Raw genomic sequence first — 120,416 nt, forward strand, 5'->3', positions numbered from 1 at the left:
CTAAAAGTCTCAACTAAACTGTACTGTTTATGTATCACATTTATTACAGGGCAGCTGTTTGTATTATATTGACTCATACAGGGCTTTCTAATTGTCTGGTCACAGGTATTCCTGACTTCACTATGTTTAACAAAGAGAGGGGAGTGTCATCTACCACTTGTCCGTGGTGGGTGTATATATTTAGGAATGGCTGATGATTAGAAGAAAGTGATGGGGAACTATTGAAGCAATTAGGGAGACGCACTGGAACGTGCTCTACATAGTTTAAATGATTTCACTCTGGGTGATTATTAGTAGGCCAATGAGGTTGTAGATTCCTTGTGAAACGAATTTCACCTCATCATTCCCATTAAAAGATTATGCAGGGAAATCACAAACTATAATGTTAATATGTGGTACTATGAGGCTATCATATTTATGATAAGTTTTATATCATAATTTATTATGTTCTAATATCTAAAGGTTGGTAATGAAACAAAAGACCCCAATAATGATATAATTGAGAATAACATTCTTTAATTGTATATGGGCACATGAAAGCCAGAAAAGTTGACAATAATTGACATTTTATTCACCCAAAGAATATCCATACATCTTTAATGTAAAATTAAAAGTTGCCATCAATCTGTCAGTTTAAACAACCCAGAGGCTTGTTTTACTTTCAACATGCACATACAGCATACCACCTGTTGCTGACACCACATTTATGCACAAATAATCATGTTTTACAGTCCAGACTCCAGATATAGCTAGTCCAGTGTTTTTACAATACTATAGTATAAATACATCTAAAATCTTTGTTCAGAAACTTCTCTTATTCTGACATACAGGGCAGGAAGTAGGCTCTTGCACCTGGAAAATTAATTTCAGTCCAAGGAACATGGCATACATTATAATATACATTATGATTGGAAGGCATTTATGATCCTGAGAAAAGTAGTTTCTACTCCAGAAAAAAATGTAAACATTTGAATTTATTTTCAGAAAAAATGTCAGCAGTCAGCTACAGATCACCCCAGACCTGAGACAATTGTTCTTGGAGTATTCACATTTTTAAAAATGAGACATCTGAGAGGTTAAATGTCTGTCGGCTAAACAACAGACTGTGTGAATCTGCTTTTGATGTAGAATACCACACCAGAAACTCAGATAAAGGTAAGTGCACAGGTTTTTCTTCCAGTCCAGTTCGTTTTTTCCAACACAGCCGGGATTCCCCTCATCAGTTCAATCATTCAGTAACAAGGCAGAGAGCCCTGAAGGAAAATAAAACACGTTCAAGGTTAAATCCACCAATCGGTTAGTTTCATTAAAGTTACACAGCCTCCATTAGAAGACTGAAAGTTCTCCCTTACCTCATAGGGAATCATTCTTCAACATTTTTAACTTCGGTGTTGTTCTTGCGTGAGCACGTCTTCTTACTGTCTAACACATCAGTCTTCACCTGACCCAGAGTTCGCAGTAGGCACATGGTGTCAAACCCCTCACCAGCCTCTTGCAACAATTCAAGCACCTGTAAATAAGCAAAAGCAAAAGCAAACACGAATGACAAATCTTAACTTCCATACCTGACATTTAGTATTTGTACTGCGACCCACCTGCAGACACTTGAATGATTTGAGTTCGCTCAGGTTCTCCTGCAGGAACAACAGATAGATGCTGAGGTCATTGTAGAAGGGTGTGGCCACACCCAGAGCACCGAAGCCTGGCAGCATCTCATAAGGCCGGAGGAAGCTGGAGCCCTGGTGAGCTGGTCCAAGTGCAGCGTACACCACCAGAGGAGCAAGAAGCACATACACTACCAGGTTGATGTAGCTGAGCAGCCTGAAGACACCCGCTGCCACAAGCTTACACTGGACAGCCGACGGCAGCCTGGTGTCGTTCTGCAGCACGCCTGTCCGCAGGTCACAGGGGAACTCGTCAGTAAGAGAGGCCAGCTGGATGTAGTAGCCGAGGTAGAGGCAGGCCAGCAGGAGGATCAGCAGAGTCAGGCCCCGACATGCGAGGTACTTGACCACGAGGCTGCGAGAGAAGCGCTTTGTCTTCAGATACTGCTCCACTAAAGGGTATTTGAAGCAACCCTCCGTCAGGTCCAAAGCACTGTTGTAGAAAAAGGCACATGAACACTTGAATGAGGTGAAGTATGAGTATTTATCTGAAAACAAGCAAGACATACAGTTTTCTACAGTAATACATTTAGAAACATGCAGTGTTTTCATTCTCCGAAGCCTATTCAATGCTGTTTGGCTGTTTTACAATCCAAATTAAAGCCAGTTTGTGTAGATTTTAGTGTTATAAAGTGATGTATAAGTAAGTGTTGTTTCAAGCCCACTCATGGGGAAGGCAGGTGCTGTAATATCTCTGTGACACAGCCACTTGGGGGCACCAAAGAAAGAAAATTTCCAGTTTATGTGTAGTTACTGTACCGTTACTGTTGCAGTAATCATTTTTTGTATATGAACAATAGATTAAATGACTATGTGTAAGGTCTTCACACGGTGACCATTCTCCTCTGACATCAGACTCAGGGTGGGAAGCTCAAGTGTTGTACTGCTGCGTTCCAGGTTGTAAGTTGTATAAACAGAAGGAATCTGACAGTTTATCATTTCACAAACCTTTACTGGTTTGCTTCACAAGTGACAATTATCAGTGTCACTTCTAGGTGCAGCAGCCAGCTGTTTTCAGCTAAAAAGCCCTAAAAACTCACAGAACACTATACCTGTCCAGCAGCAATAGCAAACAGAAAAGGTTAGCAACAAGCAGGTGAACAAAGCAGTGCGTTTAGCAGCTGAAGGGCAAAATATTTCTCTTAGGAGTTGGTGGAGGCCGAAAACTAAGAGTTTTTAAAAAAATGAAAACTCCCTCTCCTGAGAGGGAAAGACTGTTTGCTAACAAGTAGCTGTAAGAACTTCATGAGGTGATAATATATCAATGCTGTGTTTTTGTACTGCCCCCGAGTGGACAAAAAATGAATTCATGCAAGTTTTACCTATATGCTGCCATTTTTTCCAGCCGTTACTGGTCAAATGATGGCCCGTACTACTTTTTTAAAAACATGTGCAGCCTTATTTTATTCCCTCTCTGCCCTGTAAATAAAAAGTTTCAACATGCCAACAACACACTCATGTAACATGAAAAAGGCTTTGAAAAAAATTGTATGTCATTGTCACATAGTCACATCTCCTGCTAAAAACAGTGTCAGAGTAAATTAGTGAGTACTGTAGAATTAGTAGCAGCTGATAACAAGGTGTTTACCTCTGGGGGTCCTCTAGTCCATCCTTGCAGTCTAAGGATGCTAGATTCTTGGCCAGTTTGATGGCACGATTATAAAAGCGGTCCAGCTCCTCCATGATGAAGTTGAGGTCAGAGGAGAGGTGAGGAGCTGCAGTGAAACGCCAGAACAGGGCTGGGATATACAAGAGGATGGCCAGTAAGAGCAGGATGTATGGGAAGAACTGAGGGAAGAAAGAGACAATAGAGAGACAAAGATCCAACGATGATAAAACAACACATAATGCATGTTGGGGGGACGTCTGTACCTTGTGCAGCCACAGTGGTGAACTCTCAGATTGTTGCTGTACTGTTGCCCAACAAAATGAGTCCATATAGACCGCCTGCTTTAAGGTGAAGTTAGTGGGAGGAAAGCAGCTGATCTGGGTACCTGGATGACAAAAGTGAAGACATTGTCAGAGCTGAAAGGCATTTTGATGATTCAGTAAAGACAAACAAACACTGCAACAAGTTTCAGCCTTCGATTCTCTGCACTTATGGCCTAATTTGTGGGTGGGCTGGTTTCAGCATACTTTGTGTCAATAATTATGCCGCCCCCTATTATGGTGGGTGTACAATGGGAAGTTCAATCAGGCATGTACAATTTGCAAATGACCCACATAGTCAACAGATTGGAAGCACAGCCAATTAATATTACAGACTAATCCTTTAAACAAACTGAGCACATCCTCACTACAGAATTTTCTTTGTTTTCCATCAATGACACACAGTACAGTCCACCAGCAACAAGCTACTCTAATTATAGCATCAGTTATACAAAGTAAGTCAACTTTTGTTTGTGGTTGAAGCATGAAGCAACGGGCTTTCACCTAATGGTAGGATAGTTCATCTTTTTGCATCTGCTACTCAAGTGCTGTAAATAATTACAAATTAGAGGTACTTGTACTTTACTGTGTGTTAAAAGTGTTTCCATTTTATGGTATTTAACTCCACTACATTTCAGAGGCAATTATTGTTCTTTTTACTCCACTACATTTATTTAACGACATTGTTTATTATTTACTTATTATCTGCAGATTCTGATTCTTATTAATTCAAAATATAAAAAAACTAAAAAAACTGATGTGTTATGGACTCCACCATGCAGTATAAACGGTTATTAAAATGAGCCTAACCCTTACCAGCTGCAACAACATGCTTATATAAGTGATTAGAACAATAATCCAGTCATACACGGGGTTGGGAGTGTTACTTTAAAAGTGTATTCCAATACAATTACTAATTACCTTTGAGGAATGTACTCAGTAAAGTAATTCAAGTATCATAATATTAAAGCAATGTAACTTGATTACTTTCTGTTACTTCTGGATTACCTCAACTCCAAACATATAAAAATAAAGACTAGAATAGAGAATAAGATGACTTTTATTTCATCTTTATAACGTGTGTGTTCTGTAAGTGTATTTGGTTTCACTCTAGAGTGATGTGTGAGACTCATGAAGTGTTGACAAGTGCATAGTTACAGACGAGTATATCATTCTTTATTTTAAAGTTGTAATTCTGTTAGTAATACCATTTTTTTACTGAATGTATCTGTAATCTGATTATATCTTTTTATAACTTTACCAGAATACAGTTACATTTTTTGTATCCTATTAACGCAATCCAGTTACATGTATTCCATTACACCCAAGCCTGGTACCTTAACTTGTTTTGGTAGTTGAAGTATATTTTGATGCTAATTCTTAAGTACTTTTACTTACAAACTTTCAGTGCAAGACTTTCACTTGTAGCTTTTTTTACACTGTGGTATTTTAAGTATAAGGTTTGCATACCTCTACTGTGTAAGATACCATATAATACATTAAACTAGCTATCATTTAAAGAATGTAGCTTTTCCACGTACATGACCAGCTGCATAATCTACAGACATGCCCTTTCAATGTGCATTGAGTTATTTTAGTGTTGCCATTTTAAGGAGCAGCAGCTACTCAACACACACCATAGTTTGCTTGACTTGCCAAGCTTTATATGACATGGAGACCCACTTAGTTCCTATTAAAACATTTTCTAATACCATATTTTGATTAGTAAAATCATTTTAATTCACTTGTCACTAATTAATCACAATTTCAACTCCATACTGCCCTATGTATGAAACTAGGCAGCGTCCTCTTCCACAAGATATTTTGGCCTGTCAGAGTACATAAAGCACATGTGCAAATAATAACATTGGTGATTACTAGGCCATTGTTAATGTTATAAGGAACACCTGTGATTTTCCTACTGTGACAGGTCAATATATCTGCTATGAAAAAGGCTTATCTACATTTGTCTCATTATGTCCATACAGCTCCTCCTCCTTTGGGACTGTTATAGATTTAATAAGGAAAATCAATGTGGGACTTGGGCCAAAATGTGCATTCACTTTACGGTTGTAATGTGATAACAAAAGCTGTCTGTTGTAATGGAAGCTCTCTGCAGGCTTGCAGTGTAATGATCCATTATGTCTGAGTACGAGGGGCCTGTGGTAGGACTGGAAGCACATGATAACAAAAGACCTAAGAATATTATATAGATGTGTTAGACTGCTGATGGAGCTCTAGATGTGTTGTTTTTATTTCATTACACTACATGTAGAAGTGTCTGTCAGTGTGTGAAGCTGTACATTCCCATGTACCTAAAGTTCTCATCATCATCATCATCAGCAGCAGCAGCAGCAGCAGCAGCAGGAGTATATGCCTTGCCTTATTGTCTGGGCGTGAGATAAGCAGAAGGGTGGAGACAAGCCACACCTTCTCCACATGCACAATTCACACCTCTCTATTTCTGACCACTGAACGTATCACATGCATACATATCACATTACTTCACCCGCCACTGCATATAACTGTGGTTAATTGAAACAAATGTGCCTCAGTGCTTAATAGTATAAAGGGACAGGGACAAAGAAGCTCCCCCAGGATCTCCATCGACATCTGTTATTACTCCACATGATGAAAAGGGATTATAACAACAGAAGATGAGAAATCCAACAACTCACCCACTGACACCTCTTGAGCAAAAGCGAGCGAGATGAGAAACAAAGGCAGCCCCACCGCCAGCACCGTGACTATCTTATCCACCGCCAGCTCCAGACGCACCCCTTTGTACTTGGCCTCCGTGGGGTCCTTCAGCAAAAAGTCGGAGAAAACATACTCGGTGGCTACGTGGGCTATCGCCATGACGGACAGGAACAAAAAGCCGGTGTTGTCAAATTGATGGAAGAGCCGGTCTCCTTTTTTAATTGGTAGAAGGCGAGCTGCGTCTGAGGTTTAAATTAATTTCAAAAGATAGCCCGAAACTCACAGTGTACTAACGTGAATAATGTATAAAACACCGAGGTGTTATTGTTTACCCATCTCCATTCACCACAGGACTGAGGGCTGAACCTGCTGTCCCGCTACAGCACACCAGACATCTCAGGCACCAGCGGGGCAGCGGCCGCCTGCCAGCCGCCAGAGGGCGCCACTGTGCCCTGAAGTGCACCTGCCAGGAGATCTACGGATCCTATGCCAGGACACAGTTTCTCTAGGTGTAGTCAGTTTAACTTACAGACTTTGATTTTGAGTGACTTTTATCAGTTTAAAATAGTGATTTAATCAGCAGTGTGCCTAATAGCTTCCTTCAAGATATTATTATATAACTGGATTATTATTTAGGCTATGATGCAGCATTTTTATTAATGTAACAATTAGTGGGGATGCAGCTCATACTACTGTTGGGTGGTTTAATCTATAACACATCTCAGATGATCAAACTTTTTAAGAAAAGCAAAGTTTACAGTTCAGAGAAGGTGAGGCCAGTTGTTCAATCCCAAGACTCTTTTTGGGAAAGCTAAAAGAGAAATGTTATTAAGGGACTTTTACTACAGCACTGAGGTACTGACTGTCAACAATGACTGTTAACCATTTGCAATTAATAGGGCTATTCATTAAATTACGGAAATGTCCAATAATAATGTCTACAGAAAAAACATTATCATAACTAGTTTATTGATAAAATGCGTGATCTTCTATCACTTTCACATTTTGTGGCCCAAAATAAAGTAATAGTGTATCAAATACTATATGTAAGCAATAATGTTAATTTCAAAAACTGTGTTATAAATAAAGTTGATTAAAAAAACGAAAGAAAAAAATCCCCGCAACAATAACATTCGCGACAGCTGTGAGTGCTTTCTGGCAAAGCTAGGTTACAAAAAGGTGCGGGTTTCTAGGGAGACTGATAGGGGGGAGCAGTCCTTTGAGGAAGATGTGAAAGACGAGACCTTCTCAGGTACCTAAATAACCAACTCTTTTGCTAAGTTCGCGCCAATACCAAAAAATATTGATTTTACCATAAGGACAAGGAACAGGGCTAGCTTTGTGTCAGTTAAACGAGCTAACTAATGGTGCCTGTTGTTAGCTTAAATCTAAGGCTACCGTTAAATTAGCTAATTTCGGGTTAGCAGTCTAGCTAACTTTAATCAACCAGCGAATGCCGCTATAAACAACGACGAATACACTCAGAGAACCGGCGTTAAGGTGAGCTAGCTTGTAGCTAACTTAACGTCGGTGGCTTTACTCGATTCGCTTTGGTAAAACCTAATCGAGTAAAACCTAACCCTAAGCCGGTGACGTTAGTTAGCTTCAGTTAAGCAGCCCAAACTTTTTACCAAGCGTGTAAATGACGTGATGTACACAGACATGCCCCCTTTGTTGATTTAAACTTCCGCTCCGAAGCTGTACTGACGCACTTGTTTGACCTGTGCTCTCATTGATTAGAAAGTAAGGAAGAGGTCACTAACACAAATGTACAATGTGAAGGCAAATACGTATGTACCTGGGTCATTGTAATGAGATGAGAGCGCAGCTAACTAGTGTAAAATGTTATCTTTCGTTTCTTCTGAATAGGAAAGCATGAGAGTGGAAAGAAATGAAAGTATGGTGAAAGACCTCTCCGGGTTGTATGATGGAAGGACTGGGAAATGAGAGATCCATATGCAGCTCTAGACCATACCCATGGCTCAGTCACCCCAAAACAGAGGCCTCAACCCTGCTATGGAAACTCAAAGACTGCTTCTCCACCAATGAGACGCCCCCCCTTCATCACACAGATAAAGAAGTAGGTATTCTTTTTATGGCAATGGCAGGAAACCGATTTAGGGGATAGTTAAGGAAGCTGAATCAAATTTCATTGTGAACTCTGGCTAAGTTAAATGGGCTGAGGCTGGATATGGCAGATGATATTAATCAAACGGCAGCAGATTGGGCGATGTGGTGGTAAACTTAAATTCAGCTTTTAGGTGTTGGCAGAGATGCGACAGTATCTATTTTCTATTTGGATGTAGCAATAACAAGCCATGTGAATGAAATGTTGATGACTGTCAGTACAGTCATCTCCTGCTTTGAACGTGTTGTTAAAATCACTGCACTCCCATTCAGGTTATTTAGATGTTATCTATGATGTATGCATAAAGATTTAGCAAGTTTCCATAATAAATAACTGTTGACCCTTAGAACATTGTTACTTAATGTAAACTAATCTGCTGTTATTTTGTTTTGTTTTTTAAATGTATATTTCAGAGCATTTACATGGACAACAGAAAGGCTGTGCTGGAATTGAAAGATGTCCCACCTCCACCTCCGCACCACACGCCCTCTTCCCAATCATCCCAGCCCTTCTCTTTGCCCCCTGTCCCTTTGCCCCCACCCTGCTTGCCTCCTCCTCAGCTTACACAAGACTCCCACCAACAACAACCACCACAACAGCAGCAACAAGAGGGGGCTAGCCCCAAAGTAAGCATTTGCACTCAATGTGAATATTGCAGGACAGATGGCTATGGGTTATTAGGTGGCGGAGGCGTTGTTGGTAGCAGTAGCAGTATTGCTGGTGTTGTCTCACTCTATATGGCCCCAAGCTCTCTTGGAGCCCCCATCATCAGCAGTAGCAGTAGTATTAGCTCTGCAGCTTCATCTCTTCACCAGTATAGACAAAACCTGAGCTGTGGAACAGGAGGTGAAGTTGTTGATCCGTTGCTCAGTCTTGCTTACAAACCTCAGCTGCTCTCTTCAGTTGCTACCTCTCAGCCTATGTCATCACACCCCTACCTCTCCTGCTGCTCAGGGCTTCTGCACACCTACCCATCTGTACCTCTTCCATGCAGCCAACCCAGCCTGTGTACCTCCTCAGCCCCTCTGGCTTCCTCTCTCCCCTGTGTTTCCTCTCTATCTGCTCCAATGCACGGCTCTTGCCTGGCCTCTTCTGGCTTCTACACTTGTGGTGTGGACTGCTGCCCATCAGCCAGAAGATCCCAGAGAAGCACACTCGGTGATCACCCAGCCACAACCACCATCACCACTACCACCACCTCAGCACACTTCTGCTCTAACCCTATGCACCTAAATGTAGAACGCACGGTGTGTGTGAAGGGGGCGCACTACTGCCAGGAGTGCTTGTTGAAGGTTGGTGGAGACTTTTGTTTGTATTTATGTGCCATGAAGATCACTGTGGGTAACTTATTCTGTATGTGTGGGTGACATCGGTCGTAAACTTGTTGCTGGTTATGTATTTATTATAAAATGCATTTGGTGGTATTGCTGCTGTTTTAATTTGTTTCCCTGACAAATGTTTTGATTTGCAGCCCGTGAATGGTCTGCCATCCGAGTCAGACAAGGTGTGGCCCAATGTTCCTGTTCCGCAGACTGCTCCTATCCCTATTCCCATTTGTAATGGCTGTGGCACCTCCTCTGATGGCATGATGCTCATGCCATCAACAAGCCTTGGCAAGACTGGCCAGAAGTATGGTTAGTGGACTCTACAATGCAATTTTGAATTTCTGTATGAATATTAATGTTCGATATTGGTATTATAACATTTTTATTGGAATTTTATGTCGTATTTGTCTTGATTTGGACTGTTTGAATTGGCAAGCTCTTTTGGATTTCAATGAAGTTGATATGAAATGTTACTTCATCCAAGTTGACTTTGACAACAATTAAGTAACTTTATCAATTTGAAGCTGTTGAGATGCTTTGCAACCCTTAAGTGTGTTTGATTGTTTGCCAACTGTCTGTTAGGTTCTCCAGAGAATAGTGGTCCTGAGAACATCCCTCCGGTGGGTGTCTTCTGGGACATTGAGAACTGCAGCGTGCCCAGTGGACGCTCAGCTGGAGCTGTGGTCCAGCGTATTCGTAGCCGCTTCTTTCAGGGCCACCGCGAGGCAGAATTCATTTGCGTCTGTGATATCAGCAAGGAGAGTAAAGCTGTCATCCAAGAGCTCAACAACTGCCAGGTATCAACATTAAAGTGTTTTTTTAACTGTTATGCTATTAAAAATAATGAGTGTCTTTCTAACCCTGAATGAATGTTTTCCAATACTGAGCTTCAGTTCTATGAAGTTGGTCTGGTGCAGCGGGATCAAAAGTGCATTTGAATTAATTTACAATTTAATATTAGGTGTTTTTGTGCTATTCCATGTATTTTGTGCCAAATTATATACTGCGCAGTAGAGCCTTGAGGAATTTATTCCAACTTGAAACTGCTTGAAATTGTAACTGCTTTACTTTCATAATATATTGTTTTATATTGGCTCGGGCAGGTTATGTAAGGTGCCAAGTCTACTTACAGACGGGTGAAACATGTCACAACTCTTTTGTGTCTTCCTTTATTTGCCACCCTCCTGTCCAGTGTGATCACAAAACATGACTTTGGTTGTTTACAGCACAGTAACATCTTAGTCATCTTAATCTAATATACCACAGATGTAAGTTGCTGGAAGAGCGTGAAAATACACATTGAAAATGCTTGAATTTGACTATGCTAAAGAAGTAGGGACCCTGGAAAGAAGAGACCAAAAGAAAAGTCAGCAAAATGGGAACAAGTCTGAGGTTATGTATACATATTTGTTTTTTTATCAGGTTACTGTTGCACACATCAACGCCACAGCCAAAAATGCTGCAGATGACAAGCTTCGCCAGAGCCTACGGCGCTTTGCTGAGACCCACACTGCACCTGCAACTGTCATACTAGTATCCTGTGAGTTCAGCTCAGATTCACTTTGATCTGTTACAGCCTTGACACCATAAAGGATTTTGTGATAACAGGTGTTTTCCTTTTAATATTAACAGCGGATGTCAACTTTGCAAGTGAGCTGAGTGACCTGCGTCATCGCCATGGTTTCCAGGTAATCCTGGTCCATGGCAACCATACATCTTCAGCCCTGCTACAGCACGCCCACTGCCACGTGGCCTTTCAGGAGATCACAGCTGATCTGCCACCTCGCATGCTTGTCAAAGCACAGGTAGGCCCCAAAAAGCTTCATTAGGACTTAAATATTACTTTCTATTCTGTATTAAATAAGGTAAGTAGGTGCTGGCAAAAGTAACCAAGGCGATTTCATTTTAGTGTGGACTAAGATGGCAGAGTGAGGCCGTTGGAATTTGAATCTGATCATCTTAATTATTTATGCACTTTTCTCATGAGAATATTAGGGGTTATTAGACTTTTTTCCTAGTCTTCACCACTCTCAGCCATTTTCCAAATTGTTTTTCAACTAAAAGGAAGACTACTGCTTTCATTTTTTAAGTGTAAATCATACAAACCAGACAGGCACGCTGTCTCTTCCTCCCCTCCCTCAGCCCAGTTTCAACCTCCTCTATGTGCACAACCTCCCTGTCAACTGTGACAAGAACCTGCGGAACACTGTGAAGCTCAGGCTCCGCCGCCTGTCAGACAACTGCGGCGGCAAGGTGCTGGGCATGTCCCAGGGCACAGCGGTCCTCCGTTTCGGCAGCCCTGAGGCAGCTTCACGGGCCCGCAAGCGAATGGAAAATGAGGATGTGTGTGGCCGCAGAATCAGCCTCTCCTTCTCCCCACGGCCCAGAGAGGATGCAAGTCCTGAGCCTGAACTTCAGGCTCGGCCTTATCACTTGTCTCAGACTCTGCCCCAGACCTATCAAAACCAGGATTCAATGTTCGCCCCTCCTCCCGCCATATCCTCCTTCTCTTTTCTGCCCCTGGAGAAGCCCAGGTCACCCAGAAGGCCACGGCGAGCAACGCGCCCATGCCACACCACAGGCCCAGTGCCTGAAAGGCCCTACAGCCCCAGGAGGGGGTGCAGTGGGCCTCCCGGTGGTGCTCCAGCCAAGCCCCATCAGGTCAGCAGACTCGTCAGTGCCTGCTTCCCCTTAACCCCCATTGCCCTCTATCCTTGTGTGGGCTGCTTTGTAAATCAGTAGCTTCTTTCCCCACAATGTCCTTCTAATTGCTGCTTTGACTAACGGCTTTGTACCTGCTTGCTAACCTTCATGTGCCTGTGCTGGCATGTAGCATGTATAAAGTGTGTGTATGTATGGCCCATTGTCGTGCATGTTGATTGGTCATTCATCATTTTAGTGCATGAATTAGCTCATTGCTTCTGGCTTTTTTTCTGGCTTTTTTTTTTTGGTGCAGTATATTCGTGCTGATATACTGCCTGTTTGTTTTGTCCAAACTGACCTGTGGCTGCTGGAATGACCAACCCTGCTTGTCTTTTGCTTCTTGACTGTAACCAAAAAGACCATTGTGGAAGGCTGGGGCAATATGACCCATAAATACATTTCTGTGATAATGGACTTAAGCGAGGGATATGCATTTTAACCTTTCTCTATAGTTGGGCAGTAAAGAGAAGTTGACGTTTATCAGTACAGCACTCTCAAATACAAAACTTGTCAATTAAAATATGATGGCAAGTAACGATCACAAATCTGTTGTCACGCTGTCTGCAGCTGTGACATTGGCAGTCTGGTTTGCCTTTTCTGCTCAAGTTCAACAAATTCTATAAATCAGTTTACTGCCTTCTACAGAACGATGATGCACAAAATTAATTTTTATATTTAGCTGGTGTTGACTGTTACATTCTGCTTTGTAGTCAGTTTATTTATTTTGCATGCACACCCCAAGTTTAAACCTCAGATCATCATTTTATGCCATTGCATGATTTGTTGCGTTGAGCTCGACACATACAAAGGCTTGTACACAAACACATTAGCAGTATCTATCCAATCAACATCTGTTGCTTGTGTTTGTGATCCAGGAGCTGGGTGGTTTGGAGGGCAAGCTCAGAATGGGCCTCCAACACCTGGAAAAAGGACGTGCTGCTTCGTCTTCCCCCCACAGTAATGGTGAGACAGGAGTCCTCGAGCAGTTGTCCAAGCCTGGCCTCACCGGAGAATCCATGTACAGGAGGAGGTACATACAGAAAGGGGACATTAGACTAAGCATGTCATTTGATTTAAAGTCCTAATTTGTTCCCTTTTATTTTTTTTTTCTTCTTCTTCTTAGGTTTAACCTAAAATATCTGCTAGTGTGGGTTGTATATATCATGTTGTCTGTTATTTCCAGCCAATCTAGCACCAGCTAATTTTACTTTGATAGAAATAAATCTTTCTCACAGAAAGGATAATCAAGAAGCATGACCATACTGGTCAGCAGTGCAGAAACGGTGCAGCAAAGAATAACAAAATAGAGTGATGCATGTTGCCATTACATGTGTCCATTTTTTTATTTATTTTTTTATTTCATGTTGTCATGTAGAAGAGATGACTCCAGTCCTCGCAGCGTGACTGAATCCCCTGTAGAACAAAGGGACAGGAGCTCAGGGGAGTTCCAGATTAGCACACCCTCTGCTTTCAGCAAGTTGAACCTGCACAGGAGCTTCAGTCCCCTCGTCCTGTCCCAGGGCTCCTGGTCATCCAGGTAGCATTTTGTGTTCCAATCAGTCATTGGCTTAGAGCATTAATTGTTCTGGATGTGATGAAACGTAATGCTAGTTGTTATGTCTTTGCCTTGTCCAACAAAAGGAGTGTGTCCCCCTGCCTGTCAAGCCGGTCCTCGCCCCTCCTTGCTGCCCCTCGTAGCCCGTGTCCCGAAGGTCCTCCTGAGCCCTTCTCAGATGGGGCAGAGGTCCAGGTGGCCAACCTGGACTACAGAATGTCACGCAAGGACCTGCAGCAGACACTGCATGACACCTTCTCCCGATACGGTCGGGTAAGACTTACTCCACAGATGTCATTGTACTGACTAAATCAAATACGCCTGTGTGTTCGCTTTCAGTAAGATTAAACAAGTTTCAGCCCTAAAAACATCTCCTTTTTTGTGTGACTTGTTTTGTGTAGGTGAAAGCTGTGGAGCTTAGCCCCCACACTGACTATCAGCTGAAGGCCACAATCCAAATGTTATACCTGCGACAGGCCATAAGTGCCGTCAGTGGCCTGCACCGTTATAAGATCGGAGGCAAGCGCATTCAGGTGTCTCTGATCACCGGTGGCAGCAACAAATCCCTTGCCATGCTCAGGTACAGGCAAGCATGTTTGAGTTGAGGATTAATGGAATTCTCAGATTTGAGATACAACTACATTTATTTATTCAACAGCTCTGGTTTGGATTGTGGTGGTGAATTTCTATATTTTTTCATTATACAGCACAGAGATCATCAGCATTCTTCAGGATTCACCTGCCAATTGCCTTCCCCTCTTCAAATTCACTGAGATCTATGAGAAAAAGTAAGTGGGCTTCTCAGATCATGGCTTTCAAATATAATCTGGGCAACTTCATTCATATTTACTTTGTACTTGCTTTTGAAAGTGGTTTGTGCTGCCAAACTATATGCACTTTTTTGACCCCTTTCTAGATATTCCCGTAAGCTTGTGGTGGGGGATTTGTACAAGCTACCAGAGGTGGTGTCAGTGCGGGAGCAGGGAGGCTCAAGGCTGGTGTGTCTTCTGCCAAGCAGCCTAATCCGTCAGAGCCCACTGGGATCTTCCCAATCCCAGGAGGGCTCCTCCTCTGCTAGTGGCAGCCCTGTGGTGTTTGAGGAGCTGGAGTACCATGAACCTGTCTGCAGACAACACTATGCACAGCAGGACTTCAGGTTATTAAAATTTGTGTAATTTATATATAATGTTTCTAATTAAATGCTTATTTCATGAATATACTGTTTGATTCATCAACCTTAATTCTTATAAGCACTGTTCTCTGAACTGAACCGTTCCAGCCGACTGTCACCCCTGTCTTCATCTCTGATTGGGCCTCCTGTTTTTTTTCTTTCAGTGAGGCTGACTTTGACCCTGACTCCTATAAAATACCTTTTGTTGCGATGTCTCTGAGCACCTTAGCCTCTGAGGTCCACAGTCTGCTGCAGTCACATGAGGGAACTCTTCCATTACTCAGGTGACAACCAGCTCTTTATTTTCATTTTCAATCTTTTTTTAATTTAACAGAGCATGTTTTCATTCATTATAAAGTCTTCAATGTAGTCTATTTTCTTTTCAGCTTTGCAGACTGCTATGCAGCAAAATTCAGCCCTCTGCAGCTGGGCAATGAGACACTAGAGGGCGGTGTTCCTCTGGAGCACCTCATTACCTGTGTTCCCAGTATCACAATAGTCACAGCTCAGAACGGCTTCAAAGTCATCAAGTGGATCCACAACAAACCACCAGCACCAAACTCTGGTAGCAGCATTTTTTACTTTCATTCTGTTCCTATAGTACCCAATGCTTTCTTAACCTGTCAGATTTACCCATTTCAGACAGTAAAACATTTTCTTTTTTCATGCAGAGCCGTGGATTCAGCGCTGCAAGAGTCCGGTTGGCAACCCACAGCTCATCCAGTTCAGCCGAGAGATTATTGACCTGTTAAAGAGTCAGCCTTCTTGCATCATGCCCATGAGCAAGTTTATACCTTCATACCATCATCACTTTGCCAAGCAGTGCCGTGTCTCTGACTACGGCTATTCCAAGCTGCTGGAGCTTCTGGAGGCTGTGCCACATGTCTTGCAGGTATTGAGGATGATTAATGTTCCACTTTTTTTTTTTTAACTTATTTACCAATCAATGTTCTATTTGTTTGTATTCTACATTTTGTGTTTTTAAAATTTTAATGTTCTTCTCCTCCAGATTTTGGGTATGGGTACCAAGCGTTTGCTAACCCTGACCCATCGTGCTCAAGTGAAGCGCTTCACCCAAGACCTGCTCAAACTGCTTAAATTTCAAGCAAGCAAACAAGTGTCGATCAAGGACTTCATGCAGGCATACCACTGGTCAGTCAACGCTGCTTGGAGCTGTAGATGATGTCGGCACATTGCCTTTGTTTTCCTAATTCCCCTCTCAGTCTGATCAAACTGGTTGTTAAATATAAGAACAGATCATTAGTGTTGTCAGTGTTTGAGATGTATTCCTATACTTTGTCTATCAGGTGCTTCTCCAGAGACTGGAGGGTAATAGACTATGGCATATGTGAACTGATGGACCTGCTGATGGAGATCCCAGACACTACCATCACCATTACACCACAGGACATGGACACCGTCATCTCTGTTCCCAAGAGAGGTCCATTAAAGCAATAATTTAAAAAGACTAAAAGAAAAAACTTGGTCAGATTTTATTAAACTCCTTTTTATTTACCTACAGACCGTACAATGGAGGAAATGGAGCGCACTAAGCAGTTTGGGAAGGAGGTGGTGGACCTTCTCCGTCACCAGCCTCACTGCCGAATGCCATTCAGTAAATTCATCCCCACCTACCACCATCACTTCGGTCGTCAGTGCAAGCTCAGCTACTATGGCTTCACCAAGCTCATGGAGCTCTTCGAGGCGATCCCCGACATCCTAATGGTGAGTCTTTGTACACGCCATACTACTCCATCAGGGTTCACACAAAGTCTTGAAAGTTTGGAAAATGCTGATGTTTAATGGTTTGTTTTCAAGGTAAGAATTGTGCTTTAATTTGTAATATATTCTTGAAATAAATTGTTTCATTACACAATCACTATTGTAGACTTAGAAATCTTATGATGTTTGAAATGAAATAATCCAGTTGACACATTTGTTGTCCCCTGATGTTGAAATTGGCAAGCAACAAATAATCATGATAAAAACATACAAAGTTAATATGAACAGCTGGTAAAATAAACAAACTGACAAAACGCATTGATTGCTTTTGCTATAAAGGAAATCTACATTTTTTTTTTTCTGAGCTTAGGTACCTTGAAAGTGCTTGAATTTTACTCTGCTAAAACACTTAACCATGAGGAGTCATCGTTCAAAACAGAGTATTTACTGACCTTCAGGACAAAAGGGAAATAAGATTTTTTTTATTATTATTTTGAGGCAGAGGGTATTTTTGGTGTCTATTAATGGTCCATTGATTTTAATGACCAGGATATCATCTGAAGACCTTGACCATTAAGTATCTGCATCTTTGAACTGACTTGCTAATTCAAACTGACCTGGTGGTAACTGATCAGCATTAGGTGGCTCCTGTGGTATTTGCTCCTCCTTACTTTCATTCACGCAGAATACTTTCTGGGTCAGATAAGCAACTGGGTTATTTATCCACAAGCATAAATGTCTCTTCCCCCGTGTTTGCCTGAACACTCATTTAAAAATCTGTGCCCGACCTTTGTCAGGTGTTGGAATGTGGTGAGGAAAAAGTGCTGACTCTGACAGAGGTGGAGCGTATCAAGGCTCTGGCGGCTCAGCTGGTCAAGCTGCTTCGGGCTCAGAAAAACTCCAGCATTCCTGTCAGCCAGCTGCTCACCGAGTACAGCAAGACATTTGGTTATGGTCTGCGCCTGCAGGACTACGATGCCAGCTCCTTGCCGTCACTGCTCTCCAAACTCTGCCATGTTGTTAAGGTAAAGATCCTCCACCTCCCAAGGATACATTCCTCAGTTGTTCCGTTCATTGCATCTAAATGGCATTTGTGGATCTGAACCACAGTAGATGACTGCAAATAGATCACGATCTATCCCGGAGAGAGAGACTTATGGTCTCTGGACAAGGTCTTATGAAGTGTGATATTAAATGTTAATGCTATATTTGGTCTTGTTAATTGTTTAAACAACAATGATTTAATTTAGAGAAAAAGTCTGTTTCTTAGATTTCACAAAATGCCCAAAAAGTATCTGCATCACTTACTATAGCACCGTGGTCATGCAGGCTTCATGCGGCGTTGCTATGATTTTTTATTTGTCACAAGATTCGTTGTTTCTTTATGAATTATATATCCTGCTTTTGGATGTGCATCTCATCAGGCATCCAGTAAAACTACATATTCCTGATGTTACACATTAAACACGCAAGTCTAATTAACTCATTAATAAGCCTGTCCATCATGCATTAAAGATGTTGTGGAATTTCGGCTCGCTTGACCATTCAGGAGAGACGAAGAAGACTCGGACACTGATGACTTAAGCTGATATAGTTTATAAAACATGAACATGAAGGAGCAAAATAACAGCACATCTGTCTGCACAGAGTGATGCCATGATAATCCTGACAAGTCTTCCCAAATGTTCAAATTATATCTACAGCTCAGGAAGCATCCCTCCCATACATGGTTATCTAGACATATCTACAGTAGCTTAGAATCGCTAGGTTGCAGAGACCATGAGATATAGACTCATACAGCAGAAATCACTATGCCCTTATTCAGGCCTTAACATTTATACAGGATATGTATGACCTATCGTATGGAGACCGAATGTCCTGGGAGAATCATATTTTTCTCCCACAATAGAGAATACCCACTTAGGAAAGAAATTCACAGGAATAAAAGACAAAAACAGTCAACTATTCTCAGAGTGGTACGCAAGCTCCCTTTAGTGGTACGCAGAGGAATCCCAGACATTTCGAAAATGAAATGTCAATCTAAAAATATATTATCCTACCAAACATTGCAAAATGTCCTGGGGAATTAATTAATCTTCTATGAAGTGATTGCAAAGCTACGGAAGCCCTAAAGGGCCATGCATTCATACATTTTATTTCCTCTGTTTTCCCGTGATAATGGGTTAATTTCATTCGTTTTCTCGAGAGCTCGAGTTATTATCTCGAAATAACTGCGGTTTTCCCGAGATAACGGGATACTTTTTTCGAGATAACGAAACTTTGTTTTCCCGAGATAACGATATAATTAATTTGAGATCTCGAGATAATGACTGTGATATGATAGGCCTGAGATTATGGAGACGCCCGGGACCTCGTAGCTGGTCAGCTATGTAGTTAACGACGACATCAGGCTCACTTAGATTGCGATACAGCTGAGGCCTTGCTAACAGTCTTTTTAGATTACGCACACTAATGTGTATATTATCTGTAATAGCAAGGCATAATGCTATTTCAGCCTGTGTCAGGCCTTGATTGAAAAGATAGGTGACACGGTGATCGATATGCTCCTGCTCCTCTGACATTGCTACACTGAATGATGTTTCCTGCAATGATTTAATATACTACAATATCGTTTTGTTTTCTCAAGATCTCGAATTAATTATATCGTTATCTCGGGAAAACTAAGTTTTGTTATCTCGAGATCTCCAAAAAAATTATCCCATTATCTCGGGAAAACAAATGAAATTAACTCTGGAGGAAATAAAATGTATGAATGCATGGCCCTTTAGGGCCTCCGTACAAAGCACACCGACACAAGAATCATTTAATAGCTCACTTGATGTAAGACCAGTGTTTTCCACATTAGTACAGTACTAATAAACAAGCTGCCACATTCTTTCCATTTCAAGGTGGTGGACGGCTCTGAGGGTCGAGAAGTGCAGCTGATCAACAGGAAGTCTTTGCGCCTGCTGACCTCCCAAATACTGAGCCTGCTCATGTCCCAAGTGGAGGAGCAAGTCACCAAAGGTCTCAGAGTGGAGGCACTGAGTGAGCATTACCTGACTATCTATGGAGCCCCGCTCAACCCATGTGAATATGGGTTCCTCTCCCTCAGCGAGTTGCTCAAGAGCCTGCCCTACCTTGTGGAGGTGAGTGAAAGTTGGAGTTTGTTTTTTGTTTTCTTAAACGCCTTTTGCTCTAGTGTAGCTGTACTCCCACACAGAGGCAAACTGGCTGACTGTGTTTAATCTTCCATCTTCCACAGTTGTACCATGAAGAAGGCGAAGACGACAAAGCTGGCAGCACCACCAGTGGTCGTGGTGAGGAGTGGGTGAGGCTGACCAAGCTTTACCAGTTTGCCCGTAATGTGCGCGGCCTGCTCCACACCTACCATTACAACCAGATCTTCCTGACAGACTTCCACGGGGCTTATAACAAATTTACAGGCTGCAGCCTTGAACCACGTTGCTACGGATACATGAGCACTGACGAGCTGCTCAGCGCCATACCACAGGTGGGAATTAAATACATTTTTACTGCACTACATCTAGAACTTGCCTACTACTGCCTGGTACTTTTATCTAATACCTGATTTTTTTCAGAGCTCGCCATCAATCTTGTTATTTATCTTGTAATCTTGTCTCTACATATTTTCATTGTTTTGTGACGTGTTATCATCAGGTGGTCTGGATCAAAGGGCACGGTCGCAAGAAGATTATCGTTTTGAAGAACGATATGAAAGGTAAAGGTGAGCTAATCATCACTTGAAATCATTGGCACACACACTGTCATATGATCACTTCACCCAGAGGCCTAATCTGTGGGTGCTCCCTGGGAATACTTGAAGTGATTTCATTACATGGTGATTTCTACTCAGTGAATGGAAGCTACAGTACATAACATGGATCGATGTGTGTGACTGTGTTTTTGTTCAGCAAAGGGAAGCTTTTCAGCCCCCAACAGCCCCCTGCCAGGAGAATACACAGAGAGCCCGAGAGACAGCCCAATTAGCATCGCAACTTCTGGAGCTGAGAGTCCAGGTAACACTGGTCACAGTATTTCTATAGATGGTCAAGATTTTTATTTATTTACTGATTTGATATATTGGTTAGTGATGAAAAAATAAAGTAAATAAATAGTTAAAAATAAGTAAATATTGAGAACTGTTAATCACATAAATAAATAACGGGATAAAAATAATAATTGTGTTCACAACTGAGGCACATTTTAAAGATGGCTCTGCTCTCATTCCGTCTTTCTCGGGTAAAATACTGATGAAACCAAATCGTGTTCTTTTACCTGCCAGGTGGCGATGCAGCAGCAGAGTCAGAGCTGCTGTGTCTGACATCACCAGTAGACCTGCTGTGTGGTCCTGTGCCATCTTGCCTACCCTCACCTCAGCTCCACCCTGACCCCGTCCTCCTCCAGGAGACGGACCTGATTCACTTTGAGGAGAAAATTCCACCAACAGGTCAGTTTTAATGTTATCAAGTTTTAACATAACATTTTCTTGTGCGAGGACCCCCAACCTTTCTGCCAAATAAAGTATGTAAACTTCAATAAACCAAGGGAAAATACTGATTTAAGACACAAGATACTAAGCCCTTAGTACTTAGTAGCAAAGAAATACACAGGCTGAGGCAAAGCAAGGAAGAACAGAAATACATTTTAATGAGTACATCACACTTTATTTGCACCTCTCCTGTCTTTGATGAGGTGTCAGCTCAATCTATACTTGTGTGTGTGATTTCAGCGAGCGATGAAACTGAGGTGGCAGCTGTTGCTGACACTACATCAGAGTCACCTGAGCAGCCTGGCAGCGTAGAAGACTCCGCAGTCACCAAACCTCCACCGCCCCCTAACGTGAAGCCCCTCTTGTCCATGGACAGTCCCAGCAGAAGAGCTACACGCAGTAAATTTAAGCTAGCTGCCAACTTCTCATTCACAACAGGCCTCTGATCCTCTTCACACATGCACACAAAGCAATACTGGCTCACACATAGTGTAACTCTAAATACAAGAGTTGACCGGCTACACTGAACGCACACTTAACAGACGAGACCCCAGAAGAGCATTGGTATTGTCCCCTCAAGCAGACTGTTGCATTCTTCTGCTTTCTTCTTGATCACTCAGTGGCCATCTTTGTTCTCTTTGCTTGCTTGTTTCACAATCAGTGTGTTGTTCCAGTGACGTTCACCAAGCTGTGATTTTCTTCTTGCAGATTTTCTGCAATTCTTTAATTTGCCAAATTCATCTACTGTAACCTGTGTTTGATTTCATCCAGAGGGAAGTTAAATGATGTTTCCATAAATGTGCATCTTCAGTTTAGTGTCAAGAACACTCGCTGGCTTAATTCTTAAAAAAAAAATGAGTTAGTTGTCACTGTATAAAGAGCATTTGGTAATAATGGAAGAAAAGCTAGGGATGAGTACGTTTATTCTATGTAAAATCCAGTAAATTTAGTGACCCACATTCTCAGTTTATTAGTTTGGCAAATAACAGAAGGTTTAGACAAGTTTTGTTCATATACCATATAGAGAAACCTTCATGTATACTGTCTTGCTGTATCCCAAAAGACAGAGCATTTAATTTAGGACATTCATTTTTGAACTCATTTCAAATTTGTAAAGATCTTGCTTTGTAGGCAACTGTAGACATGACAACCAAACTGGCTGCTAAGCACCTGCCTGTTAAATTCTTTCAGTCTTCTTTCTGAAGAGGTAGCTTCTCCTTTGAGGTCTATTCTCGACTTTGTCTCTATTGTAAAGAATCCCAAGGACAGCATTTTCAGTTGCTTTTATATAACGCAGAGTATTTGGTAGTCTGTGGAGGAGCTTAGCCTAAATGTGTGGTGTGTTTGCTGGCAATTCAATGATGAAGGACTGAAGAGATAAACATTTGTTAACTGTTCAGATAGTTGCTTTTGTTAAAAGAAGCTGACAGTCTTTGAACAGTCCACACATGGATGCTAACATTTTTATTGATATTGCGCCAAGCACTGCTCTCAGGAATTTTTATTCTTGTAGTACACTGGCTTAAATTATAGCAAAGACTTTGACTCGTCTCTCCAGGGGCCACTAATGAAGACCTGAAAGGCGAAAGGTGGTGCTTTCATACTCCGGCCAGGTGTGTGCTCGGGCAGCAGGACCGGAGGTTTACTTTGATTGTTCGGCTTTAGCCAGCAGCCGGTGTGTTTGTGTTCTTTTAGCTGTATTTTGTCTGTGTGTGTGGTTTACACTGGAGTAGGTGGTGTGAAATGTGCATGGTGTGCATAAGTGAGTTTATGCATGGTGTAAGCCCAGGAGGAGCAGACAGGAACAGATGATTGGAAGACGTTCTTTAAGATCAGCCTTTTATTTCCACCATGTTTAAAGGATCTTAGAGTTGGCCGCCACCTTCGCAGTTGGCTTGTACACGCTCAAGGTTTTTGAAGTTAACCTTGTCGCTGGTAGCTGCTGCGTCAGCGGTGTCGTCCACACTACCTGAGATGAAGAGTTGGAGGGGAGCAGTGAGCACTCCTGAGTTTTTGATTTTAATGACAAGGTGAATGGTTTTTAGGGATAAGAGATGGGACGGGAGGTGGTTGGCTGTTTGTGGAGCACCACGGGGGGCTCCGGGAAGCCTCCTGATCAGACTGTGAGGTACACACAGAGGACCCTGTGCGGCTCTCTGGAATCTGCCGGGCTTTTACAATGGCTTGTATTTGCCACGGTGCCAATGGAATCGCCATCGCACCTCCCCATCCCTCACATCTCAATGTAGAGGAGTTTTTACTTACTGATGTGTGTTGGTTTCTCCATTTTCCTCTGTCTCAAGTGTTTAGAAGACTGCTGGCTGCTGAACTGCCATCAAATGAAGTTTAGCACAATCCAGGCACCGCTGAAGTCAAAGGATTGTTGTTGTTTGTGTTCAGAGAAAAGGTTGGAAGAATGGGTAAGAGCCCATTTTATCAGTTTCTGTCCAGTTTCAGTGTTTACCTCTTTAGGCAGTGTTATTATTGCAGTTTTCTTTGTAAGACTTGATTTTGACTTGGTGTGAAAGGCCTTTAAAAAGCTGAGATTCCACTTGCCAACTCACCAAAAAGTCAATGAAAATGTTTTTAAAAAGGGTTCAGGTCCCTCCTGCATTGTTTTACTGACTGTCAGGAAACCTCTTGGATGAAGGAATGAGCAGCTTAGAACGGTTATTGATTTAGAATTGGTAAAGAAAGGGGATTAAAAATGCTCTCAAGACATCTAGATTTAACTTTGGCAGTAAGAATGTATTACGTTTTGTGAATTTGAGCAAACCCTAGCTCTCCCTCAGTACTGCAGTGGCAACTAACTCAGGTGAATACATTTAACTTCCCTGCTTAGCTTCCTCTCTGTTTGGTTACATCAGTGAGAAGTTACTGTACCTATCAAAATATGCACTTTTGCATAGTTTTGGTTCATGAAATACATGTATGAAATTAGTGGCCAGAAAAAGAGGCGTTGAAACACGTTCTTGTATTTACCCGTTTCTGTTTATCTGACCTTGTTCAGTTTTTACATTGCATGACGGGTTTTCCTTAATTCAGCAGTGCCCTTAAAACCCCTGCCTTGTGACTCTATTTGTGTTTACCTGGTCATCAATTGTCTCACTGACACCCCCCTCCCTCTCTCCTCTGTCACCCTGCTTTACTGTCTCACTGCACCAGAAGTCGCTGTAACAGTCTAATGTTGTTGAAGGGACCAAAAGGATTTCCGTAAATAAATTTCACAAGCATCATTCCTGCCTCGTCTCAATGTTTTTGTGGTTGTTTATGAAAAAAATCGAGGTACTCACAAAATCCTGAAAGATGCTCTTTATTTAAACATATATGTACAGGTAGCTTCAGCTTATGTTTCTGCATATTTGTTCAATATTCAACATCAGGACCTTCATAAGTTCACTACTACTACAGAACGCTAAGTTATCAGAGGGAAGGTTAAGTGACAAAGGGCAACACTTTGCTTGACATGAGTCACTAATGTCCTAAATACACTCAAACATACACCATCTATTGTAGGCATTTACAAGAGTTGCATTCATTTCCTGGTGTTTATCATAAAAACGCAAGACTAAATTCAGAGGATGCAGGTTGTTTGTCAGCAATATCCATTATATCTATGAATGATGTCACACTACCACAGTCAGTAATTTCCAGTAGCTGTTGGCTGAGATGATGTCAGTGATGTGACGCAGCAGACCATTTAAAAAGAAAGAGAGAAGGGAGAAACCCACCACCATGTTAAATGAAATGATGTGTTAGTGTTGGCATATACAGGCGTTAACCACAACAATGAAAGGTCAGGTCAGTGAATCACAAGTGAAAAGGCTGCTACAAAGGTGGATCATAGGAGGTTGAATGCCAGTTAGCAATAGCCTCTCAAAAGTGAAACGCAAATGTTTTGACACATTTCAGTGTTAAATGATCTTTAAGTTATAATTGTATCTGAGTATATTCCCAGAAATTTTCCATAACCCTAAATAAGGAAGATTCTGCAGGTCTCGCCCACAAAACGTAGCGCAGATATTAATGTAAAGTCAGTGGAGTCTATATTGTATACGTCAATCATATTCCGTTCACTTGGACATGATCAATTATTTGGACACATTGATTTAAAATGCAACATATCTGTATTAAAATGTCTTAAAACAACTCGACCTTTGTTCAACACTTTCTTGAGTTATGTACTCAAGTTATCCTTAATGTTTCCAACAAAGTTCAAACCACATTTTCACTCAAGGTAACGGTCCATTTCATATAACCTATTTTAAAATTTGCAGACGACACAGTCATTGTGAGTTTGTTGCACAACAATGAATCCAGCCATGGTCCAGTCTTGCAGGATTTTATTAGTTGGTGTGATCTTTCTTTTTTGGTGCTTAACACATCCAGGACAAAGGACATGACTATTGATTTTAGGACACAGACTCCAAATTGTGATCCCACAGTCATTAAGGGCCAATCTGTGGAATGTGTGGAAAGCTACAAATATCTGGGGACTGTCATTGACTCTAAACTGTCTTTTAACAAGAACTGTGAAGCAGTGTGTAAGAGGGGACATCAGCGTTTGTTTTATCTTCGGAAATTGTCCAGTTTTAACATTGACAAAACTATGCTCAGGCTATTTTATGGAGCTTTTATTGAGTCTGTGTTATCTTTTGCCCTGGTGTCCTGGTTTGGTAATCTGTCACTACAGGACAAAAATTCCCTGAACCAGATTATCAAATGGGCTGGTAGGATAATTGGTGAGCCTCAACTCACCATGGCAGCCCTCTATGATACACATCTGCAGCGTAAAGCCAGCGCTATTCATCATGACTGCTCACATCCCTTGCATGGCGAGTTCCAGCTCCTTCGCTCTGGCTGTCGTTTTGTGGCCCCTAAGGGCAGGACAAAACGGTACAGAAGTAGCTTCATACCCACAGCAATTTTAATGCTGAATAGTAAAGCCACAAGGTGAACTTGTTCATATTGAACTTACTTGGCCCCAGGGACATGTAGAAGCAATTTTCTTTTCTTTTCTATGTAGAAGCACTTTTCTACTTATTCCTATGACCATGTATTTTGATTATGTTGTGTTTTGTCTGTCATGATGTCTGGGTGTGGCTGTTTTTTATATTGGGATTGCCGAGTGCCTGTCTGCACAACAAATTTACCAGCTGGTATTAATAAAGAAACCTTGAACCTTGGCAGACGAGACTAAACATAGCGTGATAAAACTTTAATACGCTACCTTTTCTGTTAAGATTTCTGGCTGAGTCACGTACATAGATTTTCAACAGCGGTGGTGGTTGCTTATCAATAAAGGCAGCAACTCCCATGATCCCACACTACAGTCTTTTGTTCTGACTGAGAGACCCCTTAGTGATAAAAATGACATACTTTGTGTTCAAGGGACTTCTTTTAAAGCAGACAAACGCGTCTTACTGGCATTTAGTCTAATATGACCCAACTTTGTAGCAACATTGCAGTTAAGTTTTTGTCAGGTAAGCACTGATGTCCGATCTCGTTAAGTATTTCTGTGTAAGCTTTTAGTGACACCGATAGAGAATTTAACTGCCAGACTGGCCAAAGGATGGAGTCAAAAATGTTGTTCAGCTTCGGTAGCTGCCAGCCGTCTCCAGCATTTGTATACCAGTCACTTAATCGACAGCCATATCTTTTGTCTGAGTTGTGGGTCTCCTAAAAGTGAAAGAGGTTCACTGGTTGGTGTTAAAGGGCTGAAATGGAACGATAAATACCCGTTGTCAAACATGACGGGATGTAACGGATGTTTTTTCCTGTCAGACAGAGAACCCCAGCGTGTATACTTCACTTTATAGACATTGTGCTTGTAGTTCTGTAAATGCTCTCACTGTTTATCAACCCCATGATCACAGACCATATTATCATCTTAAAGGAATGTTGCGTGATAGAATGACCCAATCTGATTCTCATTTAGGACTTTTTTTTATTTACAGTTCCCTTTCCTTCATATGCACTGCAGACACTGTCTTCACTCTCAGAAGCTTCTTGCTGTGAGGTTCCCCTCGCGTACTGATTAGGGATCAGTTCCCAAACTCTGGGCTGAAAACTTGTGGCTCAAACTCAAGTACAAACCTGATCCCTGAACAGTTTCGAGGGGAATTCGCAGCTAACTGAGGTTCTGAATCACAGGAAGGGATGCATGACATGTCATGTGACGTGAGTGTGTTGTTTCTGACACGGGGACGGGGTCATAAAGAGGTCTGTGTCAGTTACATGACGGCACACTGGGTGGCTCCGCAGCAATCCTTAATGATGGCCACTCCTGACTTGGTGATGGATGGTTTGTTGGGAGGCGGCTCCAGGATTTGTCTCTTGGGCTTTGGAGGATCTTGTTATGAAGCAAGAGGGGAAAAAAAAGAAGATGATCACGATGTGGAAGTGAAAGTGGGCAACACTCCTGCACTTCTCTGACTGTGTGTGTGTGTGTGTGTGTGTGTCTGTGTCTGTGTGTCTGTGTGTGTGTGTGTGTGTGTGTGTGGTCACTCACTTTGTGTGACTTTGAGTTTCTTCTCCAGAGGGATCAGCTTCAGTCTGAGGAACTCTGCCATCTCCTTGTCCTCCTCTCGCTCCCTGAGTTTAGGATACAGTCGTGCAGTCAGCCATTTGAACACACCTGATTTATAGACTTGGCACTCTAGCATGACCACAGTTTGTGTCTCTGAATGGGCCTTTTTCAAAGAAGACAGTGTGACGTGTCGTAGTCGGAAAAGCACATGTGTAAATAATAAAATCAGTCATGGGCTGAATTCTGTTTAGCTGATTTTGTTTCATGGTCTTGGTACTGTGCACGTGGCTCACCTTCATGACTTCCTGACTTACGACGCCACTGTCAAATGTTATTAGTTACACATTTTCCTTCTATGACACATCAAAATGTCTGCTATGAAAAACAGCCTGTTACATTTGGATCACAGAAAACATCCGTTTCTTTATAAGATAAAACCACAATAATTATCTGGATCTTTCTGCTGCACAATAAAAATGCGTTCTAACCCATTTGCCAAGTTGTGTTTGTAATCCAGAAAAATGATGGTAGCCAGATGTAAGATATCTCCTTGATATATTTTTACAAGACAAGATGTAAATGCATTACACTGCATTATATTGTATCTAGTTCACAGATCCTCACAGATCCTCACAGATTGAGGAAGGATTCATATAATTCCTGGCCTTTTTGTTTCTTTTTTGGGAAATGGGTTAAAAATATATATATTTTTTAACAATAATTTGCATCCATAAGCCACTGTATAGCTGTGTGTCTGGCACTTCGGTCCAGACTGAACTTTCTTTATAACTATTGATGGGTTGCCAATGTTCCCATAAAATCTAACTGACATTGGTGATGCCATGATTTTTCCTCAGAGTTTTTGAGTAAAATGTCGTGACAGCTGTTGAATGGATGCTCATCAAATTGGGATGAATTGTAATAAATTTAGTGAAAACTTTACTTCTTAACTCGCACCATCATCAGGTCAAAATTTCACAAATACTCTCGCTTCTGAAATACTTTCCCATCTACTTCAGCTGTTTTTTTTATGTTATATGCTAAACTAAGATAGGGAAATAAACAGACATTATACCTGCTAAACATCAGTATGTGAGCATTGTGTGAAATGGCAGACAATGCATGGTTGTCATGCATCACTGTCTGCGATTTTCATTGATCTAATCGCACGCTGGTGATTTCACATGATTTTATATCACAGAGTTATCTCTGTCACATTCTGTGGGTTATCTGTGGGCACAGAGCGGGAGGGAGTAGAAAATGACAATGCAGAGCCGCGGCCATCAGTCAAGCCTCCCACAGGCACACACACAGAGCAGGCAGTGCTGCGATGATGAAGTGACCCTGATCACGCTCTCAGTCATGCTCACATTCACTCCACACATTTACTCTAATGAGTCTCCTTCCTACTGTTCCTTCTGTCTATCAAATGAAGAAATAAACAGTTCCACCCAACACTGTCTGGATAAACAAACAGACAGTCAGCTCCCACAGACGTCCCCCCGGATATGAACTGTGCCTGTATGTGGGAGCGCTCTACCTTAATCTCTCCACCTCAGCGTCATCGACCAGGAAATCCCTCTTCTGCACCAGCTTATGGATCTTCAGGATCAGCTCCTCTTCCCGCTGCTTGTGCTTCTTGGTTTTTTCTTTCTCTGGGGGAAAGGAAGCAGGAAAATGAAAGAAAGACACGGATAAACACAGACATAAATGGGTGGCTGGAGTGACGAGCAGTCTGATCTGAAACCTTCGTATTTTACTCGAAAGCTCCGTACATTCGGTCACCTGCAACTGACCCGAACAAGCTGACCTTACAGCAAAGTCAGCCGGCTCTTAAACACTGAGTCACATCCCAAACAGACCCATGACTCTCCCCTCATGTATAATTTATGACAAATAAGGCGCTGACTTAATTATGTAAATGCTAGAGAGCTCTGTTTCATGTTTCATTTGACGGGGGGATTTGCATTCACAGTCGCACGCCCACGAATTTAACATCCTCTTTGCTCTGTCTCACGTTCCTAACCTTCACACCCCAGAGCACAGAAAGAGACACACACAAACAAACAAAGTGCACACACACATATGCTCAGACAGCTGCAAAGGTAGGTTGTCTCCCACTGCTGGTATCTAGGCTAGGTGGGAAAAACGACTGCAAACATCAGCTTTTTTTCCTCATCCGGAAATAAAGTGGAGCGCTGCAGCTACAGTGTACATCCCCCCGAGGGTTGAACGATCTGAGGGCCGCACGGCTACAAACCCAATGTCAAAGGAGCAGAACAAGCGGCAGGATCTGTTTGTCACGTGACTCATTGTGCTGGAGTGAAGTAATGGGCAGCCAGAGCCCCCAACAACTGCACACATGAGGCCCCAGTGGCTCATGGGAATGTCAGTGAGGGGCAGTTTTTTTGTGTGACACTGAAGGTTGTGTGACCAGTAATCCCACATGCAGAGGAGCGGACAACAAATAGGGAGGCTATTTGATTTACTGGAATGCCACCAAAGCTGAATCATTAAGGACAATGAGGACATTTCATGGGCAGATTCCATTTTAAACTCAATATATATTTAAATTTGACTATAATTAACAATAAATGTAATTAAATAGATAAATATTTTTAAAAAAATGAAAAATCTAAATGATAATTTCCCTTTTTTTCCTTTTTTTTTTTTACCTGACGATGAGGAAGTGTGATATGGCTGCAAGCTCAGAGCGTAAAGCTACGTTATTTACATTTTCTCACACAAGTCTGGCATGCACCTCATAGTGGCTTATGGCAGCTACTGCCATGTTAGCTAACTTAAAGGTGCCATGTTGAGTTTTCTTGCATAGGGTTAGGGTAATAAAAGTTATTTTTACATTCAGTGTTCCTCACCAAATCACATTATGTATGCTTAAGCTCTAACAAAATTTGAATTTGTTGGTAACTACAAACGCAAAGGGGGCAGCAACTCAACAGAGTAACCGACAGCTGCTGCTCCTTGTTAGCGGCCCTTGGCTGTGGCTAGCTACTGTTAGCTAAATAGCTCTTGGCTCAGTTAGCCGTGGAGCCAGTGGCCCTAGAGTTTATCTGGACCGCATCACAGGAAGAGTCACCACGAGTGAACATGGCTGGCTACAGTACGATACAGTACGCAGGTGATTTACCCAGCGGGTGAAAAACAGCTAGTGAAGCTGGCTGGAATATCTGCACTTCTTACTCTGCTAATTCAAGATTTAATTTTGAGCAAACCAGAGGTGACTGTGGAAAGACAAACCAAGACCGTTTTAGTGAATTTATGATGAGTTAAAGAGGCCGAGGATGTTAAGCTCGTCTTAGTTCGGTATAGAGAGAAACTTGAATTCAGAAGATGTATGGTGGTATTTTTCTGTTGAGTAAGAAAAGTAGAAGTAAGAGTATTTTATTTCTTGACTTATTTATGTAGTTCATTTATTACACTAAACGCTGGCATACATCCCCCATCTTAAACTAAAAGAGGCTGTCGGACTAATATCTATTGGTGTTACAAAGTGATATTTACGAGACAGAACAGGCTGGAGCTAGTTGGCTAGCATGCCATAGATGTCATTGAGATGACATCAACATTGTTGTCACTTCACACTCTATTGATAATGTTGTTAATTTTTTTTTTAATTTTTAAACTATAATTGCTATGTAAAATGGCACAAATGTCATTAGTGGAATAATGTAAGCCATTGGCTCGACATGACTTGTGTGCACATTCATGTGCAAGCCAAACAAAGCAGGGACCCACTCATCAAAAAACTGCTCTTCAGCACTACTACGGCTCCACAGGCTTTAAAATAGATTTTGCTTTGCAACTAATATTACTGAGTCACTTCTCTGACTCTTTTCTACTTATGCTACTCAACTACATTTTTACATTTAATATTAACTGCCACTTGTTGACACATTTCCTGCTGGTCAGGAAAAGTTGCGTAGGATTGCTTTAATTTGGGATTGTCTTGTCAGCTTTCTTTTTTCTGGTACCTGGGGCAGGAGGGTTGTGGGGTTGTACTGGGGGGTCATGACCTCAGTATTTTTTTTTAAAATCCTGACGACAGTCCTGAATCAAATCAACTACACCACGATTGAGGGGATCAGGAATGACCACAGAGGAAGATCAGTGCCTTCCTGACAGCATTCATACATAAAGATTCACAACAGTTGTATTTACCCCAGGACTGCTGTAGTGTCCTGTTATTTTACCCTCATTCTGTACTCTGTAGGGTTGAGAAGTGGTGTAAAAACCTGTGATTGACAGATCGCTGGTTGGTTCCCTGGTGAACAGCTGACTGACATCCGTGTGACTTGTTGCTATGTGTGTCCTTGGTTTGAACATGACACCAGGCTCTCCCGCTCACACACGCTTACACTTGATGTAAATACTCACTGAGTGCTGTTGCCAGGCTCACTGTATGCAGAGCTCGATGTATGCCTTTCTACGTGTGACACAGCTGACGTCAGTGAATCATTTCAGCACATTCTCACTGTGTTTCAGAGGCAGACACTGGACTGCGGAGTTAAACTAATATTTGATTCTGCACTCTGCCCTTCAAACGCACCACAGAAACATCCCTCGAGTAAAAAAATGAGTGTTTACTGAAATTCATTTGGACCTCTTGCCTGGAAAGCTTCCTCTCAGCTCATCTTGCCTACACAGTGATGATGCATGCGTGTTTGTGTGTGTATGATTATCTCTCCCTCATAACTCCACCACGTCCAAGAGACTTACGATCAATCCTGCGTAGTTTAGCGTAACGACACATCCTATAAATCACTGTGATGCCTGCTCAGGTTATGGGACTCTGGTGAGCTGCAAACAGAGGCACTTTCCGCCAGGAGTCCGAACAGGGAGCGTGGACAGTTTTGCAGACAGAGGGACAATTCTGAGTAGTTTATTTCCTTTAATGCTTACAGCTGATTTTCTTGAAGTTGACAGAAGATAGAAAGTATATGTGTGTGTTTGTGTGTGTGTATGTACGTGTGTTTAAACTGTACCTGGTACTGCGACAATCTGTCTCAGCTCCTGCTTTAAACTCATGATGTCTTTGCAGAGCTGAATGTCATCCATCCTAGAAAAAACACGAGAGGGAAAACAGTAAATCACTGGCTTCCATCAGATTAAAGAACAGCAGATATCATTAGCTGCATCCACTTCCACTTGAAACGATGTTTGGCAAAGTTATATTGACGAGTGAAACAAAGGAAGAAATGAACTAAAAATGAGCTGTCAGGCTTGTCATTCAAAGCGTTTCACATAAATCTATGGCTCTATGTTGCTGTTGTTATGATGATCCCAGCAACATGTGCACATCAGTTTGTGTTTGTGTTGCATTCTCCTTAATGAGGAAAGAGGCTTTTCAGTTTTCACCTGTGCTATTTGTCTGCAGTTGAGGATGTTGTAACATATAAGATGATTTCATTCATCAATTGGTGTCTATTCTTTAATGGGCGAGGGTATGACGCCTTCACAATTCTCAGAAAATGCATTTTGTAACAGATTTTTTCCCAGAGTGAAACACAATTCTACATATGTGTAATTTATTACAAATCTTACGTGCAGTTATGCACATAAAGTAATTATTTTCTATGTAACTTTTTTCTATTTGAAGCTAATAGACAAATTGCTCAGAGACTTTGAGAGGCAGATAAATACAAGTAGGACTGAAATGCTGTTTTTGACCTCAGACTGAAAGGGTTAATCGGTTAATCTAATCAAATACATTAAATCTGTTGTATAAAACATCAGAAAACCATTAAATCCCCATATCAGTTTCCAAGAAGTCTTTAAATCGTCTCATTTTGTATAAAAACAAATATATCAAATTACAGTTAATATAAATCAGAGAAATGTTTTAATTAATTTTCATTACCAATTAATCTACAGATTCACAATGAATTGTTATTATAATAAAACCATTTAGTCCATGAAATGTCAAAAAACTAAAAAATGTTCATTACAATGTCCAACATCTTAAAATTGCTTCTTTTGTCCAACCAACAGTTCTCAGCTGTCCCAAATACCATTTCTGGGGCTTCGAAGCTTCAAAGAGAATAACTGTGAATATTCAAAGCAAGATGGCTGAGCTGTCACTTACATGTGATATGCACTTTGTTTCCTTTGGCATATCGGGCACTGGACTTTTGGTGGTCATCATTTTTGATGTGACACAATTAAAAAACAACAACAAACAAACACAGAGGCCGTGGAATACTGATTTGGGCGTCTATTACCATGGCAACGGTTGAAGCCTCGAAGCGTTGGGGTCAGCCCCACTAAAGACTCTTCGTTTGCTATCATAAAGAAAAAACAGCAAATCCTTATTTTTTAAAGCTGGAACTAGCAAATGTTTGACATTTTTGTTTAAAAGAAATGAAACGATTAATCAATTATTAAAACTGTTGGCGACTCGTTGATTTCGTTCAACTAATCACTTAATTGTTGCAGCTCTCAAGAAAAGCATCAGTTCTTCCCATTTGCACATCTGAAAGTTAATGTTTGGCTGCTTAATTAATCACTGAACAATTAATCAACTATTACAATTTTGTGAATACATTTTCTGTGGATTGAATAATTGATAGATCAAGAAATCATTTTAGCACCAATCCCTCTGCTGTCCTGCGAATCTCCACTCTTGTCATTCAGACATCACAGCTGCAGGCCCAGATGTGTCACTCATCATGAGAGTGTGCAGATGGAAAACGTACAACATAAATCAATCCATGCTGCTCTCTGAGACCTCAGGGCTTCAGCATTTTCCCTCCTTCTTCCCTAAATCCCCGCCTCTCTCTCTCTCTGCGGAGCTGTGACAGCCACCACAGAATTATTTCTCCCTGTGATAGATCAGCCGATGACTCATCCATAGCTTCCACCTCCTCCTCCTCCTCCTCCTCCTCCTCCTCCTCCTCCCTGTGCTCCGTTTTACACCTCCCTTCTCTTTCTTTCTCCCCCTTGACCCCTCCCTTCAGCTTCTTTCTCCCCCTTCTGTTTTCTCTCCCTCCTCCTGCCTCGTTTTTCACTCTCTCTGTGCTATCTGTGGATTCCAGCAGCTTCTGCACTCTGACACTCCATCTGCTAGTTAGAGTGTGTGTGTATGTATGTGCGGGGTGTGTGTGTGTTTATGAGCCGTCTTGAGTCAAACAGAGCCTGACAACAGACACGTAAGCAATAAGCAGTGTGGCGGCCTAATGAAGCCTTTCACGTGGGCGTGTGAACGAACATTATCAACTGAGTGAGCTCTCTAAGACGTGTTTCGGCCTCATCCGACGCCTCAGCCATCACGCTGCAGATGTTCAGGGTGTAATGACCCGCAAATGTTACTGTTCAGTTTGATATGTTATAGTGGAGAGACAATTGGAAACACCGGAAAATAAACAGCAGCTTGTATTTCCACTTTCAATTCAGTGTTATGAAGCTGAAATATTGGATGCTTTATAATAATGTAATGCAGTTTTTCTTGGCTCATTTACTGCAGTTTTTGAGAAGCATATTCTGCGTAGCAAAAAACTAAAGCACTACGTAATCCTATAACATCAAAAACAAGATCTGGTGAATCTTTTCGGCTGAACAACAAACCTGCACTGTTTAGCAACTTTTCAGCTAAAATTGTTTGATTCTTCACGTATACTAGGACTGTGCAATAACATTAGAGTAAAATGTCATGTTCATGTCACAATTATCCTGGACAAAATAGTTGCAAATCAAAATTTATCGTCAAAATATGCTGAAAAGTCTTAAATGGAACTAAAACGTACTCAAATACTAGACTTTACATTTTGTTAAGAATTAATATTGTGCTAACGGAGATGGGAGTGTGAACTGTGAGTGTTGATTATGTTTTTTACACATCAGATTTAACTTTTTTCTGTGGGGGATATTATGAACAAGCTCTGCCGTCAGCCATGGTTAGGGTTAGAATGATCTGGACTATACAGGACTGTACGTTAACAACTAAAAAGCCTTTTTTTGCCTTTTTTCATTTGAGGACATTCACAATTATCCTGATAATGGAAATCCATCCCAATTCTATCCCAGTATGTGTGATTGTATATTATGATATCAATATATTGCGATATAGTAACATTTCTAGAGAGTAAATGGAGAAACTGGACAGAAATTATGTCAAAATTGGGGGAAAAAAAAAAAGAAACAATTAATGCAAAAATCATACTGATCAGTGATATGCATTAAAGTTCTAATACAATGAAAGATATCACACATGTCACAAGAAGGCCGGCCTCTTAAAATCCAATTTTCGATGAGCACAAGGAAAATTTACACTTTCAGCAGATGAATGTGAAAACAGCCTTCAAGTGTCAAACTCTGCACAGTTATGCTCAAACAACAACAAAAAAAACTCAGTAATATACAGTAAACATACAGTATTTGACATGAGAAAATCTCTGGCTGGTTGAGAGATTTATAATCTCACAGTTGTATCGTCCAGCCCTACATGATCTGTGAGTCTGTATTACAGCTGCAACAATTAGCTGAATTAATTGATCAGCATAAAATAAATGAGTAGGCTGCAAAAATAATTGAATGAACCACATCATACAGTCCTATTGATAATTATTATTCAGGTGAAAATGTCAGAATTTGCTGCTGTTAGTAAACTGATCTCTTTGATTCATATTTGCTCGCAAACTGTATGTTAAGCAGCTGGCGTTAATGAACAATAAATACAATGAGAGGATGATTATTATTGTAAGAGGATGGTGATGCTGAAAATCATGTTTAGTCTGCGCAATATGAGACACCAGATGTTACTTTACAAAATGTACTGCTACAGTATTAGACTCAACATCCACGTTGTCATGCTGCACAGAGTGTTCCCGTGATAAAGGCAGAGAGGAAATAAATACAGTAAGTCGTTCCAAACACTGATCCATAATCCTTGAAGCTAATGTTGACGAGTTCATCATGGTGACTCACTCAGCTGCTATTGGCATGTCCAGCCCTCTGCATAATCAATGGACAAATGGGCTCCCTCCTCCTCCCTCAGTATCAGACCGCCTTAAAAGAGCCAACTTATGTCACAAGGAGAAAACACTTGAGTGTCTTCAGAGTGCGTCACCAGTGTCCACCGTGTCACGGCAACGCAGCAAACCTCGTGTTCAACTCAAGAACAGCGGAAGGAATTGCTATGAAACTATATTGATTGAATCTTTCTAACGCTCTGTTACATTTCGGTGTTAGAAAAACACAAAAAACTGACAAATCAGCAACTCACATGAAGCGCAGCTCGGACTCCCGGCGCACCAGGACCTCTCGCAGGCGCTGGATACGAGTCATTTCCACCTCGATCTCCTCTGGAGCCATGGTGCTCTCTGCCATAGACACATCTGAGTGACCTGGGAGGAAGGAACAAATGGAGTAAAAAATTAATAAGGGGTGAAAAAAAAAGATAGGACGGGAACAGGAGACTTTAAAAGCAGGGCAGAATGAGATAAACAAACAGCTAACATAGTAGTGGTGTTGTTTTTCTCTACAAGGACAGCTCTGCTTCAGATAGACAAAAGCTGTCTGCGCCTAGATCTACAGAATGTTAATCATAAATGATTTTATGTGACAAATGCATCTGTGCATGCGTCTTTATCATTGAAAACTTTCTGGCTGCGTCAGCCTCTTGGCAAACACATTTCTCACCTCGTCTCCCGGTGACGTGTCCACTCACATCATCCAAGAACATGATATTTGGGCAGAAAGCAGCATGTTAAATTGTCACAGCAGGCGCAAATGACTCCTTTTTACTGAAAGAATCATTTACTGATGATGTGAAAACATGTGTGACACAAAGAAAAGCAGTTTTATACTGCCACTTTGAGTTCCTTTTCCACAGTAGAAGCTGGTTGAGAAAATACTCTCCTTCTGACATGGATCAATGAGATGATTGGGTCATTCCTCCCTGACCGGGGGTTAGGCTGACCTCACATTCTCCGTGTCTACCACTAAACACTTACTACACTGACCAAACATGTACTGGACAGATCAATGCACTGGCCGCTGCAAATGAAGGCTCTTGCAACATACTGACCAGCTTTACCAGCATATTACAACATACAAGCAACAGTATGGATTTTGATTTATCAACACAAATATCTGAAGTGTGGAATTATGGAAGTCGGTTATTGGTGTTAGCGTGTTGTCTTTCACTAAATATTCCCATGTATCTCCATTGCAAATCATAGATCAATCAATAGAAAACCTGTGTTACAAACTAGGGGCGTGGAATTTGTAAGATGTGGATGTTCACCAGGCAAGTTGCATTATGGGAAGTGAAGATTTCAGCGTTTTTGGGACATCACCCAAACTCCGGGCTAAAAATCAGTATCCGTGGATATCAAGTTGGCAGCCTGGCACCATTTCTGTCTGCTTTCACTTCTCTATTATAGACTAAATGAATGAATAAACTCACGTTTTGTCCTGTGTTGTTGTTTGTGACTCTGAGGAAAACTTCACCGACGATAATACCACTTAGGTGGAAAAATTTAACTCCTTTAAAAGATGAAAGTAAATAATCTTAAAAACATTGTTCAAGACGACAGTGACAAGACATACATGTCATTTATGACAGTAAATGAAAATTCTTGGTTTTGGAAGAAGCAATTTGAAGACCTGTCTTTGGGCTCTGGGAAATTGTAATGAGCAATGTTTTGACAATTAATAAACAAAACAATTGATCAATCCTAAAAACAATCAGCCGATGAATCTACTGTAATCCTTCCTCTTGTCCATGCTGACTGTGAACCGATCCTTTTTGTAATGACTACACTATGACAACATCCCCAGTCCACGAGCTGAAAGGTCTGAATAAACAAACTATTTGCATCTTTAATCCTGAGCTGTCAAATGTGACGCACGACACTCATCCCCAGTGTGTGTTGCTACATTAGAGGAGTGGATCAGCTTTTCGTCCTCCTGCAGCAACACAAACTGCAGTCTGCGTTCGTGGTACTTTTCATGGATGCTTGCTGAGGACAGAGCTGACTCACCACAGCAGACAGAAGTCTGCACAGGCGGGTCCTGGTTTGTTTGTGCCTCGCTGATATTGAATCATCACCCAAACGTGTCTGCTGACAAAAGACGGCAGAGGCAAAGTTTATTATGCCATGGCACTGCTGCACAATACGAACACAGCCAGGGGCTAAAGTTTGGTAAGTTTTTATCCTGTTTTTGTCCTGCTTGTCTTTGCCCGCTCCTCTCTCTTTCTCACCGCCACGTGCTACCCATCAATAAGACCAAGCTGCATTAAGTCTGGATTTGTGGCACCACGCCAGCTCAATAATGTCTTAACAGCTCCCTCTCATCTGAACAAGCTTCACACACATACTCAGCATTAAAAACATTACAAGGACCAAGGCACGTTGACACTCCCTAATTAAAAGCAGCTTGTTCACCAGGGACAGGTGAGGTTAACTCTCAGGCACTCCTCCTCACAACACCTGCAGATGTAAACCAGCGTCCTCACACACATAATTAATCTGCTCGAATTAAACCAGTTTCATTAGAACAAACTGGCTCATCAGTGTACTTCAGGATTATGGTTTGATGAGGAATTAACAGCCTGGAGAGCCTGGAGAGCATGGATCGTGCCTGGTGCAGCAGCCACATGGGGCTCGCAAACAGGGAAATGTCAGCATCTGTATCTGACAGACCAATGCAAACACCCCTGACACATCCTGCAGTCACACTGTATACACGCTGCTGCTGCTGGGGCTGGGGCTGGGGCTGCTGCATGTGGACCACCCACCCTCGCCCACCCCCACCCTTCAAAAAGAAAAAAATACAGATGTGAGCACAAAAGAGAAAATGCAAGATAAACACAGGCAGTATTTGTCTTGGCTTTAGAAATAAGAGGAGTTAACTTGAGGGGGAGTTCGCTCTGGTTTACCTGTCTTGTTTTTTGTCAGGATGTGTGTGTGTTTGTGGTAGACAGACACTCACACACACACACACACACACACACACACACACACACACACACACACACAAACAGAGACACACAGAGAGAGACAGACAGAGAGAGAGAGAGAGAGAGAGAGAGAGAGCAATGACTGAATCTGTGTCTAAAAATATCCACTGCATTTTTTTCCCCATCTTCCCTGACTTAATCTGGAAGTTTCTTCACACCCTGCTCTCCTGATGAGTTATCCTCAGTGGAACCGACTAGGACACATCTTAAAGGACGTTATCACTTGGTTGCTTCCGTCAACACATGCGTCATCCATCGCCCTTTATCACTTGGGCTTTGATAATGGGACAAAATAACGGAAACATCCAATACAATGGCCCTGCAGCTGATAATGTTTATAATGGCTCGGCTTTGTTGTCATTTCTGAGACTGTACTTTGTGGTATTGTTTAGAACTGAAACAATTAGATTGCTATGCCAATTAAAAGAAAATGAAATGCCAATTACTGGTGTTGTGCAGTAAAATGCACATAACACTGTAAATTGGTCAACTTTGGGTTTTGGACATTAGGCTGACACATGCAGGTTTTTAGTATTTTGTTTAATAACATTTTATAGACCAAATGATAATTCCAGTGACAGAAAATGATTTAATTAATTCAGATCTGCAGCTTATGATGTTCATTTTTAGCTGAAACTGAAAGGGGTGTTAGTTCAGCTGTACAGTCATTTTTGAGGCAGTAGTTTGTGCTGTGTTGATATTTTTCTGCTCACCCCCTGTACAATTTAAACAGACTTCAAACTAGCTACTATCTTTGACTAATTTTGCCACAAACTCAAACATCCCTCTTAGTGTTAAATCAAGAGTATACAGCCTATTCACCAGGGTATTGACTCATAACATATATTGGTCCTGCTTCAGGTTTCTGCATCAGCTCAGACTGAATCCAATGACCACAAGTTTCCAGATGCGCTGGGTTTGCTGTTTTTGTGCTCGCCTATATTCCTTGGCCCAATTTCATTCACAAACCTCGCAATACCCACAGTGTTCATTTAGTGGAATTAATGGGCCTTTCAGCACCGAGGGGCGGTAGTGATACCGTCCCGAACCTTTGTGAGTCACATTTTAACCATTTCTGCTCACAGAGTGAGACAAACGCTGGAAACACTGGGACGAAACCTCGCTCTTTCTGAGCACCGGGCGGTAAAACAGCATCATATGTGGATGCAGGACGCTCACCTTTGTCCGTCGTCCATGCAGTTTCCGACACGGCGCCGTAGCTCCTGAGCGCGCGCTCGGTGTCCGAAATAGATTTCTTCAGTTCCATGTCGGTGGAGTGCCCGCGCGCATAAAACCAGGATGCAGTGCGAGTCTTTGGGCTGAATCTGCGCGGCTCTCCCGTCTGCGTGCGTCCTTCCCGATAACTCTGTTTCACCCAGTGACAAGGCTCCAGCGACCCGAGACGTTGAGCATCTTTATTCAAGCTTTCAAGTCCCTCGACGTGCGGATGGAGGTGAGGATGTGGGGAGCATGCGCAGTGCGGGCAGGGATGTGAGGACTTGGGAGACACCCACTGGCACCGAGATGACGTTAAAAATAAAACAATAGGCACACATAGGCATGAGTTCTTATGTCAGCCTGCCCAAGAATATGTTTCTAGTAGGCCTATATTTAAATATGCCAAAGCTCTTCCTGGATATATGTCATGTATTTATTATTAATAAAGGAATATGGAAGCTAGCAGGGGGTAATAACTCTTAAACATGTTGTCTCTCAAGTGTACCTCTGGTTGTTATCTGGCGGGCAGAAATAAGAGCCAAAGGTTTAGGGTGCAATATGTAAGAATTATCGTTTAAAACATTCCAAAAAATAACAAATTATCTACATAATGTGAAGAAACAAAAGTGTTGACGTTATGTGTTGAAGAGATATCCACTGAAGTTGGCATGCTAACCAGCTAGCCCCAGCCAGGCCCCCAGATGATGCCGCTCAGCGTTGCTTCCAATCTGGCCACTCACGGTATTACAACTAAAAATTCCCCTGTGGCGCAAAAAGCATTTTCCCCAAAGACCGCCAAGAGACATCTGGGAAACTGTTCACAGGACAGGAATCTTGTTCTTCTGTATAAATCTATGGCCCTCGCCCAGAAAACCTCTTTCTCCCAGGTGTCCCAAACTCCAGTGGTATAAACACCAAAACTCCCCTGATAGTTCGGCTAACTGCACTGCTAATTGAGCTAACATGCTAACAGTAGCTGCAGATCATGGATGTAAAAAAAAGAATAGTAAGCAGCAGTTAGCACTTATTCTGTTGATATGCTGTCCCTATTTGTCACTAGTAGCCTATGACTTAAAGGTGACCAATTCTGACATATTGCACCTTTAAGTGGCAGGTGTTTCCTCATGAGGGGGTCTGGTTGCATATGGCAAATTTGGAGTCAGATTGAGCAGACTGTTACACATTTAGAAACAGCTTTATTAAAAGGAGCCTGAAGCTTAATTTTTGAAGTCTTAAGAAGCAGGGAAATATAGTCTGATTAACTTAAACTGAGAGCAAAAACACAGGCTGCAGATAAAAAGCAAAGCAGCACCCGGCAGGCCTTTCAAAGTACATGTTGTGCTCAATATATTCCCACAAGAGATGGAGTCGGAGCTTCAGTTGCATCTAAACGATGAGTAATACAGAAGTATGAGTAATATTTCTGTCTGAACACAAGCCAAAACACACCCTGGATGCACCTTTGATATAAAAATATCAGAGGTGCATGTAATATTTCAGATAGACTGTAAGCATAAGAATAAAACTAGGTCATTTCTAACAAACAATTCTGTGTTCAAGTACTCGAGTTCTGTTATGTGTTGCTATGATCAGTAAACACTCACACAATAAATCAACTGGATGGGTATAATTTATTCAACAATATATATTATTTATCTCTACCACAGTTAGTGTGCAACTACAGTGCAAGCTGTGATCAAATCAATGTTTCAGTACATTACAGTCATCATAATTGATCAGTAGTAATATCAAAACTAGTCCAAAAATCATTGAGAAATTTCTGACTGTGTTAAAGTACCAAGCCAACCTTTAGTAATATTCCCCCAGTCTTCAGCTGCTGATATGAACAAAGGGAATATTCATCGATTTAAGCTTTCAGTTCCAGTGTAATACATCAGTATATTAATAGTAATTAGGAACAATCACTCTAGCACTACACTAATAATAACTTATTTTACTTATAGATGCAATTTAACGTCTGATAAAAGGGATGAACAGCTGCTCTTCTGTACCCTAATTCAAACACTGTAGTGTTATTAATATATTATTCACAGTATTAATTCAGCAACGTGACAGATCAAAATTATAATCACACAGCGTCTCGAATGCAAACTACATTTGAGACTCAACCATAAGAGAAAAATTAAAAAAGACACATCTCTCTGTGACACCAGGAATTTCAGAAATACATGGCAACACAAGTGAATTAAAATATATTTTTGTTAATTATCTGCCTGAGATGGAAGAGATAAGTTTAGCATAAAACTTTGTGAATTCTATATATAGGAATTAAAGTCAGCCCTTGCACTGAGCTGAACTCTATCTATAAAAGGGAGGCATCTGACGTTACATTTCAAGAATCACTGCAGACAAGGAAACCTATAAACATTGTGACTAAGAGGTCAGATAAATACTGGTTAGAATAGCAAACAGTATTAAGAGTTAGGAGATGGTGCAAAGAGAGACAATAGAGAGCGCTCCACGGTATCACATTAACATAAAGTACAACAACAGGCAGGCAGCATTTCCACATTCAAGTAAATGGATGTTTGAGACAACCTTCATCAATCATTATTAGACAAACTCAAAGTAAACTTCAGTAGTCATTCATTACAGCGTTAGAAGTGTTAAGGTTGGAAGGTCAAAATGTGGAACTCAAAAATGTATTGTCAGATATGTTTTAGTGTTTGGGTCTTAAATGATGCACTGTTTGTGAAACTATTGTATATTGTATTTCCTGTTGTCTTAGCTCATTATGATCCTGTATAAAGAATGTACCGATACATTAATAACAGATATACTTTAGAATATAACAATCTGTACCTGTACCTGTGCGCATTCATATTTGGCACTTCTTGTACTCTACCAGAGTGTAAACTGGAACAAAAGCAGGCAGTCCTTAGAGATCAGGCACTCTGTCACGCTCACAGATAACAGTCTCAGCACATGTGCTAAATAGGAGAGAGTGATATGATGTTTAGAAGTTAAAAGTCTAAGCTAATTTATTAGCTGCCACTCCACATTGTGGAAATTATTCTTTCGCTCTCTTGTTCCAGTTTTTCATTTAGATGTTAAGCAGTGGACTCTGCCCATCGTCACAGCTCCCGTCATAGATAGAGAAGTCCTCATTAATCATCCCAGTATCATTACACATGGTAATGTTTTCACCTGTGTCCGTTTGTCAGTTGGTTTGTGAGCAGGATCACACAAAAACTACTGAACGGATTTCGATGAAACTTGGATGGAGGAAGTGTCTCGGCTCAGAATAGACCCCATTACTTTCTGAATAAAGGGATGGATCCAGGAAATTTTTTCTCACTTTCTTTAACATTGCAAAAAAGCTCATTTTTGACATTTTAGCTAATCTCATTAATTATTCTCAGGGTATAATGCATGGAATCTTGATGAAGAAAATCAGTCATATTTGGGTATGAGTTATGTATGTCGTAAATTATGTTTGTTTTGATATTGGATTAGGCTTGATTGAGTTAAAGGGGACTGTTGACTTGGCAGAGGTATGCACTCTACTGAGTACCATTCTAGTTCTAAATGTGAGCAGACAAGACTGCATTTATAAAAACAAAAAAATGATGAGAAATGCAGCATGGTGATAGTTCACTGTGCGATGGAAAAGTTTGAATTGCATTTCCCCATGGAGGTGATGTGCTGTATGAATATTGCAAAATATGCTGTATATACATTCCATTTGCTCGATGTTTCCTAAAGCACCATAGAGCGTCATGAGGACACACATTTTTAGTTTGACCACAGTGAGACTTTGAACTCAAACCCTGGCAGTGATGGTGCAACATCTGCTGCAGACAGGACTGCACTGGACCAGCTGTCTCCTGTTTCGTGCACAGCTTTTTCTCTTTACGTTTTGTCCCCCTCCATTATGACTGACTCTTCACATTTCATTTCTGAATAGGTTTTGATGCAACTGTTGCCTCCTGGGGAGCATCTTTCTTCTCCTTAGACTCTGCTTCATCCTCTTTAGGAGGGAACAACCATGCAAGAGCAGCACCAGCCGTGCCGTCGCCACTCTGACGTGAGAAGCAAAGGAAGGTGGCCCAGACGAAGGCACAGCAGCCGGTGAAGGTGGTCCGGACGTACAGAGGCACCAAGGCAAAGTTCAGAAACTGAGGGAGACAGATTAAAACGATAGTGGGTTTATATTAATGTACTGGGATGTTACATTAAATATCCAAAAATAATTCAGATTTATTATTTGAAAAGTAGTTTCTAAAAACAAACTCCACAAAATTCCAAGTTTGTGTCCAAAATTAAGATTTTAATAGTGAAGAGAATCTATACTCAAAGGTCCACTTACTAACAGACACATCAGGTTTTTCGTGAGGCTGTGATATGTGATTGAAAGCTCAGAATCATTAGTAAGTGGACCTATGATCTTAGATTACTTTTACCATACATTGTTCCCAAAGGTTAGAAATTAACATGTATGCATTAGAGATATGAGTACTTACCTGCATAAATGGCCAGAACATTAACCCTGTCTAATAAGAGACACAAACAGAAAGCACACAATCATTTGTATATGTTCAAGAGAAAACCTCTACTTTCACAATTCACATTATATTTCAACTTTGGTGACTGAAAGGCATATAACTTTGTAGGAGTCAGAGTTAGATAAGTTCATCAGGAGAGCCACCAGTACAATTCTCCCAAAATCAAATAATACATGATAAAATAACTGTTTGCATACACAGAACTATGGGTATACAATACATAAACACATACATTTTGGTTCAGGCAAAATTTATCTGTCACACAATATCACAGCTGACACTATATTCTTTAAGTGGCCAGCACTTGCTACTTGATGCTAACAGATTCAAGGTGCTAACAGGAGGAAAATGTTGTGACAGGCTGTCTCTGCTCCTACTCACCTTATATGTGTTGAGGAATTTTTCTCTCCAGTCTTCCGTGATGTCCTCTTTGCCCTCCAAGAAGCTGACACCTGGGTGACAAAAAGACAAGTGACAGTTCATTCTCTTACTCTCAGCTGGGAAATGATTTGGCTGGTGGTAGGAACAGATGTGAAGGTAGACTTTGAAGAAACCATAAACACAGTAGAAATGTGTGACTTCTAGGACTAGGGAAAATAATCACCATGGCAATATGGCATGTCATAATTTCTCAACCTGTGTTATTAATACACTGGTGCAAATATTAAGTATTATCAGTCTAATGACAGTATGTAGCCTACATTGTTTTGATTAAGCATTAATGAGATGTATATGTATGTACATGTATGTATAAGTATGGGATGTGCCTATTTTTGAGTCTCCTTCAGCTGCTTCTTTAGTAAAAGATGAACTGCATGTAGTTTATTGATGAAGGTTCTCAGTCATCCAGGTCATGGTAATTCTAAGTGCTGTATCGTAGGCAACTGGACTGGCTCTGATTGGGTCAAAATCAGAGCAAGGGAAGTGGAAGCCTTCACAGAACATATAATACTGTCTGTGGCCAATGACAATAACATCAAGTTCACACAGGATGATGTCAGAGGAGACAGTCTGGCCTTCTTGGACTGTGCAGTACACACTGAAGAAGACAGAAGCTTCAACATTGAGGTGTACAGAAAACCTACACACAGATCAGTACTTGCTGTTCGACTCTCATCACCCACTGGAACACAAGCTGGGGGTTATCAGAACCTTAAACCATCGGGCTGAGACCGTGCACACTAAGTCAGAGGGGAAGGAGAAGGAACAGAAGCACATCAGGGAACACTTGAAACCTGTTGCTACCCAAACTGGACCTTTGTCAAAACCTCTAAAAGATCCAGAGCAGACAGAGAGGAGGAGACGGGAAAACGTAACAACATCGTCATTCCCTATGTCGCAGGAACATCTGAGAAACTCAGGAGGATCTTTAATAAACATCATATCCTGGTCCACTTTAAACCTACCAACACACTGAGACAGAAACATGTCCATCCTAAGGACAAAACACCCAGGCATAAACAGAGTAATGTATTTTATGCTGTTTAATGCAGCCAGGACTGCACAGATTTGTACATTGGGGGAAACAAAACAACCTCTCCATAAACGAATGGCACAACACAGGAGGGCCAACTCCTCAGGTCAAGATTCTGCTGTCCACTTATATCTGAAGGAGAAAAATAATTCCTTCGAGGACAACAATGTTCACATCTTGGCCAGAGAAGACAGATGGTTTGAAAGAGGAGCAAAGGAATCCATCTATGTCAAACTGGAACGACCGTCTGTGAACAGAGGAGGTGGCCTACAACATCACTTATAACCCACCTACAATGCTGTACTGAGTTCTCTCCCCAGACAGCTTAACAACCAGTCACACCTGGGCTCACCTAGCCTTAGAAACCCACATAAAGGTTAGTTGGGTCAACGACCCACAAGTGGCCCTAACGACTCTGTAAGGACAGTCCCACACATAGTACAAAAGCCTGCAACTGCCCTCCAGTTAGTTAGAACTGAAGAAGCCTCTTGGATGAGAGATGAGACGTCTTCAAGAAACTGAAACACGTCCAGTTGCCTACGATACCGCATTTAGAATTGCATGTAGTTTAGCTCCTAGCCATAAGTCGAGCAATGCAGTTCAGCTCCCAGCAAACACTATATTATGTATCATGTATACCTTTCCCACTTTTCCAACTATTCATATGCCTTCCTACACTTTTTCATGCATTTTTCAACTTCTACTCATTTATAACATCCCCAAAAAACTCATACATTTTTATATATAAAAAATAATTAGACTCTTCTCCACTTTTACAAATATACATACTCCTTCAGCTGCTTCTTTATATAAAATGCAGTGCAATACAGTTTAGCTCCCAGCCATTATTCAAGCATTGCCATGTCCAGTGTATGTATATAGTGCCAATTCACAACAAGTTATCTTAGGATACTTTTTAATTGGAGTAGGTCTAGACCATATGCTTTACCGATGCAGTGTAGCTCCTGGTTTACACTATATTTTCCATTTTTAAGCCCATTTCCATTTTTCCAGCTGTCCATATTCCTTTCTACACTTTTTCAACTATTAACTATTCATTCATACTTTCAGTTTCCCTTTCTATTACACTGTCAGATCTTTCAAACATTATCAGAGCTATCTTAATTCCCATTTCTAATCAGACCCTTTACCACTTTTCCAACTCTTCATACTCCCTCACTTGCTTCTACATACGAATTCAAGCCAGCAATGCAATTTAGCGTCAGCTATTCAACATCCAGCATTCACGTTGTAATTTCTTAGGAGACTGCCTTCTCTAGTTATCTATATAACTACTACTACTATGTGACATAATAGTTTTATTAAGGGAGCATTCAACTGTGTTTGCAAGTTCTTCATTACTGTGTAATACTATATATTTTACTTGTGCCCTTCATTTGACCTCTGCTAGTCAAGGTTTGTTTCACAGGACAATGAACAACTGCTGATCATTACACTACACGAGGAGGGTAAAGAGAGGACTTGGGTCAGGTTACAAATTGACAGATACGCGAGCTGCTCTGAAGTTAACCATTAACTGCCCGGCCGGCTCTCAGTTTGCCCGGGGAGCTGTGAAGTGTCGCCCCTTTCGTCCTACTAGCCTCCCCGCTGACCTGTGTAGAAGACGCTGGTAGCCAGCGGTGCCGCTGTGGTCTGGTCCAGCAGCAGCTTCCTCATCACCATCCTTGCGGAATTCCCGGGAAACGTCCGCTCGAGGAACCGCATCCAGAAGAAATTGAAGTTACCATGGAAACTGAACGCGATCACGGCGACGTTCCGTGTGTGGCTCCAGTCGATCTGGTCCCTCCGTGAAAACCACTGGTGGACGAAGTCCCCTCCGGCGAACAGGCAGCCGTACAGTGTGACGTTGGTGACCCAGGGAAACCGACGGACATGTCTCAAAAACGAATTTCGCATATTTGACAGTTAATGTCGCCCAGTTCAATAAAATACTGTACTAGCAAAATGTAATACTTAGCTTAATGTGTGAGTTAGCTGACGTTAGCTAACGTTTAAATGTGACAAATTACATCATCTCTGTTCAGAAATCTGCGCGGTATCACAAACACTGCACATATCCGTCCAGTATTCGATGGAAAACGCTCATAAAGCTTATCGGCGACAAAGTGTAACGTTATATGTTTATCATTTAATGAACGTCATAAAGTAATACAGTATTAGATAGGATACTTGCTTCTCGTGCACCATCTACCACCCGGCACGGGACCGCGAGTCTGCCACCGGCCGGGTCTGCACATCCTACGTAAATACACTACGCCCCTTTTTACGTAGCAGAGAAATACAGTAGCTCCAGCTGAAGGGCGGAGCAAGTGTCTGAAAACCTTGAGCAACCTGCTGGTTCATGACACAATATCTGTACAGCACAATGTGTCAGTATCACCTGAGATGATCTCTTCTCTGCTTTTCCTTTTATCACATCACATATCTATGCCCTGTCCTCCTTTCTTTATATAAAAAGGCTTTGTTTTGAGAAAGGGTCCATTTTTAATAGAAACAAGATATGTGCTAAATGGGACAGTTGAAAAATGAATTTTTCAGTGGTCCCTGGTGGACAAACAATCTAATGCTGTGTCTACTGTTTCTAGATCACCTCAAACATATCTTGACTGTAACCCACTGTTATTCCTTGTTATTTGTCAGACACCGGCTACACAAATACTGACCAAATCGGCCCATTGTTTTTAGTTAGGTGTTGATGGGATGTTGATATCTAGTAACACCACTAATGACAATGTTATCAAATGGCACTGAACCAAGCTCTTGCCAAACCCGTCTTCTTCCATTGAAGCGCAGAACTCAACCATTTAAATTCCCCCCTTTCAGCTTCCTTCACTCTGAGTGCTCAACAGACATTTCAAACTAGATTGAACCATTTACATTTATTTATCAACAGGTACAGTATGTTACAGTCACAAGTTGCAAACATGCTTTAAACACCTTGCAACATTCTGAATAACACAACTGATGAAAAGGCCTTGTACAGTACATGTTGGTGAACTGTTTAAAAAAAACAAAAAAACTAGTAAAATCATATTTGGTTGCATTTGACAAGAATCCAGATCATCTCTTGCACAAGATTACTATACACATTTACACATGCAGCTTGCTAAAACATACACATTCATAGCCAAGTATACAGCAGTATGTAGAGAACGTGATGAAATGTCATATTCCACTCTCATCAGGAAGGTGCATTTGTAGAGAAAAATACACTTTTCTGAACTCTTCAACAACGAAGAGCTTAACAACTCATATTCTCTTCACTGTTCAAGTGCCAAAAGTTTTTTAATTAACAGTGGGTCAGGCTGTACATTTAAGGACCATACACATAGTTTTATCCCATTAACTACAGATTGTGCATATACTATATTTCCAAAGCATACGCAAGTTTGTAGATTCCAAACCTGCCAGAAATGTACTTGTTTTCAGAACTTGCTTGACATAGGAAAGGTTTTATGTCCTGGTAACTGACAACATTAACTGACTGACAAAATTACAAAGGCAATTAAATGGAGTTTGAATTTTGAAATTGATTGGAGTATTATTAAATAATTAACAATAAATGCATGAAAGGTAGCAAATTGATAGAAAAAAAACTGTAAAAACAACAATGTTAATTATTTCCTTCATGGATCAAAACAGTAAAGCCATGTGGGACATTAACTGTGACTGACAGCAACAAAGCAGTTGTTTTAAGGTACAGACTTTACACCACCTCATAAGAGTGGAAAAATTATCTGTTACAGGCATGAACAGACTCTTTTTTACTTCCTCTACTCCCTCTACTGGACCAGCCAGATGAGTCAGGAGAGCCATTCAGCATACACATAGTCCAGTCGTGGGGTTACCTCCAATGTTAAGACACGATGAACAGAAAACAGACAGTGGGTGGATGGGTCACAGTGTTTCCATTGAGCTGAGAGGCAAAAACAGTCAGGCTCCAAGTTAAGGTTGAGAAGAGATAGAAGTAGCGCTATATGACTTGTCAACCCTCACCCAGTCCCCTGACTCAGCCCTGTGGTAGAGCTGTGGCTGACCTCCGGGGAACAGGCTATCGGAGTTAGGGTGGTGTAAAAGAAACTGGATGGTGGACTTCATGTGCTGGACAAAATGAGGTGGTTCAGCCATCGGAGAGGTGGACAGGTACTGGGAATGAGAGAGATACGCCAGAGTCAAAGTCTGCATTATGTCACTTTCTGGGCTGCTACTTTATACTTACTTTGGGAGTGTTTGAGACATATGAAAAGAAAGTGAAAAATGAAAAGAAGTGGCATTAGATTCACAACCAAAACTTTCTTTCTGAACCACTTTTAAAGAATGAGTTAAAGGTGGGGGTATTAAATAAGTCATTCATGAGTTGTTACTCTAGTGGCGGGTGAACACAAAGAACCAGTCTTCTCATCACTACAAGTATAACAAAGCATGAAGTAGGTCACCTTTATAGGACTATCAATTACAACATTTTCTTACCTTTAAAATTGTGTCATCATCTTGTGACAACCAGAAGGCAATATCCAGATTAGGAGACCACTTGCAAGGGCCGATTTTAACCAGTCCTCGACTTGAGTCATATATATCAGCCATCTGCAAGACAACAACGCATTCATTTTATCAGCATTCTTTGCATTTGCAGTACTTTTGTCAATGTATTTAAACGTGTAGTTAGAAGTTTTTTAATTAAATAGAGTTAGGATTTCTGTTTTCGTTTTGTGCCACACTTGAATTCACACATGGAAAACAATACTTTACAGTATATCTTGCAGTACCTGTCCCCCAGTGAAGGTCCTTGCAGATCGCAGCTCCTCTGCTGGTCCTTTATGTGTAAATGATGAAGGGAACACGTCCCCTGTTTTAACATTTACACCTGCGCAGAAACACACATAGACACAATATATTTGAGGTCACATGCCATGAAAGCGTTGCATCCTTCTCACTCTGTAGCATATATATAACTTACCTATTCCATATACTACAGGCCTATGATTTCCCTCAACGACAGTGTCATTAATTTCTACAAAAACAGAGAACAAATGGTTCATTGGAAGAAGGCGTGACTGGTAGAGTTTTTCTAAACAATAGTAAACAAGTCAAAACAAGTAACAAAGTTACCTGTGATGCAACATGTTTCCAGGTGAATATCTTCTTTCTGTTTATGGAACGCTGCTGTAAAGTGAAAAGAGTCTTCCTAAGTTACAATGCTCATATACAGCCAGAATAATATTACAATGAGACACGAGGTAATTTCAAATACGATACCCAGAATGTTAAGGCTGAGTTTATGGGATGTTTTTGACTCATCGTTAAATCCCCCGACAAGATGGAGCTCAAGTCTGCATAACAGAAATCAAAAGAAAGGAAATAAAGAACATCTGAATTGAATGTGCACTTAATTTAACTGTGTTTGTTAGTGTTTCATACCTGCCCTCCTTACTGACGCTACTTAGTGACATGACAGCTTTCACAAGGAGCGGGACTTCAGACCAGGTGCTGGAACCATCACAGTGAGCAAGGCAAACAGCTCCACTTCCTAATACAATTCAATCATGGCAGACATTAGAAATGCCATGAACACAGGCAGAAGAAAGCACACAGTATAAATATAACGTAAGGAGCGTTACCAGTGTGTCGGAGCGCGACCAAATGGCAGGTGGTGGCATCATCGGATCCAATTACTGAAACACAGTCTGGGATAGGTAGGAAAGCATGCGTTATAATTATGATCCATAATGGTTAATAATGGAGTACCATCTTGGATGCTGTAATTGTAGGATTTCATACCAAACTGTCCAGTCAAGGAAAAGCTCCTTATTTTTAAATTTTTTAAACTGAGCTGAGGAAACAGACGGTGATCAATGGCCAGGCTTTACTCACTGTCTGCTGGTGTTGTTGCAGCAAACTCTCTTTGTTGGACATACAAGAGGCACTTTTGGTCGACATCAACAAGTGGCTTGGAGCGAAATGCTCTTCCATTTTCCTGTGACAAAGGTATAAAGATGTATGACTTAAAAAATATCAAATTGACCCTAGGCTTTGTGCATCGGTTGCCTTAAAACCAAAACATTATCAGGCTACGATATTCATTAGTTTCGCCTCACAGTTGTTATTACAGTCTGTAAACCTAAATCTTTGGGATCTTATCAGTATTTTTCTTATTTGACTACACATAGAGAAGGAAGAGACAATCTAACCCAACTGAGAAAGGAAAGAAAAGGACTCTCTCTGTATGAAAACAATAAACACGCCTTGTATGTCAAAAGTTATTTTTTCAAAGACCAGTCATCAAAAGTTTCAAACATTTGTCAATCAAGGAAGCCATAACATGTCTTTCAGTTCCATTCCTTTCTTATCTAGTAGCTGTTTTTTACGTTTAATTTTAGGTCACATGCACATAACTTATAATTAGTTTCACACTTGTCAAGAAAATCATGATGGGACAGTGTGCTGTCTCATTCCTGACTGATTTGTGCCTGACCCCACGTCTGGGCCTGTCCTGTTCATAAATATAACACTAATTACCATTTCACTTTACAATTAGCTGCTACTCTGTCATAATGTGATGACTTACAGAAAAGTACTGTTAACTGGCGACGGCAGCGAGCTCAGCAAGCTATATTTAGCCACACTTTCTGGGAACAAACCTGTAAATGTGGACATTTGTCGAACAGTTCCGCTGTCGAGTTTATGCGCCCAAGTTCTCTATTTTGAATAAACAAAGGCATTTCCGTAAGCGAGATCCACTTAAAAATCAACGGGTTACCATACTAATATAAAGACTAGTAACTTCATGCTCTTAATATCTCATATTAAACACAGGAACTGCACTGAAAAACCGTTCAATCGGCTTGAACTTCCTGGAAGACTGTCTTCTTCTACCGTTACCACGAAAGCGAGGCTCACAGCGCCCCCTACTGTTCAAAAGCACGACTGTGCGCCACACGTATCAAATTCACCATTAATATTTAGCGTACATTTGTACGTAGTGTCCGCTCTAACTGAACGAAGCTACGTAGAGTTACTAGATGAAGTTACGTCGTTAAAGAGGGCAGGGAAAGCTCCGCGGCCGTTCAGCTACGTGACGCATACAACAATTGTTTACCAAAACCTTTATTTCTGCGTAGTTATCGTTTACATATAGCTTTGCAAGCGTTAATTGCCATTATTGCGTTATTTTGCACTTTATTAGCGCGCACAACGTAAACAACCCGCTGTCAAACGTTAAAGCTGACGTTACAAACACCGCGGAGAAGATAACGTTAGTGACAGTTTGTTCGCCAAAATGAGAGGGGGCTCCTCCTATGGAGACAGAGACAGGGACAGGGACCGTGGAAGAGACAGGTAAGTTTATATATGGAAGCAACAACACACATATTTATCACAACATTCAGGTTACATAATGTCTAGACATTACAGTCAGTTTGACCCAAAGCCATGGCTGTTTTGAGACTCCAGTGCTTTCAGCAGCAGGCCACGAAGTACAACACGACAACAGTGAACCACAGACCACCTCAAGGCCTCACTTCTGTCAATGTCACAATACATATTTAATAAAGAGTGCAGACCGGAGCAAGGACATTTACTTGACAGGACATACAGTAACTACACATTTGAAATGTTTACCTGATGGTGGCGCTAAGGGTGAGATCACAGGGTCACCAAAATTAGGTGTATAGATGCAGACTGAGCTGAGCATTAACGCTGGTGATAGTACAGTGGCATGAAATCACTGAAATTCATCATACTCATTGGTTTTACATTATTTGAATATTATGGTATACAAATGTAAGTAGGTTTAGGCATATGTATGCAGTGCCATATTTCATTACATACTATACACACGTATCAAAAAATATACGACGGATACATAAGAAAAATGTCTGATTCAATAAAAAACATTGAGGCTGTGTTAATTATGCTTAAGTCTGCAGACTGGTAGAGCTCTGTAATAAAGAAGCCCACATACATGAAGTCCACATGAGCCACCTTGTGGCCACTTGCCACACTGGACTTAGTGAGAATAATAATGCTGCAATTAGAATAAAGTCTGGGCATCTAGACTTAGCCATAAATACGTTGGACACAGACAAACCCAAAAGACAGATAGAAATGATCATCACATGACCTCTTTAGTGAGGGTTAGAAAGTTGTCAAAGGTATCGATACTTGGATACTTTTTTGTGTTTAAAACAATACAATATCTCCATTCAATACTATTGAAGGTACTGAAGCTGTAAAAAGGATTTCAGATCTACAATCAGATTTTTAACCCAAAGCTGCACACCCTAACATTTTTACAAATATGTTGGTATGTGTTCAATGATTAGAAATGATGTGATTAAAATTCTAGTATCATGACAGTCTACTACCTGGAGTGTTGCCACAACAACTGTTGATAGTCGTTGGCATGATGTAAGCAAATATGTCCAAAGTACAGTACAGCTCTGCCTTGCTGGATCCCCAGTGCTCTTTATTGCTTGACCTTTATCTCTCAGGCCACGGTTTGGGGCCATGAGCGGTCGCAGTGGGCCCCCACCAATGAAGTTTGGGAATCCAGGCGAGCGTCTCCGCAAGAAGAGGTGGAACCTAGACGATCTCCCAAAATTTGAGAAAAACTTCTACACTGAACACCCTGACATCCAACGTATGAGCCAGGTAATTCTTTATTCCCTCACACTCACATACAATAAGTGAATCATAAATCTTGCATGAAAATTTCAGGGCACGATAAAGTGGTGCATTTGAGCATATTTCCATTAGTGCCCATCATTTTAAAAACTCTTACAATGGCCTTCATCAGTTCTGTTAAGAAATTACACAATGATAAATGATAAAGTACATTCACACCTCGTAATCATGTTTCTTTATACACCTTGTCCTAATCTCTGATCCCCCCCCCCCTTTGGCTGTTATATCCAGTATGAAATGGAAGAGTATCGCAGGAAGAAGGAGATCACCATCAGAGGCTCTGGCTGTTCAAAGGCGATCACTGCTTTTCACCAGGCGCAGTTTCCTCGTTAGTAAACCATACATTACACAAACTGAAGTAACTGCACAAATGGTCTCTGGGAAACATTAGCATATGTACATAGTACATAATTCATTCTCTCACTCCAGCATTTACTTCATTTTTTTTGTTTTAAAGCCCCTTACATGGTAAAATTAGAAAATCAAATGTTATTAAACTGTGTTTTACAAGAAATAGTGGTACAAGAAGGAATTTTTCAGGGTTTTGTCATTCTGATCAAAAGACAGAAAGATAGAAATCAAAGTAACAGTCCAGCAATATAACTGTCTTATTGTCTCCCTCCTTCTTCTTGCAGAGTATGTAATGGATGTGCTGATGCACCAGAACTTCAAGGAGCCAACGGCGATCCAGTCTCAGGGCTTCCCTGTGGCCCTGAGCGGCAGGGACATGGTGGGGATCGCCCAGACCGGCTCTGGAAAGACACTGGCTGTAAGGCTGCTTGGCCATCATCCTGCACGATGATGAACACTTAACTGGACTTTTAATTTGAAAAGTTAATTAAAAACAAACCTGATTTACATAGCAGATTTTTAAAAAAAAAATAGACATTGCCAATAGATAAAAAATTAACATTATATAAGATTCATTTTACAACACAAGGTAATACAACGAAATTTAGTTTTTAGTTCCTTTATGCTACTGCTAAAAACAGAAATTATATGAATGGATTAAAAAATATGCTCTCTGAAGTTTCCTTGAGAAATGAGAATATAAATACCTGAACCAAAAAAGTAATACAACACGAAGCGTGCAACATGCTGTCAGGAACAGCATCACAACTGCAGGACAATTTTAAGATCATTTAAGAGAGTCCAAATAATGTGTATTTAGAAGAGATTCATAGCAAAAGAAACATTTCCTGTGGCATGATAGTAAGATAAGTTTTCGTTGTCTTGTGTGTGTTTGTTCCCTGCAGTACCTTCTTCCTGCTATTGTACACATCAACCACCAGCCCTATCTGGAGAGAGGAGATGGTCCAATTGTAAGTGTAAATTCTATATGTTATTATCTATGATGCGTGTTTTATCTAAATCATACTCCCCCAGTGTTGGCTTGTAATATGTCTGTAAAACCTTCCTCATTCCTCTTCTTCCTCTCTTCGTAGTGTCTGGTGCTCGCCCCGACCCGAGAGCTGGCTCAGCAGGTTCAACAGGTTGCTTATGACTATGGCAAGTCTTCTCGTATCAAAAGCACCTGTGTCTATGGGGGTGCACCAAAAGGACCACAGATTCGAGACCTCGAGAGAGGTGGGTATGGTTGTAAGACAGCACATGCAACGGACTATTCAAAAAAGTCGAAATTCAAAACCTTTATATCAAAAATCTTCTACATAAAAAACATTATACCTGTGTTCTTTTATGAATAAGACTGAAATGATCGTCCTGAGCATCTTAAAAGATGTGCATCTTTTTTTGTTGTTGACTTTTTATGGCTTTAGGTGTTGAGATCTGTATCGCCACACCTGGTCGCCTCATTGACTTCTTGGAGTCTGGGAAAACAAACCTGCGGCGCTGCACCTACCTGGTGCTGGATGAGGCTGACCGCATGCTGGACATGGGCTTTGAGCCACAGATTCGCAAGATAGTTGAACAAATCAGGGTAGGACAAAGGCTCAGTTAGCATGACTACTAGTTTTAAAACGATTACCTTGGCTTATTAATGTAGAAGTATTTTTCCGTGAAATCATTTGCATGTTTTCTCTCTCCATCTCTCTCTCAGCCTGACAGACAGACCCTGATGTGGAGTGCAACCTGGCCGAAGGAGGTCCGACAGCTCGCTGAGGACTTCCTGAAGGACTACATCCAGATTAATATAGGCGCTCTGGAGCTTAGTGCCAACCACAACATCCTGCAGATTGTCGATGTCTGCATGGAGACTGAAAAGGACAACAAGTAAGGAGAGCCAGTGAGAAAGTATCTGACCTAGAATGACATTATGTCCTGATTATCTCATTACCTGCTATAATAGTGTTACAGAATGTGAGCTCATCCTTTCACACAGTTGAAACTGAGATCAGTGCTGCGGACGTACTATGATTGTCTCTTCCTGTCTGAAGACTTTTTCAGCTGATGGAGGAGATAATGGCCGAAAAAGAGAACAAAACCATCATTTTTGTGGAGACAAAGAAGCGCTGTGATGATCTCACCAGGAGGATGAGGCGTGATGGGTGAGAAATAAACAACATGATATAATTAGTTCTAGGTTGGATTATGCAAATATTTGATGGACAGAAGTGAGTGAAGTGTCTAATCCTGCCGCATCATTGTGGTTTTGTGTTGTAGGTGGCCAGCCATGTGTATCCATGGAGACAAAAGCCAGCCAGAAAGAGACTGGGTACTCACAGGTAAGAAGACTTGTAATATAGTGCAACCACTTCCCTCCTGCCTTCTGTTGTAGATCTTTTTGTTTCTTTTTTTTTCTTCTTTTTTTTTTGCCTAAACTGGTTTTCTGCTGAGGGACAATTCAGAACAGGAAAAAAAACTTCCCTCCAAAGACAGTTAATTAGTATGTGTAGTGTGTTAGTTAATTTTCATCCTGCTCTTCTCTTTGTCTGTTTCTGCTTGTATTACTACTAATATTTTGTTTTATCCCACAGAATTTCGGAGTGGTAAAGCTCCTATTCTGATCGCTACCGATGTGGCCTCTCGTGGTCTGGGTATGTGTGCTCACAAATATAGTTAAAACAGCATAATTTCTCACATGATTGTCTCTTTCTGCATTTTCCTGTGAATTATATATTTTCCGCAAATCATATGAAGCACACTTCATATGATTTACACAAGTTGATAGTCCACCACAGTCAGTTACACCGATGTGAAGAGCACAACTGCTCCTTTTCTTTAGGGCTTCTGTTTATAAAGTTATCTTGAGCAATGGGTAAGTATACTACAGATGAAACCAGCTGTATCTGGTGAGGTCTGGTAATTGATTAATTAACAGTAATTAAATGGGGTAAAAAAATATAATTCTAGGAGAACACTAAGTGAAGAATTGTCTTCCCTTTTCAGGATGACATTATGACAATGTGTTACTTTTATATAGTAGGTATCACATTAGCATTTTCCCATAATATACAGCTGGTAAAAAATGTAGTATTGCTGTCAAGTAGAAGTGTGAAAATAACAAAGAAGGTTTCATCTCTAATCTTTAATGTAGATCATAAGATATATGCACCTTACCATTATACCATGACAGTTAAATGAACTGTTGAGTCCACTATGGGTCTTCAGGCCTTCTGCTCTACTGGGTTTATAGTCTGTTTCTTGTTACTGCAGTTAAAAAGCTTCCTTCAACCGGGGCTCTTTGGCACGCTGCTGCCTGAAAGGAGGGGTGTGTGGGGCAGATGCTCCTGCGCACCTTTTCTTAACTCTCCTTCATGGTGTCAGTACAAATTAAATGAAGATGCTGCTCATGTTCTTCCACATAGAAGATAATAAATTACTGTATGTCGTTGGTCCATTGATATAATTCTGCAAAATGATGCACACACGTGTTTTGCAGATGCATTGAGTGAACAGTGACAGCTGAACCATCTCCAGTAATTTGTTGGCAGGATCACTGTGAGAAGGGGGGATAAGTGAAGTGTCTTTAACTTGCCAAAATTACTATGACCGAATCCTTGTTTTTTTCCCCTCTTCTCCTCTCAGGGTTTGGCAGCACTCGGCAGCTGTAACAGTCTGCGCTGCTGTCACTGCCCCCTACGTAAAAGTAGAAGCTCTGCTAGTTTTAGAGGGATTAAAGCTCCTCTTATTCTCCGTGGGTAACTAAGATCCCCCTGCCCGGTTTTGTCAGAGTTTGTAAATCCAACGAGCCTTCCTTGGGAGCAGCCTGAGGTGCCTGTATGTCTGCCCATCGGTCCGTCCCTAAAAGCAGACAGACAGGGGGGAGAGAGGCTCGTCTGGATCCAGTCCTGGCCAGGGTCTGAGGAGGGTCCTGCAATGCAGCAAGAGAGCAACAGAACCGGCCCTTGTGTGCTTGTCTCTTGAGGTTTAACGGTTCTGCTCCCTGTCTGACGTTGCTGGTGTGGGATGAATCCCCCTCAGCCCCTCCCTATAAACCAGGACTGATCAGGGGGGACTGACTACCTTTAAAAAACAACATGAAGGGGGTAAGTACCTCACCACCCCTTTCTCTTAACTCCTCCATGAGCTCACCATACATTCAGGTACTTCCATCCTGCTTATTTTTTAGTAAAAACAAAAATAGCAGTTTTTATCCTGGCACATCATCATTCTGTTAGTCAGTAGGTTATGGTTGATAAAATGGTTTCCCTCTGTGGGAATTATTGATCAGCAGTGCTGTCAGAGCCCCACGTCTTCTGTAATAAGAAACAGACTCCTTGTCTTCACACATTCTGACCAGTAATCACATTGGTGTGAAGATTATGAAGCCTAAACATGGTTTATGTACACGTCGGTCATCATCATGTTCGCTACAAATCAAGTGAGCTTGAAAACCTGAATTCAAGTTCAGTTTTAACTGTATTTGATAAAAATGAGTTATAATGGTGGTTAACTTAAACGACTCTTTGGATGTGTGGATTTTTGCACAGAGCAGGTAAGTTAATTGTTTAGATTTCTTACATAAAGTATTAATTAAATATCTTATATATATATATTGCATTGTATATACATATTATCTATCTTCTTTAATGTACATTAAAAGCTTGAATTAATTATATATGTAATTTTATTTATTTATTTAAATAAACAATCAGCTCTAAAAGTGTAATTAACATGATCAGTTTCTTTTTCCAAAATATATTTCCCCTCTTGAGATGATCTTTATCTTTCCCTCATGATGCTGTAAAATCGATTGCTCTTTATCCAAAAGATGTGGAAGATGTCAAGTTCGTCATCAATTATGACTATCCCAGCTCTTCTGAGGATTACGTCCATCGTATTGGACGTACAGCCCGCAGTACCAACAAGGGCACCGCCTACACCTTCTTCACCCCAGGGAACTTACGACAGGCCCGAGACCTCGTCCGGGTGTTGGCTGAGGCCCGGCAGGCCATCAATCCTAAACTGCTTCAGCTCGTGGATTCAGGGCGAGGTGGAGGAGGAGGAGGTAAGAAGGACTCTCACCATTTCTCAACTTAATACATCAAAGTCAACCATACAGTAAAATAGAAAAGATGGGACGTTTTGAGACTGTAGATCTGAAGAGAGGGAGTCATAAACAGTTTAAAAACTATGCTGATTTGTTTTTGTTACAGGTGGCAGAATGCGTTACCGTGGCAGCAGCTCCAACAACCCTAACCTTATGTATCAGGAAGAGTGTGATCGCCGCATGCGCCCTGGCGGTGGTGGCAGCAGCAGCAGCAGCAGCAGCAAAGATAGCCGCGGGGGCTTCAACCGTGATAGCCGTAACAGCCGTGATGGAGACCGTTCCACTTCCTCCTCCTCTTCCTCCTACAGGGACAGAAGCAGGGATCGAAGGAATAGCTACAACTCGGGCTCAGATCAGTACCAGAGTTACGGCAGCAGCGGGGGCTACAACTCCCGCAGCGGAGGCCAGTCCGGTGGAGGCGGAGGTCAGAATCAGCCTATCCAGCCGCAGGGTCAGTTTGGCCAGCCTCCTCCTCCAGGCCCTCCTCCAGCAGGAGGACCGCAGCCCCTGATGGCTCAGCAGTTTGCTCCAACTCAGCCACCACTCATGGGCTTCATGGGGCAACCGCCTTATCCATTTGCCTCTCCACCCCCTCCGCCTCCAGGCCCACCACCTCCCCGGAAGTAGAAAGATGAAGAGTTCATCTGTGCTACTCGAGTGTTCAAAGTATGACTTTGTTTTTACTCTGACTCTTGTCATCTCTAAGATGCAGGGGTTAGAATATATATATATATCAAAGGAGGTAAGGGCTTATATTTTCTATTTGTTTTGTACTTTTTAATACAACCAATGTGTGAAATTTAAATGTACCTATACAAAAGGAAACCTAGAACTTTTACCCTTAAGTTTTTCAACTTTTTAAGTCTGATACAGTTGCTCTCAACCATGTGCCAGAGGTTTCTTGTGTTGTGTGGATTTGTCCAGTTTGTTGTCCCTCTCTAGTTTAAACTCATTCATCAGCTGTATTAGGATGCGTTTAGAGTGAAACCTGGCTTACACTGAGGCCTCAGTGGTACGTGGTTGAGAGAGCTGGGGAAATGATTTCTAACATCATCACATTCCAGAATCATGTGTGAGCAATATATTCTAATAATTGCATTGATTTGGGGTTTGAGTTATTGTTAACACTGAAGCAGTATGTACCAAGCTGTGAATGTTCTCTCATAGTTTTGATACCATGCAACCACTATTTTGTTATTTTTTGTTTGTTTAATGGACTGTCACATTAGACTTGTTGTGCATGCCTTTACTTTATCCTGTCCTGTAGTCAAAACTGTGTTTCTCTTTACTTACACCTGTTACTTCACATATTGCATTTGATAAGCAGATCAGCTAATGCAGACTAATTTTCATGTGGATTGACTAAACTGCAGTCAACTTGTTTTCTCTTTCATTTATTGGGTTTTTTTCCAAGTCTTTTCCTAATAAATAAATGACTCAAAGCTGTATTTTCTACTATGCAAATTATTGATCAGGTTACTTCCACATCAGGTGAATTTCATGTACAAATGACTTTATTTGCCTTAAATACACATTTTTAGTACATTCTCATTTTGTACCCAGTGGTATTTACATATTTGTTGCTTTTATTGATAACTATACATTATGGCATGAAGCTTTTATTTCACAGTAGGAGCACAAATGGAAAAGACTGTTTCCCTCCCTCAGAAATACATCTGTACAGGCCTCATAGCAACACCTAGTTTTGATGGACCTTTTTGTTGTGTATCAATCTGTAATATCTTTATAATAATCTTAATAATTTGGATCCAGTTTAGTTGAACTCACTTTGCAATGCATCCACAGTACCTGATCATATGATTTTGCATTACTGCAAACTGAAGCATAGACGTTATTTAAAGAGGACTGAGGTTACCAAACACATCTTTATATCTGTAATAGGTTTTGTAAAGGGGGAATTCTGCAATAACTTAAGACCTTGTAGTGTAAAACCTACATGCACCTCTATAAATAACATATCCAGAGATGAAACAGCATGGCTCTGGACACGACTCTCCTATCTCATGTCTCACGTTTTAGGTAATCACAATTTTCTGGTTGTGGGAATGGTACAATAACTGGTACTGTAGGTCCAGTAACACCAGTGCAGACAGAGATGGCAAATCAAAGATGACCTGCTGAGTTAAAACATAAGAGCGTTAGTCTCCGTCGTTATCTTCCCCACATCTTCTACAAAAGCGACAAATAATTTGACAGTCTACTTATTAATGATACTGTGGAAAAGATGGAGGCTCCAGTAAACTAAAATTTTCATGTGTGTGGACTTTTTACAAGACAAATCTGATCTGAATCCATTCCCCTCAATGCATAGTTTAAAGTACATCATGCTGGGAGCCAGAAATGCTCATTATTTACAATCCGCTTGAACAATAAAGAACTGAAAGATGGTAACTGAGGCTACTATTTTGTATAATTATTGCTTACTTCCTTCTAGTCCTAAACGTAAAAAAACGTAAATGTAAACAAATAAAAGCTCAAATCTAAATGGAAATTAAATAGCTGGTTTATTGTCTTACAAACCAGCCTAATGATTAACAGCAGAATGATTAATGGCACTGTGTGATGACTATTGATGTGATTGATGTACCATATGAAATGTAACACTTGCTTCCAAGTAAAAGTATTATACTAAATCGATATTACTCAGGGATTCTTATTGAGTCTCCAGCTCTATCTCTATTGTAGTTACATTTGAAGTTTCACATGTGCTTAGTCTTATATCTCAGGTGGAACCAGTCTGCATCGAATCTCCCTTTATTTAAGTCTTTATGATCCTAAGATGTGATCACAGACCAGGGCTCTAATCACATCAATGGCAATGGATAATAGGATGATTCATTTGATGTATGAGTCTTTTTTTTCTGATAAGGACATGGACATTTGAAAACAAAAACAAAAGATCCAACTAGTAATTTGTACATGTACAATGCAAATGAAAATCAAACGTTTCATCCCAGGCACGTGTGGTAGAATCAAACCAGATGTCAGCAATGTCAACTCAGGACTTCACATGTCCCTCTTTGGGTCAATCAACAGTAGAAAAGGCAACAAATGAGAAAAGACAATGTACTGTAATAGGGAATGGTTTTGTGTGCAAAATTTAAACAAAAGAAGTGCATGAAAGTTTGTATGTAAAATAAATCTCCAAATCAAAATCCTGAGAGAAACATAACGTCAAAAACTGTCCCAAAATATTGAAAACAAAGAAAAGTGCAGAAATTAAAAGCTAAATTAATGAGGGCAGAGATTTTGTGCCCTTCCTTCATAGTGCTTTTTTTTACATTAGACAATTTGACATTTAGGAGAAGCACAAGATTAAATGAACAATGGCCAAATTCCATTGAGCTGCTTCAGTTTCAGGGTCCTCCTATTGTTCATACTGGCTCACTGCCGCACTCAACAGAATAGAGCCATTGTTAATGTTATCAGTAACACCTGTGCTTGTCCTATTATGACAAGTGTGCTGTGGAACAGTCCTGTTGTCACAGCTTAGACACACACACACTGCCCAACTCCAATTTCCCAAAGCTTGACACAATCATTAAAACCAGACAGTACTTACTATGTATCACTCCGTTAGTATCCTCCCTGGATACACCAACTGGTTTCTCCTGATACTTTTCCAGTTATTACAGCATTTCAGATCAACTCCTCATACTCATACAGTGAGAAAACCACTGTGTTTAAAATTACATAATTTCCCTACATAAGTCTGTGTTTGATAAATAAACAATACAATTTTCATTAAAGGTGTAACGTGGATGTGGTTTGCTGGCAAGTTCACCATGACATCACTTGACTGTTAAGGTCCAGTGTGCAGGATTTAGTGGCATCGAACAGAACACCCTTCGCCTCTCCCTCCCCAAGGTTCCTGCTAAAAACACCATAGGCCCTCTCTTGAGACTGTGTTTGGTTTGTCCATTCTGGGCTACTGGAGAAACATGGCGGTGAAACATGGCAGACCCAATGGAAGAGGACCCGCTCCCACTGTAGATACAAGTTGCTCATTCTGAGGTAACGAAAACACAACAGCAGATTTTTAGATTTAGGTGATTATATACTGATGAAAACTTAATTCTGAATATTATATACATTTTCTGCCAATACTATATTCAACTTCTGTTCCTAAATCCTACACACTGGACCTTTAAATCCTGGTGCTCTTCAGTGAAGTAGTGCTGAAGCAATTAGCAATTTAATAAATGTATCATTTGATTGGAAATACATTTCAATTCTGATTATTAGGTTATTTATCGGCTAAAACACCAATTACTCCACATCATAGGTTGATACACTTGGTGTTCTAGCTGTTGGTCATTATATAATACAGTATAACATATCACTTTAAGCATTTAACTGACTTGAAGTGGAGCCCAAAAGCATTATTGAAGGACTAGAAGAATGTAATGATTTATTGCAACCCTACTCTGAAACCCAACATTTTCGCTCACGCTGTCGACAGTTAGGAATGCATTAGACACTTGCTTAAGATTGAGCACTGGGGTTTTGTTAACAACAGAAATAATGCGAGACACCAGCTGTCATATGTGATTCACATGACACGGGGCATTTGAGCAGATTGTTGGAAAGTATGTAAATCAGACAAATGCACACATTCATTTTTTTTTTTATAAAAGGCTCAACTGGGCTTCCTCAAAAGTCACTACGATTTTCAGCGTTTCAGACAGTTTGCATCGACTGATTGTTGGAAGAAGAAAAAGTAGCCGCAAAACACAGGAACACAGAGATGATCGGACAGGAAGGCTGCGAAGGAAGGCACAGGGTAGAAGCCGATTCTCACAGCTGGTCTCTCATGTCCGTTTGAATTACCAAACCGGAGTTTGAAACCGAGCCAGCGATGAGGGACAACTTCAACCTAAATCTAAAGGAAGCAGCAGATCAGATGACAGAAGGTTGGTCGCTCTCACTAAAGGTTCCCCCAGGTGTTTGGAGGAGGGAAGTGGTCCACATCGCCAGACTCATCATGAGATTTGTCCCCCAGGTTGAAAGTCAGCTTGTACCGCAGACGTACTTTTTCCTGAAACACAAAGAGTAAAAACTCAGTTCAGTGTTACATCACCAGCGCTGATGTAACAGAACATTCACAACCAACCCAGAAAGAAATTGTGTTCTTCATTGAGGTCTAACGAACACATCAAATGCATATCCCTCCTCAAAAACATTTGTAAAATCAGTGTTTAGTCAGTTCATCCGAAAATGAGAAATATATTTGCTGTCTGCCCTCTCTCGAATGTAATGGAAGTAGAGGGCACTCAGCTTGTGGAGCTCAAAGCACCAAAAAATACATCTGAAAAACTAAACAGCAATGTCTCTTTCCAGAAATCCTGACCCGGTCACTCAAGTCATCCCCGCACTGTGGGCAGTTTCATGTAGGAACTATTTTCTTTCTACCTAACTACACCCGTCAACCCTATCACAGAACTTAAGTAAGCGTGCATCTACTCAGGACAGGAGGTTCATGCTCGTGACAGCACGCAATGTTAACATTAATGGTGTCCTCCTTGAAATTGTGGTCCGACCCTCTGATTTAATCATCATTATTATTATATCTTAGTTTTTCTGATTGCCTTAAAATCCTCAGAAAAATCACCAGTACAAACTGATATATCCAAGTAGGTCTATCTGTGGACTGCCTACAAGCACCTACTACATGATACACCCTCAAAATGATTAGGTTTAGGTACCAAAAGCAGTTGGTCAGGGTTAGGAAAAACATATCAACGATGATGTGTGTCGTATAGTGAAGTGTAGCCTGCAAGACTGTGGCATAGTACCTTGTGAGGGTTAGCCAACAGCAGGATCTGTGTGATGGCGGCTGGAGGCAGGATGGGATTGAAGGCTGGGAGCTCTGTGCTGGAGGGAGGCTGCAGCTTCACTTTCATCACCTAGGCAACAGAGACACATCCACACAAGCACTGTATTAATACAAATAACATTTCAGTTGAAATATATGGTTTCCTCCAGCAGAACAGCAGAAAACATGAACCCTACCTTTGGTACAGCTGACTGAAAGCGGATGTTGGTGACAGGACTGGGGGCTGAGGACAGCATGGAGATGATCACCACCAGCACATCAGGGCGTGATGGAGGACAGTCACGGGCAAAGGTGAATAAAACCCGGAGGCTGTGTTTGTCGAATACAGTCACTGGTAATAAAGTGCCTGAAAACCAAAACAGAATGATGTAGAGAAATACAGGGAGAAAAGTGCACCTACAGTATGACCACACCCAGCATGACACTGCTTCTTCTGCTTACTGGGTTTGATTGATTCCAGAGGCACGTTGACATCAGCTAGAGAGATGTTGTCGTAGGGGTCAGCAGCCGTGACACTGAGATTGGAGAGGAGGAGAGTGTCGGGCTGCTCTGACTGGACGACCAGGCTGGACGTGGGCCCCATTGCAGGACCAGCGGAGTTGGTGGTTGCATTTGGAGCAGGTCTAGAGTTGGTGCTGGACTTCTGCAGATCTCGTAAGGAGACTCTGGACTGAGGTTGCAGCTTATCCCTGCATTTAGAAGAGCGAAAAACACAAGTTAGAGTGTTGTTGTGTGCACACAAGCAAAAAATATTAAACAACAAAGACCTACTTACCATTTGACCTGCTGGCTCTCTGGAGGTAGGGACTGCTGTAACAATGTCTTCCCCAATGAGTCCAGGTCTTCCACGGGTTTAGATGGCGCAGTGGGGGCCTCTACTGGCGGAGCCTGGGATGTCTGGACCACAGCTGGTAGCAACACTGCAGCAGGGACCGACGGAGTGGATGATTCTGTTCTTTCATAGGACTGAGAGAAACATACAGAAGGTTGAAGTTTGACAGAGATGATGTCAAATGGTTTGAAAATGAAGTCAGTATTAAAGCCAATATGTGTGAGATTCTTATATGATTAAAGCTTTTTTTAAATGACTCTCATGGCAAAAGCTTTTGTTTTCAGGTTCATACAGCTGTACACTTTCAAGGTACTTAAACCAAAAATACTTCATTTGGTGTAAGATGCCAGAAGACAACAAACACATTTGATGTTGGGATCATTTCATTTAAATATTAAAAGGTTTATGGTTTACATAATGACTGTATAGATAAAACACCAGATCATGTTGAAAATCAAGCATTTCTTATGAAGTATATTCAAATCAAGACTTATTTTTACGTTGACAACAAATCCTGTGCTGCAAAACTTCCACTTGGTGGCACCAAAGTTCAATATTCTACATATAGTGGCTTTAATTTACACAGTACAGTTTTTTTATTACAAAATGTACCTGAAACGTGTTCTGAGAGTCGCAGTTTTCCGTTACATTCAGTCCTAAAAAAATAAGAGATAAAAAAAGGTTAATCAGATTTCATGCAAATGTTTCTGGTTATAGCATATTGAAGTTTAATGCTGTTCAAATACTGCTTCAAACAAATCCCGAACATAAATAAAACGAAAAACTGCTATGCATTCAAGGCTGTGAATGTGTGTAGCTTTGTTGTGGTCTATCCAGATGTGGTCTGCTCCTGAAGACGCTGGGTTTCAGCCAATCAGCCGACAGGAGGGCTGCACACTAGCCGATGGAAATAAGGTACACCTGTGCTGTGCAGGCTGAGCTGCGCTTACATTGCTGACTTGACTACTTCTTGGCTTGTTAAAAAAGTTACGCTTAGTAATCTACCTTTGTGTTTACAAGCCAGATGAGTTTTTTGTGCTTACCCAGCGACATGAGCTCATCGTCCAACAGGCTGATGCCCATGCTCTGAGTCAGGGTCTGTAGGCTGGAGGGCTCCGGGTTGGATGGTGCTGTGTTGGCTGATGCATTGAGCCCCATCAGGTCTACGAGTGCTGAGCTACTGCTGCCTGGTTTGGACAGAAAATATGCTAAACCACACTTCACTGCCATTTTCAACTCTGAACTTGAAAACAAACACACACATGCAGCTACCTGGTGGTGAGGGTGTGGTTATGCCATCCTTTGACACATCCTCCCCCTTTACCAGCTGTCTGTACAGGTTGATGACCTGTGTCAGGCTGTCATTGGCCTGTAAGATATCCGCTGTAAGCAGAAAAGGGGTCATTAGCAAAGCGTTTTTCAAATCTTAAGCTTTTAAATGAGCCCGATTCCATGAAATTTGTAAGGGGGCATAAGTTACTTCATCAATAGTTATACGATATGACACACTTACCCAAGGCTTCATCACTATCCTCTGTATCACTTGCTAATCTGAATAGTGTGGGCCTCATCTTTTCACAGCGCTGGTACAGATCCTGCAAACAGACACATGTTAGAAATCAGTGAGCGGTGCAAGCGGAGTTATGACACTGCAGCTAGTTTTATGTGCTGAGCGGTGCTGACTTTAATGAGCTCCTGGTTGCTCTGGGAACAGCTCTCTTTGCTGTAGCCCTCCAGCAGCTGGCTCAGCAGGCTCACGCTCTCCTTCACCTCCTGGATGGCGTTCACACGCTTTGATACCTTCTCCACGCGCTTCTGGTCCTGTGAAAAGAGATATATCAGAGTTACTGCAGTTTTACAGACTTTTATTATACGACTGAATTTGTTCATCATGGTGATTATGACACAAGAGACATGGCAATATTATAAGACTATTCTTTGTCACAATATGAAAATATCTTAAGGTCAAGTGGGTTTTAAACATTAAATTAATTAGAGTTAATATTTTCCTTTACTGTATGAGTGCAATTCGATGACGAGCAGTGCTTTTTTAAACGGTGAAATCTGTTGACATCTCAGTGTTGGGGGACACTGAGTAAAAAACTCACTAAAGTAATCACAAAATGAGTTGAAAAGGCTTTGACACTGCTATTCAGGTGGATTAATGTTATTATGCTACATTATCACGTGTGTATTTTGTACAAATGGTGGATAAACAAAGAAACACATGCATGCAAGTCCACAAACTGTACAGCACATAAGGTAAACAAAACAGAAGACACACCTCCTGGACCATTTCCTTAATGAGCTTGTTTGCTGCTCTTAAATCTTCAGGGTGGGAGCTGTTCAATAAGCGAGACAGCGTCTGCAAAAACAGGATAGGACATAAGTGGGAGAGGAAAGAAAAGAGGAAGAGAACTTTGTCAACTGCTGGTCTCTTAAATATTTTCCCAGGAGGTTCACTTCAAAAGGTCTGACGAGTAGAGAATATTTTTAGAAATCTAACACAACAACAACGCAATACACAAGTCCTTCCTTTTGGAAACCTATTCAAAAGCATGGGTGCTTCTTCTTCTTCATCACCATTACGTCATACCTTGGATTTCTCCTCATCCTCAAAGACAGCACTTTGGGCTCTGGGTGGAGGGGGTGGAAGGGGCTTGTCATCAGGAAGTACGGGATCCAGCTTGACAATGCCTGGAAGAGAACAAGGACACCTATTAACCTCACATGTTGACAGCACAGATTTATATATGTACACTGTATAGAGCTCAGTTTTTCTAGGTCTGCTCTGCATCAGTGCTCAGTACGGTTCTTGACATATGTGATACTGGTGCTATAACACTGGACTTGACATTCATATTCAACGTTGGTGCAAACAGCGTCTATAAAGGGGCTCTGTGGAACTGGTGCTGGAAGCTGGTCATTGGTTTATGTTAACTAACAATAACCACTTCTGCTCTCAGTTAGCGGAGCGGAGAGAGGCACTTGAGTGCACGTGCATAAAGTCACATCCTTTGGATTGTCCTGGAAAATACAACCCGAGTCCAGCAGCATTAAACAACTGAGACGGGTGAGGTCTCATCTTTTACATCATGTTACAATCTGCTCACATGTGGCCAATACAAAAAGTGAATAATACCTGTAATTTGCTACAAATTGTTACATAGAGCCCCTTTAACTTCACAATAGATTCAACTAAGCATGACTAAGGACATTAGTCCCATGCCTGTGTGATCATCACTGAAAAAAAGGGAAGTGATACGACTGTACAAAACACAATGTGTTAAAGGAGGAAATTATCAGGAACCAAAACACCATTATCAGTGAAATGTGGGAACCAAAAAACATTTTCATACACCTCTGTATGTACATCATGCACGTTAACATGAAGAAAATGAGACACTTCAAGATTTAGGCCCTTTATCTCGCTGGTAAGTCATGTTCTCAAGCTTCTGGAGCGGCTCACCCTGTTTTTTCAACATCTGATAGGCGTCTGCTATCTTGGTCTCATCAGGCAGCCTCACTGTCCAGCTGTACAATATTTCCAACACCTTCTTCTTCACTGGCTCTGGAGCCCGGGCACCCAAATACTGCAGAGAATAAGGGATTAATGTAATTTAAAAAATTGTTTTTATCTTCTAAAAAGTACAAGAACTAGATAAATACACGGACAGCTGTTTCTTTATCTCTTCCTGTGAGGTTCCACAGCCACTTAAAAGCTGCCTTCACTGGTTACAAAGCCCTACAGTAAATAATTCACATGTATAGTTTGTTGTACAGTAAACTGATATGACAGTATAAAGGATAGTGATCATTACCTTGGGTGAGACCACTTTGATGAGCTCATTGAGAAAGCGAAACTTTCCCACTTCACTGTGAAAGCGCTTTCCGCAGTTCTTCATGCACGTCTCAAGGACCTGGGAATCATTTAGAGCTGTTTGTTTAACTTTTGTACGGACAAGCCTTTACTCAAACAAAAACCTCACAGTAGAAATTATGACAAGTTGCTTCAGGTGCTATGTTTTGCAGACCTTTGCACTGTCACTCTGAATGGCAGTTATGACGGACGATCTCTTACCGTAAGCGCTTGCATAGCCTCCGACTCCTGAGGAGACTGGATTTTATGGGCCAGAAGTCTGGTCGCAAGCTGGGGGCTGATAAATTAAAAACTAAATGTAACCTTCACTTTACTGATGGACGAGAAATGAGTCAATACTATAAGACATGAATTTGAAATATGTCACTCTCTGAATAAACAAGCAAGTTAGAATCTAAATCTGTTTCAGCAGTTTGTATAACTACTCTGTAATAGTGTGATATCCTTCATCATCATCATCATCATCATCATCATCTCACCCTTCTGGATCATTGTTGAGCTGATCACAAAATCCCTTGATATTGTCCCAGTCAGTTTCCTTATTCATAGGGTTGGTGGCCTTGTCTGTGCAAACGGAAAACACATCAGACTTCCATCTGCATCTGCTCTACACATTACTGCTGCATGTTAGGGACTTTTTATTTGAACTTACATTTAACAAAGAACATAACCAAACATGAGTCCCTTGATTCTGTGTCTTTCGCATTGTCATGTATGAATGTGTGAGGTCTGTAAACCAAACATTTCGCAGCTGGTGACAGCTCAGTCCCACTGACCGCCTGTGAACCCTGTCAGCAGCTGTAACCTCTGCTTGTTTGCAATATGCAAATGATCAGCTCTCTGGTTTGGAGAAGGTGACGAGAGCCCGCGAGACTGAAATCATGTGTTATAGCAGAAGTAGCAGTCGCAATTCCTGTTCAACTGGCTTGTCGTGGATCCTTGAAGAGGAAACGGTCAGCAGCTAACTAGCTAGTTCATTTTGTTAGCATTCAGCTGGACATTACTTGGATTTTTAAGTTTAAATGTCGTGTTCGTGTGCCGTCGCCGACCCAAAAATGTCAACGGTAATTATAATGTGAGCTCAGTGTACGAGCGCATTACAGCAAAGGTGATTCATCAGCTGACTGAGTTTGCTCCTCAGCGACCACTGCACTTTTGATTTGATGACATTCGCTCTCTTGACTCCCAAATAATCTGCTCCCCAGGGAGAGCACTGTGACCGACAGCGGCAAATTCAAATGGAGACAAAACATCCGTATCTCTTAGCAGTGCGTGGGCTAGCGCTTTAGGTTCAAAAGTTGATCTGATAATGAACGATAGGATGACTTACTGATGCGAGACTGTAGGCTAGCCTCTTCTGGAGGCGCCGCCGCCATCTTTCGGGAATTCTAAACAAGTGGCCACTATCGCGTGATTTTTCTAACATATCGCGTGGACACACGTTGGCGGAGCGACTCCGCAGCCCCCCCTGTTGGACGCGCAGAGGAACAACAACGTGACATTGAGTAGGGTGGGCAGGCAGGCTGCCAAACCCTGCCAACGCTTCAATCAATGCGGCTAGGATGGCTTGGCACCGGCGCTGGGCTGCTTTGATTAATCGGGACTGTCCGGGATGTGTTTTTTACAGCGTGCTGTAATTTTGTGAACGGCGGAGGGCGTCTCGAGTAGCGCGCGGTGTAACAGACTCTCTATACAGCGTTTTTAACAGCCTTTGCAGTCACTGCACCAACAAACAAAAACCTTGCAGTGGTCCAGCTCAAGGAGGAAACTATCACCTCTGCCTCGACTGAAACTATACCATCGCCCGAAACAGGGAAAGACCACCCTCACGGTGCCAGAGCTCACTTAAAAGAGGCAAACCTACAAAGGCTGCAGACAGGCTAGCAGCAGGCTAGTGTGTCCACCGTAGCTAACCTAGTTAGCCAAGTTGACTACGTCAAGAACTTTGTTGGCAAGCTGTCGTTATCGACCCTGGATATCAGTCGTGTTTTTAACCAGGCGTTTCTGACCAAAGTTCCAGTTTAGATGCAGATATCGCTATCCGAATAACTCGACACAGGAGATAAAGTGAGAGGCATAATGTATTTTGTTTTTGCAAAAGTTAGCTAACATCTAGCTAGCTCGCAAGCCACGCTAGTGTTTAACGTGACTCACTGGCCGCCGATGAATGTATCGTAACGGAACATCGGGTGTTGCCTGGTTTGCTGTCGCCTCTTCACTGAAACGCAGCTGATGACTCGTTTATGACTAAAGAAAATACTTTGTGTTGTCTCCTGTCTCGCCTGGGACAAAGGACACTCGATTTTATTTGAAGGGAATACTTGGATATCTATGATAATAGTATGATGGGATCTCTGAAGGCTCTCCAGGAGTGGTGTCGGATCCAGTGTGAAAATTACAACGATGTGGAAGTAAAGGACATGTCAACGTCCTTTCGGGACGGGTTGGCGTTTTGTGCCATAATACATCGTTACAGACCGGAATTAATGTAAGTAACCCGGAGCCTAAAGATGTTACATTGATCCCAAGTTAATATGCAATGAGAGAACAGTTTACAATGGATTATTTTATCTGTACCGTAGGTTACTGTGACAAACAGCATTCAGCTGGCTTTAGTGAAAGGTGGACACATCTATTAAAGAGTGACAGACTGCTTACTGTTGTCTTTGAAATTGTTTACAAGTACTTTATTAATTAGTTTGTTAATCCATTCATCAAATACTGTAAATGCAGACCTAAAGCCGGATCATGAACTCATCTGTACCCCAGATTAATCCGTGAGAAGTTTTTAAGGACTGGGATTATGTAAGGCTCCTGTAAACAAAGATAAGAGGTTTTTCTTTTTCTTTTTTTTTAAAATAGATTTTAAGCAGAAAGCTGTCTACAAAACACTGCATTAACATGGCTGAATACGATATTACTAGAGGTTAGACAACTGAACACATGCAAAGATACCATTATTATTTAGTTTCATTTGTCATCGTTGTACGTTTCTGATGGTGTTTTTGTGTCTGTTTTATCGTAGCCACAAACACCAGTAAGAGTATTGTTATGAACATGGTACAGTGAGAGGCCAATGTGCTGTAATTAACTCAGGCTGACAAGCTATGTCCTGTCTGTAACAACACACCCCTCCTCTCTGCATTTCACACCTACACACACAGGGCAGAAACTACCACAAAAACACAACCACAGTATCAGGGTGACTTAACACAACTTAATATAGAGACGAGGGTATGGTGACTTGCAATTGTTTTGGTGGAGTCCACAAACGGGAAATCTCTTGCTCACTTATTGACTTACACTTGATAAGTGAGTTTGACCAGCCTTTGTTTGTCTCAGATATGTTTCTGGAATTTACGGAGACGGGTAAAACATTTGATTCGAAAACGTTTCCAATATGTCTGACATTCGATGTACACAGAATGTCTGACCCTCATATGACTCACATTGGACATGCATCTCTGTGGAAAAGCACTGGTCCTGTATAGCATAATGTGACCGTGTATAGCTGAGTGAGTAGTGCATACTGTTGACAGCACCAGGATTAGTGGTTTGATTCCGTCAGAAACCAGTCAACAACCCTTGTTGTCGTAGGAGGATTGTGTAAAAGCATCCGGTGAATGACATGTGACGTCCCTCGCTTGTCCCCGGAGGAAAGGCTGCGGTGTGATGGAATGATTTTTGGCAATAAGCATCTTGCCCATGCTGCTGACCTCTCAGGTGGTCCAGACGTTTGTGAACAAATTGGACTACGCTTGGATGGTCGTAGAGCAAACATTCACTGGACAAGTCACAAAAGGACAAGTCAGTGAAGTGGAATATATCTGCAAACACAGCACAGCAGTGGAGCTGAAATTAAGAGAGTGGGCAAATCCTAAACACCCAGGCTTTCAAGCTCTACCTCTTGAATTTGTGGCCCAGCATGCCTTCCTGTAAAGCTGCAGTGGCCCAACTGAACTCGCTCTGATCCAGACAGACAGTCAGTCAGGCTAATCTGCAGCTGAGACCTCCGCCTGTCAAACTGGATTTAGCTCTAATGTTGGGCCAGGCCATTGTAGCGCTGCCCTGCTCTCTACAGCCAGTGCATCCTCATCCAGATACATCACACTGATGCAGAGTAGAGACGTGAGCACAGCAAATGGCCTCATCCGAGTTTCAGCCGAGGTCAGCGGTCACTCAGCCCACTGGAGAGGGAAGTGATATGACTGAGAGAAATCAGTCATGAGCTTGTTAACCATGGGACAGTGCATTAAATTAGATTGTGTGCATTGGGGCCTTACCGAATATTTCAAAGCTTCATTCATGACGTGGACATTCTAAGGCATTTTTTTTTGGATGTCTATTCAGTGATTTTAAAGGAAAGTAGTTGATTGTTGAGTCTCATTCCCAGGTCGTCAAATACGGATGCTGGTTTGGACCGAGCCACCAACCCAAAACGCCTGTTTCTGCGATTTAGACTCAACAATCCACTATCCTTTTCTGGAATCGCTCCCCTTTAACAGAGCGGTCTAGCAGCAATCTAACAACACCATAAATTACATTTATATAACCATAATAACCTAATAAAAACTACTGATTTTGATTTATTCATAAGCTTCGTTTTTGATTGTCATGACATCACCAAATCCCAAATCCTGTATGCTCTCGCTCAAACTTATCCATCAGACTGAACCAGCTTTTGTAGATGTACCAGTTTGCCCAGGTTTTAATCATGTGGATTTTGAGTGCCTCACACACAGTACACACACACAAACACACACACCGGTCCTCAGCAGTCCTCTTTCCCAAAATAAACCTCGGAGTGAGACTCTGAGTCATAGTGGATTAGGTTCGCAATTCGGATCACACACCGTGCTTCATCATCCATGTCAGTGTCTGCCGGTGCTGTCTCTTCTCAAAAACTCTACTCAGGACAGTTTGGGCAAAGCGGCTGCAGTTCCATCTGTTTTGGTAGATCTGACTTAGTGGACTAGTTTTGACATGATCTTGACATCAGAGCTGCTGCTCGGTGTGTTGGTGGCCATGGGAACTAGATTAGAGAGAACAGAGGTCACTTTGTGTGGCTCCAACACGGAGCTCATTCACAGGGTTTTGCCTTCTTGAGAGTTCCACATGGTTTCCACAAGCTCTCACCAGGCCAGGGTCACGCTGGGTTTTTTTTCCGCCACACTGTTGTCCTACTATTACACACTCGTGTCAACACTCGTGTACTTGTGCACACAGCCACACTTTCATCCCAGAACACCTCCGACATTTTCCAGTTTTACTGCAGGATGTTTACTGGTGAGAGGTCTGGCTTTAGTTCCCTGCTGCAGGCATTTCAAAGCAGAGCCATGTAATTATCAGCCCATCACTCCTGTTTGATGCTTCTTTTCCTTTTGTCCTGGCAGTTTTTTACATCAGGCATCATTTATGTGTGGTTTGGGAACACTTGTCAGCCATCGGGCAGATTAACTGCTCACCATTCCTGTCTGTCATGCACTCAAGCCAATAATAGCGTTTTGATGGTTCATAACATAAGTGGAAATAGGTCAGCAAGCTAAATACAGTCCCGCCCTGTATCATCATGGCTTGGACAGTTACAGTATTTCTTTATGGTCTTCTACAGGAGTCCTGATATAAAAGGAGATACCATGGTTTGCAGTTGTTGACTGCTGACTGCCTGCGTGCTCTGCCCTGTCTCTTGTTTTGAATTTTAACATATATTTTCTGTCTTGTAATTCCAGAGACTTCAGCTCGCTGTCTAAAGAGAATGTCTACGAGAACAACCGACTGGTGAGTCAGCTTTACAGCTGTATGTTTTGTGGGGGTGTCACGATTCTACAGATCCACGATTCAATTTGACTTTCGATTTTTAAGTCACATATTCATTACATTTTTGTTTTATGGATCTTTTTTAACACTGCATGGAGTATTGTGGTTAGTATGGTAAAGATGGACAGATATTTGGTTTTATGTCCAAACAACTGTCATTTACACACACTCAAATTCTTTGTTACAAAGTTCGGTTTCTCAAATCTGTCCTGAGTAAACCCTCTTATTAAACAAATCAATAAAGGATCTCTGAAAAAGAAAATAAACCCAACATCTCTGACACTATTAGAGTTAGCCCCGGTACCAGGCAGTTGATCGTCTTCATGCACAAAGGATAAGTGTCTAGAAGTGCACCTGCACGCTACCGCTAAGCTAACTGTGTCGTCTTTGAAGTGTTGTAGGCGGAAATGGAGAGAAAATCCTGACCCCCCTCATGTTTTGTTTTTTCAAATGCAAAGTATGTGTTTTCTGGTAGGGGTCTCAACAATGAAAACAAGAGATGTAATTTGATGACATGAAGTAGCTTGGGATCATGGGAGTTTTTGTGTTCATTGTCAAAAGATGAAAATCTATCTGATGTGATTCATGTTCATGTTTGTGTTCATGGAAGAGTTAATGTATTAAAGTTTAATATAATGTACACAACTCAACAACATATGTAACAATGGTCTAGTTGTTTTTAGATTATAGCTTTAACAGTCCTATGATCTTGTGTTGCATAATTGTTTCATTTTGTGTGACAGTTCATGAAGGGAGGGTCACCTATGAACTCATTCATATCATTTACTCAGCTCCAGGCGGTGCATCTGTTACCACCCTTGCTTTATTCAGCCTCAAAGTTATTAAGCCATATGACTGCATGCAGCTGTGGCGGGTGTGACTTCAGTGAATTTGACTGTATGTGTGGAGAGAAGTGTTACTTAATCCCGATGGAGCCTGTCGAGGGCAAATTGGGACAGTGAGGAAGGCAGAGCATTCAGGATCACACAACAAAGTTCCTGACATAAGCCTGTGGAGAGGGGATGTAAAGAGGATTTCAAGTGTAAAAGTGCTGAATTTGCAATTTATTATTACACGTCAGTGGACTGAAACCAGAAAATAACTTTTTTAAAATCATATTTCCTGTGTTGGGTTTTTCCACATCGTCTGTAAGCCAACAGAACATTGGTGGAAGGACTGGGAGTCTCCTCCTTTTCAGTCTGAGCTCAGCTTTGGCAGCTTTCTGCTGCTGTTTACATTCTTTTGATCCTACAGCTTTCAGGGAAAGTAAGGTAGCTGGTGGTAGCACCAGAGACAAACTCTCACTGTGCTGGATGTCCTTTTGGTTTTTATAAATAAAACAAGGAATTCCATGTATCCATAAGGCCTAACCTGAGTGAGAAATCTATGACTGTAAATGTGAAAAACACTTAAACCTGAGTCAGATTTGACGGCTATCAAGCCAGACGTGAGCTCCTTAAATGTTGTCATAGTTGTCTCTGTCCTAGTATTACTTTAATACCCCTTCATACAGGAGACATATTCACAGGAGTCTACTCTCCACAAGTCACCCATGTGTGACCCTGTTGACTGCTGTCACAGGTTGAGTTACGTCATGTGGGTAAAAAACAAGTGTCAGTTCCCTCTGCTTGCTCACATTCGGTTGTTCACTCATCAGTGCTCTCTCACACATTGTATAAAATGTCTCATTATGAAAATCAACCTAATAAAATGTGACCAAACTAACATCAAATCAAATCAAATCAAATCAAATCAAATTTTATTTGTATAGCCCAAATTCACAAATCACAGTTTGCCTCAGAGGGCTTTACAATCTGTACAGAGACGACACCCTCTGTCCTTCGACCCTCGATTCGAGTGAGGAAAAACTTGCCCCAAAAAAGGCCCTTTTAACAGGGAAAAAATGCGGAAGAAACCTCAGGGAGAGCCACAGAGGAGGGATCCCTCTCCCAGGACGGACAGACGTGCAATAGATGTCGCATGTACAGAGCAGATCAACGAGATCACAATGTATTCAATTATAAGCGATGGTTGACAGGAGTGAAAGTACACAAAGATGTATTACAGCAATAATGATGAAATGCACATGGAAATGTGATTACTAGTGATAACAGTAGTAATGATCAATGGCAAGGATGGTATGTAGCAATGCAGTACGATAATAGTAGTGGAACGTATGTAACAGAGATGTGACTAATATTAGCGACAGTAGTGGTGGGTGTCAGGCAGGGTCATGGCAGTAGGTGCATCCACGATCAGGCAGGGCCATAGCAGTAGGCGCATCCACGATCAGGCAGGGCCATAGCAGTGGGCGCATCCACGATCAGGCAGGGCCATAGCAGTGGGCGCATCCACGATCCACGACCCGGGCGCGGCCAGGATCCAAGGGAGCCTGTAGGACTAGAAAGCACAAGGACTCCGGGGAAGAAGCAAGTCAGTGACATGCAGAGATGGGGCATGTATACAGGCATAATGTATACAGATGGAGAGGAGAGGAGAGGGGAGGAGAGAGAAGCTCAGTGTGTCATTGTCCCCCGGACTAGGCCTATAGCAGCATAACTAAGAGCTCGTCCAGGACAGGCCTGGGCCTGTCCTGGACCAGCCCTAACTATAAGCTCTATCGAAGAGGAAGGTCTTAAGTCTACTCTTAAAGGTAGAGAGGGTGTCCGCCTCCCGGACCAAAACAGGAAGATGGTTCCACAGAAGAGGAGCTTGATAACTGAAGGCTCTGGCTCCCATTCTACTTTTGGAGACTTTAGGAACTACAAGTAATCCTGCGTTCTGGGAGCGTAATGCTCTAGTTGGGTGATAGGGTAATATGAGCTCCTGAAGATATGATGGTGCCTGACCATTAACAGCTTTGTAAGTGAGGAGAAGGATTTTAAACTCTATTCTTGATTTTACAGGGAGCCAGTGCAGAGAGGCCAGTACAGGAGTAATATGATCTCTTTTCTTAGTTCCTGTCAGTACACGTGCTGCAGCATTCTGGACCAGCTGGAGACTCTTTAGAGACTTGTTAGGGCAGCCTGATAATAGAGAATTACAATAGTCCAGTCTGGAAGTAACAAATGCATGGACTAGCTTTTCTGCGTCTTTTTGAGACAGGATGGGCCTGATTTTTGCAATGTTACGTAGATGAAAAAATGCAGACCTTGAAATTTGTTTTATGTGGGAGTTGAAGGACATATCTTGATCAAAGATAACTCCCAGATTCCTGACGGTGGTGCTGGAGGCCAAGTTAATGCCATCCAAACTCGCTATATCATTAGATAATGCATCTCTAAGGTGTTTAGGACCAAGTACTATAACTTCGGTTTTATCTGAGTTTAACAGCAGAAAATTGCAGGTCATCCAGGTCTTAATGTCCTTGAGACATGCATGGAGTTTAGTAAGCTGATTAGTTTCATTTGGCTTTATTGATAGGTATAACTGTGTATCATCTGCATAACAATGAAAGTTTATGGAGTGTTTCCGAATTATATTTCCTAGAGGGAGCATATATAAGGTGAATAGTATGGGTCCAAGCACGGAGCCTTGAGGAACACCATGACTAACCTTGGTATACAGGGATGACTCATCATTAACATGTACAAACTGAAATCGATCCGATAAATAGGACTTAAACCAGTTTAATGCGGGTCCTTTAATGCCAATTAAGTGTTCCAGTCTCTGTAGTAGAATGTGATGATCAATGGTATCAAATGCAGCACTAAGATCTAGTAAGACCAGGACAGAGACAAGTCCTTTGTCAGAAGCGATTAGGAGGTCATTTGTAACTTTCACCAGTGCCGTCTCTGTGCTATGATGTGCTCTAAAACCTGATTGAAAATCCTCATATAAACTATTTTTATGAAGAAAGTCACATAGCTGGTTGGCGACTGCTTTCTCAAGGATCTTGGAGAGGAAAGGGAGGTTGGATATAGGTCTATAGTTGGCTAAAGTTTCTGGATCAAGATTAGGCTTTTTAAGGAGCGGTCTAATTACAGCTAGTTTAAAGGATTGTGGTACGTATCCTGTTAATAGAGACAGGTTGATCATTTCTAGTAAAGATGTGCTAATTAAAGGTAAAGTTTCTTTCAGCAACCTAGTTGGGATGGGGTCTAGGAGACAAGTTGTTGGTCTAGATGAAGAAACCATCGAAGTTAGTTGGTGGAGGCCAATGGGAGAGAAGCAGTCTAAATATAAGTCAGAATTTAGAACTGTTTCTGAGGTTCCTGTGTTTAAAGATACAATAGTGCCAGTTGAGGGCAAGCGATGATGGATTTTGTCTCTAATAGTTAAAATTTTATCATTGAAGAAGCTCATGAAGTCATTACTACTGAGCGTTGTAGGAATACATGGTTCAGTAGAGCTGTGACTTTCTGTCAGCCTGGCTACAGTGCTGAAAAGAAACCTGGTGTTGTTTTTGTTTTCCTCTATTAATGACGAGTAATAGCTTGCTCTGGCATTGCGGAGGGCCTTCCTATATGTTTTAAGGCTATCTTTCCAGGCTAAGCGGGATTCTTCCAAGTTGGTGGAACGCCATTTCCTTTCAAATTTCCGTGATGTTTGCTTCAATTTGCGGGTATCCGAGTTATACCAGGGTGCTAACCTCCTGTGCTTTATAGGTTTCCTTTTCAGGGGGGCAATAGAGTCCAGTGTTGTTCGCAATGAGCCTGCAGTGCTATCAACAAGATGATCGATTTGTGAGGAACTGAGGTTAGTGGAGGAGTCCTCTATTATATTGAGACATGGCATTGAGTTTAGTGCCAGCGGTATAATTTCCTTAAATTTAGCTACAGCACTATCAGATAGACATCTAGTGAAGGAGTTTTTGCCTAATGGTGTGTAGTCCAGTAATAAAACTTCAAAAGTTATTAAGTGATGGTCTGATAAAAGAGGATTCTGTGGAGAAACTGTTAGATTTTCAATCTCGATACCATAAGCTAGAACAAGGTCAAGGGTGTGGTCAAAACAGTGAGTTGGTTTATGTACACACTGAGAGAAGCCAATAGATTCTAATAATGAGATAAATGCAGTACAGTCATTCTTGAGAATTGGGACAAAACCTTATTTTTTTTAATTTTATTTTTTTAACCTTCAATCATGCTTGGAAGATATATTTTAAAAGATCAAAGTCTTGGCTATTAAACCTTGTAACGGGCCAACCTCCCAGTGATTTAATTTTTTCTTAAATAGCATTTTTTGCAGCTGAGGACTTGAACTTTGTCAACTCCGTCAGACACATAAAAACTCATAGTATTATAATATAAACCATTAAGGAAATGTTTAATGATTTTTGTTGTATTAAATACAAGATGATTTAATTAGCTGTATAATCAAAAAGTTTAATATCTTTTTATTCAAGAAAAAAATACCATTATAATGTTGCCCACTTGCAATTTTTGTTGATAATGTCATTTGTCTTTGTGATAAACAACATATAATATAATTTATAACACAAAGAACACACATTAGGTGTACCAAAGACACTTTTTATTGACATGAACACATTTTATAAACCATTATGAACATATATTTCATGAATATCACAGAAAAAGTCCGTCTGACGGAGGTGACTTCTCTATGACGGAGTTGACAGCCAACTGACGGAGTTGACGTCACATGAAACACAAAAGTACACAAAACTTAAAAACCTGGAAGCACACAGAAAGCCATTCCAAACATGAATCTTCTCTTTTTGATTGTTTCAGATTTTGACTTGAAATCAGCTTATTCATCAATACCTTAACAAAAATCTGAGAAGATACAGAAACTTTGTAACAGAACTGATCAACTTTCAAACTAAATAACAATAACTGTTAAAGACCTATTTTCCCCTGAATTAAACAGCCACCATTTATTACAACTAGGGATGGGACAATATATCTAAATTTAATATTGCAATACAAAAATGTGAGGACATGTATAGGTCAGAAAATTGAATGGGGATAGTATCTGTGTTTTTCTGCAGTAGTAACCATAAATGGGACATTTGACTATCATAATTTAAGAAGCCCTCCATCCAAATTATATGATTTAGACTTTGTAATGCCATTTTGAAATTGTGTACATTTTAGCAAGACAATGCCATTGCTTGAAAGACTTGTGGCTCAGAAATAAAGAAACATATCTGCCATATCTGACATTGACATTGGACATTGGCCTGTGTAACAAAACTCTTGCTGTTTAGTCACTGGGAAGCAGATGGCTAATGTGTTCACCTTCTATGAAGTCCATTACATCTGGAGAAATGCTATATATTTCCCTTGTTCGACTGAGACGCATAGGAGCTGCATTTCCCACCAGTTTAACCAGAACATCTTTAACTGGGCAAAGGCATTCATCTCCCCTGCCATGTTGAGGTGTGAATTTCTCATTGGGGCCATGGGGATGCAGGAATTCCACTCTCACATCCTGGTTTTCACCATCCACAGAAACGGCTCTGGCCAACCACCAGTGCTCATCATAAACTACTGCCATCCAGTCCCCAGGTTTAATACTCTCAGTAGTTATTCCTGTGGATGTGCCCTCAGGGCCTGATGGTGGCTCTTCTTCCATTTCCACCAGAAGTTGTGCTAAAGGACTTAACACATTTTCTTTGGGGGGTGCAGAATATCTCTGGTTATTCATGCTGCCTTTCTCAGTGCCTAAAGCAAAACAAACTGGACTGAAACAGTGACACATTCTTGGTTCACTGCAGAAACATGTCAACTCTCTGTACCAGAGACTCTTTTGATCTGGGATGACCTGGTGAATCCTTCTTGTTGCAGGCAAAGGTTTCAGGGTAGGAGGAAGGACTTTGTCGAACCTCTCCATTTCTTGTCCATCAGTGAGGTAGAGTAGTACATTGTTAAGGCTGTTGGAAACCTTGTCATGGAACTGCTTGGCATTGACGATGTCATGTCCTCTTAAAACCAGACTGTCAGCTGCCCTCTTCACTGCCCCTCCAATTCCATCAGGAGCGCCCTTTCCGTGTGAAGTTGGAAAAAAGTTCCACGTTGCCCTTTTAAACCCCAATTTCAGAGGAATGTCACTGAGGAGGAAGAAATTTTTCTTATTCTTGTATTGCTTGCTTGGACCGTCTGACCAGAAATGTACTGTATCAACTGATGGATGTGCCCTCTGTATCTCTCTCAGTACAGGATCCATGTAGGCCCAAATGGATGCAGCATCTTGGCGTTTAGATGCAGAGATTGTGCAGAATCCTGACTTTGCTTCCTTTGTGTAATACATACCAGTATGTAAATTTAACAGAGGTAAGTTCTGTCCGAAATGGCATGCCTGGACTTCAGCATGGTACTTGCACTTCCATGCCTCTGAAAAATCAATGTGTACGATGACCTCGTTCTCTTTGCACATTTGAATCAGGTTGCGGTATTCTTGTGACTGGTTCCGGACAAGACACACATGTGTTGTGGTTTCGCTTTTGAGTTTTTCCTCATATAACTGTATGAGCTCTGAGAGCTTGCCTTCATGAGTTATCATTATTGTTGAGGTGTATGTTTCATCTGCTGTTGATTGTCCCACTCTTTCCCATTGTCTCCAGTGGACATTAGTTGCTTCATGTTCTGGGAGCAGCAATGTCTGCTTGTTTACACAGCGTGTACATTTTCGAAGGAGGCAGGACTCAGTTGCTGGTGTGCAACACACCAATTTAAAACTATCCTCTAGTTTTGCTGAATCCACAACCCCCGATGATTTCAGCACCTCCAACATTAAAGCTGCATTCTCATGAAGTTTGCATAGGCATGTTTTGCGGTCAGAGGGTTTTGGTGCAGTAATATGAAAGGGCCTTAATGCACAAAAGGATGAGTAGCTGAGTTTTACTGTAGGGTTGCTTGTGGTGAATTCCTTGTGTAGGTTTATCATGGTGTCCATCAAGATCATCCTCTGACGCTTTACTTTGTTCCTTGTTATGGTGTCTTGTTTGTCTGTTGTAATCTGGGCAGAGTTGTTGAAGAAGTCTTGAACGTCTTTGGTGATGACCTGGAGGTATCTTGCTTTTTTTGCCTTGGTTTGTTTTTTGTTCAGAGATTTATAAGATATTCCAAACTGTTGGATCATGTGGAGAATGCGGTATTTTTTCAGAATTTTTCCTGATAAGGTCAATGCTTGTTTCTTGGGTGGAGTTTTGTGTTTGCTTGCGGAGAGCTCATTTACCAAAGCATGGTGGAAAAGAAGGGTCCTCTTAATTAAGGGATTTCTCACGTAACTTCCGCGAATCATCTTCTCAGTCATGGTTTGTGGAGAGTTTATGACACATTCGGATGCATGCTTCGCTCGTTTCACTTTTTTTTTAAGACGATCCCTCTCTCTCTTCAATTTCAGCAGCTTCTTTTTTAAAGACTTGATTTCTCTTAAGCGCCTTCTCTTGTGTCTTTTCCTGGCCCTCTCTCCTGCAAGGGACTGTCTGCTAACACCTGGCTCATCAAGGCCCTCATCTAGTGGACTACCTGGTGGTGTGTCTGCTATCTGCAGTGTGTGAAAGTCTTCTCTATGCTTTCTTGACCTCCTCTGAGAACTTTTCCATCTCCTCCTCTTTAATCTCCTTGCTTGCTCAGTCATGTCTCCTACTTGTTTTATTTTCCCCTCCTCAACCCTTTTTCTCCATCTTTCTCTCTCCCTTTGTTGTTCTTCTGCCTTTCTGTCTGGCTGATTATTTATCCTCTCCCTTCTCTTTCTCTGATACTCTCTGTTTCTGGCCCTCTTCGCCTCTAATGAGAGGTTGTGTTTAGCCATTTGTACCTGAAACATTTTGAAGTAAATAGCCTTCTTAGTAATTGATATGCATCCATTAAAACACTTGATTAGTGTAGTAATGGTATTTAAATAATTTAATTGAAAATAAAGTACTGATTTCAAACACATTATTCAATTATTAAAGAGAAATGAGAGTTATGTCACCTCCGTCAGCATAGATGTCAACTCCATAAGATGCAATATCTGACGGAGTTGACGTCTTATGGAGTTGACGAAATGTCACTTTTTTTCACTTCACAGCATAGTTGTAGTGAGTAGCCATTTTATTTTTGGAAGATGCTGAGAGTTCTCTTAATGCTAATCAAAATACACCTTTTTAAACCACAATTCATAGTCAATTTTGATTTAGAAGGGCAACGGAGTTGACCTATTATGGTTGAGACACACCTGATAGCAATATTATTTCATGAATTTATCAGAAAATAGAAAGCTTACCAGTGCCTAAACAGCATTCCCGCCTTTGTTTGAAACCAGGAAGTGTAACAGGGGTCCTTAGGATATAGCTGACCGTTTTTATGCCTGATTAAATTATGCTTTTGTAGAAATCTGACGGAGTTGACAAAGATCTGGGACACAACTTTAAAGGGCCAACATTTTTAACAAAAAATATATTTTTAAACAAAGATGATTATAATAGTACATTTGACATCTATGTTATCAGTAGGTGTTGTTATTTTTAGATTTTGAAGACTTTTAACACATTTTTTAATCGTTTGAAGTTGTGAATTCTTGTCTGGGACAACAGTGTTTTCTGGCACGGCAAGTTTAGAAGTAAAAAAAAAAACAAAACACACCAATACATTTTATAAATCATATTTATTTCATATATATAAATCTTTTAAAAGGAAATTTTCACCAAAAAATAAATGGAATTAGAGTGTTGATGATTAATAAATTTAAGTTTTTTTGGTAGGACATGATTTGTCCCAATTCTCAAGAATGACTGAGTACTAAGGCTATCATTAATGACATCCACATGAATATTAAAATCACCTACAATAATTACTTTATCTGATTTGAGGACTAGACTTGATAAAAACTCAGAGAATTCAGATAAAAATTCTGAGTAAGGACCAGGTGCTCGATACACTACAACAAATAGAACTGGCTGTAAAGTTTTCCACGTTGGATGTGAAAGACTCAGAACAAGGCTTTCAAATGAGTTATAATTTAATTTAGGTTTAGGAATGATTGACAGACTTAAGTCATAAATAGCTGCAACACCACCTCCTCGGCCGGAGCCTCGAGGAATGTGAGTATTAATGTGACTGGGTGGAGTGGATTCATTCAGGCTGACATATTCTTCAGGATGCAGCCAAGTTTCAGTAAGACAGAATAAATCAATATTACAGTCTGAAATTAAGTCATTTACTAGTACAGCTTTCGATGACAGGGATCTGATATTTAGGAGTCCGCATTTAATTCTCTTGTCTTGTTTTGAGATTGCAGAGTTGCTGTTAATTTTTATTAGATTTTCATGCACAACTCCTCTTCTGTGGACTTTTGATTTGATTAATTTAATTAATTTAGGTGGTCGGGGGGCAGACACAGTCTCAATAAAGTTTTGGGTGTGCAACTGATCTAATGGAAGCTCAGAGAAGCGTGTAAGACTGCAGCTCTGCCTCCTGGTCTCAACTCTGGGTTGTCAGGCTGGTTGTTGGCTAATGAAATGGGTTAAATTTCTAGAGATGAGAGCCGCTCCGTCCAAAGTGGGATGGATGCCGTCTCTCCTAATGAGACCAGGTTTTCCCCAGAAAGTCCGCCAATTATCAACAAAGCCCACATCGTTTGCTGGACACCACCTCGACAGCCAGCGGTTGAATGATGACATGCGGCTGAACATGTCATCACTGGTTAGGTTTGGCAGGGGCCCAGAGAAAACTACGGAGTCCGACATTGTTTTGGCATAGTTACACACCGACTCAACATTAATCTTAGTGACTTCCGACTGGCGTCGCCGGCAGTCATTACCGCCGACATGTATTATGATCTTACTATATTTACGTTTAGCTTTAGCCAGCAGTTTCAAATTTGATTCGATGTCGCCCGCTCTGGCCCCTGGGATGCATTTCACTATGGTCGCTGGTGCCGCTAACTTCACGTTTCGTACTATGGAGCTGCCAATAACCAGAGTTTGTTTCTCAGCGGGTGTGTCGCTGAGTGGGGAAAATTTGTTTGAAACGTGAAGCGGCTGGTGGTGTAACGTGGGCTTTGGTTTGGTATTATGCTTCCTTCGTTCAGTCACCCAGCCGCCCTGCTGTCCCGGCTGCTCGGGAGTTGCCGAGGGACGGCTAGCTGAAGCTACGGTCGCTCGGTCCGCACTAGCTAAGTGGCTAGCTGCAGCAGTTACAGTCGGAGTTTCCATGCTGCGGAGCCGAGCCTCCAACTCACTGAGCCTCGCCTCCAACACTACAAATAAACTACTACACTTAATACATGTACCAGTATCACTAAGGGAGGCAGAGGTGTAACTGAACATCTGGCACACTGAGCAAGAGAAAAGAGGAGAGCGAGAGGGAGAGAGAGAAGCCATCGCTAGCTGATAGTGGCTAAGCTAGGACACGATAGATTAGCCAGCAGAGCTAAGAGAGCTACAAACAGCAGCAAGCCCGGCGACCAAGCTATAAACACAGAGTATTGTTGAATGCCTTAGTGGACCAGCAAGTGCCCGATCACAAGCGGGATCTCGGTCGCTGCAGAAGGAATACAACAATAATCTGCTTGGACGAGCCGGAGCAGCACAGTTACGCTATCAGTCAGTAACACAACAACAGGAAATGACGCAATGACGCAACACGCTTACCGTAGTACGTAGCAAGTGAGAGCTAGGCGACACTGATTAACCGGTTAGCCGATTTGACTCCCGGCAGTCATGTAAACTGTCACAAGAATAGATACACTACAAGCACACACGCCAAAGTTTATAGGACTGATCTTGTAGTGAATCTAATATTTACATGTAAGAGAGGGACAGACTGAAAAAAGACTCGGCACACTTATAAGTAGGATTGCAACTATGTCCATTAGTCTGTTGATTGTTTTCTCGATGTTTGATCTATAAAATGTAAGAAAAATGTTGATTGTTTTCCAAAGCCCATGATGACGTCCTTGAAGATATATCATTTCATCAACAACCCAAAGATATTCAGTTTAGTGTCATACAAGAATACAGAAACCAGAAAAATATTCACATTTTAGAGGCTGGAATCGGAGAATTTTGATCGTTTTCTTAAAAATGACTCAAGCCAATTATTCGATCATCAAAAAAGCTGGTGATTAATATAATACTTGACAACAAATCGGCTAATTGTGGCAGCATTAAATGACTAAACATAACTTGAATACAACTTTGATACATTACTTTGGCCAGGAGCATTTCTGCAATTCAGATAGAAATTCGTCTTTCCACAACAAACACAAAAACTCCCATGACTCCCCGGTAGTGTACAACATCATCAAACTATGTCTATAACTATGTCAGACCTGCACTTAACTGAGGTCTGGGTAAGACTCATGACAGCAGGTCAGGTGACCCTGATCTGTTGATTCTTTCTAATTGCTGTCAAAAACCGCTTTGACCTGCTCACTGTGTCTTTCTGGAGGGAACATGACTCAACAGGTGCATCACAATTTAGACTAACTGCAAAGAGCCAAGTATTTTATTATGTATTTTATTTATAGTCAAACATTAAGAAGGTTTCATAGCAAAGCACTTATCTGGACTATTAATCAAAATATCTCCATTTTAATTAAAGTAGGTTCATACAAAATGAACATAGTGGTATTAGTAGTGTATAGTTGTGATAACAAGGATAGCATACTGGCTGTTTTGGAGGATTATAACCTGTTTTAGCTGTAAACCTGTGATTACTGTCAGTGCAGTCAAATGCATTTTGATTAATATGGGTTTAGTTCCACTTCGTTCATGTGTTGCATTTGTTGGCTGGATTATTTCAGTGTTGTGCGACTGCCAACGATTGTGTCGGTGTTATATAACCTTACTCGCTCTCTCATTTCTTGAGTGGAATTTTTCATTAGACTGATGGTTATCCTCAAAGGACAAAACATTACATTATGAGCAAATGACTGGTGTTTTGGCAGCAGAGTTGGATTATTGAAGGCATGTGCCGGTTGGTTGACTTTGCCAAGCATTTGAGGACATAATTCTGTCTCCAGCTTCTGCATGTTTACATGGAAACAACTGACTTCATTTCTGTGAATACCCAGATTTCAGTTTGATTAAAACATTTTCATTTTAGGCCTTAAGTTAACATCCTGAACAAACCATTCATTCTCACTCAACCATACTGTTATTGAGCCATGCACGTAGTTTTGTTTATCATATCAGATATCATTCTTTCGTGCCAGCCCAGTACAATGAAGGTACATTTACTTTTGTTTCTGCTGCTTAAAGCATTGAAGAGTATTATTTTCATAAACCTTGTCCCTGTCGCTCAGCGTGATCCACTTCACTCTCAACAGTGTCCATTGCAGCTCCTTTATGCCATAAAGATAACCCCAAAACACTTGAGGCAGACCAGACCACATTGCTGCAACCTGTTTAAATATTGATAATGGGGAAGTGATGATGGTCAAAATAATCAAAAACTGCCATTGGTTATAATTGGCACTCATTTTTATGATCAGTGACATGTATGTAAAACAGTACATATAGTGCCTCAGCTACTTCCTCCTTTCAACCCTTTCTCTGTGTCTTTGCTTCATCACAGGCATTTGAGGTGGCAGAGACACAGCTGGGGATACCAGCCCTGTTGGATCCAGAGGACATGGTGTCCATGAAAGTGCCTGACCGGCTCAGCATCATCACATACGTCTCTCAGTACTACAACTTCTTCAACAACAAGTCTCAAGGTGCGTACAGTAAATTCAGTTCGATTTCTCTCAAAGCAGTTGGAACATAAAAATATATGTTTTGAAATTAAAGTGAATGTTTTTTTATTCAATGATTTTTACCTCATCTGCTGTTAGCATTTTTGTTATGCAATCTGTCCACATCTTCATCTCCTTCATATATTTAACAGATGTTTTCCTTTTCCGCAGCCAACCCCCCTTGCATGAAAAGGCTGAGTTCTGTCGGTCTTAATGAGCCGGCCCAGAAAAGGCCCCCGACCCCTTTGGAAGACAAAGTGGTTGAGTCTGAGGTAAGAACAAGACTATACACCAGGAGAAGGTGTAGAGATGAGCAGGATAACCCTGTGCATGTGTTGATTGGCTGATTTTGTATTTTAAGAAAAACTGCATCACTGAACTAAATCATCTCTGCATGATACATTACTGGAGCTGCATGTTAACAAGCTGTATTTTTTAAGCAATATTTTGTTTATGGTGTCCTTTGGAGGCCTGGATAAGCACACTGAAACCTCACATATTTTTCTGGTAGTATACTGGTGTGTCTCTGAAGCCTTGGATTATCTAAGTATCATTCTGCATGTGCTATTTTGGGGGTATTAAGTCATCTGATCTGTACAATACAAATCCCATCCTGCCTTTGCAGCACAACAATGTACAATATCCACGTTAGGATTTTGTAATCACTGCTTCCTCGTGTGGGCTTTGTGTTGCACAGCTGGGGGAAAGCAAAGCAACAGAGGTAGAGTCTATAAAGATAGCCTCTGTATCCTGTCTCTCTTCTCTTTCGCATGCTTTCAACTTCTTTCCTCCATCCCCAATACTCCCATGTACTGGCATCTTCCACCTCAACTTCCACCCTCCCCCCTCTTCAGATGGAAATCCATTCCACTCCCTCCTCTTCCTGCTCTTCTTCCTCCTCACATCTGATCCCCCCTCCACTCTCTGGTCCTGAGCCTAGGCAGTAGGATGGGGGGTGGGGGTGGGTTAGGAGGTGAAAGCAAAACGGTTAGGTCAGTCTTTTTTAACCATCTCTTGTACATTAAAGACTAACAGTAGTACAATCCTAACACTGTGTGCCAACTTTTGCGATACGCTGCTGCTAACCCCCTTTTTTTACTTAACACTAATAAATGAGCCAAAAAATGAAATGCCTAAAAGCAAAATATCAATCTTTACTATCAATCATGTCCAAAATCTGTGACTCCCAGAGGCACTAACCCAAGCTGTTTGGATTTTGATACTAATAAAAACTTTTCTATCATGACAAACTTTTTTTTGTATCAATCAAATGATGTTTTGAACTGAAAAATAAATGCAGTAATGAGCCACATGAAATCATGAGCAGTAGACTTAGCTAGCTAAACAGAATGAACAATCCACATCCTGAAATCCTGACTCCGTGTTTGATCTCCCCCTCCCCCATTACTCTCCATCTTCCCCCCTTCCCCTGACGTCTCCACCCTGTCCCCTCCCTGTGAACAACGTCCCGGTCGCTTGCATTAGCCGAGCCAGCCCTCGCAGACAGGTGTAGAAGCGGTTGCAGCGGTCAAGCGCAGCACACTCAGCAGCACCTGTGCCGCCTGCCAGAAACATGTCCACCTGGTGCAGAGGTTTCTGGTGGACAGCAAGCTCTACCATCGCAACTGTTTCAGGTGAATACTCTCATTAAACACAGATAATATTCCACTGGAATTTCTTCCACTTGTCCGGGACATTGAAATCTTCCAGGACAGGGACAGCAATTTCAGTCACCTGTGTGAATGGCGGACCCCTCCACTAACAATGAAAGCTACTATTTCAAGATGATAGATTGTTAATACATCATTTGACTTAGCTTAAAAAAGTGCTGGCCATAAATTCTGGATTGCTGGATTTGATTTCAAGAAAATCATAAGGATTGTAACTTTGTAACTTTATAACTTCATAACTGTGTCAAAAATCTTCAAGCTGTTGAAAATCTGACTGTTGTCCTGTGTTGTTGTTTTTTCAGGTGCATAGAGTGTCACAGCACTTTACTCCCTGGATCCTACAAATTAGTAAGCAACTCTGGGGCGTTGGTCTGTACACATCACCTTGCAAGGCACGCCTCAGCCAATCAGAACGGTCGGCCAGATCTTAGTAAGAGACCGGTAGGATTTCAGTCCGCCAGGATTGGTCGCAGCCCAATTCCTCACGCCTCGCCCTCAGACAGCGATCAGGCAAAGACTCCTTCTCCAGTAAGCCAAACAAATGATACCGACATGCCTACCAATGACTCTGTGACAGTGACTGCTGTTACAACAAATGAAGCAGACGCTTCGGAAAAAGCTAAAGACATGGAGGGCAGTGGAGAGACAGAGGAGATCCCACGCTCTTCTCCTCCTCCCAACCCTTTTGATGAGAGCGATGAAGAAGAAGAGGAAGAGGAGAAAGAGGAAGATACTAAAACACCAGCCAAATTAACGACAAATGGAGACCTCCCTTCTACACCTGTCACACATCTTGAAGGCGCGAGTCGGCCAGTCCCAGCACCGCGCCGGGTTTCTGAGCCAACCCCTCCTCCTCGTCCTGCCCCTCGTGTTCGGCTTCTCCGTACAGCAGACGGTACGGTCGGTGCATGATCACTGCAGAATATAAATGATTTTAGATGAAAATAGGATCTGTTGATGTTCATCCTCACATTTTACTTCATATAACAGGTGAAAACCAGAAGCCTCCGACTCCTCCCAAACCTCGAGAAAGATCACAGTCTCCTGGAAGGTAGCTGAGCTCCTTTTCTGTTCATTGGCACCATTTCATCGACCTTATTCATATCATCACAGTCTCTCTGTTTGCTGCATGTACTGTATTTGCTTGCCCCTCTGTGCCTCCATTTTGCTGTATTTTGTCGCCTTCCCCTCTGTGACCCCTCCATCCCTGTCTGTCTATCTCACTGTCCAGCCTGTCCAGTGGCACCCATAAACCCAAAGACCCACCTTGGCTCGCCCTGGTCCAATCAGAATCCAGGAAGAAGAAAGCCCCTGCCCCTCCCCCTGCCGGACTGGCAACACCTCCCAATACAGGCTCTCTGTCCTCTCTCAAAGGGGAGGGCTCCAGACCCAGCACGCCCCCTCCGCCCGCCAACCCATTTGATGAGGATGATGATGACGAAAGTAACGAGGTAGAGGAGGAAGAGGGAAGTGAAGGAGGTGCGGTTCCTGCTTCAGTTGCGGCTAGTCACCCATGGTACAGCATCACTCGGGCAGCGGATGCGACCGGCGGAGACACGCCCCCAAGTGGAGGAAGCTCGTCCCGCTCTGCCAGCCCGGGTAGCGCCAAGAACAAGAAACGACCAGCACCCCGTGCTCCGCAGCCACCTGCTGGTAGCCAAGGTCAGTTTAATCAGAATGACATTTTCTTAACATCAGACTGTGCTTGAAACTGTCCACTTCCATTGAAACCATGAGGTGAAAGAGTTGATTTTCAGCTTGATGTTAGGGTTTTAAGTTTTATTTAATATTTAGTTAGTTGACCTTGGTCTGCAGCATGTTGTATTCAATTCAATAAAAAAAAAATGTATTTGTCCACGGGGGGCAATTATTGGACTGGGGTCATGTGATTGACTTGGCCAGTCAAGAACTTTATGGCCTAAAATCTTTTGATTGCTGTGGCTGTTAATACAGGATCATTGTCTGTATGATGAATTCTATCCAAAGATTGTTGCTGATTGATGCATTTACTTCCACCAACGTGTTTGAGCAGAAAAGGAAATGTCTTGCATCTTCTGGTAACCCTCTGAGGTTCTGCTCGTGGCCTCTCACGTTTCCACATTAGTCAGCTACATCCGGTAGACTGTTTTTGCTCTGTTGTGCTGCCTTTTTTACCATCTGTGTGACTAAACTAGGCCGAGTTTATTATTGTAATCTTGCATCATAATAGTGAACCGCACACTTAATTTTGAATACTTATTTTGGCTGTCTCTGATTGTTCAGCCTCATGATAGACAGTCTGCTTCACTAACAGTACCACTTCCTCTTCCTCGCTGACATGTCCTGACATTGAGCGACAATAACTGACACCCTACATTTGCAAAAGTCACACCTTGCATCAGCCTCCTACCCTTTGCTTTCGCTTTTGTACATCAACTATAAAACAAAACACACCTTTCAACGCTGATGCACAGTTTACTATGTGAAGGGCTCCAAATCCTAAACAGTATATTTGATGAGGATTGAAACATCCTCAGTTTAAAGCGTAAGTTGAACTGGAACAGTGCGTACAAAGAGAGTTGGATGTTGTGTATACAGTAGATGCTCATCATTTTTTGTTCTTTCCTCACCCTCTCTCTATTTCAACTACTTTGATTCCCGATTCTTTTTCTCTTTGGTTTTTTACTAAACCTTCTTTCCTGTTCAGTTCTCCCTCACTCTCAGCCCTCCTCTTGCTCTCCCTCTCCAGCTCTCAGCACAGAGAGTCTGTCCTCTGGCTCAGACAACAGCTCTTCCCAGCCCCAGCTGGGTGGCAGTGCCAGCAGCGACCAACAACACCCCTTCACCAAGAGCGTCTCAGAGCCTTCCATCTGTTCACCGTGCGACTCGGCGGCCTCTCCTTCCTCCAGCTCCACCGAGCTTCTGCCTCATCCCTCCCCAAGCCCCTACCCTTCTCCCATGCCGTCAAATGCCAGCTCAGCTCCACCCACTCCACAGACCGGTCGCAGCTTAGGGAGCAAAGGGGCCGGAGCACCTCCACCGCGACCCCCGACAACCCCCAGCCCATTGGCCTCAGGAGCCACCCAATCACACAATAAGGTAGTTGGAGAAACTCCAAATAAAACAATATGAAGCAATACATTTTGCACGTTATACATTGTGCCTCTTCCTTCATTTTAGCGGATCTGTAAGGAGAATCCATTCAACAGGAAAGCTTCTCCCTCCCCCGCCAAATCCAAAACCAGACCACCAAAAGGCCCTCGTCCTGCCCGACCCCCGGCCCCCGGCCATGGCTTCCCTCTCATCAAACGCAAGGTACAAAAACTAAAGACAAACATGCACTGTATGCTGTAGCATAAAAAATTTATAGACTGGATGCTTCCACTTCAGTGTCAAACACGTTGAGTAGTACTCAAATGATCCAAACATCCTTCCAGGTGCAGTCGGATCAGTACATCCCAGTAGAGGACATCCACGGAGAGATGGGTCAGCTGGAGAAGCAGCTGGATGAACTGGAGCAGAGGGGAGTGGAGCTGGAGAAGAAGCTGAGAGACAACCCTAATGGTAACTCATCACACGTCACTAAAATGGCTGCTACAGGTTAAAAAAAATCATGACCTAAATAAAAAACAAAAACTCTGTTGTGTTTTCAGATGAGGATGAGGAGCACCTGTTGGTGGACTGGTTCACTCTCATTCACGAGAAACACCTTTTAGTACGACGAGAAGCTGAGCTAGTCTACACGTAGGTATCAGACTGCAGCAAGGGCCAAGTGTTGGATGATCATGGCCAACTTATTCAGTCTAACTAATGAGCAAAGTTCCTCTGATGTTTTTACCAAAGTCTGGAGAAAAACATCAAACATGACCAGTTATTTAAGGAAGATGAGATGTTTTCTCTGTTGCAACTGCAACTTTAAACCAAGAGTTTACATGAAGTTTAGCAGAAAATCGGAGGTGATCTGTGTCTAACATTATGTACTGTGTGAATGTTCCTCATTGCAGAGCGAAGCAGCAGAACCTGGAAGAGAGGCAAGCTGACGTGGAGTATGAGCTGAGATGTCTTCTCAACAAACCAGGTTTGTTTGGCCTCATGTTCAGAGAACGTTTAGTCACATTATTCCAAGTTTGTGTAATTCTTGACGCACTTCACTTGCACATCTTAGCACAGGTTAAGTTGACCAAAAAATCAGTGTTGCACATGGGTTCACTAAACCTGAGATTTGAGATGTTTATACTTACTGATGCTCTATTGTTGTTTCAATAAGTCAAAGACTGTTCAGACACAAAATCCAAAGTGTAAGAATTCATATTGTATATCTTCTTCCATCTTCCTTCCTCAGAGAAAGAGTGGACGGAGGAGGACAAGAGTCGGGAGCAGGAGCTAATGGCTGAGCTGGTTACCATCATCGAGCAGCGCAACCAAATCGTCAACAACATGGACCAGGACAGGCAGAGGTAATCAATGGCTGGCAGCTAACTGCGTGTCTTTGCACTAACCCAGAGTGTATAATTGATCAGTCATACTTTGCAATTCCCAGCAATCTAACAGTCATTCTGTCACAGGGAAGAAGAGGAGGATAAACTTATTGGAGCCATGCTGAAGAAAAAAGGTATGAAGAAGTGTAAGCTCTTAAGATTAGATACGATTTTGGACTTGTGTGTATCTTAACGTTATTTACTTTTTTATTTTCAACCTCATCAGACTTCCATAAGGATCCAGAGGGTGAGCAGCAGCAGCAGCAGCAGAAGAAAAAAGGGGCAAAGTTCAAACCCATTAAGGTGCTCAAGAGGCTGAGCCATAAAGCAGAACCAGGCAAGAGCCCCCGCAAGGAGAAGACACCATAGAAAGGACACATTATCCTCCAAGAGGATGTGAGACTATTTTAACAAGACTAAGGAAAAGACAGAAGGGTGTGAGAAAATAAATGCATCAAGTCAAGAAGAAAAGATGACATCTCCTTTAACTGTCATTAAAATGACTTGAAGCGCAACCCAGAATCCACACCTTGCTCACATCTTACTTTGCTGACTCTTTTCAGTTGTGTGTTTTAAAAGACAGTATACCGACTCAACCGCTTTATGAGCTGACATGTTTGTTTGAGCTCTCTGACCTCTCAAGCCAGCAGATTTCTCAATTACTGCACTGATTGGTTGTATGTTGCTTCACTATCCTGCACAGTGTGTCTGTCCCTGTAGGCCTTTATCAAGACTCAGCTAAGGTTTGATGATGATGAGTTCACTTTGAATGAATCAGTTGGATGCAAGTTGATCCCTGATAGCTATGAGGTTTTTAATGATTTTACTCTGCTCCTGACTTACACTCCTTAATTCCAAAGGTCAGTAGATGGATATCTGAGAAGGTTTCATGTCACGTCTGGTTTGATCCTGTGGTACTAGTGAAAGAAGAACGTTTTTAAGATGAACTCTGCTTTAAATTTCGCAACATCTATCCTTGAAACGCTCAATCAACAGTGGATACCTAAGCTCTACCAGCTGCTACGTTATAATGTTGGTTTCCTTGTTTTCAGTTTCCTCAGTGATAGTTTTGCGATGGTGTAATTTGTGTAAATGCATATCATCAAAGAAATGGATACAAATAGTATTTATGAGTGAGTGTGTGTCAAAATCAGATTGATTTAGAAAATGTGAGGGCTGGAGGAAACATAGTGTTCAACTTCAGATATCTGTTAGGTTTATTAATATGAAAGGTCACACATGCAATAATACATTTTAGAAAAAGGCAGACAAAAGTATTTTAACATAGTTAGCAAAACAGTTTGTTACAGTTTTAACCATTGGGGGGAACATGAATATGCAATCATTCATTTCTATTTTACTATGCCTTTCTGTGTGTTTCCATGTTTTGCCTTTAAAAGTGGTTAGGAAAAAAAACATGTTGATATTGTTTGTACGAGTGCCATTTATTTAACTGCATATGTGTATGTGCATAATTTGTTCAAGCTAGTGTAAATGTCAGTATGTTTACTCATTCTGTTCCTGTTCTGGCAGTTAGATTGTCTGTTCGTCCTCCATTTTAAATGGTAATCCCTGTCGTGTCTGTGTTTCTGCTCTGTGCCTGTCCTCTTGTCCAGCTGAAACCAAGGGCTTCTGTAGTGTCACATGTCTGTCAGCTATACATGGTCCTAAAACAGCAGCAGCATAATAAAAATACTGACACTGGAAGGCAGAGGAATAAAATAACTTAATGCAAGTAGTTTTTGGTGAATTTAATGCTTTTAACACCTGATGTCTCCTTCACACCTGAGCTGAAATGAAGCACAGTGCACCCGGTCAGCTGTGACCTCTGACATCACTACCACACTCATTAACTTGACCCATTCATAATCTGAAGAGTTCAGTCAGTGACAGTGAGTCTCCCCTCCTCCGGTCTCTTACATGTTCATGTGTTCCTACGTCTGTCCTGCAGTCGGTTCGTTCCTCTCAGATGTCACTGCATCCTTCTTGGGACTGCGGGCCTTGTCCAACATCTCCAGTTCTCGAGTTTTCTGAGTTGAGACACAGCACAAGTTTGAGTGCAGCTGAACTGAAGAGAGAATAAATAGTACACTCTTTATCTGAACCTAATGTCTTGAATTGACTGGTACTTTGATGCCATTTTTAGCATCTATTTTACATTGCTATTGATGTTTGTCAGCATCTAATTATATTGTTTAAAAGAACATCACATAACATTGTGAACATTCACAATGATAAATCAATGAAAAACCCAAAATACAGACTAATTTGAGTCCATATGTAAACCGGTCTGTTTACCAGAGATATCTCTGTGTTGATGATGTTGATGTAATGCCTCTCCCGGCCCAGAGAAGCCATATCTGCCAGAAACTGTCTCCTCTCCTCGATCTCATCCAAAACTACAAAAGAAACAAACAAGTTAATATTAGACCTACTTAAAGAGCGCTGGATATATTTAGACAAACGAACAGCACAGAACAGAATTTCAAGGAATAGTTCAGGTTTCTTTGAAACAGGGTTACATCATTGACTGTATTGAAAATAATAAGGTCTATTAGTTTAAGTGATTCCTTTTTTAGAAAAGTTTCACTGCTTTACTTTTTACCACCTGACAGCCTTTTCAGATGGAAAACTGAAGTGGTTGTATCCATCTTCTTGTCAAAGCCGCCAGACTCCTTTGACAAAAACAGTATTTTTTCCTCAGAGAACACAGGAGTTGCTGGAGTCTGATGACGCCTCGATCGATTAATTTGTGTTATTGTGTGACTATTATTGTGTTTTCAAGGCTCAGTTTGGATTCACCAAAGTCAACAGATCAAGGCAGCTGCAGATCAGCAACTCCTGTGTTCTGCAAGGTAAAATTTTTGTTTTTGTCAAAGGAGTCTGGTTGCTTTGGAGAGAGTGATTGAAAGGCTTCAGTTCCCCATTGGAAAGGGCTGTCTGTCAACAAGGCAAACGCAGTGAAAGTTTTCTAAATACATTCAAAACTACACATAAATTGTTTGTCTTATTGTGGTGGGCTTTTTTTTAGGGGACTAAATTACATTTTGCTGCTTCCCCTGTCCACTGCAGTCCATTGCTTAGCTTTGATGGTTATGGATACCTCTTAAAATTCCACTTAAAAAAAAACATATTATCCCTTTAATTTAGACTGAAATTAATAGAAACAGACTCAGTATGATCATAACATCTTGCTCTCATAGACAAGACATCTTAATTCAGATGTGGTGTATTTTCTGAGAACATTTCCTTTATGTTACAGCAGTTATTATTGTGACTCTTCTACATCATCTGTTTCTGTGCAGTCAGCCTCACCTTCCTGGTATCGGTCCTTCTCCACCACCTCTGGCTTCAGAACATTTTGGAGCCGCAGCTCACGCTGGGCAGCTGTGGGCTCTTCCTGTCCTGTCGCAAAAATATTCTGAAGCCTCCTCTTCTCTTTCTCCAAGTCTCCTAGGGTGAAACGGAGAAAAGACAAGAACAACTCTAAGGATGCAGAAAATAAAAAAGGTCATCGGTTGTAGTAATAAGTGAGTTACAGTATATTGTCTATGACTGCACTCTCGGCCTGTCAAAATATACAAACGCAGATTAAAAAATGGTTGCAGCTTCAAGAACATACTTGTAGGACGAGGATGGTACTGTTCTCTGACGTAGCTGTCCCCAGAACGACAGGATTCAGCGCTGCGTCGTCTCTGAGACTTACATGGCAGGCATTTCCGGACAGATGTACTGGTTTTAGGCTGAGGGGGGGAAGCTAGTACTGCAGGGTCAGAGGTCAGTGGTAAAGCTGTTCCATCTGAGGGGGGAAAGTTAAAAAAGTTTATACTAAGAAACAACTAAAACAACATGTGGTGAACACTTTACCAAATTCAAATATTTTTAACAATCTATTAAATATATTTACTTGACTTCTGTGTACAATACAGCACTCTCACACAAATTATCACCACACTGCATCCTCAAACCACACATCCAGACGTCTCAAACTTACTTTTGAGGCATTCGTTGATCTGTTTTCTTCGGAGGTCGTTGAGCCCCGCTTCCTGCATCATTACTAAGCACCAGGAGAGAGAACGATCACAATGTCAAACACTTGTAAAATGTATCTGAACATACATGCACCATCATCACCTTCATATGTTTCCCATCCACACCAGAATATGAACAAGTGCATCATCTCACATCTCACTATATCCTGAGTCTCCTTGCTGTACCGGGTGGGTCTGGGGTTGTTCCACAGTCCCCTGCCAACGCTGTCCTGTGACCAAGGCTCCATCTGTAAGAGACACGCAAAATACTAGAGGAGATTATCCTCAATCTCTGGGGTTTACTTCAATGTTATCTCTCATACTGAAACAGCTTTAACAAAATGTCTTAACAGAGACAGGCTGTGGCGCTGATGTTATTTTGTGACAAATCCTGGAGCTACTCCATAGACATTGAGTGACTGACAGCTCCTATATGACACTGTATTGATTAAACTGGTGAGACATTGGGGAATTTCAACTGTGTTCACAATTGTCACGCCTGCATACAACTTAAAGTAATTTAGATGTAATATTATGTCAAATACAAAACAGTAGCTACAATGTCCAAACGTCCATCATCAGTTAAATTTCTCATACTCTCGGCCAAGAGACACTTGAAATTGCTGATATCGACTTTCTTATTCCAAAACAAAAAAAATAGAACAATGTAGCCTAGGTTAATTCAGGTTAAATAGCTACATTAAGCTAGTAGCTAACTAGGTAGCTAACAATAACAGTTGAACGTCAGAAGGGTAAGAAGTTGACTTTACGTGAAATAAACGTATATAAAGGAAGAATATAAATTGACAAGAAATGTAGAGACCTTATCTATACTTCACTTCTTCTCTTATCACTCGTCCTTCATTAACACCTGTGTTAATGCTAACGCTAGCTAATCGCGTCTTTTCCACTACAAGACCACAACAGTCTGTTGCTATAGCAACCAAGTAGCTACAAGCACTTCCGTGCTAAAGAAGTACTGCAAACAGCAGTGATAGCTTCTAACTTCACGTTTTTAAAAACAGATTATAGCGTTAAACCAGTTTATTCTTAACGCTGAATATTTTACTATAAAGTTCTTTAAAAATAAATCACAATAAAACAAGTTATCATTGACTTTTCTTCTTCTACAGCTTTTGGCACGTTGACAACTTCTGGCCACTAGATGGAGACAAAGACAAAGTTTGTGCTGATGTTTCCATGAGTTACTGTTGATAATGTCCAAAAAGATTGAAGAGATCACACACACACACACACACACACACACACACACACACACACACACACCATAGTGAAGTTTACAGTCAGCAAAGGGGATATTTTTAGGCTATAAAACAAAATATAAGGGCTATCAAACGAAAATAATACGGAAGAATATGAAAATAATTTGTGTGTGAAAAGAAGGTGAACTCATGAAAACTGAACACTCAGTATACAGAGAAATTATCCAAGTCTGTAATGTTGACGTGGGAACTACAATATGATACTTTTAAAAAGCCTAAAAAGCTAAATTATCTTTGAATGTTTTCCAAATTTCACAAGCATTACAGGGCATTTATTTGTCCCTTAAAATTCCTAATATGATATAGGGCATGATATATACGGTATATGGTATTATAGAGGCATCAAGCTCACATTACCTCTTCTTCTTTTGGTATCTTGTGTTAACATAATACCCACACAAATTAACAAGGTAGCCTAAGGCCTTTGGAAGTGAACTGTCTTCTGGCAGACCAACAAACGCTAAGTGGACTTTATGAGATGTGTTTCAGGCCATACAGAGGCTGTTTTTTTGAAAGTGGCCACCCCAGTTTTCAGCTTGTGTAGTGGATGTCTTGAGTATAGTCGTCACTCTGAGGTGAAGAGAGCATCCTTATCAGTGGTGGGCTCGTCATCGGGGATCAGCAGCAGTCAGAGGTCCATTATCTGTGGGAAGACAGCAGCCTGCCTCTGCCCCGTGTCAACAGATAAACAGCAGCCAGACTATAATCACCTTTCACACACAAGTCTTCTTAGAAGTCAGAACAGCATGACCGACCTGTACGTGCGTGTGTGGAGTGTGTTACAACTATCAGAAGTCTTGGTTCAACGAAGGGGATGAGGCTTTAAATGCAGAATTAGAAACTGAATCCTGAACTGTTTGCATGTTGGTGTGTTTGTTTGTGAGCTCCACCAACCTGTTTACCTGTTTACTTCAATTTAGTGATATTTTGTGTTATTATCTATTCATATTTAATGTCTGTAAGTAGCTCTGTAATAAAAGATCATAAGAGAAATCCATTGAGATCTCTTTGTAATGGAGCATTATGTTTATTCAAACACTGTATGTGCACCAACACACTCTGTGCCAAAGCGTGCTCTGTTAGATAGTGGAAGCACGTGACCTGTTTACTACTGAATGAAAAATAACACAGACCTCTGCTCTACTAATTTATTATTTATTAAGGCTGATTTATTACTTGCAATTACAAACAAATTACTTGTTGTTAAAAGGAGCACTATGTAGTTTTGGAGAAGATATTCAGAACCGCAGAAAGGTGACATTTACAATATTAATAAGGCAATAATACAAACTCACAAATATTTATTATTCCTCAGAGGAATAAATAAGGTCCCCAGAACACTGTTTGAAGCTGGAAAGGGTCCGCCACATATAAACAAAGTAAAACAGTGTGAAACTGTGTTGTCCTTTAAGGTCAGTTTGTTTATTCAGTCATGAAAACAAAGAGAGTTTGTTTATTTTGTTTGTTTAAGCATAAAAGCAGTCAAGAAAGATTTTTCTCTTCTCTGATTAAAATGTATGCCCAAAACCTACATAGTGCACCTTTAATCATCGTATCTGTACCCTAATGTTTTGTTACTTTCAATCTTTAGACATACAGCTAAGTACAGCAATCACTATCTGCAATTTATTTAACATAAAACTTCATTATCCTTTATTCACTTACAGCATTACAACTAAAGGTATGATCATTCGTACACATTAAAGTGACTTACTCTGGTAAACAACTGTTCACAGTAACTGCAGATGAACTGTTTTGATTACAAAAGTAGCTTTCACCTGCTGTGTGAAGCAACCATCACCTTGTAGAGGTTCACTCTGAAAGTCACTTCACACCTTTCAGCAAATGTTGAAGCTTATCTACTTTTAAAGACGTTGTTGCCCACATTAAAGGTGCATTATGCAGTTTTGGAAAAGACGTTCAAACTCAGAAATGCGTATGTACAATGATGCATTTAATGAGTTGATGTAGAAATGCAGTTTTTGCTCTGAGGCCAACAGAAGAGTCTCAGGTGAGATAGTGGAGTTTTTAAGTGATTGTAAATGAACAATCTTAAGGGATAAAGAAACGGAGACAGCTAAGTGACTCACACTTACGCTCCACCTCCTAACGGTCGAAACATTCATGAAAAAGAGAGATTTGAAGCTCGACTCGCAGCTGACAGAGATAGACAAGAGAGAGGAGGGAGAGATAGCAGGGGAGGAATGAGGAGAGGGAGACAAATTTTCTGCGGCCTTTCAGCGCAGAGCGGACACTAACTGGGATGAGCCGGGGTTTGACTTTCTCTTTTTCTGAGCATAAGGTGCTAATGTGAAAACAGAAAAAAAGAAAAAAACAGAAAAAAGAAAAAAGAAACCTCACTTTTGTTGCCACCACTGTTAGTCCGCATCATATCAAAGCGCTTGATGGCTGTTGCACAGGCTGTGCTCCCGTCCTTCAGCTCCTTCTCCAACCTCGCTGCCTCCGGTGACAACATGAAAGTAAGTATCAGGTTCACTTCAGCCTTTTGTTTCCTAGACAGGGACAGGAACCACACTTGATTCAAACAGTGTCTACTGCTACCTGTTGTGTTACCTGAAGATGTTCTCCATATCTGAGAATATCATGAAAGTGATGTAATCCTTTGCCTTGTGTGATCTACATTATTGTGCTGTTTGTCCATTCCATAGATTAATAAGTCTTTATTTCAATTAATATTAAAATGACACGTCAGTCTTGCACTGTAAGGCTAAACTAGTAATTTGCCCAATATCACTTCCAATTTCAAACTTTTCATCACACCTACTGCTAACAGCATTAGTGTCGTATATTTCCCTTGGTTCTAACAGTTTAAGAAAAAGACCTAAAGTTCCAGTATTTCTTACGCAGGTGCATCAGTCGTTTCGTATCCTGTAACAAAGTTCTTGAGAACTAGTTATTATCTCACTCTGCAGGTTTGATGCAGTTATTGTGAGTTGTTTTCGACAAAAGCACCTGCTAATTTAATGTAAAAAGACAGTCTGTAGGGAGTGAAACGTGGGTTTGATGTATTGATTCAATAAACGTCTTGAAAGACACAGCAGGGTTATGTTACAAGTCATTAAAGAAGTCAGTAAAATAGAAGATACATACTGAATTTGTGTAACTTAGGCTGCTGGATACATTTTTGACATAAAACCAGGACTGTGGATGTATTAGGAAGTGATCTCCCCTTTTCTTAAATCAAATTTCAAACACTTTTTAAGCATTTTCAAGGCACATTTTATTTTAGTGAAAGCATTATTCAGAAGGGGAATGAATTAAAAGAATACAATGTTTAAGGTTTAAAATTGTGTCACCAACCCAGTAAGTTACTATGAAGGTAATGAAATTACAATTTCAACCAGTTTTAAGCACTTTATTAAAGCCTTTTCAAGCCCTGAAAATAGTCCCACATTAAATTTAAAAAGTGTTTGGAAGGATTTTCAGAACTGCAGTGTGGACAGAAGGAACAATTACAGCAGCCAATAACACTACACATGGACATGAGAGCATTATTTTAAAGGAACAGTTCAACCCAAAATTTAATTTAGCCGTATAAAGTCACCATCATGTTGATAGAAAGACGAGTACACACAATATTTCTGGAGCTTCACCGCAACACAGCGTCGCAGCATTCTGAAGTAGATGGGGGGAAAAGAAAAAGGAGTAAAAAACAGCTCTGTTTGACTTGGATTATGTTGGGACCATTTAATGTTTTCTTTTAGTTGTTGATTTTTAGTCCCCATCTACTTCAGTTGTTTAGGAGAATCCTTCAACACTGTCTCACTGTGAAGCTCCAGAAATGGTTTGTGGACTACAAAACTTCAGACTTTTCATTGGGGTGAACTTAGACTAGAAAAATTTGTGAACCTGTCCTTTAAATGCAAAGGCAATGTGCGAGAATCTCCCTTTCATAAGCATGATTTCCTTGCTGCTCATCACTTCTCGATGCTCTCCAACACCATCTAGGTGTGGAAGTCCGACAGTGGCCCTCTCCCGCTGGACGCTCGATGCAACAAACTGTCACCAAGCAGCTCTCAGCAGCTGCAGGTCTCTCAACAAATGGCAGAGGAGCTCCTGGATGATGACAGCCAGGCATCCTGGGACATTGAGTTCCTGCTGTCTGATTGGAGCAACCCATCACCTGACTTCAACGCTCCTCTGGACAACAATGATCAACGGCTCCCACAGTTTGACCCAAACAGAGCGTACCAAGAGGCGGCCATGTTTAAGGACCAACAGGGACAGGAGCATCCGCAGATGAACAGTGGCGCCCTCATGGCGGATCTCCTCTCCCCAGCTGAAACCACGACAACGGTCCAACCAGAGGTGTACCACCATGGTTATGTAGATGACCAAACAGGTCTGACTTCATTTCCTGGTCTGCATAATGTGGATCAGTTTGGCTTTCATCAAGGAGGCAGTGTGGACAGACACAGCAGAGGAAACCTCAATAAAGTCCCGTCATGTGACTTTAACCCTTACTATCCCCTGCAACACCCCTCCATGGTGACCTTCCCCGACAGCAGGTTCATACCACCTCAAGCTGTGACCCCTGACCCTCGACACTACAGCTACATGCCACACTTTAACCACAACGTCAACCTTTTCTGTGACTACACTCACAGCCCGGCCACCGGTCATCTGCCCCTTCACCAGCAGCCCCTGCTGGTTGGACCACAGCTGCCACCTGGTGGGGTGGAGGGGAAGCGTGGGCGAAGGCCTACAGGGAAAAAAAGGCCCGCCATCCACAGCTGTGAATACCCCGGCTGCAGCAAGACCTACACTAAGAGCTCACACCTCAAAGCTCACCTCCGCACCCACACAGGTACTCTACCACACAAACAACAACAAAAAAGTCTGTCACAGTAAGTCTGATGTCTGTCTGATGAAGTTAGGATGTGATTTCACACATTTGTTGTTATTAACCATTTGTTCAATTGTTTACTCTTAAGGGGAAAAGCCGTACCAATGCTCGTGGGAGGGCTGCAGCTGGAAATTCGCCCGCTCAGATGAGTTGACGCGTCACTACAGGAAGCACACTGGCCAAAAACCCTACGAGTGTATGCTGTGTCAGAGGGCCTTCTCACGCTCTGACCACCTGGCTCTGCACATGAAGAGACACACCTGATGCTCACACATACTGAAACACAAACCACCGCCACTTAAACAAAGAAATTAAAAGGCAGAAGTCTCACAATGACCTGAATTGACTCTTATTCTGACCCAAATCAGTACATTGAACAGATGAATTTGGATCTAAGTGACCTCAGATATTATCTGAACATCAAATCTGTAGTTGATTATCTGGCTGGTTAACAATACAGACCCACAAAACAACACAGCCAGTGGTAGGATGGCATCATAAGCCTGAGGGGAGCTGTTTGATTTGCTTGTCCATTTTTGTTTACTACTTAAAAAGACAAATGAGATTAACAGATTTCAATTAATCTAATTAAGAAGCCTTAATCATATTAAATTATCTCTTGTTTTAAGATTTTTTTTTTTTTTGCTTTTAGCCTCCATACATTGGTCACGTCCACTGGCAGGCAAATTATCTCTTTTTTTTTAAAGAAATTATTATCCACGGCTTAAAGACTGACCATGAGATAATGACTCATTGATTACCCACAATGCAGTTTGACAAAGCTCCCTCTGTAAAATCTGTAAGCATACTCGCATTTGTCCTCCTCTTTAATGTCACAGCTTTAATGTTCCAGTTTAGATTACGTCGTATTAAGTCTTAACCTTGATGACTCAGACTTCCAGAGTGTCAGATGCCGGGACTTGACGAAGAATGAGTCGTTACTCTCTCTTTTTCTGACCCCGACACACACACACACACACACACACACACACACACACACACTGTTCCTGTCCTTAACCTTAACCATCACAGCAACATGCCTGACCTCAATCCTGACCCTACACCTAAATGCCAAGATTTGTCCTTCAACACACCAAAGAATTGAAGACCGGACAAAAGTCTAAAAACCATGCTGGTATTTTGTGAGGATCAGTACACGAACACACCTGTGATGTAAAGTTAATGTGCCGACAACAGTAAGGGGCCACTTGGACAAACACTGTACACACTGTGGGCATGTAGACAGCAAACATTAACACTAACAAATGACCTACAAAATTGTGTGTAATATGGGTTATAAGACAATAAACCACAGAACAGAGTTAACAATGCTTTGCCGTATTACTGCTGAGATGATCTGATATCTTTGTCTTCATCTCTAGTTATGTGTAATATTAAAAGCAATGGAAACAAACCTTAAAGTTTATGCTATGTTACGTGCTTGTACAGTAGATGCTATGTATATATGTTTGTTTGGGGAGTTTATAATTTAAGAAAAAAAAACTTATACGCTTTTGTCTCTATCTCATCAAGCAGAATGTAAAACTGTAAATAATCTGCAGCTTTCTCAGTTGTTTATAATCATCTAAAAGAGCATATTTATTAACATAATCTTTTATATCAACAGAAGATGATATATTATTGTACAATGTTTTTTTATTCTCAAAAGAGTGCTTTAAAATCCTTTAATTATTGTTTTAATTGTCATAATTCTAATAAAGAACTCTAATGCTGTAAAACTGTCTCATAGTGTAATGTGATTTATTCAGGCAGCAGAGCTTATCAGAGATATTACACCATCACAGTGTGGAGTTTCAGGTATTATGTACAAGTCTTAATTAGCCACGATTTAATTGACTGAACCTTTTAAGTGCTGTACTCTGCTGAGATAAATCTGGTCTGCATGAAGAATAATTAAAGGTCCAGTGTGCAGGATTTAAGGGGATCTATTGGCAGAGCATAATATATTATATACCAGCCATGACAACATCGACTAGTAATGGTGTTTAAGAACGAGGTATAAATAATTAGTTATTGTGCTTAACTAAGTCCATTTTTCAGGTTTCTGTGTTTTACTTCTACTTCCTACATTTTAACACAAATATCTGTACTTTCTACTCCTTACATTTTCAACAACAGGTTTGTGACTTTTAGTTTTAATGCAATTGAACAGCAGTATTGATTATTTTTCGGGCAGCCCTCTGCCTGGATTTTCTTTTTTTTTCATTTTGTTGCTAACTAACTAACTACTACTGATTCTACCTTTAAGTTTGATAGTCTTCGAATTATATTAATATGGTGTGATGTTCAATTAGCTTTACACAGAAATGGGTGGTAGAAATGTCCTTCAGAGAGATACTTTTTACTTTTATATTTACGTACATTTCAGGTTCAGGTTGACAGCTATGGTTTTGTTAGACATTTATGCCCTGACAACTGTCATTTACATTTTCAAAATCTTTTAAAAAGATAGGGGTATTTTACAACAAGAGCTTGACTTTATTTTATTTATTTTTTTGACAAAAAATAAAGATTACAGACTTTAACAAAGAATGGCCAGCCTTCAGTGATTCAGCAATAAACAACAAAACATAGAAATTCAGATTGTTGAAAGTTGAAAGTCTGGTTTCTCAAACCTGTTCAGAGTCAACCCTCTTCTCAAGTAAATTAATCAAGGATTTTAGGCAATGCTATCAGTTCGGTTCAGCTCAGTTTTTCCTCTATGAGCAAATCCTCTTCTCATCAATAAAGGATCTCTCAAACAGATGCTGTCAGAGTTGAACCAGTTAGTTAGGATAAGGATAAGTTTATGGAAGTGCAGCTACAGGCTATCAGTAAGCTATCTGTGTCCTCTGAAGTGTTTTTACTTCCTCTGGACATGGAACGTGGATTCACAGAGCTGCTCTCTTCCTGAATCGAATCAATGAGCCCTCCCTCTTCTTCCTGTTTTCAAACCCAGCGAGCCTCACTCTATCCACATATTTATTAACTGTACTGTACACTGTAGAACTGTGTTCTGTAATTTATGGAGCAGGAAGGAGTTTATGAACTTCCATTTCGTTTTGCAAACCTGTGTTGTATAGTGACGATTTTATTACCTTGTACCTTGTATCTCATTGTTCCCTCCCCTTCAGAGCTACAGTTACAGAGGATGGGTGTAACCAACAGGTGCAAGAGCTGACAGGCTCCAGTCACTGCAGCAACACACTGATTAGATCAGAGCTCAAACTAGATTCAATTATCAGGAAGTGAAACTCAGACAGTTGTCACTGAGAGGTGAAATGGCGCAGAAAGGAGTCCAGCTGGACCGCGAAACCTTCTCCTGTTCGATTTGTCTGGATCTACTGAAGGATCCGGTGACTACTCCCTGTGGACACAGCTATTGCAGAAACTGTATTGAAGCCCACTGGGACAGAGAGGATGAGAAGAACATCCACAGCTGCCCACAGTGCAGGCAGACCTTCACACCAAGGCCTGCCCTGCTGAAAAGCACCATGTTAGCGGATTTAATGGAGGAACTGAAGAAGACTGGACTCCAAGCTGCTCCTGCTGATCACTGCTATGCTGGACCTGAAGATGTGGCCTGTGATTTCTGCACTGGGAGAAAACTGAAAGCCCTCAAGTCCTGTCTGCAGTGTTTGGCCTCTTACTGTGAGAGACACCTCCAGCCTCATTACGATGTAGCTCCATTAAAGAAACACAAGCTGGTGGAGCCATCCAAGAAGCTCCAGGAGAACATCTGCTCTCGTCATGACGAGGTGCTGAAGATTTTCTGCCGTACTGATCAGCAGTCCATATGTCTTTTGTGCTCAATGGATGAACATAAAGGCCACGACACAGTGTCAGCTGCAGCAGAGAGGACTGAGAGGCAGAGAGAGCTGGAGGTGAGTCGACAAAACATCCGGCAGAGAATCCAGGACAGAGAGAAAGATGTGAAGGTTCTTCAACAGGAGGTGGAGGCGATCAATCACTCTGCTGATAAAGCAGTGGATGACAGTGACAAGGTCTTTACAGAGTTGATGTGTCTTATAGCAAAAAGAAGCATTGATATGAAGCAGCAGATCAGATCGCAGCAGGAAGCAGAAGTTAGTCAAGTCCAAGAGCTTCAGGAAAGTCTAGAGCAGGAGATCACTGAGCTGAAGAGGAAGGACACTGAGCTGGAGCAGCTCTCAAACACAGAGGATCACAACCAGTTTCTAAACGACTACACCTCGCTGTCAGGACTTAGTGTATCTACAGACTCATTCTGCATCAATATCCGTCCTCTCAGGTACTTTGAGGATGTGACAGCAGCTGTGTCAGAGGTCAGAGATAAGCTGCAGGACATTCTGAGTGAGAAATGGACCAACATCTCACAGGCAGTGACCAAAGTGGATGTTTTACTGTCAAATTCACAACCAGAGCCCAGGACCAGAGCTGGATTCTTAAAATATTCACGTGAAATCACAATGGATTCAAACACAGCATACACACAGCTGTTATTATCTGAGAGGAACAGAAGAGCAACATTAATAGGAGAACAGCAGTCTTACTCTCGTCACCCAGAGAGATTCACCGACTGGTCTCAGGTCCTGAGTAGAGAGAGTCTGACTGGACGCTGTTACTGGGAGGTAGAGTGGCGAGGGAGAGGAGTTGGTGTAGCAGTCGCATACAAGAATATCAGCAGAGCATGGAGCCCGGATAAATGTGGATTTGGACGAAATGACAAATCTTGGGCATTAGATTGGTGTACAGACAAATATAAGTTCACTTACAACAATATCAGCACTCCCGTCTCAGGGCCTCTGTCCTTCAGAGTTGGAGTGTACCTGGATCACAGTGCAGGTATTCTGTCCTTCTACAGCGTCTCTAAAACTATGACCCTCCTCCACAGAGTCCAGACCATCTTCACTCAGCCTCTCTATGCTGGACTGTGTCTTGATTACTGCTACGGAGACACTGCTGAGTTCTGTACACTCAAATAAACAGAAGTCATAATAACTCATTATGATTTTTTTAATCTCATAATGTCAACTTGATTTACCATGTGAATGTTTTTATTATCAAGGCTAAGTTATATATTTTCTTTTACTGGTGGAAACGGACTTCCATATATTTCTCATCACTTTGTAAAGACTCTTTTATATTTACATGTAATTGACTGGCTGACCAAATTTTGTTCTTGCTGTCGTCTAGATGAGGAACTATGAGGTATTATAAAACTGTAATTATCCTGTTCGTAATCAATAAGGACATCATAATTGATTTCTTTTACATAGCTGAGATACTGATCAAGCTTACTGTGTGAGTGAAGTGAATCCGTACATGCATTGAACAAAGTGTAAGTTTACATCATGAATAAACTAACATGAACAGTATTTTCTTCCTGTCTTCATTCCAGGATATCATACAGAGCTGATGCAGTGCAAAATACAAAGTTTAGAGCAGAAGAGCATTTGTCCATCAGTCTCTGTCCTTTCAACTTCACAGAGAAATTAATGATTTCTATCAAATGTTGCTTTTTACTACTGATAGTTTGTTTGTGCACTTTGTCAGTAAAGAGGATCAATTACACAGACATAAAAAAACAGGAAACACGGTTACAGAAGCAAAATTAATTTCGTCATAGGGGATGAAAAAATTGAACGTAAAAGTCTTGTTTGTTCAATTTGACAAGTACAAGAAGGAACTAAACATTGGTAACCAAAAACTATGCTTTAACAGAAAATGTGCATGTTTTACCAGCATTCTCCTTCTCTCAATCATTCTCACAGATTCTCATCTCTTCTTTTCCAAGTGGCAAAATTCAGCTGAGCAAAAAATGAACAAATACAAAGTGTAGTGCCAGCCCTCGGCCTCTAGATGGCAGCCAGCTGTTATTACATCAGCCCTCATGCCTGCAGGATGGGATCAGCAGGCTGTTGGCAGTTGCGTCTGCAGTGTTTCTAATCTGGGTGAGGGTGAATTTGGGACATGAATCTGCTTATATAACCCGGCGCTCACTGATTCATCCTGATTACAGAATGTCAGATGATGGAGGTCGTCATCACATTGTGGCGCAGAGCCCCCCCTCCCCCTCTTTTTCTCCCACATTCACATGCACAAACATGCAGGGCCTCAGGACAGACAAAGACAAAAACAAACACAACCGCACACTCATTTGTCAGCAACTAAATAGAAATGGATGATTCTATTTGAGGTTTGTTTACATCCAGCGTGATCCATAGTGTGACGTCATTACAGTTGCACAAAACATCAGAAGTGAAATGTCACAAAGTGTTGGGTGTTTTCAACTGATTTAAATCAAATCACAGTATGTAAAACACAGGTTTGAGGTTTTATATATGAAATATAATTTGAGTGAAATAATTTACTTCAAATGATCACACATTCACAGTAATGCCAAAGATCAATGACATCCTGCTGCAGTATTTAATATTGCTGGTATTTTGTTAATATCATGACAATTACTACCAGGTAACAAGATTGAGGGCCATTTTAAGTTTGTTTGAAGTGAATTGGGTTTATAGGGGCTTTCCAGTGATTTTACACATTAAATTGAGTTTACTCATCATGAAGAGAACCACTCAGACTATAAATACAGTTGCACGATGTCTTCTGTTATTGGGCTTGTGACTAAATTTTATTAACAAAAAGCCTGGTGATTGATGGTGAGGTCTGACCTTTTTCGAAGGCATTTGGGAGGCAGTTGTGTTGCATCAATCCAGATTTTTATGGAACTTTATCCATACAAGGGACAAGAGACCTTTTCAGACCGCTGTGCTGGAGCCCAGCCACCTGCACTCATTTCAATGAGGGATGAGCGACCATGTGGATGCACACAGCTTTTGTTCACCGTGCTAAACCTGGTGGTAACTGCCTGGCATTACCTGGTGGTGCAGAAGCAAACATGAAGGAGCTGATAATGTTGGTGTACCCAGAGCTGTACAACACAGCACCAGCCTGGCATAAGGACAACCAGAAGAAAAACTGGGCATGGGGCAACATTTCTACCAAATTACGGATGACTGGTATGCAGCTCCTTGTGCCTTGTGTGTACACTACAGGACTTCCTAGGGGAATTATTGACACAACAGAGCCATAGATTTACCCCCTAACTTTATTTTACATATACATGTTCATATACAGAGATTTGCAAGCTAGTATAGGTGTTGTGGGAAAATGTATGTAACCTTGAGCCACCAAAGCAACTGCCTGTCATCGCAGGCTCATACTGCAGCTTCAACACTTTCCTGTCCTCCTGCAGGTAGGTGGTTGTCAGGGTGGTAACTCCACAGCATTGTGAAAAGGCCTTGAAAGTCTCGACCTCTGGAGTTCAGGGTCAACCAATCATTGTTTGATCTGTCTCTTGGAAGTGCAACACTAAGCTGCTGGAGTAACCCTTCAAAAATATCCAACAGGTTTTACAGCAATAGCTTGTAAAGGGTTGTAGCAGGTTTAATGGTTTGATAGGTTTTACTTATTCCATGCTGGCAAGTACACAGTGGTTTGGAGGCGAAGCGATTAACCTTTATTCGGCACAGCAAATAGCTTCCAGGTGCACTATCACAGCTATGATTAGCTTCTTAAACCTGCTCATCCAAGATGGCCTGAGAGCAGATCAGCTGGGAAGTCAGCCCGTAACATCCGCACACACACACACACACACACACACACACACACACACACACACACACACACACACACACACACAATAGTGCTACAGATCTAATTGTCCATTATCAATCTGTTATTCACTGAGACTGTGTTTGCTTTATGAGATATTACATATCAGCAGATTGCACCGCAACACTTCCCTAACAGGTTCGAGGCAGTCATGAGGCTTCATGTGCAGTTCATTTTAGTGGTGTTCATGGGTAAGTGATTTGGGATTTAGAGGTAACACGAGGACAGAGTCGGAGTTCTGAACTACAGTGCCCCAAACAGAACAAACAATTGAACTGTTCAACAAATCCTCTTTTTACTTCCACTTTCTAGTTCCTCCTTTCCTGTTTACATCATGTTATACCTCTAGAGAGGGTATTATGCATGTATTATGCATTCATTGCAATATCCAAGAGTTAAGAGTCCATAAAACAAGCACAGAAGCATGAAAAATTAAGCCATGAGGTAGGCAGTTTGTTTTCTTCTGTCATTGGGCAAAAATCCAATAATATCTGATAAGCAGATGGAAACATGACACCCAGTTGGACATGTTAATATTCACAATGCTATGACGCATGTTAAAGTTAAGGACATTGGTGCATTAATAGTTTTCCATCTGTCTCTATATTTGGTGGGTTTCCCTACATTAAAAACCCAGCATATAAACGCTTATTTTGGTGTAAAGATGGTACCTAGGGCACTCTGTCCTGGGGCCACGACGTGCTGGAGGTCTTTGAGAAGACGGACTGACACAACAGACTCTGCTGTTGATCGAACTTGTGGGTTTGGCGGGAAGGACTTAGCAGAGAGTGATTTTCCACAGGTTTTGCCTAGAGTAGGCATTAAACCATGAAATGGGTTGAATTGAGTTTTCAAACAGCAGGCAACAGCTAAACAGGTCAACGGTGTAAAATTCCATTATTATAATCGAAGCTTAAAGTCTTACAATTTCTATAATGCCATGTTTTTGCATTTTTCGGCTTTGATTAGCAGGTTACAACCGCTCTGTTACATTGTAAGTTTCATTTTATGTAAATCCTCATTGCTAGATGGGAATTACTAATGGAAAGACCTCATTGAACCACTTAATTTGATTGTTTCATGGAAGCAAAAGCATCACATTTTCTTCCTCTCCCACAGATTTAGTGCAGTCCACAGAAGAACAACTTGAATGTTGAGCAGCCAAAGGAAGGTCGACTTGGGACAGATGTGCAATTATTGTCCCTCTCTCTTTCTTGTTTTCCTTCGTGGAGTAATGAAGATGAATCATTCTCAATGTAAGACTTTTCCCTGTGCAGAGGACATTTCAGGACACTTTAATCAAATAAGAGACGGAAAAGCAGAAAGAGGAAGTCAACAGAAATAAATCAGTGGTCACATCAAGATCTAATGACAAAAATGGTAATATGATCACAAAGACGATATTGATAATCCAGCCTTGTCATGCCTTTATAATTTTATGAATGCTTTACATAAGATTTAACATGAATCAGTTTTTTTACGTTTACTTTGCCTCGAACTGTGTGTGGTAAGAAGTCACAAAGATAGCTCATATCATCCATATACAAAAATCCTTGTATGACTGCATTAAAAAAACATATGACGGACACTTGACATTTAAACAATAACAGCAGCTATTATGGAATTAAAATGAAGACAACATTTCAACAAGTCAATTCTTTGAAAACACTTTGTATTGTGCAGGAAATCATGCAGGAAAAGACACACTGTGTGACGCACCGGTGAATGTGTGAACTCAACAGAACAGCAGTGTTACTGTGAAGCAAGGACAGCTATGACGCTGCAGAGCCACTTCAGTTCATCAAACCTCTGCACACACACAGTCACAGATAAACACACACCACCATTCACTATAGAGTATATTGTAGCGTTAATATTTTAGGAGCTCTGGCTCTCCACTGAACAACTATAAATGGATTTTCTCTGCATTATTAAGCCGTGTTACTTTCAGACCGCACTGACGGTCTGAAAGTAACACGGCCTTTAAAAATGAGATCTACAGGATGTATCAATCTGCATTTGTATTTTGCAGTGGTTGCACATTCATGCACAGAGCCAAACTGGCAACCCTCCATGTAGCTGGAGAGGTAAAGATTTCTGAATGCAGATTAAAAAAAAAGTGTCTGTTCTCACTCCCAGTAAAATCTTGATTGAACTAATTTAATTTAGAGTAACTCTGTATCGGCATGTGGGATTATTGACCGTTCTGTTCATTTTGCGATTACACAACCTCACATAACAGGAATGAATCCTGGCCTGATGTCCAAAAGCAGGATTAGACCGGTGAAAGCTGCTGCATTACCGAAACTGTCGACAGGGACTGTGTGTCCAAGTGGATCGAGGGATGTAAAAAGGAAAGAGAAAGAGAGAGTGAGTGAGAGAGGGAGGGAGGGAGTGGGTGAGCTGATTTGCCTGATTTGAACTTGAGCGTACACACACAAAGTCAAACAAGGCCACTGTCCGCTCTATGTTCAGGCAGTCAATTACTTTCTGGCTTCGTTTTTGGGGTCTAATGAAGCACATGCACACACATTTGTACTTCTGTAGTTCTGAGTACCCTCTGTGACATAATACAACCACTACACCTTACCTCAACCCCAATGGGTGCTTCAGCGATTTAGGCCTATATTGTTAAAACTCAGGGGTCTAAGAATAGTAGCTGAGATGTCCTGTTTTCTCAGTATGGGTCCGGCAAAAACACCATAACAACAGACACATCTTGATCTTGTCTTCTGATAGAACCTCAATGACGTCTTACAAACACCAGGTGCCAAATATATAAGACAGATTTTCTGTTGAAAATGTGTTGACTAAAAACACAAATTTTCCAATCAATGTCACATTTGGCCTCACAAGAGTATAGTAATACTTTCCCTAATCTCAACCTAACTCTTTCTAACCAGGTTTTAACCCTCAAAAAGCCCTTTGAAGACATGAGAGCTAAGCACACACACAAACACACACACACACATTGTTCTGCTCTGAGCATATGCTACCATTTTATGCTATCTATATGAGGATTATACAGCCTCCAGGGTACAAAGTATCATATAGTACTCACACCATAAAAAAGATTTATCTATCTTTTATCCTCCTGCGACCACACTATCTATGATGTAATGGATACCTTCTGCCAACAAAGCTGCCAAAGGTGCTAGTTGTATTTGAATTGTCCATAAAAGACATTATAAGAGGGTTGATGTGCATTAACACACAGTTTCATACATTTTGCATGCAACCCCTTTGTAAACTAAGTTCCTGTTTACATTCAGTGTTTCTCCCCATAACCAACTGTTTCCTTGAAGTCATGACAAATGTGCTGAATGTATTCTTTTTTGTTTTCACGATTTAAAGTTCACACTACTCTCTCTCTCTCTGTCTCTCTCTGTCTCTCTTTCTCTCTCTCTCAAACACACACACGCACACACACACACACACACACACACACACACACACACACACACACACACACACACACACACACTGTTGCTTTCATATTTTGCACAATATTGCAGTTACATAACCCACGGTACAGAGTGGACACATTGTCAGTGAAGCATGTCCAATGATGTAGCCATTGTTGACTGTTATAGCATCGACTCATGGGGTTATGATTAGAGTCATAAAGGGTAAGCGCTGTTCAACGACGAGTCGATTCAGTGTTTGTAAAGGTGCAAACATACTGCACCAGAAAATGATGTCTTAACTATATGAATAACTTTTTCTCACCCCGTCACCGCCAATGTCCGCTTTTTTCTGACAGATGGAGAATAATATCACATGCTGTGCAGTGGTTTCTGTGCTCTGACAGACACACTGTGGTCAGGAAGTACTCTGTGTATTATTTTTAGGCAGACTTGTTGGTACTGAAGCATAGTTATGGATTGTGTCCAGTTGTCTGTGAGTGCACAAAGAAAGTTAAAGTTCGCCCAGATGGAGAAATGTATTCCTGAAAGAATAATGTATTAAAAAACAGAAAACTTGAATTGCTGCCCTAGTATTAACAAAATGTCTCAGCTCGGCTGTAGGGATGGCAATGTCAGTCCACCACTTTGGTCCAGAATGAAAGATCTCAACAACCATTGGATGGATTGACATGAAATTTTGTACAGACATTCATGGTTTCTAATTTTCAGCTAGCGCCACCACAAGGTTCACATATGTGGTTTAGAGTGAGAAGTCTCAATCAATATTGGATTGACTGAGCTTAAATTTGGTAATATGACAGAAATGAATGTAAAATTGAGCCCCTTCAATCAAAGAAAATTCCAAATTGTGCTTGATTTCAACATCAGCCATGAAGCGATTTTTTTGTTTGTTCAAGAAGAAATAGATTTTTAGTCAAAAATGACTTGTTAGGATGGATATTTTTTAATGTTGATATAGAATGCATATGATATATATGTATATTGATATAGATAGATATATTATTTATTTTGTTATATTTCAACCCAACCTCCTCTCTGAATCTTTCCAAACCACTGCATGTCACGCACCAAGATGTTCAAATAGATCTGTCAAGACGAACAAGTCAATAATAACATTGTTGTGACAAAATGATCCAGAGAGCATCCGCGTCAATTGAAGAATGAAAAGTTAACCATCGGCTTGTTTTTTGGACAAACTATTGAGACTCACACAGAGACAGAGAGCACCAGTGTGAAGCATTTCCATGCGCAGAGAGGAAGTAGCACTGTCCAGCAGATCACTCATGGAACAATGTTCCTTTTTTCTGCGCAACCTCACCCCAAGTGAACTTCCAGTATCGCACAGTCCTCACATGCTCTCTCTCTCTGTCACTGTGTGTGTGTGTGTGTGTGTGTGTGTGTATTTGTGTGTGTGCATTGCATAATAGCTTTCTTTGCCATTCCAATCATCAACTGGCGTTCAAGTGACTCTCTCTGCACGTCTTTACATCCTTCATTTACAACACCTGGTAATGTAATTATAGATTAACTAGAGGTACAGTCACATTGTGTTCAGCACCTTCCTCTTCTTCTCTTACACAGCGAGGACAACACTCAGTGAGTGTCAGTGCACATCCGCACGCTTGCTCTTTGACAGTGAAAACTGGTGTGTCTTGAGGTGATGTTGATCTCAGGTTGTGATGAAAATAAAAAACATAATCATATG

The 120,416-nt window shown here is 41.3% G+C and overlaps 11 protein-coding genes across 17 annotated transcripts; 5 read left to right on the forward strand and 6 right to left on the reverse strand.

Annotated features, from left to right (window-relative positions):
* Positions 1 to 558: 558 nt before the first annotated feature.
* Positions 559 to 6,687, reverse strand: LOC311270640 (pannexin-1-like). The gene is made up of 6 exons (XM_084375671.1): positions 6,272 to 6,687; positions 3,537 to 3,658; positions 3,253 to 3,452; positions 1,596 to 2,097; positions 1,353 to 1,510; positions 559 to 1,253 (listed from the first exon to the last, which is right to left on the reverse strand). Exons 1-5 carry the CDS (start codon positions 6,450 to 6,452, stop codon positions 1,364 to 1,366), a joined length of 1,152 nt encoding a protein of 383 aa, XP_084231797.1. The 5' UTR covers positions 6,453 to 6,687; the 3' UTR covers positions 559 to 1,253; positions 1,353 to 1,363.
* A 770-nt stretch (positions 6,688 to 7,457) lies between these two features.
* marf1 (meiosis regulator and mRNA stability factor 1) lies at positions 7,458 to 24,646 on the forward strand. 4 transcript variants are annotated; one of them, XM_084378599.1, is made up of 27 exons: positions 7,458 to 7,545; positions 8,163 to 8,373; positions 8,835 to 9,713; positions 9,893 to 10,055; positions 10,329 to 10,543; positions 11,169 to 11,286; positions 11,379 to 11,551; positions 11,889 to 12,407; positions 13,325 to 13,479; positions 13,825 to 13,986; positions 14,091 to 14,277; positions 14,406 to 14,584; positions 14,712 to 14,792; positions 14,921 to 15,160; positions 15,340 to 15,459; positions 15,562 to 15,740; positions 15,847 to 16,067; positions 16,185 to 16,327; positions 16,483 to 16,616; positions 16,698 to 16,900; positions 17,695 to 17,922; positions 19,807 to 20,046; positions 20,163 to 20,411; positions 20,579 to 20,645; positions 20,833 to 20,937; positions 21,204 to 21,368; positions 21,651 to 24,646. In XM_084378599.1, exons 2-27 carry the CDS (start codon positions 8,218 to 8,220, stop codon positions 21,854 to 21,856), a joined length of 5,487 nt encoding a protein of 1,828 aa, XP_084234725.1. In that variant the 5' UTR covers positions 7,458 to 7,545; positions 8,163 to 8,217; the 3' UTR covers positions 21,857 to 24,646. The 4 variants fall into 4 exon arrangements, with proteins under 4 accessions (XP_084234725.1, XP_084234726.1, XP_084234728.1 ...); XM_084378600.1 differs by having other exon boundaries at positions 20,579 to 20,639; XM_084378602.1 differs by having other exon boundaries at positions 8,835 to 9,047.
* A 61-nt stretch (positions 24,647 to 24,707) lies between these two features.
* bmerb1 (bMERB domain containing 1) lies at positions 24,708 to 41,407 on the reverse strand. Its single transcript, XM_084378640.1, has 6 exons — positions 41,099 to 41,407; positions 37,178 to 37,298; positions 32,943 to 33,016; positions 29,480 to 29,594; positions 27,922 to 28,004; positions 24,708 to 27,762 (listed from the first exon to the last, which is right to left on the reverse strand). Exons 1-6 carry the CDS (start codon positions 41,184 to 41,186, stop codon positions 27,644 to 27,646), a joined length of 600 nt encoding a protein of 199 aa, XP_084234766.1. The 5' UTR covers positions 41,187 to 41,407; the 3' UTR covers positions 24,708 to 27,643.
* A 1,342-nt stretch (positions 41,408 to 42,749) lies between these two features.
* Positions 42,750 to 49,378, reverse strand: LOC311252550 (mpv17-like protein). Its single transcript, XM_084345789.1, has 4 exons — positions 48,751 to 49,378; positions 46,045 to 46,115; positions 45,622 to 45,651; positions 42,750 to 45,276 (listed from the first exon to the last, which is right to left on the reverse strand). The coding sequence occupies exons 1-4, from the start codon at positions 49,052 to 49,054 to the stop codon at positions 45,052 to 45,054; spliced, it is 630 nt and encodes a 209-aa protein (XP_084201915.1). The 5' UTR covers positions 49,055 to 49,378; the 3' UTR covers positions 42,750 to 45,051.
* A 640-nt stretch (positions 49,379 to 50,018) lies between these two features.
* ntan1 (N-terminal asparagine amidase) lies at positions 50,019 to 54,043 on the reverse strand. The gene is made up of 10 exons (XM_084344822.1): positions 53,797 to 54,043; positions 53,030 to 53,132; positions 52,777 to 52,842; positions 52,577 to 52,685; positions 52,415 to 52,488; positions 52,268 to 52,321; positions 52,116 to 52,169; positions 51,925 to 52,022; positions 51,629 to 51,742; positions 50,019 to 51,304 (listed from the first exon to the last, which is right to left on the reverse strand). Exons 1-10 carry the CDS (start codon positions 53,875 to 53,877, stop codon positions 51,104 to 51,106), a joined length of 954 nt encoding a protein of 317 aa, XP_084200948.1. The 5' UTR covers positions 53,878 to 54,043; the 3' UTR covers positions 50,019 to 51,103.
* Positions 54,044 to 54,175: 132 nt separating this feature from the next.
* Positions 54,176 to 62,738, forward strand: LOC311252030 (putative ATP-dependent RNA helicase DDX17). Its single transcript, XM_084344786.1, has 13 exons — positions 54,176 to 54,493; positions 55,648 to 55,807; positions 56,072 to 56,168; positions 56,476 to 56,609; positions 57,097 to 57,162; positions 57,286 to 57,427; positions 57,619 to 57,779; positions 57,900 to 58,072; positions 58,237 to 58,347; positions 58,463 to 58,524; positions 58,777 to 58,836; positions 61,014 to 61,250; positions 61,399 to 62,738. The coding sequence occupies exons 1-13, from the start codon at positions 54,435 to 54,437 to the stop codon at positions 61,917 to 61,919; spliced, it is 1,983 nt and encodes a 660-aa protein (XP_084200912.1). The 5' UTR covers positions 54,176 to 54,434; the 3' UTR covers positions 61,920 to 62,738.
* A 1,313-nt stretch (positions 62,739 to 64,051) lies between these two features.
* Positions 64,052 to 99,449, reverse strand: LOC311252035 (ADP-ribosylation factor-binding protein GGA1-like). Of its 2 annotated transcripts, none has more exons than XM_084344796.1 (17): positions 99,358 to 99,449; positions 72,341 to 72,425; positions 72,063 to 72,138; positions 71,803 to 71,901; positions 71,451 to 71,574; positions 70,578 to 70,678; positions 70,266 to 70,346; positions 69,665 to 69,802; positions 69,495 to 69,576; positions 69,254 to 69,364; positions 69,025 to 69,168; positions 68,594 to 68,637; positions 67,925 to 68,115; positions 67,591 to 67,838; positions 67,326 to 67,495; positions 67,109 to 67,219; positions 64,052 to 66,351 (listed from the first exon to the last, which is right to left on the reverse strand). In XM_084344796.1, exons 2-17 carry the CDS (start codon positions 72,406 to 72,408, stop codon positions 66,241 to 66,243), a joined length of 1,899 nt encoding a protein of 632 aa, XP_084200922.1. In that variant the 5' UTR covers positions 72,409 to 72,425; positions 99,358 to 99,449; the 3' UTR covers positions 64,052 to 66,240. The 2 variants fall into 2 exon arrangements, with proteins under 2 accessions (XP_084200922.1, XP_084200921.1); XM_084344795.1 differs by lacking the exon at positions 99,358 to 99,449 and adding an exon at positions 73,192 to 73,317.
* On the forward strand, positions 73,371 to 99,175 carry micall1a (MICAL-like 1a). Of its 2 annotated transcripts, none has more exons than XM_084344763.1 (16): positions 73,371 to 74,349; positions 77,591 to 77,639; positions 91,151 to 91,292; positions 91,482 to 91,582; positions 92,796 to 92,944; positions 93,283 to 93,875; positions 93,971 to 94,031; positions 94,212 to 94,642; positions 95,667 to 96,058; positions 96,140 to 96,274; positions 96,397 to 96,523; positions 96,613 to 96,703; positions 96,964 to 97,037; positions 97,302 to 97,416; positions 97,525 to 97,571; positions 97,664 to 99,175. In XM_084344763.1, the coding sequence occupies exons 1-16, from the start codon at positions 74,204 to 74,206 to the stop codon at positions 97,804 to 97,806; spliced, it is 2,796 nt and encodes a 931-aa protein (XP_084200889.1). In that variant the 5' UTR covers positions 73,371 to 74,203; the 3' UTR covers positions 97,807 to 99,175. The 2 variants fall into 2 exon arrangements, with proteins under 2 accessions (XP_084200889.1, XP_084200890.1); XM_084344764.1 differs by having other exon boundaries at positions 95,709 to 96,058.
* Positions 99,174 to 102,402, reverse strand: cUnh22orf23 (chromosome Un C22orf23 homolog). Its single transcript, XM_084344833.1, has 7 exons — positions 102,292 to 102,402; positions 101,623 to 101,716; positions 101,432 to 101,494; positions 101,060 to 101,236; positions 100,753 to 100,890; positions 99,736 to 99,836; positions 99,174 to 99,467 (listed from the first exon to the last, which is right to left on the reverse strand). Exons 2-7 carry the CDS (start codon positions 101,714 to 101,716, stop codon positions 99,372 to 99,374), a joined length of 669 nt encoding a protein of 222 aa, XP_084200959.1. The 5' UTR covers positions 102,292 to 102,402; the 3' UTR covers positions 99,174 to 99,371.
* Positions 102,403 to 105,004: 2,602 nt separating this feature from the next.
* Positions 105,005 to 109,259, forward strand: klf1 (Kruppel like factor 1 (erythroid)). 2 transcript variants are annotated; one of them, XM_084368914.1, is made up of 3 exons: positions 105,005 to 105,231; positions 106,721 to 107,579; positions 107,707 to 109,259. In XM_084368914.1, the coding sequence occupies exons 1-3, from the start codon at positions 105,157 to 105,159 to the stop codon at positions 107,880 to 107,882; spliced, it is 1,110 nt and encodes a 369-aa protein (XP_084225040.1). In that variant the 5' UTR covers positions 105,005 to 105,156; the 3' UTR covers positions 107,883 to 109,259. The 2 variants fall into 2 exon arrangements, with proteins under 2 accessions (XP_084225040.1, XP_084225041.1); XM_084368915.1 differs by having other exon boundaries at positions 106,721 to 107,619; positions 107,707 to 107,848.
* A 1,640-nt stretch (positions 109,260 to 110,899) lies between these two features.
* LOC311263745 (tripartite motif-containing protein 16-like) lies at positions 110,900 to 112,582 on the forward strand (the record flags this gene model as incomplete). The annotated part of the gene is made up of 1 exon (XM_084364018.1): positions 110,900 to 112,582. One exon carries the CDS (start codon positions 110,900 to 110,902, stop codon positions 112,580 to 112,582), a length of 1,683 nt encoding a protein of 560 aa, XP_084220144.1.
* Between the last annotated feature and the right edge of the window lie 7,834 nt (positions 112,583 to 120,416).

The sequence above is a fragment of the Pagrus pagrus genome, assembly GCF_965226575.1.
Source record: "Pagrus pagrus genome assembly, chromosome: 2".
Classification (NCBI taxonomy): domain Eukaryota; kingdom Metazoa; phylum Chordata; class Actinopteri; order Spariformes; family Sparidae; genus Pagrus; species Pagrus pagrus.

Excerpts from the sequence above, each read along its gene's own strand:
- LOC311270640 (XM_084375671.1), bottom strand. The coding sequence starts at position 6,452 with ATGGCGATAGCCCACGTAGCCACCGAGTATGTTTTCTCCGACTTTTTG. Across the intron at positions 2,098-3,252 it reads GGACTAGAGGACCCCCAGAG|TGCTTTGGACCTGACGGAGG; the intron begins GTAAACACCTTG and ends TTTCTACAACAG. Across the intron at positions 1,511-1,595 it reads AATCATTCAAGTGTCTGCAG|GTGCTTGAATTGTTGCAAGA; the intron begins GTGGGTCGCAGT and ends GCTTATTTACAG.
- bmerb1 (XM_084378640.1), bottom strand. The coding sequence starts at position 41,186 with ATGGAACTGAAGAAATCTATTTCGGACACCGAGCGCGCGCTCAGGAGC. Across the intron at positions 37,299-41,098 it reads TGCATGGACGACGGACAAAG|GTCACTCAGATGTGTCTATG; the intron begins GTGAGCGTCCTG and ends CCTTCCTCCCAG. Across the intron at positions 33,017-37,177 it reads GAGTCCGAGCTGCGCTTCAT|GATGGATGACATTCAGCTCT; the intron begins GTGAGTTGCTGA and ends TGTTTTTTCTAG.
- micall1a (XM_084344763.1), top strand. The coding sequence starts at position 74,204 with ATGATGGGATCTCTGAAGGCTCTCCAGGAGTGGTGTCGGATCCAGTGT. Across the intron at positions 91,293-91,481 it reads CTTCAACAACAAGTCTCAAG|CCAACCCCCCTTGCATGAAA; the intron begins GTGCGTACAGTA and ends CCTTTTCCGCAG. Across the intron at positions 94,032-94,211 it reads AGATCACAGTCTCCTGGAAG|CCTGTCCAGTGGCACCCATA; the intron begins GTAGCTGAGCTC and ends CTCACTGTCCAG.
- klf1 (XM_084368914.1), top strand. The coding sequence starts at position 105,157 with ATGGCTGTTGCACAGGCTGTGCTCCCGTCCTTCAGCTCCTTCTCCAAC. Across the intron at positions 105,232-106,720 it reads CCTCCGGTGACAACATGAAA|GTGTGGAAGTCCGACAGTGG; the intron begins GTAAGTATCAGG and ends AACACCATCTAG. Across the intron at positions 107,580-107,706 it reads TCACCTCCGCACCCACACAG|GGGAAAAGCCGTACCAATGC; the intron begins GTACTCTACCAC and ends TTTACTCTTAAG.
- LOC311252550 (XM_084345789.1), bottom strand. The coding sequence starts at position 49,054 with ATGCGAAATTCGTTTTTGAGACATGTCCGTCGGTTTCCCTGGGTCACC. Across the intron at positions 46,116-48,750 it reads TACCAGCGTCTTCTACACAG|GTGTCAGCTTCTTGGAGGGC; the intron begins GTCAGCGGGGAG and ends TTTGTCACCCAG. Across the intron at positions 45,652-46,044 it reads AATTCCTCAACACATATAAG|ACAGGGTTAATGTTCTGGCC; the intron begins GTGAGTAGGAGC and ends GTCTCTTATTAG.
- ntan1 (XM_084344822.1), bottom strand. The coding sequence starts at position 53,877 with ATGCCTTTGTTTATTCAAAATAGAGAACTTGGGCGCATAAACTCGACA. Across the intron at positions 53,133-53,796 it reads ACAAATGTCCACATTTACAG|GAAAATGGAAGAGCATTTCG; the intron begins GTTTGTTCCCAG and ends CCTTTGTCACAG. Across the intron at positions 51,305-51,628 it reads ATGATGACACAATTTTAAAG|TACCTGTCCACCTCTCCGAT; the intron begins GTAAGAAAATGT and ends TCTCATTCCCAG.
- cUnh22orf23 (XM_084344833.1), bottom strand. The coding sequence starts at position 101,716 with ATGGAGCCTTGGTCACAGGACAGCGTTGGCAGGGGACTGTGGAACAAC. Across the intron at positions 101,495-101,622 it reads GACTCAGGATATAGTGAGAT|TAATGATGCAGGAAGCGGGG; the intron begins GTGAGATGATGC and ends CCTGGTGCTTAG. Across the intron at positions 99,837-100,752 it reads GAAGGACCGATACCAGGAAG|TTTTGGATGAGATCGAGGAG; the intron begins GTGAGGCTGACT and ends TTTCTTTTGTAG.
- LOC311252030 (XM_084344786.1), top strand. The coding sequence starts at position 54,435 with ATGAGAGGGGGCTCCTCCTATGGAGACAGAGACAGGGACAGGGACCGT. Across the intron at positions 57,780-57,899 it reads AGATAGTTGAACAAATCAGG|CCTGACAGACAGACCCTGAT; the intron begins GTAGGACAAAGG and ends TCTCTCTCTCAG. Across the intron at positions 61,251-61,398 it reads GCGAGGTGGAGGAGGAGGAG|GTGGCAGAATGCGTTACCGT; the intron begins GTAAGAAGGACT and ends TTTTTGTTACAG.
- marf1 (XM_084378599.1), top strand. The coding sequence starts at position 8,218 with ATGATGGAAGGACTGGGAAATGAGAGATCCATATGCAGCTCTAGACCA. Across the intron at positions 15,741-15,846 it reads ACCACCAGCACCAAACTCTG|AGCCGTGGATTCAGCGCTGC; the intron begins GTAGCAGCATTT and ends TTTTTCATGCAG. Across the intron at positions 16,328-16,482 it reads TTCATGCAGGCATACCACTG|GTGCTTCTCCAGAGACTGGA; the intron begins GTCAGTCAACGC and ends TTTGTCTATCAG.
- LOC311252035 (XM_084344795.1), bottom strand. The coding sequence starts at position 73,237 with ATGGCGGCGGCGCCTCCAGAAGAGGCTAGCCTACAGTCTCGCATCA. Across the intron at positions 72,426-73,191 it reads TAGCCTACAGTCTCGCATCA|ACAAGGCCACCAACCCTATG; the intron begins GTAAGTCATCCT and ends CCGTTTGCACAG. Across the intron at positions 70,347-70,577 it reads AGGATGAGGAGAAATCCAAG|ACGCTGTCTCGCTTATTGAA; the intron begins GTATGACGTAAT and ends CTGTTTTTGCAG.